This window comes from Podarcis melisellensis, assembly GCF_964234715.1.
Source record: "Podarcis melisellensis genome assembly, chromosome: 8".
Lineage (NCBI taxonomy): Eukaryota > Metazoa > Chordata > Lepidosauria > Squamata > Lacertidae > Podarcis > Podarcis melisellensis.
Window position 1 is genome coordinate 73,337,858 of NC_138540.1, and position 131,337 is coordinate 73,469,194.

At 47.8% G+C, this 131,337-nt stretch overlaps 4 protein-coding genes and 2 long non-coding RNA genes across 15 annotated transcripts; 2 read left to right on the forward strand and 4 right to left on the reverse strand.

Annotated features, from left to right (window-relative positions):
• The first annotated feature begins 1,647 nt into the window (after window positions 1-1,647).
• ETV2 (ETS variant transcription factor 2) lies at window positions 1,648-13,538 on the forward strand. Of its 2 annotated transcripts, none has more exons than XM_081920824.1 (8): window positions 1,648-2,710; window positions 3,522-3,626; window positions 6,755-6,934; window positions 7,930-8,013; window positions 9,305-9,472; window positions 10,659-10,850; window positions 11,814-11,932; window positions 12,857-13,538. In XM_081920824.1, exons 2-8 carry the CDS (start codon window positions 3,551-3,553, stop codon window positions 13,040-13,042), a joined length of 1,005 nt encoding a protein of 334 aa, XP_081776950.1. In that variant the 5' UTR covers window positions 1,648-2,710; window positions 3,522-3,550; the 3' UTR covers window positions 13,043-13,538. The 2 variants fall into 2 exon arrangements, with proteins under 2 accessions (XP_081776950.1, XP_081776951.1); XM_081920825.1 differs by having other exon boundaries at window positions 3,542-3,626.
• A 961-nt stretch (window positions 13,539-14,499) lies between these two features.
• HAUS5 (HAUS augmin like complex subunit 5) lies at window positions 14,500-34,870 on the reverse strand. Its single transcript, XM_081920645.1, has 19 exons — window positions 34,654-34,870; window positions 32,790-32,852; window positions 31,846-31,878; window positions 30,435-30,459; window positions 30,031-30,163; window positions 29,646-29,805; window positions 29,240-29,315; window positions 25,713-25,792; window positions 24,890-24,950; window positions 24,617-24,744; window positions 23,806-23,884; window positions 22,211-22,356; window positions 21,726-21,888; window positions 20,730-20,810; window positions 19,935-20,080; window positions 18,905-19,019; window positions 17,231-17,369; window positions 16,372-16,504; window positions 14,500-14,940 (listed from the first exon to the last, which is right to left on the reverse strand). Exons 1-19 carry the CDS (start codon window positions 34,758-34,760, stop codon window positions 14,790-14,792), a joined length of 2,019 nt encoding a protein of 672 aa, XP_081776771.1. The 5' UTR covers window positions 34,761-34,870; the 3' UTR covers window positions 14,500-14,789.
• A 2,791-nt stretch (window positions 34,871-37,661) lies between these two features.
• Window positions 37,662-38,285, reverse strand: LOC309375403. Its single transcript, XR_014170911.1, has 2 exons — window positions 38,204-38,285; window positions 37,662-38,122 (listed from the first exon to the last, which is right to left on the reverse strand). It is a non-coding gene; the product is annotated as an uncharacterized lncRNA (long non-coding RNA).
• On the forward strand, window positions 38,060-41,391 carry LOC309375355. Its single transcript, XR_014170845.1, has 3 exons — window positions 38,060-38,124; window positions 38,200-40,344; window positions 40,385-41,391. It is a non-coding gene; the product is annotated as an uncharacterized lncRNA (long non-coding RNA).
• On the reverse strand, window positions 41,386-110,784 carry MAG (myelin associated glycoprotein). Of its 9 annotated transcripts, XM_081920639.1 has the most exons (13): window positions 110,535-110,652; window positions 83,917-83,990; window positions 78,253-78,386; window positions 73,079-73,177; window positions 62,952-63,026; window positions 56,484-56,852; window positions 54,239-54,535; window positions 52,709-52,966; window positions 51,940-52,200; window positions 50,719-51,006; window positions 49,541-49,637; window positions 45,885-45,984; window positions 41,386-41,847 (listed from the first exon to the last, which is right to left on the reverse strand). In XM_081920639.1, exons 5-13 carry the CDS (start codon window positions 62,998-63,000, stop codon window positions 41,707-41,709), a joined length of 1,860 nt encoding a protein of 619 aa, XP_081776765.1. In that variant the 5' UTR covers window positions 63,001-63,026; window positions 73,079-73,177; window positions 78,253-78,386; window positions 83,917-83,990; window positions 110,535-110,652; the 3' UTR covers window positions 41,386-41,706. The 9 variants fall into 9 exon arrangements, with proteins under 9 accessions (XP_081776765.1, XP_081776768.1, XP_081776766.1 ...); XM_081920642.1 differs by lacking the exon at window positions 78,253-78,386; XM_081920640.1 differs by lacking the exon at window positions 83,917-83,990 and having other exon boundaries at window positions 110,535-110,638.
• A 10,289-nt stretch (window positions 110,785-121,073) lies between these two features.
• Window positions 121,074-128,250, reverse strand: FAM187B (family with sequence similarity 187 member B). The gene is made up of 2 exons (XM_081921641.1): window positions 127,371-128,250; window positions 121,074-121,492 (listed from the first exon to the last, which is right to left on the reverse strand). The coding sequence occupies exons 1-2, from the start codon at window positions 128,207-128,209 to the stop codon at window positions 121,153-121,155; spliced, it is 1,179 nt and encodes a 392-aa protein (XP_081777767.1). The 5' UTR covers window positions 128,210-128,250; the 3' UTR covers window positions 121,074-121,152.
• Window positions 128,251-131,337: the final 3,087 nt, after the last annotated feature.

A 131,337-nucleotide genomic window follows, 5' to 3' on the forward strand; every position in this document is an offset into this window, starting at 1 on the left:
TTTGAAGTGGGGCAAGGAGCAATGGCAGGGGAAGGGGCCTTCTCCATGACAACGGCACCCCCATGTGGAAAGCTCCCCTCCCCAACTCTGACATCATTTTAGTCCCCAGCACATTTTAAGAACCCAGAGTTGGGCAGTACCATTAGGGGATCAACCCCAAAGTCACAAGCTACTGAGTTCTCCAGAATGCTTCATCAGGCGAGTTGTTACACAAAGCCTCTTGCCCAATGAACGAAGCTTCTGGAGAACTTGAAAGCTCGCCAAGTTTCTGAGACATTTTGGTTCTTGTTGCTGAACTCTGGATTTTGCAAACTCTTATGAACCAATTTCTCCAGCCTCTTAAACACACCCTGCCCCCCGCTCAGATTGTATAGTTCTTTCTGTTTACTTTTACCTGAAGGATCGTCTTGCCACTTATATATTCAATCGATCACTGAGCTCTGAAGGAGAAGGCTTCTGGCAGATTGTCCCTTACTCGGAGGTTCATTCCACACAATGTCAGAATCAGGCCTTTAGTGCTGTGGCACCAGCTCCTTGAATATTAGACAGGTGCCACCTCTGTTATATTTTTTGTCCCCTTCTGAAGAAGACCTTCCTATTCCAACCAGGCTTTTAAGTTGAGAACTTTCCCGGTCTGCATCTTTTATTTCAATTTATTTCAAAAGTATTTTATCACTTGCTCTTTGCTGCTCTGGGCTCCTTTGGCAGAACAGGCAGGATCTAAATTTAACAATAAGTAAATATTTTAAAGGAGAAATAAAAGCAGCACAACAAGGCACATTATTCTATGTACATTGTTAAACGTACACGTACACGTATTCTCTTCTTTGCTTTCCAAATGGTTTTAATATTGTATTTTCATATTGTTGTAACCCCCCTGTGGGATGGGGAGGGAGGCTGTGTGTTTGTATGTGTCCTGAGTGTATGAACATGTCAAAATGTGTGGGGACCCCGGTTAGCCACCCCTACTATAGAGTAAAGCAATCCCAATTCACAAACCAATTTAACACAGTGGCGTAGCGTGGGTTGTCAGCACCCGGGGCAAGGCAAATAATTTGCACCCCCTAACCCGTGGATTTGCGCCCCCTAACCCTAACCCCCAGATGTTGCGCCCGGTGCGGCTGGCCCCCCCTGCACCCCCCACGCTACGCTACTGATTTAACACACCTATTTTCCACCTTAGAAATAAAATGTGTGTGTTTGACTTGGCTCCAGTCTTTTACCCACTTACCTGGGAGCAGATCCCTCTGTCGGATCTGCTTCTGAGCAGACATGCCCAGCCTCACGTTTTGTGTTCCTTTTTGTGAGGCAGGGCAGCACGAGTGATTTTTATCAGCTGCCATGAAAGGAACCATGAAATCATCTTTTCCCCCTTCACTCCACCCCATAGCCTCCTGGGGTCACAAAGATTTTCCATCACGACCAAAGGTCAAGCAATGGCTGCTGATTCCCTTACACTGTCAGGATCAATACAGAGTTGTTAAACTACAGCAATAAACACATTTCACACAGATTGTGAACTCCCCCCAAAAAGAAAAAATAAGATGCTTCTTTGTTGAAATTTCCACTCAGAGCGTGTGTAGATTGCAACATGTGAATTATCATACAGTGGTACCTCAGGTTACATACGCTTCAGGTTACATACGCTTCAGGTTACCGACTCCGCTAACCCAGAAATATTACCTCAGGTTAAGAACTTTGTTTCAGGATGAGAACAGAAATCGTGCTGTGGCGGCGTGGCGGCAGCAGGAGGCCCCATTAGCTAAAGTGGTGCTTCAGGTTAAGAACAGTTTCAGGTTAAGAACAGACCTCCAGAACGAATTAAATACTTAACCAGAGGTACCACTGTATATCTGAGGATTTGCAAAGGCTGTTTTAAACGGCAGCTTTTATGCTCAGGGCCTGCCCTATCGTTGCTATTTCATTGTGCAAACCTAAATGATCAATATGTGATTGAATCTCTCCCTCGAAATAGTGGCACTCTGGAGGTGGTGACCTTAGATGGCCTGGCTAGAGCCTGGGAAAAGTTGTTTCTTAATGGCACAATCCTAGGCGTTCAGGAACAAGTCCTCCTTAGCTTATTTCCAGGTAAATTGGTAGAGGAGCTCAGCCTCATAGTTCTCAGCCCAGGACAGGTCTCAGAGGAAGCTGCGGTGTCTCATTTTGAGATTTATTAGGGCTATTCTACAGCCTGGCAAGGAGATTCTGCTGGCTGCATCGTGGTCCCTAGAGATAAACACACCACTCCTGCTTCCTCTCACGATTCCCCCCTCCCTCCCCCCAGCTCTGAAATCCGACCACCTGGCCTTCTGATCTGGGGCTGCAGAGTCGTGATACGCGGACACAAACACACACACAGTGGCTGTGACGACATAGACGCCTATCTCCCCCTCCCCATAAACTTAGAAAAAAGTCACGAAACCGGCTAAACCAGCCAATGGCTGGGCAGAGGAACTGGAAGGGTAGGGGGATATTAATAGAGAGAGGGAGAAAGGGCAGCAGTAGCAGTCTCTGAATTTCCTGGCCAAGGAAAAGCACCCAGCAGCATTTCCCCCCCAAGGCATGGTGCAGGATCCCACCGCTCAGAGGTCTGTGTAGGTACGCACACCCTCCCTTTGCCAATTTCGTTGTCCAAGGAAAAGAAGAGGAAGAGCCAAGGAAGACGCCACCAGGCAGTACTGGGTCAGCTATCCTAGAACGCAGCAAAGGGGTGAGTAGCCTGCATAGCCCAGTGGCAAAAAGCACATGCTCTATGTGCAGAAGGTCCTGGGTTCGATCCCCAGCATCTCCAGCAAGGGATGGGAAGGTCCTTGGCTGAAACCCTGGAGAGCTGCTGCTGGACCAGGAATCTCTGACCTTCCAGGTGATGCTGGACTCTCACTTGCATTGCCCCTGACTGGCTGTGGATCATGGGAGTTGGAGTCCAGCAGCAACCCTGGAGGATGCTGAGCTAAATGGACCAACAGTCAGACTCAGTACAAGGCAGATTCCGAACTAATGCTGAGGTGATGCCTCTGAGCAGGGAAAGAGAGGCAGCAGCTCAATGCACATTCGTACCACAGGTTTCAGGTTCAATGTAATTGGCATTTGCAGTTAAGAGGGCCTCATGTCTCTGGGAAACCCACTGCTGACCAGATCAGGGAGGGCCACTGCCGCTTAGTGGGCTAAGATGGATCAGTGGTTTGGTTCAGTGTAATACATCTGTCATGCTTTAACCTTAAAGCACGAGGTTCTTAATCTCAGGGTTGTGGGTTCAGTCCCCACATTAGGCAAAAAAGATTCCTACAGAGCAGCAGGTTATACTAGATGACTCTGAAATTCTGTGATTCTGTGACGGTAAGTCCAGATATTCACAAACAAGAAGGAAAGCAAAAATATTACTGCAATCTGATTGCGAGTGTTAGAATATGAACTTTTTTGTTGCTATTGTTGTTTCAACTGTTTATTATTATATCTGCCTTACTTTTGCCTAGTTTTAATACTTATTTCCTTAAGAGAATAAAAAATTCTGCTCAATTCAGATCTAAATCGGTCTAAATAGATTGCAGACATGGATCCTTGGCGCCAATGCTGGATGGAGCCCCCCTTGCAAATGGTCCCGACTGGAGCAGAGGTGGAACAGTTGGGTAAGAGATTCTCCCTTTTATTCCTTCCACACTCAGCCCTTAATCATGTCGGTTGCAGCCCCATACTAACGAGTGTAGGACTTCCTTCTCAGTGCCTGTGTGTAGGATTGTGCTACTGGGTGTTGCTTTATAGTGTTTTATTTTAAAAGAATGGCTCAAATGAATAAATGGACAGCTTTTTCATTTTAGGGATTCCTACAGTTCCCACCCATGGCATGTCAAAGTAAAGGATGAATACCTTATATTGAGTCAGACCACTGGCCTGTTAAATGGTTTATTTAAATATTAAGGTTCATTATTATTTCACAAGATGTGTATCTCTTTAAAGGCCAGAGTAAATATCATTACATAGTTTTACAGCTGTGAAGCAGCAGAGCAGGTACAGTTAAGCTGTGTCAGAAATTGGGTATAGTATATAAAGAGCAGCGTGTACCTCTCTCAGTCCCCTGGTGAATAGGTTGATGGACGGGTCATACCTATAGAGTTAATGTAAGAGGAGTTTTTGTTTTTGTAATTAAAGCCAAGCAAAAGATATTTTTGCGTTTCTTCATTGTTTCCTGAACCAGCACACTTTCTGCAGCACAATTAACCTGCTAAATACGCAACATCTTTCACCTAGATCAGTATTGTCTACACTGACTGGTAGCAGCCCTGCAGGGTTTCAGCCAAGGGACCTTCCCAGCCCAACCTACTAGCCACCTTCTGCATGCAAAGCAGATGCTTTTTTTGCAGAGCTGTTGCCCTTCCCCATGGGCAACCCTTGCTCTTCCAGTTGTTGTCGTACTGCAACTCCCATCATCCCTGACCTTTGGCCATCCTGGCTGGGGCTGATGGGAGTTGGAGTCCAGCAAACAGCTGGGAGGCTGCAGTCTCCCTTCCCCAATGTAAAGTATGCATTGGCTAAAACATATAGAGAGAGCCATTCGCTTTCTATCTTGCATTAATCGAATTCATGATGCTATAGCCTTTTTAAATGTGTTTGTGGGTAGGGGTGGGGCTATTGGTTTGGTTTGTCTTTGTTTTGGGTTTTTATCTTGTGTTTTCATGCTGTGAACCACCCTGAGCTCTGCAAATGAAGTGGCATACAGATAAATAATAATGATGATGATGACGATGACACATTCCGTGTCTCTTCAGCATCACTTAAGAAAATGCTCGAAGTCAACGGCAGTAGCCCTGCAGATTTTTTTAAATGCAAAATTTAATGCCAAACTAACACAAACATATTTTTTAAAAAAAATGTAAGATGCAAAAGTGAAGCAACACTGGCAATCAAGCCATGAATTATCAAAATGGTTGAAACTGAGCATTGAAAGTTACACATAATGCTCCCTAGGGTAGGTATTAGTGGTAGTAGAAGTAATAATAATAATAAATTTATATACCACTTACATGCCATAATGACTTCTGAGCAGTTTTCAAGTGTGTGTGTGTCTTTAGCAGAAGAAGAATGGAACAGGTTCTTTAACATTTTTCCTAGGAAGTTTCAACCTTAAAGAAAATGTCTGCATAACTATGTATCAGTGGCGTCTTATCCCTTATAAATTATAAAGTTAATATAAATGGAGATGTAGAAGAATTTAAGTGGGCATTATTAACATGTACTACTAGACATTCACTGAGATTAAATGTACAGTATTTGGAACACAGTATTGGGCGTCATTCAGGAAATCACAGGGCACAAGGTAACGAGAATCCTAAAACGGTGCTTCTTTGTATAATGCAAATGGAAGCGTTCAGAGGACAAGACGTTAAAGCAGAGCCAGGGATTATTATTATTTTCTGAGGTGGTAGCGAGTAGTTTGAAAGTGGTTTCACTTCCTGTGACAGGGTATACACACTTGTGTACACACATTGTTCCCGTGTGGCTGGGTGATCACTCAGAGCCACTGCATGTGGAGCAAACAGTTGCCAGTTCTAGGCACCAATGCCAGGGGGAAAGCAGGAGGCTTTATCTTAAGAAATTTTCGGGAGAGATGTATAGCTCAGTGATAGATCACATGCTTTGCTTGCAGAAGGTCATGGGTTCAATCCCTGCCACCTGAAGTTCAAAAGGATGAATTCACAAATGATGGGAAGGACTTCTGGCTGAAATCCTAAAGAGCTACTGCCAGTCAGAACAGACAAGCCTAGTATATTGCAGATGATCATGATGATGATAGAATGAATGAATGAATGAATGAATGAATAAATAAATAAGAAAGAATTTATTATTTATACCCTGCCCATCAGACTGAGTTGCTCCAGCAACTCTGGTTGGCTTCCTTTGTCTTTTTGTTGCCTCTCATCATAGAAGCTTGCAAATGATCTGCAAAGCCTGTGTGTTAGGGGTCTTCTTCGGCGATCACTTGTAGCCGAGTAAGATTGTCTTCCATAAACATGGTTTTAACAGTGAGTCCGTAAGTGACTATGGAGGCCAATTCTGGATCCACACATTCTTCCACAGTGGGGACATATGTTTCTGTGCGGGAGTTGATCATGGTGATGGTTTGCCAAGCGTGCCTTCCTCTTAGGGCGTTTCTCCTTTTTGTCCTGAGTTCGAGCATCTTCAAAGCCCATGACCCCTTTGGTAAAGGCTCACAGGCCAGTGTTTCCCAGTTGTCGGTGTTTGTACTACATTTTTTTAGATTTGCCTTGAGTGAGTCTTTGAACCTCTTTTATTGACCACCAGCATTACGCTTTCCATTTTTAAGTTCGGAATAGAGTAGTTGCTTTGGAAGACGATAATCAGGCATCCACACAACATGGCCAGTCCAACGAAGTTGATGTTGAAGAATCATTGCTTTGGCACTGGTGATCTTTGCTTCTTCCAGTATACTGGCTTTAAGGGGTAGCCTTGGGATGAATGTAGACACCATTTCTTTCAAGCCAGCTTTAACTCTTGTACCATTTCATGCAGCCGTATTCAGCCCCGACTGCTGTTTATCCTGCGGCCCTCCAGATGTTTTTGGACTCCAACTCCCATAAGCCCCTTCTGGCACAGCCAATGGCTGAGGAGTGATAGGAATTGTAGGCCAGGAATACCGGGAGGGTCTCAACCTCCTCGTCCTTGCCCTACGAAAGAAAGTGTTTTCAAATGAAAGTCTGATGCCCTTACTTCTTTCTCTTTATTTCTCCCCTGCATCAAGATTTCATGGAAGATTACAAGAAGGTTTTCCAAGAGGAAGACTTCAGCGCTGTAGATTCCTGGTTTTTGCCAGAAAATGAGGCGAATCAGCCGCCGCCAAGTTGGACCGGTGGGAGTTACCTAGCTGAGCTTGAAGGGTTTGAGAAGGAAATGCCGTTCCATCACACGCCGGGCTTGAAAGGTAAATGATATCCCTGGGTGTGATCACTAAAGTATCCCGATCTTTGCATCAGCCACACTGGAAAGGCATGGGAATCTGTGACCTTCCAGATGTTGATGGATCCCAAGGCCTCATCTGCACTATAGATTTAAAGCAGTATCATACCATGTAAACATTTTAAAATATATGTTGGAAGTCGCCTAGAGTGGCTGGGACAACCCAGTCAGGTGGGTGGGGTACAAATATTAATATTAATATTAATATTAATATTAATATTAATAATATGGCATGGCTTCTCCTAAAGAATCCTGGGAACTGTAGTTTGTTACAGAGGCCGAGAGTTCTTAGAAGACCCTCTGTTCCTCTTACAGAGGTACAATTTCCAGAGTGGTTTAACAACCCATCCTTCTTCCTAGAGAACTCTGGAAACTGTAGCTCTTTGAAGGGAATAGGGGTCGCCCGCGGGTGACGCTGTGGGTAAAACCTCAGCGCCTAGGACTTGCCGATCGCATGGTCGGCGGTTTGAATCCCCACGGCGGGGTGCGCTCCCGTCGTTCGGTCCCAGCGCCTGCCAACCTAGCAGTTCGAAAGCACCCCCGTGTGCAAGTAGATAAATAGGGACTGCTTACTAGGGACCGCTTACCAGCGGGAAGGTAGACGGCATTCCGTGTGCTGCGCTGGCTCGCCAGATGCAGCTTGTCATGTTGGCCACGTGACCCGGAAGTGTCTGCGGACAGCACTGGCTCCTGGCCTCTAGAGTGAGATGAGCGCACAACCCTAGAGTCTGTCAAGACTGGCCCGTACGGGCAGGGGTACCTTTACCTTTATTAACAACTCTCAGCATCCAAATGACAATTTCCAGAATTATTGGTCGGAAGCCATGTCTGTTCAGAGTGGTATGATACCGCTGCAAATGTGTATTGCAGATGGGGCCCGCATGTTGTAAGTTGCTTGGAGACCCTTTGGGCAGCAGCAAGCAACTAACAAGTCTAATATTTATCCCATTTCTTTTCTAGGCTTCCCTGAGTACACAAATACGGTAATGGAATTGACACAGGTCTCCTCTACCTGCTTGGATTACAGTGCACTGTATGAAAGAGGTAAGTTATAGGCACTGATGGAGGAAGAGGGGGGCGGGGGAGCACACCGCCCCCAGCAGCGCGATCCCGGTGGGGTGCCATTGTGGTTGCCTCCCCCCTGCGCAGGGCACCACACCCCCGCAGGCTGCATGCCATGCCCCCATGCCCCTGCAGGCGGTGTCCCACCCCCCCGGGATGCGTGCCAGCCATGCCCCTGCCTGCTCTCCCCCCCCCCCCCCGTGCCGGAGCATGAAGCTCCGCAACTGGTTATAGGCAGGAGGAAAGAGATGGCTCTATAGGCAATTTTAGGAAGTTTGGGACACATCAGAGCAGGGAGAGCCAGATGCCCTCCAGATGTTGAACTACAACTCCTATCAGCACCAGCAAACATTGACCAATGGTTAGGGATGATGGGAGTTGGTCCAGGGATATCTGGCAGACCCCACATCAGCTATCTCTGCCTCGAGTCATTTCTGCCTCTGTGGTTCTGGGTTCAGACCAGATGGGCAAATGTTTCATTTCTATACATTACAAAATAATCAAAGCATCTTACTGTAATAAACACACACATACACACAAACAAACAACAAAACAATAAGGGTGCCATAAGAGTCACCCATTGATTACAACAGTGACCAGACGTTTAGGCAACAAGAGGCAAAGGCTTTAAGAGTTCAGCAGATTGTAAGATGGCAATTACTGTTCAAAAGCTGGCTTGAAATTATTTTTAAAAAAGGACATTGGCATCTGCTGGCAGATGGGCAAACAAAGAGGGAACCTGGCAAATTTCCAGAGTCCTGAAATCTTGGTACATACAACAAGGGAGCTTGTTTTATGCTTCCAGGTATGTTGTACCTCAGGTTACAAACTCCCCTAACCTGGAAGTAGTACTTTGGGTTAAGAACTTTACCTCAGGACGAGAACAGAAATCGCGCAGTGGCTGCACGGCGGCAGCAGGAGGCCCCATTAGCTAAAGTGGTACCTCAGGTTAAGAACAGTTTCAGGTTAAGAACGGACCTCCGGAACGAATTAAGTACTTAACCCGAGGTACCACTGTATATGGAGTTAGTTTTTCTTCATGCTATGGGGATGTTTGCTTCACATTGTCCCAGATCCTGGCTGTAGGTGCAAAACAGGAATGGGGATCCTCCAGAGGATATTGGCCTGCAACTCCCATCCACTCTGGCCAGTGGCCAACAGTATTGGGAGGCCACACCTGGAGGGCCAGAGCTCCTTGGTGTGAGGTAAGAAAAGTGGTCAGAAAGTGGTTGCCCCTCCTGTTGATGTTTCTTTCTCCTTCAATCGCCTTCAGATTCTAGGCTTGCCTATCAGGACAGCAGCCCCACGAGTCTGCAAGGCTCCCCGTATGTTAGCCCTGCGCCTCAGGCCTTGTCTTCTCCTCTGTGCCGCTGCTCCCCTGAAGAGCAACGGCCCTCACCTCAGCCTCTACTCGGAGGTCAACTGGAACAGCAAGAGCCAGGTAGGCATACCAGGCTGTTGGCTTCATGCACTGACACTGGACATCTCAGAAACCCATCTGGCTGGCCATTGTGGGATCCTGAACTAGGTGGTTGATCCTGCAAGGCAATTCTAGTCTGTATGTTCTGAAAGAAGCGTGGAAGCAGAGGATTCCAGAGGACGGAAAGCAGAATCTTGCAGGCTCATTAAACAGTTTGCACTGTCTGTGTCAATGTAAGGATGAAAGAAGACCTCCTGGATCCGGCCAGTAGCCCATCCTGTTTTCTCAATGGCCAAGCAGATGCTGATGGGAAGCCGGAAAGCAGGATCTGAGCACAAAGCACTCTCCTCTCTTGATTCCCAGCAACCACTGATATGTAATACAGTGGTACCTTGGGTTACGTACGCTTCAGGTTACAGACTCTGCTAACCCAGAAATAGTGCTTCAGGTTAAGAACTTTGCTTCAGGATGAGAACAGAAATCACACGATGGTGGCGCAGCGGGAGGCCCCATTAGCTAAAGTGGTGCTTCAGGTTAAGAACAGTTTCAAGTTAAGTACGGGCCTCTGGAACGAATTAAGTACTTAACCCAAGGTACCAGTGTATTCTGATAGCGGAAGGAGAACACACGGTAGCTATTGTAGCCAAGACTAGTCCTACTCAGAGGAGAACCCATTGAAATTAATGGATGTGATTTAGTTTCCATTCATTTTGACGTGTCTGCTTTGAATCGAGCTGGATACAAGCACACTGCTTCTCTAGTTCAATGTGGTTCACTTCACCTAGTCCAATATTACTCTGATTTGGAAGTGTTCCCGCAGAATCACAGGTAGATGCCTTCCCTATTACCTGCTACCTGATCAATTTAACTGGAGATGTAAACTTGGGACCTTCTACATGCAAAGCAGATGCTATGGCCCATTCCTAAATCAGAGGAGGACCAAAGGTAGAGTCACAATGACTGTAGCCAGGATTTTTGTTGTGGGGGGGGGGACAGGCTTTTGTTAGGGGTGCAGAACCTCAGATTTGTATTGATTTTTAATGATTTAAGGGGGCAGCTTCCTGCCTGCCTTCTCCCCTTGGCTACACCCATGAGAAACCCTAACCCATGTTGAGCCCTTCACAAACCTCCATGACTTTATCAGGCATCTTCCACATGCTTCCCAGTCTACCCTCACAGTCCTCTTCTTCCACAATTTCCCCTCTAGAACAAGATTTATTGGGGGTTGTGACATCCCATGATTGGAGAAAGACATCTGGCCCAGCTGTCTTCAGCCAACCGATCCCCTTGGAATGTGATTCATGTCGGTGTGGCCCTCCGGTCAGAACCCAGAGGAAAAAGGAGTCGAGGGACTGGGCAGAGGCCAATGTCACCAACTTGTCCCATAGGGAACGGACAGGTAAGAGTCTGGAAAGATTTCTGCCCTTCCCATCAATACTAGAAACCAGAGACAGGGCCTTTTTGGAGGCTGTTCCATAGCTTTCAAACTATTGGAAAAGTCTGTCAAGGTCAGCAAACTTTTTCAGCAGGGGGCCGGTCCACTGTCCCTCAGACCTTGGGGGGGGGGGCTGGACTATATTTTGGGAGGGGAAATGAACGAATTCCTATGCCCCACAAATAACCCAGAGATGCATTTTAAATAAAAGGACACATTCTACTGTACTCATGTAAAAACACACTGATTCCCGGACCGTCCGCGGGCCAGATTTAGAAGGCGATTGGGCCGGATCCGGCCCCTGGGCCTTAGTTTGCCAACCCATGGTCAAGGTCCTCCTCTTTTGGCTTGCAGAGGTCTTCAAAAGGTTGCTGCATTGCTGAAGGCTTTTTTTTGTGCATGACTCTAAAACCTGGGGGGGGGGGGCAGAATCAGCAGATTTAAATCTGCTCCCTTCAATTTATTCAGCTTGATGTGCTGCTACCTGTGTGATTCCAGCAACAGCTTTTAATGGCCGTTTTATTGTTATGCTTGTAATCTTGTAAACTGCTTCAAACGATTCCCAGAAAAACACTGTGTAAATCGGGGTCCGACAATGGGACGCCAGCAGGCACAAGTAGACAGCAACCAGGCCGCTACTGGTTTAAAACAATCAAGCGGTGTAAAAATTTCATTAAATAAATAAATAAATAAATAAGCAAGCAAGCAAGCAAGCAAGCTGCCATGCTGTCCCCTCCCCAACTTCCCTCTCCCTGCTGGGAAGACCTTTCCCCACCAAAATCACCACCACCCAGCCCTGACAGTAATCACAGATTAGGGGGCGCTATACTTGCCTTGCCTCGGGGCACTGGCGACCCACGCTACAGCACTGGCTCCGTTGAAGCCCTTCATACCACCAACAACTCCTTGTTTCTCTTTCCTGGACAGGTTCCGGTCCCATCCAGCTGTGGCGTTTTCTATTGGAACTGCTCCAAGATGGCTCCTGCCAGGCCTTCATCCGTTGGACGGGGAACGACTGGGAGTTCAAACTCTGTGACCCCCACGAGGTGAGGCTCGTATGCGAATGGAAGGAGTGGCACTTAACCCACAAGTGGGAAAGCTCCTCCCATGCCCTTCCCATCAACAGAGGTGTACCAAGGCTCCCTTGAACCCTTGGCAAGGAGAGCATGTGGATGGGCTGGCAGGATCCGAGCCAGAGTGGTGTGATTTTTACACCCCCTTGGTGGGGGCCAACCTCACCAACCCTAACCATCAATACAGGGAACCAGAGGGGCATGGAGAAAAGAACTTTGCGGTGCAAATCGGGGTTTTAGATGTATGCTTAAGAATCAAAATGTGTGAACAGGATCAACATCAGTTTGAAAACCTGTGTATCGTACAGGAATGGGAGATAGGGTTCATAGAAGGGACCCCAAGGCTCATCCAGTCCAACCCCTTGCAATGCAGGAATTTCAGTTAAAGCATTCAGGACAGGTAGCCCCCCAAACTTTGCTTACAAGCCTTCAAGGAAGGAGAGCCCCCCACCTCCCGAGGGAGACCATTCCACAGCTGAACAGCTCTTGCTGTCAGAAAGTTCTTCCTGACGTCTAGTCAAAATCTCCTTTCTTTGGTTCAAGTCCTACCCTCGAGCAGGAGAAAATAGCTATGCCCCCACCTTGCTACACCACAGGGGAGCAATCTGTGGGTCTCCAGCTGTTGTCAGCTGTATGGAAAGTAGATGCCATCATCTCACTAGGTGGCTTTTGCCAACCGGGTGCCTTCCAGCTACTTCAGACTATGTGCTGGTTGGAGAGTTGATGGAATTGTATTCCAAATCAGCTAGAAGGTTCAGGTTGGTCAAGGCTGCTGTAGCACAACACGTTCAGCTGCAAACTCAACATGCAACAGGTCTCTGGCTCTTGTGATCTTTATGCTGACACAGTGCTTGGGGGCTCCCTTCCATCCCATTCTTCTTTCTCAACTATGGGCAGGTGGCGAGGCGCTGGGGCAAGAGGAAGAACAAACCCCGCATGACCTACGAGAAACTCAGCCGTGGCTTGCGCTACTACTATCACAAGAACATCATTCACAAGACCAGCGGACAGCGCTACGTGTACCGTTTTGTCTGCGACATCCAGGGCCCGATGGGTGAACTAGCTGAGAAATTGCACAGCTAGAAAGGCCCAGTATTGTCGTCATCGTCAAGCCCCTGGGCCTGCCCTCTGCCAACATCAGGAAGGAAACAAGGAGCAAGGTGCTAGTGTGGATATCGCCAGCTCCTTTAAGACTTTGCTTAAGAGCTAAGTGGACAGCAAGGCTGGCACAAGGTTGGTGCTTCAGCAAATAGGACATTTTCTGCTGCTGCTGTTTGAAGGCTGGCCAGAGTCTGTTTGCCAAAGGTATGTCCATTGCAGCAGGTTTTGCTATTTGACAAAGTGGTAGTTTACGCTTTTTGCTCCCCACTCATGGAGAAGGGAACAACAAAGCAAAGACGAAGATTCGGTCAGAAGCAGAAAATACCTGGGCATTTAGTTGGAACAAAATAGAGCAGGGTGGGAGGAATATGTAATTCCTTGGTGTCTCTCTCCTCCACTCCTCCGTCATCCCCAAAAAACCATGCACTTCCTCATTTGCTGAATATTTTACCAATTATACATACAGTATTCATAATATGCAGAGGCTAGATTGTAAGCCACTTGGGGCAGAGGAACCGTCATTCCAGAATTTGTAAAGCACCATGTACCGTAGTAGTATGAAAATAAAACAAACGAACAAACCCAAAGCGTAATTTTTAGGTGGGTGAAAATATCTCTCAGCTCTGTTGGTCACAGGGGCCATGGCTGAAAGGAAGCAGCAAAATTTTAGCAGCTTTTCAAAAAACCACGCACCATGAATCTAAGTACGGTTACAGTTCCTCATCGTGTTTGGTCATTTAACATGCACGGGATTACAGTGCAATTGACAAGTCTAATTGGTCAGTTTATATGTCTGGGAAATGGTGAAAATATCCTTTCACCTGCACTGCAATTCAAGGTAGACCCAGAGCCATCTTTGATGATGTAAATTACTTCCTTGCTGTTAATAAAGGAATCAAGAGACTGCTGGTGGGTTAAGCAACACAAACCCTTTTCAGTGCCAAACCATGCTGCCTTTAAAAAGGCAGCCACTTTGCTTTGCAGATGTTCCAATGTGGTTTCCCTTTTTGCTGTGAGATGGTAGAACTTCTGTTTTCTGAATGTCCACCTGGCCTGTGGAGCACCACAAACCTTAGCCTTACTTCAGGTGGGTGGGGTGGGGGTTGACCAGTGGCCCACAAGTTGTTGCTAGACAACAACTCCCACTATCCCTGCCTGGGGCTGATGGGAGTCTGAGTCCCAACATCTGCAAGGCCACAGACCCCCTATCCCCAGCCTTAGATGAAACCCTGCTTTCTTGGGAAGAAGCAACAAACCAATGAAGGATCCTGCCAGGTGTACAAGTAGGAACTGCTGCCAAAATCGCAGGGCAGCAGCACGTATTGCAGAAGTTAGAAATGGCTGAGCCAGGCCACAGAACGATGAGAGCAAGTCCCACCCCGACTGAGATTTCATGGCATTTTGATTCAGTCCAAAGAACTGGAAAATATGAAGGCGCATTTTGATGCAGTAAGATTTATTCCGAAGAATTAGAAAATATGAAGGCACATTCTACTTATCAAATCTTAACTTACAGCACGAAAGGATGCTGGTGTGTGTGTGTGTGTGTGTGTGTGAAAGAGACAGAGACAGACAGACAGACCGCTCTTAGGTTCCTCCCCATAGCAACCTGACCTATGCCAGGCCCCTTCAGTAATGAGTGCAGATAGGCTTAGATACCTATATTCCAGCAAGTGGCATGTGTGTGTGCCATTTTGACATGAATGCCCAGCACTCTCCCACCCTGGTCTCAGACCCAGCTCTGCTGCTGGTGTTGCTGCTGCTGCTGCTGCTTCTGTTGCAGAGCTCTGGCAGCCAGGGTCCAGCGCTCCAGCCACTGCTGCAGGGTGAAGCCAAGGCGGCGCTCGGTGGGGAGTACAAACTGCGCGGGTTGCTCCCACCTGGAAGAGGGAAAACAGAGAGGGTGTTTCAGAGTGGCAGCTGGGCTAGCTTTTTGCTGGACCCCCCACCTCACCCCCCCAAAAAACCCAAGAACCTCAGAGCTGATAGGTCCTGCGCACCAATTTCTTTCTCTTTTTTAAGGGTGAATTATATATATATAATTATATATATAACTTCTGTTTTACAATTTAAGGCACTCATTTTTACATCCCTGAAACATCAATGACTTCCCTTGTCTTTCCATGGTTCATTTTACATATCATAAATCCCTGCACATTTTACAAAAGCTATACTATTCAGTATTCCATTATTACATCCATCAAAACATATATTCAATAAACGTTTTCCAATCTTCTCTAAACATATGTTCTTCTTCTTCTCTTATTCTATATGTTAAGTCTGCAAGCTGCGAATATTCTGTCAACTTGAGTTGCCATTCCTCTTTCGTTGGGGCCTCGCTCGTTTTCCATTTTTGGGCTAATAAAACACGGGCCGCAGTAGTAGCATACATAAATAACTTTTTCTTAATACCTGGGAATTTCAGTCTAAATTATCCCCAACAGAAAGGACTCTGGTTTTGGGGGGGGGAAAGTACTTTTAAACATTTTTTTCAATTAATTATGGATCATTTCCCAATTCTCTCTTACCCTCTTACAAGTCCACCACAGATGAAAGAATGTTCCCTCTATTTGCATCTCCAACACTTGTCTGATTCTGCCTTATACATCTTAGCAAGCCTACTCGGAGTTAAATACCATCTGTAAATCATTGTCAAGTAGGTCTCCTTCAAAGAATAACATGCTGTGAACTTCAAATCACTTTTCCAGAGGTTTTCCCAGAGGTTAAAATCTCTATTGTGTCCTATATCTATTGCCCAGTATCCACACATTATTCCTCACGGTTGATGGGATCCATGTTTGAGTAAGGCTGCCCTAACCCAAAGGTTTAGGGATGCGGGTGGCGCTGTGGGTTAAACCACAGAGCCTCGGACTTGCCAATCAGAAAGTCGGCAGTTCGAATCCCCACGACAGGGTGAGCTCCCATTGCTCGGTCCCAGCTCCTGCCAACCTAGCAGTTCGAAAGCACGTTAAAGTGCAAGTAGATAAATAGGTACCACTCCGGCAGGAAGGTAAACGGCGTTTCCGTGCGCTGCTGTGGTTCGCCAGAAGCAGCTTAGTCATGCTGGCCACATGACCTGGAAGCTCCCTCGGCCAATAAAGCGAGATGAGCACCGCAACCCCAGAGTCGCCCATGACTGGTCAGGGGTCCCTTTACCTTTAACCCAAAGGTAGATTGCCATGTTGAGTCCACCAACTCCCATCAGCCCCAAGCAGCATGGGCAACAGCCAGGGATGATGGGAGTTGTGGTCCCAACTGCATCCGGAAGGGACTAGGCTCAGGACTAGGCTTGCCAACCTCCCTCCACTTACCAGGCGTCCACAACAGCCTGTACCTCCTGCCAACGCTCAATACGACACCGGCACTGATCCGTCATGCGCTGGATCCGGGGCAGCAGCTCACGGACCTGCTCCTCATCGTGGCTCTGCACCTCCCGCACGAGAGCTGGGGACGGGGGGGGGGGGAGGGAGATTTGGGATAACTCGCTGAGTATCAAGCAGCAACTATGTATGGAGGTTTTTTACCTGCCACAACTTGTGGGTGGCCTCGGCTTCAGTCCACATCATCCAGAACAGATGATGAAACGGAAATGAAAAATGCATTTTTGAAATAGTATGGTAGTAGCAACTCCCCACCTGCACCAATGAAGCCTAGCACAGAACAGAAGGAAGTGTATTCATGGAGTTAAGGTATTTTCCAGTGTTCCTGAGAAAGAACATTGATGGGTATTGGTTGAGCCATTGGTGGAGGTCCACAGGTGAGGAAACTAGGCCTATTCTAGTCTTTTGGCTGGGCAGGAACTCTGATTCAAGAACCTCTTGCTTGAATGCAGAATACAGAGGGGGCGAGTGTGTGTGTGTGTGTGTGTGTGTGTGTGTGTAGAAACCAGCCTATTGTACAAGGGATAACATTCACACCTGTTGCTCCACCCACTTGTGCTTCTGGCCCCGCCCACAACTGGCACATGGCCTTCAAAAGCTTGCCTAGAAAGGAATGTGGCCCTCAGGCTGTAGGAAAAAACACCTCCCCCTTTCTTTCAGGAAGTGGATATTCCCAGCCCTAACTGAAGGTGCTGGGGACTGAAGCTGGGACCTTTACACAGGAAGCATATGCTTCACCCACAAGCCACGGCTCCCTTCTCCAAGAGATGCCACGCTAAGGCCAACTCACCCTGCGCATCTGGTTCTGGGGAGTTATCCAGCTGGCGCTGCAGGCTTCCTAGCGCCCTCTGCTTTGAGCCAAGTTGGGCACGCAGGAGCATGAGCATCTTCTTCAGCTCTGTGGTGTGCACGAGCAGCTCCTCCGGGGCCTGGAGACAGAGAGGAATGATGGAGCACAGGGCACAGCAGACATCAATACAAGATGCTGGAGAGCAACACAGGAAGGCCTCCCATTTTAGAAAAAGGGATCTAGGGCGGATTTTAGACCACTGGTAAAGGTTCGGAGTTAAGGGAACAGAGTCATTTTGACAAGCAGCAGCCCTATTTAAAATAAAGCTTCATGTTTAATTTCCAGTGATTTCACCCAAGAAACAGACGTTTTGTTTGATGTGGCAACGAACTGCATTTTGTTCTCTTGATACGGGTGATGGATATGGCTGGGCGATATATTGATATATCGCCCAAAACCAGTTTGAAGTCAAAATCGGTATGATATCAGTTTCACAATTTTTGACCTGGAAATGTATTGCAAACCATGATGCGATTTTTGGATAACGCACACACAATGTGGGGAGAAACTGTGAAGCCAGCCAATGCCTCTACATTATTTCAGACATTGTGACATATCAGTATATCGCAATGTTTAGCAGGTGATCTGTCACGATGTTGAAAACCAGTTATCGCCCAACCCTAGCGATGGACTAATCCAACAAAATTCTGTCCTGTTCTATAAAGTAAAAAGGTAAAGGTAAAGGGACCCCTGACCATTAGGTCCAGTCTTGGCTGACTCTGGGGTTGTGGAGCTCATCTCGCTTTATTGGCTGAGGGAGCCGGCGTACAGCTTCCGGGTCATGTGGCCAGCATGACTAAGCCACTTCTGGCACATGGAAACACCATTTACCTTCCTGCCTGAGTGGTACCTATTTATCTACTTGCACTTTGACGTGCTTTCGAACTGCTAGGTTGGCAGGAGCAGGGACCAAGCAACGTTAGCTCACCCCATCGCGGGGATTCGAACTGCCGACCTTCTGATCAGCAAGTCCTAGGCTCTGTGGTTTAACCCACAGCGCCACCAGCATTCTATAAACTAGGGCATACCTAAAGGTGCATACAGAATACAAATGCACACTTCATGGAACTGGGGTCGCTCAGAGCTCTTTGCTTTCACAGACAGGCCATGGAAATTATGTCGGCTTCTGCATAAAATGTGAAGCCGCTAGAACACATTTTTTCTTGCTAGAAAAGGAGCCTGCAAAAAAGGCTGTGCGGGATCCCAAGAACATGGGGAAGCCACCTTGCACCAGGCCAGGCTATTTGTCCATGAAGTATGACTCCCACCACCTGTTTCCTGGTCCTTTTAACATAGAGACAGCTAACCTGAGGCCCTCCAGAAGCTACTGGACTACAGCTCCCACCATCCCTGACCTCTGGGCCATGGTGGCTGGGGATGATGGGAGTAGCAGTCTAGCAAAAGCTGGAGTGTCACAGGTGAGTGCCTGCTGTCCTGCTATAAACAAAAAGGTGAACTCAGGACTTCCTGCATGGGATCTACCACTGGGCTATTGTGGGGAGGTTAGTGGGGGGGGGGGGGGAGAAAAAGTTATTTCAAGTGATCCAGCCCAGTTAGCTTCCTCCCCCCACCCCACCTAGATATAAACCAAGCCCACAGCAGAGAGGCACTCACCTTGTAGAGAGGGAAGGCAACTCCCTGGCACACATTGAGGAAGGGCTGGTACACGGCTGGCGCTGTTCGGCTCAGGCGGTGGATAGAAAGCTCATGGGTGGGGATTCGCTGGGACCTGAAATATTTTTTGGGGTGTGTGTGTCAGAAAGAAGGGCTCATGATTTCCCCTCCACCCCACACCAATCAAAGATGGAGGATGCATTCTGATCCCAACGCACACACATTTGTGTGCTTGCTTGAGGTATGAACATGGGCCCAGTCCACGCTATACATTTAAAGCAGTATCATACCACTTTGAATCCTTTACGGCTTCCCCCAAAGAATCCTGGGAAATGTAAAGGCCAGCAAGAGTTGTTAGGAGAGCCCTTTGTTCCGCACAGAGTTACGATTCCCAGAGTTCCCCGATTGTTAAACTACTCTGGGAATTGTACCTCTGGCAGGGGAATAAAGGACTCCCAAGAAACTCTTGGCGCCCTTTACATTTCCCAGGATTCTCTGGGGGAAGGCATGGCAATTTAAAGTGGCACGATACTGCTTAAAATGTTTAGTGCAGATGGGGCCATGGGATACACACAGCTCTAAGTGCAGTCAGGCTTAAAATATAAATTAACCACCCTCCAGATTACGCATCAGAGAAGGACAAGACTCGGAACCCATATCAATCTCATTTGAATACAGTTTAACTATTTGTACTTGTTTTGGCCAATATATTCCGGTTTTGATCATCGCAGGAGGAGCCAGGACCAATTAACCATCCGCCTCCAACCAGCAAAAGTCTTTAGCAGCCTTGCCCACCCCGCTGTCTCAACTCTAGCATGGTCCATGGTCAGTTGCAGTTCAACAGCATCTGGGGAGCACCAGAATCAGGGAAGCCTACTCTTACGTGCAGCCAGTTCTCCAGCTTCAACAATTTCGGGAGACATGGCCAAAGAAACTTAGAAGTAGGTATCTTGCTGCCCATTGTAGGGCTCTCCTGTTTCTAGAGCCCACAGCGTTGCTCATCCATGGGGAGGGGAGAAGGAGGACTCACGCAGGGAGATCGCGGCGCAGCAGGCAAGGCAGAGCGATGGTCCCAAACTGTCGAACCTCGCGGTCCACCCTATCCTCCAGTTGCTCAGCTGCTCCCTTCACCAATTGCTCTTGAGGCAGCAGTTTCTTTTCTATGAAGTCTTGGATCTGATGGAGAGACATAAAAGAAAAACCAGCATGGTCACAAAGATGGCACGTAAGCACAGTACCTCTGCTTCCAGGTGCAGAACATGGAATCCCAGGTCTCCTCACTGCACTTTTTGTAATATTTATTTTGAAAGTTTCTAGTCCTCAACGTTGCAGAACCCCACTTGGGTCAGGAACAACTCTAGTGGCAGTATGTCTGGAGGCGGTTGGAGGATGGATGGCGGCTAACGGATTGAGGTTGAATCCTGACAAGACAGAAGTACTGTTTTTGGGGAGACAGGGGAGAGCAGGTGTGGAGGACTCCCTGGTCCTGAATGGGATAACTGTGCTCCTGAAGGACCAGTTGCACAGCCTGGGAGTCATTTTGGACTCACAGCTGTCCATGGAGGCACAGGTCAAATCTGTGTCCAGGGCAGCTGCCTACCAGCTCCATCAGGTAATCAGGCTGAGACTGTCTTGCCAGAGTGGTGCATGCTCTGGTTATCTCCCACTTGGACTACTGCAATGTTTGAGGGTGGGATATAAATAAAAAATTATTATTATTATTATTATTATTATTTCCCGACTTCTAAGCAACAGATTCTGGCACATTGCCACCCCGGGCCATAAATATATCCATGTAGAGGTGAAAGGGAGCCTCAGATCTTGCCTCTGCCTGGTCCTTGCGAAGCTGTGATTTAAGATACGACGTTCCCTTGATGAGCGCCCGGATGTGCTGCTGTTTCTCATTCTGCAGGAAGGAGGCAGAGAAGGGAGATTAAGGTGCTACTTTTCAACAGACTGCACAAGGCACCCCCTTCCCCCAAAGCCTCTCCTAATGGCATAGGCACACACACGGCCACATTCACATCATCCAGTAAAAGCAGTATGGCACCACTTCAGTCACAGCTTCCCCCAAAGCATTCTGGGAGCTGAAGTTTGTTAAGGGGGCTGGGAGTTGTCAGGAGACCCTCGCAGAGCTAAAATTCCCAGAGTGGTTTAACACACCATTCCACTTCACAGGGCACTCTGGAAAGGGAAAGAGGGGGCTTTCAACAACCTCCTCCAATACAGCACCTGCCAGATGTTGCCAGAGGCACCACCAACCAATCAACATGACCTGTGGCCAGGGATGATGGGTATTGTAGTCCATTATATTTAAGCGGAGGGATGAGAGGGCGTAGAGAGAGAAACAAGATTGGCTCTTCCTAACCTAGAAGTTGACATCCTTCTGTATAATCAGCTCTGTTTAGGGAAGCTTTTAATGTTTGATGCATTACTGTATTTTAATATTTTGCTGAAAGCCACCCAGAGTGGCTGGGGTAGCCCAGCCAGATGGGTGGGGGTATAAATAATCAATTATTATTATTCATTCACATCCTGCTTACATGCCAAAATGGCTTCTAAGCAGTATTGTCTCAAGGCTTTTGACCCTACGCCTCAGACTCTCTGGATCTATTGCTGGGATAGCTCAGTTGGTAGAGAATGCCGGCTGTTCATCTCAGGGTCATGGGTTCAAGCCCCACGTTGGGCAAGAGATTCCTGCATGGCGGGGGGTGGGACTAGATGACCCTGGGGGTCCCCTTCCAACTCCACACACCTATGATCCCGAGACCCACACAACTCTTTCCCCCTCGAATATTTATCCTCCCTTCCACCTACTCACCACCAGGTGGCGGAAGTCCAGGATGCTCTGGCGTTTAGCTTGCACAGCCTGCAGTTCCTCGTGCCGGGTCCTCACTGCCTCTTCCAGCTCCCGGCAGCCCTGCAGAAGTCCGTCTCTGTATCCCCTCAACCGCACGGCCCGAAGCTCCAGCTCAAACGCAGCTCTGGGGATGGGAGGCAGCATGAAAAAAAAGGGGGAAGAGAATCCCTGAGACGTGTCTGTTCACACAGTGCACTTATTTTATTTATGGGTGTTTCCCCGTTTGCTTCCACTGCCCTTATTTTTATTCAACACCCCCCAATTGCACCCAAGACTACTACTGACCCCCCCGGGTCGTTCCAGCATACTGCCCCCTTCCCAGGGGCTGGTATCGCCCACTTTGGGAAACACTGGCTTAGAGTTTTGTTTTTAAGTGAGATGCACGGCTCCATTGCTACTCATGGTCTCCCCTGAAGGAGCCGCAACTGCAAGATCCGTCTTCTCACCTGGCCAGGATAGAGCGCTCCGAGTCATCAGACAGCAGGCTATGCATCTCCTGGACGACAGCTTCCAGCCGAGCCAAGAGGCTCCTCTCCTGGGCATTTAAAGGGATCTGCTCCACACAAAGCATCTCGCACTTGCTCCAGCCCTCCTGGAGAGGAATTGAAATTGAAATACTTTATTGTCACATGTACAACTTGTATAGAGTGAGATTACACGAGCACCCCCCACTCAGCTCTCTTAGTCTAAATTCCCCTCATTTACTGACGCACACCCACCAAACCCAAAAGTCAGTTGCCCTGTTGTTATCTTTTCATTCAGCAGCTTAACAGCTCATGGATAGAAGCTGTTCTTTACCCTGTTGGTGCGACTAATCATGCTTCTATATCTTCTGCCCAAGGGCAGGAGATCAAGAAAGTGCTGGCCAGGGTGTGAATCATCCCTGAGGATTTTCCTCACTCCCCTGAGGCAACGTTCTTCCGCTATTTCCTCCAGCGGATTCACGGGACAGCCCATAATATCTTGTGCTGTATTCACCACCCTCTGTAGGCACTTCCTATCAGTTGATGTCAAACCAGGAAGAAGGAAAGCAAAGACTATGAGCTCCGTCTTTTCTTTGGCACCCAACCCCTATGGAAAATGACAGTGCTAACAAAGCTGGGGAAGGTTTGGCTCAGTGGCAGAGCATCTGCTTCGTACACAGGAAGTCACAGGTTCAATCCCTGACATCTCCAGGCAAGGCAGGGAAAAGCCCCTGTCTGGAAGCCTGGAGAGCTGCTGCCGATCGAGTGCAGACAGAACTGAACTCGAGGGACCAAAGGTCTGACTCAGTAGAAGGCAGCTAATAAATAATAATAATAATAATTTATTTATATGCCTCCCACCTACCTGGATTGCCCCAACCACTCTGGGCGGCTTCCAACAAATTAAAACACAGTAAGACATCACACATTAAAAACTGCCCTATACAGGGTTGTCTTTCAGATGTCTTCTTAAAGTCAGAGAGTTGTTTATTTTCTTGACATCTGATGGGAGGGCGTTCCACAGGGTGGGTGCCACTACTGAGAAGGCCCTCTGTCTGGTTCCCTCTAACATCATTTCTCATAGTGAGGGAAGCACCAGAAGGCCCTCGGAGCTAGACCTCAGCGTCCAAGCTGAACAATGTGGGTGGAGACACTCCTTCAGGTATACCGGGCCAAGGCCATTTAGGGCTTTAAAAGTCAGGACCAGCTCTTTGAATAATGCTCAGAAACATAGCTTCCAATGTCCTTATCACCAGATCCGCCTTAAATCCTGCTGCCCAAAATAATTTGGAGAGATCAATTATACACTTCCAAGGAAACAAGTTTTCAGATAACTGGTGTCTTTAGTTAGCTCTCTCAGAATTCACACAAGAGTGAATATGGGCAGCACAAGCACCTTCAAGCAGTGAAAAACTGAATGTATGAACTGGCCGAAGTAAAAGCTGCATTGGAAATGGCACTCATTCAGAAACTCAGACAAGGTAGGTGTTTGACAGCCCTATTCACGAGAGATAAAACAGACCATGTGTGAACCATAGCTATACATTCAGCCACAAGGCAGCGACAAGGGCTGTCACCTGTATGAGGGTCCGGACAGAGGGCAGGTCATTCATTGGCTCCGAGACATCCTCCAGGTGGGCATTATCATAGCGAAACCTGAGCATGGGGCAGAAAGGAGAGAACTGTAGACCCCGAAGTGCCTCATCAGATACCGAGGGGAAGACTGACTTTGAGCGATTGCTGGACATTGTGCGTTTCCCTCCACCCCCACCACTTCCCCTGAGCCTTGATGGGCTTACTGGTGCCAAAGAACAGCGATGCTTCTGTAAAAAATAGCTTGTTCGGGGCCAGCCAGGTTAAGTTGCTCACAGTTCTGCTCCACAGAGAGACATTGCGGGTAATTGAAATGGGGGCCAGTGAAGAACCTCAGACCTTCTCCTCAGTCCATGGCTCCTCTCCCTAGGTCACAACCTTCCCTGGCCGTGGCTCATTATTATTATTATTTAGTAATTAATTAAATTTGCATACTGCCCTATACACCCCAGGTCTCAGGGCAGTTCATGAAATAAACATCACAATATAAAAAAGCAGAAAATACATAATGAAAACAAAAACAAAGACAACCCAATAATCCCACCTTCCACGGCACTGGCTGTCAATCAGTGGCTGTCTGATTAAAGAGGAACATTTTTGCCTGGCACCTAAATGAAGGCACCAGGTGAGCCTCCCTGGGGAGAGCATTCTACCAATAGAGAGCCACTGCAGAAAAGTCCCATTCTCATGCTGCCACCCTCCGGACCTCTCCAGAGGCTGCCCGGGGGTGCTGGGTGGTGTCATTAGCCCAGGAGACCCAACGCCGCCATCCCTCTCCCCCAGGGCAGGACCTACTTGAGGGCTTCCACATCCCTAGGAATGTTGATGCTGGTGGTGAGCTCCTGCAGCTGCTGTGTGTTCTGCAAGGCAAGGTGCTCCAGGGCTGAAAGGATGTGGGCTGGAGGGTGGGAGCCAGCTACTTTCTGTGGGGAGACAGGGAAAGCTAGTGAGGATGACCTCAAAGACAGAGAGAGAGAAAGAAGAGACTGCTCACAGGCAGTCATAGAGCAGGCTGTCCAAGCAAAGCAACAGGCTTCCTCATCGCTGCTCCGCAATGTGTGGTCCTACCTCCACAACGCTCAGCCAGTGCTGGTAGGAAGGGTTCAGTTGCTCCTCATTCATCCCGCTGCTGAGAGACACCAAAGGAAAAAAAGAAAGTGTTAGAAATTCAAGGGCAGGTGCAGGGAACCTGTGGCCCTCCATATGTGGCTGAACTACAACTCCCATCAGCCCCAGCATGCATAATCCAGCAACATCTCCGGAGGGCTGCAGGTTCCCCCAAACCTGCTCAGGGAGGCAGGGAGAAAAGGACAGGTAAGAATGACCAGGATGCTTTTCAAAGGGGAAGGCTACCAAAAGGGAAAGGGCACTCCCAAATGGTTTGAAGACCTAAGGTGTCTGGAAAGGACAAACTATGTGGGTGTAGAATTGGGGAGAGGGTCTTTAGCTGTAAGGGCTTTAGAAAGGGAGCACCATGGCACTGGACCAAGACGGGGAGCCAGTGCAGGAATTTCGTGGGGGGAGTAGAATTATGAACTGCTTTCCTTCTAGAAGATCCCAAGTTCAGCCCATCACAACTCATAGAATCATACGAGATAGTGGTAACCTGGCAGAAGCAGGCAAAGTCCCACTAAAGCAAACCCCCCATCTAAAAAATTGGAGGATTAGCACTGCAGCAGAGACCTCAGAGTCCCAGTTCGGTTAGCCAGCACTATGTTGGGCCGTCCAAAGAGACTGTGGCTCATTTTCTAGATACCCAATGTGAAATCCGGAAGCTGGGCACTCGTGGAGCAAGGGAGAGGTCTACAATGCAAGGCGAATGGGAGGAAAGTATACAAAACATGGGTGAAATGTAAGGGAAGTGGAAAACGGGTGGAAGATAGGCTCTTACGGAAAATGCCCTGATACGCTGTGCTCAAAGAGGGTCTTCAGGAAGTGGAAGCGCAGCTGGCAGGCCTCCTGGACATCTCGCTGGAGAGAAACAAGGGACAGACCTCAGCTAAGGTTTCTCCCCCCAAATACACCTACCTCCAGCCTGTTAAAAAATGCAGTTAACAGGTTAATTCTCCATGAGTCAGCAGAAACTATGGCTCATTTGCCACAATGCACTGGCAGGCTAACTCTGTTATCTGTGCTATGGGGCAGATTTGAGAGAAACTTTGCATATAAAAACTCAGGTTACAGCATGCTGTGTGTGTTGTTGTGGTGGTAAGGGATTGCAGGCCTTGTTGAAGGTTATATGATGAAACTGTGGATTTGAGTGAATATTTTTTGAAGAGATCATCTGAGGAAGAAGTTGGAAAATCGGCAGACTTCAGAGAACTCATTAAGTTGAAGGACACTGCAAGCAACTGAACCAAGGACTTGGCTGTGGACATTAACGCAAGCATGGACTTTGAAGCAACAAGTATGTGAAGTGCATGTTGGTGTTGGCCTAGTAAAATGACAACTCTGCTAAGTACCTGTTTTCTGCGGTGAGCTTAACCGCTTGACTGAGCTTTCACAGTGCATACACCCAAAACAGCCCTCCAAATCTACTGAATTACGTGCCCCGAAAGCTGTGTCTGGTCTCATACTGCAGAACCTTGGCATGTGCTAGAACTCGTGCAAAAACACTACAGCCAATGCTAGAATGTTGGAAGATTCAGGACAGAAATAACATCTTCACACATAGTTAAACTATGGAACTCATTCCCACAAGATGCACTGAGGGCCTCCAACTCGTGTGGCTTTAACAGAGAATTAGACAAATTCCTGGAGAAGGAAAACACTGGCTCCAAACCCTGATGGCTACTTTCACTGTCAGAAGCAACATGTTTCTGAATACAAGATGCTGGAAACCACAGGAGGGAAGAGCGCTGTTGGGTTCAGGTCCTGTTTGCAAGCTTCCCATAGGCATCCGGTTGGCCGCTGTGAGAACAGGATGACTTTGGAGGCAGTCACTGCCTCTCAGCCTAGCCTACCTCGCAGGGTCATTGTGGGAATTACAGGGGTGCCTCGCAAGACGAAATTAATTCGTTCCGCAAGTCTCTTCGTCTTGCGAGTTTTTCGTCTTGCGATGCACGGTTTTCAATAGGAATGCATTGAAAATCAATTAATGCGTTCCTATGGAAACCGCCTTCCCCCGACCTCTTCTGGCGGGCGGCATTTTAAAATCGCCCGGGACAGCGGAGGACTTCTCCGCTGTCCGGGGCGATTTAAAAGCCCCTGGGAAGGCAGGCAGGGGGGACAAAGACTTTTGCCCCCCCGCCTGCCTTCAGAAAAGGTCCAGGACAGGCGCGGACCTCTCCGCAAACAGCGGGAGCGCTCCTTGCGGAGAGTTGCAAGCGCGCCCAGGCTTTCCCGCCCCGCCGCCGGGCTTCGGGACCAAAGCCGGGCGGCGGGGGGAGGCTTTCTCGTCCCGCCGCCCGGCATCGGGACGATGCCCCGAAGCCGGGCGGCGGGGGGAGGCTTTCCCGCCCCGCCGCCCGGCTTCGGGACATGGTTCCGATGCCAGGCGGCGGGGGGAGGCTTTCTTGCCCCGCCGCCCGGCATCGGGACGATGCCCCGAAGCCGGGCGGCGGGGGGAGGCGTTCCTGCCCCGCCGCCCGGCATCGGGACGATGCCCCAAAGCCGGGCGGCGGGGGGAGGCTTTCCCGCCCCGAAGCCGGGCGGCGGGGGGAGGCTTTCTCGCCCCGCCCAGCATCGGGACGATGCCCCGAAGCCGGGCGGCGGGGGGAGGCTTTCCCGCCCCGAAGCCGGGCGGCGGGGGGAGGCTTTCTCGCCCCGCCCAGCATCGGGACGATGCCCCGAAGCCGGGCGGCGGGGGGAGGCGTTCCTGCCCCGCCGCCCGGCATCGGGACGATGCCCCGAAGCCGGGCGGCGGGGGGAGGCTTTCTCGCCCCGCCGCCCAGCATCGGGACGATGCCCCGAAGCCGGGCGGCGGGGGGAGGCGTTCCTGCCCCGCCGCCCGGCATCGGGACGATGCCCCGAAGCTGGGCGGCGGGGGGAGGCTTTCCCGCCCCGCCGCCCGGCATCGGGACATGGTTCCGATGCCAGGCGGCGGGGGGAGGCTTTCCCGCCCCGCCGCCCGGCTTCGGGACATGGTTCCGATGCCAGGCGGCGGGGGGAGGCTTTCTCGCCCCGCCGCCCGGCATCGGGACGATGCCCCGAAGCCGGGCGGCGGGGGGAGGCGTTCCCGCCCCGCCGCCCGGCATCGGGACATGGTTCCGATGCCGGGCGGCGGGGGGAGGCTTTCTCGCCCCGCCGCCCGGCATCGGGACGATGCCCCGAAGCCGGGCGGCGGGGGGAGGCGTTCCTGCCCCGCCGCCCGGCATCGGGACAATGCCCCGAAGCTGGGCGGCGGGGGGAGGCTTTCCCACCCCGCCGCCCGGCATCGGGACGATGCCCCGAAGCCGGGCGGCGGGGGGAGGCGTTCCTGCCCCGCCGCCCGGCATCGGGACGATGCCCCGAAGCCGGGCGGCGGGGGGAGGCGTTCCTGCCCCGCCGCCCGGCATCGGGACGATGCCCCGATGCCGGGCGGCGGGGGGAGGCTTCAAAAGCCGTCCAGGGGCTTTTAAATCGCCCCGGACAGTCCCGGGGCGATTTAAAAGCCCCCGGTTAGGCAGGCAGGGGGGGCAAAGACTTTTGCCCTGGACCTCTTCCGAAGGCGGGCGGGGGGCAAAAGTCTTTGCTCCCCCCCTGCCTGCCTTTCCGGGAGAGCGGAAAAGGCAGCGCTGCCTTCCCGCTCTCCCGGAAAGGCAGGCAGGGGGGAGCAAAGACTTTTGCCCCCCGCCCGCCTTCGGAAGAGGTCCAGGGCAAAAGTCTTTGCCCCCCCTGCCTGCCTTCAAAAGCCGTCCGGGATAGCGGGAAGCGCTTCCCTGCTATCCCGGACCGCTTTTAAAATGCTGGCGGTGGGGAGCAAAGCCTTTCGCCCCCGTCGGCCTTCCTGGACCTCTTCTGAAGTCCGGAGGGGGGAAAAAGGCTTTGCTCCCCACCGCCAGCATTTAAAAAAAGGTCCCCGAGATTTCCCTATGGGCTTTCGTCTTGCGATGCAAGCCCATAGGGAAAATCGTCTAGCGAAGCGTCGCAAAACCCGAAAAACCCCTTCGTCTTGCGGGTTTTTTGTCTTGCGAGGCATTCGTCTTGCGGGGCACCACTGTAAATGAGGGAGAGAATGCCGCCTTGAGCTCCTTGGAGAGGGGAAAAAGTTGGGATATAAGCACCAGAAATTAAAAGATTATGATTTCAGAATCAAGGTTTCGGCCAATAAGTAACCAGACATTGGTACGTACACTTTGACCAGAAAGAGCTGTCCTTAAGCCAGTACTGCAAAGTAAATAAGTACTTGGAAATCCCGATTTCCCTGATCTCAAGTAAATATACCTTTGCAAGAAGCTACTCTGCCCTCTTCCCCGCAAGCAAGCCACCAGTCCTCACCAAAACCTCCGGCTCCATGCTGGGGAATCCAGGCTCCGGGGCTTTCTTGCTGAACACCACCGCTGCCCTGGCCTTCCTACAGAGAACAAATTAGAATGGAGAGAACCCCTTCCAGCAGCTGGGCAGACCTCTCAAACATTCCTGCATGAGCATCGTGGGCAAAGCAACTAATGCACATACAAAGTGACTGTTCATCCGCCACCCGGAACTCATTAGAGTTCCATCCAGGCAAAAGCAATCAAGGAGGGGGCAAAGCCGGGGCCAGTGAGGGGTGTGGCCTGGAGAGGGGGCGTGGCCTCACAAGAGTTCCAAGGGCCAGGCAGGGAGGGCCACATTCGGCTCTTGGTTCCCTACTCTGGACGAATGTGTCCTGCTTTTCCAAGAGACTGGAAATGGGGGACTGTACCTCTCCATCTCTTGCAGCTGCTCCAGGCGGCCTCCGACTTTTGCCGCTCTCGCTTGCAGTTGCTGACGCTCTGCTGCGACCCGGGCAGAGTACGCCTTGAGCAGCAAGCTGCGGCGCTTGGCATCCCGGATCTCCTCCTGCGCCATCTCCAGGGCGACCTCTGAGACCAGATGAGAGCAAGGGTGCATCACAAATTGGGCCGTATGGGCACTCCTACGCAACTTTGGGATCTCTGCACAAGTGCTAGAATAACAACCAAGATCCCCTGTGTTGGATTGTCACAAGTGCTAGAATAGGCATTAGTTTTGGCCTCTTTTTTATTTTTTTAAACAACAACTCAAGGTTCTAGTCCTTATGACTGTTGAGCCAACGTCTTCCCACTCACCATCCGCCACGAGCTCATGCTGTGCTGATTCAATCTGCAAGTCCAGCTGCTGCAGCTCCCCCCGCAGGCGGGAGATGTCTTGGACCAGCTGCTTACGGCGTTCCTTCTCTGATTCTGAACTGCTGGGCTTACCCTGGGGAGAAAAACACCAGCCCTGCCAGGGTGGAACTCTGCCGAAGCACATTAAAGCTCACTCACACCTCATTTGCCCACAATACTCATAGACATAAGGCAATCCTCCTCCCTCCCCACTATCCCACAAACGTAGGGTGTGAATGTGGCCTCTATCTCCAAGTTTTCCCCCTCCACGTCCTAAAGGCAGCCCCCTCCCCACAGATTACAAAGCCCAAGCCACAGGGAGTAGCAGCAACACCCAAATCCCTGCCGGTATATTGATCTCTCACCTCAGTCTCCTCCATCTGCCGATACCTACATGAAAGTTTCAGGTTAAGAAAACCAACAGTTTCCCATTTTTCTTTAGTCGCTACAACAACTACGTCCAGAAGTCATAAGAAGCCAACAAGCACAGAACCCAGTTTTCTCTGCTGCAGGTGTGCTCCCACTTCCATCCCTTGAGGTAAATAGCCATTTAAAAAAAAAGTCTGGAAGCTTCTGATTCTGATGAATAATCACAATTCAGTGCTTACTTCCACACCCTAAGCTGTGGTTGATCTTAACAATGGTGTGTTGAAAATGCCAGCTTTGTAAACCATGGTTTGATGTCTTTCAAACAAATTGTATGTTAAGATCAACCATAGTTTGCTGGGTCTGGATGAGATGCCAAGCTGCGATTCTTGAAACACCAAAGCCCTTTTCATGGATGTGGCAAGGGAGCAAAAGGGGAGAGTGTGAGAGCTCAGCAAGGGGCTAGGCTTGCTTATAACACAGTAAACCGTGGTGAAGATGTAAGCAATGTGTTTAAAGAGAAGTCAGAAAACAGGAACAAGTTCATCATTTGGAGTAATACTGATGAAGAAGGCAGTGGCACTAAGGTTGTTCTACAGAAAGGTTGTTCTACAGCCCTCTAGAGCAGGGCTGCCTCTTTTTGGGGGGTGGAGGAAGAGTGCCTCTGCTGCTGTTCTTTTAACCACAGCCAGGCATACAAATTAAGCAGGTAATACATCCCTGGCATGAAATAAATAGTGGGCAAAGCTTCACCTGCTGAATTTTTGGATGTCAGGCTACTGAAGGCAAAAAAGCCCCAACACTTAAAAATGCAAAGGTTTGGGAAAGTATAAAAGTCCTATCCTGGTGCCAAAATGACAACAAACACAGGCAGAAGTCAGCCTAGTCTCCCTCGTAGGATTGTTGTGGTGGGATAAGAAGGGAGTGGTGGAAAGCATCTACTTGGAGGAATGGCAGATTATAAAAAGGAAATACACTACAGAAATCCAACCGGTGCTGCTTCCTCCTTCATGGAGAAGCAGACAAAGGGGAGGAACACAGAAAGTTGCCTTATACCAAATCAGCCCACAGGGCTATCTGGCTCAGAACTGTCTACTCTGACTGGCAGCAGTTCTCCAGGGTTTCTGGCAGGGTCCTCTCCCAGCCCGACCTGGAGATGCCACAAATTGAACCTGGGACTTTCTGCATGCAAAGCAGATGCTCTACCAGTGAGCTACAGCACAACGGCAAAGGAACTTGCCCATTGCTGAACTTCGCTTGCCACACCATTGTTGCAAAGGGTGAAAAAAAGAGGAGGGATAACTCTTAGCAGAAGGAGGTGTGGAACGCTGGAGACCCTAGTAACAAGGAAGTAACTCCTGTTTAGGTCAGCGGAAATTACTTCTGACACAATGCCCACCAAAAGGATACCATAGCAAGTTGCCCCGGATCTTCTTTACGGTCCTATAGTATCAACAAAGAGAAAAATGAAGTCAATGAAGTGCATTGTATCCCCCACTACTTGATCTCTGTGCCAAAAAATACTGTCACCCCAATTTCAAAGTGGAACATGTGCAGAGGAAGGTGACCAAGGGTCTGGAAACCAAACCTTATTAGGAATGATTGAAGGAATTGAGTATGTTTAGCATGTAAAGAGGAGACTGAGAGGAGATACAATAACCATCTTCAAATATCTTAAGGGCTGTCACGTGGAAGATGGAGCAAGCTTGCTTTCTCCTGTTCTGGAGGGTAGGACTTGAGCCACTGGCTTCAGGTTACAAGAAGGGAGATTCTGACTAAACATCAGGAATAATTTTCTGACAGTAAGAGCTGTTTGACAGTGGAACAGACTCCACTGATTGGGAGCCGCCCAGAGTGGCTGGGGAAACTCAGCCAGATGGGCGGGGTATAAATAATAAATTATTATTATTATTATTATTATTGTGGACTCTCCTTCCTTGGAGGTTTCTAAGCAGAGGCTGGATGCCCATATGTCATGGGTACTTTAGCTGAGATTCCTGCATTGCAGGGGGTTGGAATAGATGACTCTCGGTGTCCCTTCCAACTCTGTAATTCTCAGCCTAGCGTTAAAGGCACGAGAACAGAGCCAATAATAAAAGATGGCTGTTTCAGCCCATCTGCTTCCCAAGACGTCCCATGAACACAAACAGGATCCCAGGAGTAGCAAAATTCCTCATGTCAAAGAATTGCTGAATGTGGGTAGCTAGCTTCACCCGAGACGGGGAGCCTGTGGCCCTCGAAGTTGTGTGCTGGACTCCAATTCCAACCGGCCGAAGCCAGCATGAAGTCCAGCCAACATCTACCAGCTCCTCACTGTGACAAAAACAAAAAGCCAAATCCATTTAGCTTCTTACCTTTGGTGGCGAACATGCTGGATGACGAATTTCCAGATCTCAGCACACTGACCTGAGCACATCCTGGAGAGTAGGGGAAAAGACAGAAAGCATTTATATTCCACTCATAAGCCATAAAGGCTTCCAGAGCAGTCGCATACAGCCCGTTACATGCAACCAGCATGCAACTCCACGGTTGCCCATATGCTTCTGGGCAAAGTTCTAGGCTCTTGGATTAATTGACAAAGCCTTTAATAACTTGGGACCAGAATCCCTTAAGGTCTACTCGATTCATTATATCGCTGCCTGGCCGAGGAGGTCTTTGTGGGAAACGCTGTTAGCAACCCCCCATGGCTCAGACCCACCTGCACATTCAGAATTGTGGGCCTATTTCAGTAGGCCTCTCTCCCCTCCCTGAACGTCCAGTGCTTGGCGAGGACAATTTTTGTTTGAGCAGGCATTTTATGTAAGGTTTCAGATTCTGATGGACAATTTTTATCTCTGCTGTACACAACTGGGTTAAACAGGGGGAAATGTGGAATTAATCTGCTTAGAAGAGACTGGAATTCTAAGACAGACATTGTTGGAAGAAAACGTTACAGGTGCAGCCTTCTAACACCCATCAGGCCCAAGCATTGCAGCCAGAGCCCCATTAGGATGGGTTGAATGGAAAATAGGGAGGCAGGCAGGCAGAAGCAGAGTCAATGATAGGTGAACTCAGCCAATTCTAGTTACAGGTAGGTCTACCATAGTCGAAACAAAATAATAATAAAAAAATCCTTCCAGTAGCACCTTACAGACCAACTAAGTTAGTTATTGACATGAAAGCTCATACCAATAACTAACTTAGTTGGTCTCTAAGGTGCGCTGTGGGTTAAACCACAGAGCCTAGGGCTTGCCGATCAGAAGGTCGGCGGTTCGAATCCCTGCGACGGGGTGAGCTCCTGTTGCTCGGTCCCTGCTCCTGCCAACCTAGCAGTTTGAAAGCATGTCAAAGTGCAAGTAGATAAATAGGTACCACTCCGGCGGGAAGGTAAACGGCGTTTCCATGCGCTGCTCTGGTTCGCCAGAAGCAGCTTAGTCATGCTGGCCACATGACCTGGAAGCTGTACACCGGCTCCCTTGGCCAATAAAGCGAGATGAGCGCCGCAACCCTAGAGTCGGTCACGACTGAACCTAATGGTCAGGGGTCCCTTTATCTTTAAGGTGCTACTGGAAGGATTTATTTATTTATTTATTTTGTTTCAGCCTATTCTAGTTTTCTCCCCATCCTCCTCCCTGCTGGTTGAGGGCAGACTTAAGCCAACAAAGGTCCTGTAAATCTAAGAGGAGAGCCCTGGTGGATCAGTCCAATGGCCCACCTAGCATAACATCCTGTTCTCACAGTGGCCGACCAGATGCTTGTGGGAAACCAGAGAGCCAGCATGGTGTAGTGGTTAGAGTACTGGACTAAGACCTTTGAGGCCTGGGTTCAAATCCCCACCGAATCTGGCTTCGGGCCAGACACTGCCTCTCAGCCTAACCTACCTCACAGGGTCCTTGTGGAGATTAAATGAGGCGGGGTGGGGGGAGAACTGCGTATGCCACCTTGAGCTTGAGGTGGGATAGCTCAGCCGGTGGAGCGTAAGACTCAGGCTTGTGGGTTCATGCAAAAGAAAAGGATCCTTTCAAATGCTACATGCAATAAAATAAACCTGCAAGCAAGACCTAGGCGCAACAGTACCCTGCCCCGCTAGATTCCCAGCAACTGGGTCACCAGAGGCGTAAGGCCCTGAACTCTGCACATGCTCAGAGGCACTCGCTTTGATTGAGTTTTTGAAATACACTCCAGGAAGCCGCCTGGCGGGCGCGGGTCTGAGTCAGGAGAGGGCCGAATGTCACCCACCGGCGGGCTGCACTCTCGGAGGGGACTCTGTCCGGCGGGAGCTGCATCTCCTCGGCCGCCCAGCGCCGGAGCTCCTGCGCCAGCGACGCCCCGCTGCCCCACTCCATCCCGACCACAGCAGCGGCTCGACGGAACTTCTCCCGCAGATGCTGCTGCTGCTGCTTCTTTTTTCCCGCTGCCTGCGCGGAACTTCAACTCCAGCGCCTTCCCTCCCGGGCTCCACCCACCCTCGCGTGGCACGCCGGGAGATGTAGTCCCGTGTCGCAAGAACTGCTGGGACGTGTCCCGGAGAGGGAGGGGGAGAGCGCGAAAAAGAGAGACTCCGCTTTCGCACAGGCTGCTGGGATTTGTAGTTTCGGGTTGGCTGTGAGAGGGCTGAGCGTCTGCCCGAAAGGCCGTGTCTGATTGTCTTGCTATTCCTATTAGTACAGTACATTTTTTTGCTTCTTTGTTCTTAACCCGCTTTATGACTTATGCGTGCGTTTCGAAATGTGTGTGTGTGTGTGTATATATACACTGTTTTACAATTTAGAATACTCATTTAAACATCCTTAAAATATAAATTCATTCCCTTCTTCTCTTTCCATGGCTCATTTTGCATATCATAAATTTCTGCATATTTTACATAAATTAAACCATTCAGTATTCCATTATTACATCCATCAAAACTTGCTTACATTGTTGAATTTATCTTAATGCTGCCAGCGCTTTCAAGTGTACACGATTTCCCCTTATATATTCAATAAACATTTTCCGATCTACTTTAAACGTATGTTCTTCTTGTTCTCTTATTCTATATGTTAGGTCCGCAAGCTGCTCATATTCGGTCAGTTTATGTATATGTAATATAAACCCACAACGCACTTCCCTTAAGAAGCAGGTACGAATCTCCGGGGCACTCCTTGACCTGATGGTTATCTCTGGAGGCTCAGGTAGCCTTGGTGGTCAGGAGTGCCAGTTTCCAGATATGGTTAGTTCAGCAGCTGTGGCTGTTTGTGGTCCAATATAGTGTGGATTTTGTCACCCATAAAATTATATATGGATTATTGCAATGTGTATTGCATGGGGCTGCTTAGATGGAGGAAAGACAGGTGTGGAGAAAAACCATCCTGTACAAATTTATAATATATACCTCTTGCCTCTGGCCCTGCCTATCAATGGCATGCGGCCCCTGGAAGGTCATTTAGATGGAAATGCAGTCCTCGGGCTGAAAAGGCTTCCTCATCTTTCTTCTTCTCCCATCCCAACCTAACTTTTCCCCATAAGTTAAAATCCAGACAAAACTGTTGAGTTTTTTTTTTGGGGGGGGGGAATCTCTGTCTCTGCCCGCTGCTCCAATAAAAATGCTACTTTTCGCCAATTCAGCAAAAATCCACCCAGACACCATTTTCAAGCCATACGTTTGGCAGCCCTAATTAATAACCAAATTGAATTGCACTTCAGAAGATATATAGTATCATAGAATTGTAGTTTGGGACAGAGATCCCCAAGGATCTCTTAGAATTCCTGATCTATGATTGCGGTCATAGGACTGTTGTCTTTCACATGACTGTATATGTTTTTACTCCACCGAGTGGGAAGTGACGGAGACAGGATGTTTGTGTTACTGTGAGACTATTGTCCCTTTTCTTTTTTGCTTTGCTGTCTGATGCTAGAGAAAGAGGGAGCCATGTTGTAGTGCTCCGTGTGTGTTTATATATAAATAAAGTAGATTAGCCAAAATGCTGAGTTGCTGAGGTCTGTCATGCACATGCTGCACAAACTCTACGGATCCCTAAGGGTGCCGGTGTCGGTTGGCATTGGTCGCTATCATGTTGGGGCTGAAGAAAGCTTATGAAGCTCCCAAACGATCAACCAAGAGGGAGAAAATATGACAGTCAGGCAAGTGTCTCTGCCTGGGGCCTACTCGAGTGTAGGTTGAACTCCTGACAGGGCCATCTTGTCCAATCCCCTGCAAACACAAGTATCACAGCTGAAGAATCCCTGACAGGTGGCCATCCAACCTCTTGCTTAACAACCTCCCAGGATTTTGTTATCTCTGTCTGCAGAAGATTCCCTTCATCTGGTTTACCTGGAAGTGGCCAGGATTGAACCTGGGAGTTTCTACAGGGGAAGAAGCATGTGCTCTGTCAACGAGCTGTGGTGGGTCTCGCTTCAGGTTGACCTGCATCAAACCAGTGTGGGTGGCAGTTCAAAGCTGCATTCATTATCCTGAGGCTAGAATTAGTGTTAACCTAACATGGGTGATGCTGTGGGTTCAACCACAGAGCCTAGGACTTGCCGATCAGAAGGTCGGCGGTTCGAATCCCCGCAACGGGGTGAGCTCCCGTTACTCGGTCCCTGCTCCTGCCAACCTAGCAGTTCGAAAGCACAAAGTGCAAGTAGATAAATAGGTAGCACTCTGATGGGAAGGTAAACGGTGTTTCTGTGAGCTGCTCTGGTTCACCAGAAGTGGCTTAGTCATGCTGGCCACATGACCTGGAAGCTGTACGCCAGCTCCCTCGGCCAGTAAAGCGAGATGAGCGCCACAACCCCAGAGTCGGTCACGACTGGACCTAATGGTCAGGGGTCCCTTTACCTTTAACTGTGCAAAGGCAAAGTGTACATTCGTTGCCCTGCTTTTGCCTCTAGCTCTGGCCACCACTTGCATGTGACTCCCAAGGGTTTGACCCAGAGAGAATATGGGGGGAAAGGTTCCCTAACACATCACTGCGTTGTCATTTTTGGCAGAAACATACTGCGCTGTGTGTCTTTGCCATAAATATGGCAGCTCTGACTTTAATTTCAGTGATCAGCAGAGGAAACTTCTGCCATAGTGGTGTTTCTTTTCTTTTTCTTTTTTCCAAAAAACCCCAAGATCTTGTGCTGAGGAAGAAGGCAGTGCCTCTTTCAAATGGACACCGGGACTCTGTGCCATGTTTCACCTGATTTCACTCCTAATGCCCCCTTGCTGCTGAGAAACGATTTTGATTTCCGCAGATGCCACTTAAAGGAGCCAAGACACAAGATGGCTTTGTAAAATACTGTTTTATTTCTTTCAGGGTACAAAGTCAGATGGGTTAAAAGTCATTAAACACTTGCTGTATTGTGGGACCAAAGTTGTACAAAAGCCCAGCATTTTTTTCTTAAGATTAATATTGCCAACCTGATAGGTGGGGTTGACCTTTCCTCGTTTGCTTGGCTGGACCGCTCATAGAGATCGTGATAGAGATTTACATCTGCCCAACACTCATTCGAAACACAAGAGTACTTCTCACTCAGTCTCACATGCACACACACACACAAAAACACACACATATGGAGGAATGTACTTAATGAAGTTAGAGAGCAAACAGTGGCCTTTAAAATTAAACCTAACTATCTAAACCCTATTTACAACCAAGCTAAAATTGCTCATATGGGAAACTGACAAAGTTGACTGGTATATAACTAAAGGGTGACTTGAAATTAGCATATATATATATATATACTGTATATATATATATACTGTGTATATATATATATATATATATATATATATATATATATATTTGCTTTCGTATATAGGAACCATATATATATATGGTTGGTTCCTCAGCAAAGCGACACACACACATACACCCTGTTCCCCTCAAAGTGTGCCTGCTGCTTATGATCACATAAGGGCATGCTTCGCAAGCAGAAGGTTCCAGGTTCAAATCCTGGCATCTTGAGGCAAGGCTCAGAATATCCCTCATTTGAAATCCTGGACAGCTTTGTTAGGGGGCCACATGGTCACTGTGTCACTCAGTATAAGGAATATTTTCATATTGTAGGCTGCAGTCCTACAAACAGACTTACTAGACCCTAGTAACAAGGGAGTAACTCCTGTTTAGGCCAGCGGAAATTACTTCTGACAAAATGTGTATATGCTCATCTTTAGAACATGTTATTAAATTCCAGTTTCATATCCTCCCCACCCTCCCCTTCCTAATAAAAAGTACCCCCCCCCAAAAAAAGCATCTTTGCAATAAATAGAACATACCATAATCGTTCCTGGAAGGTTAGAGATTAATGCTGTTAAGGGGAGTGGGAAGTGGTAGGAAGTATTAGCTGGGTTACAAAGCTAGGAGGAAAACAAGCTTCTTTCATCCGAGTGTATCTCTGGTTTACACCGACTTTGCTTTAAATACCATCACTAATAAACAACCTGTATCGGATGGTGCTTATTATACCAGAAATCAGGGACCACAGCTTTCCCCCACACACAAACACACTAATTTGCCTGTGGTGGAAAGTCATTTCATTGGAACAGGCGGTGAGGGAGTCCACCTTAGCTGTGTTTCATGAATTCCCAGCTTTTTTGTGATTTGATAGTAATCTGATCAGCAAAATACAATACGTTTTTGTACAGTACAAACATGCTGGAAAGAGGAGACTGGGGGCAGAGCCTTGATCTTAAAGCTAAACATTTCTGCGTAGGATGGGACCTGGAGCGATAAGAGGTGCAGCGGAATCTTTTATTGGAATACGGGAGATGGAAATCACTTGAAAAACTTCAGGAGCGGGGCCACTGAAGAGCGTGGCGGCCCTACTTGCTGTAGCTGCTGTATGCGCAAGAAGAGCCCCCCATTCATAGAGCTACAGATATGCATGTGATGTTAGCAACTGGTTATCTATCGGACAATTCAAAACCAAGGCCCTTGGTTCTTGACAACACTTAGGGTTCAGGTTAGGCCATTCGTCAAGGTAGCAGGTTCAGTGGAAACGACGATTTCAGGTGATTTCAATGGGTTAAGACAGGGTGTGGAAGCTGCCTCTCCTCTCCAGATGTTGGCAGGCCCCAGCTCCCATCAGCCACAGCAAACGTGGCCAAGGGTAAGGGATAATGGGTTCTGTAGTTTGGAAATTTCCCCTGGGCCACATATGCCCCATCCCTGGGCTAAGACATGCCTAACTCTGCAAGGGATATGGGCTGCAGAAGCAGATTTGGCCCAGTTGCTAAACCCAAGCCTTCAAAAATAACTTATCAGCACCTCACCTATTACAGAACTAGCTCACAAATCGTGAGTTGCATTTTAAAAAGAAATAATATTTGCTGAATTATTTTTATTCATCTTCTGGCTTATGAGAGGCTCTATTTCTCCCAAAGCCGCATACGAGAAACAGTTTCATTAGGATAAACCAAAATATTACAAACTTATGAGCAAGCTTTCAAGGCCTCCCAAATTCTTCATAATCTGATGAAGAGCTCTGAACAACTCTAAAGCTTGTTCATGTTGAACCTGCAGCATTTTGGTTATTCTCAATAACTGTATTATTACCATACTGGGGTTTTTTGGGGGAGAGTGGGTTCTTTCTTTTAACTGACTAACACAGCTAACTACAATGTCTGCTTCTCCTGTTAACCAAAATAAAATTTGCTAAATAACAGGGTTTTCAACATGAAGTCATATAAACATCAGGAGGTCGCGATATACAGCTAGCATTGTTGATTGGGTTGAAGAGTCCAAGATGCTTCTCTCATGTCTTCCAATGCAATCAAAGGCAGCAGGCTTGTTGTTGGTGCTAACATGCTCAAGATCGGGACACCATTTTATAGAGAGAAGAGTTTTTGCCCAGTACATCCGCCTTCTGAACAGGCTGCAGTTCAGAGACTGAGCTTCAGTGCCACAAAGACAAATGGCAGCAGAACTGGGCAGATGTTGTTGCACTGTATTCAGCCATACATACGTATCAGTGAAATGTAATGTGTTTTCACAAGAGACGCTAGCGTTGCTTGGAATGCACCTTAGTACAGCACAGAAAAGCAGAACTGACATTCTCGTCAATTGACCTTCTGCTTTACAGATGAGAGATATGCGAAAAGGACATTAAGCATCACTGGAGAAAACACTTTGCACGTGCATTAGCCAAGTATGTAAATGGTAGTTGCACACCCCCCCCGCCTCTCTTTCTGATCCTGGATTTTAAAAACCAAGGCTGCAAGGGTGGGAAGGAACTGCTGACCAGCACATGTTTACATAAGGACCCCTCCATAAGTCATTTTGGTTGTGTACTCATGAGGATTTGTGCTCAGGATGGCACACACAACCTTGCTTTCAATGCTGTTTGCACCTGCAAAAGTTTGGGGGCAGACACACACTGCTATGTTTCCAAGCTTCCAGTGGAAATGCTGCAACTTTTTATACGGCAACCGTCCTGAGCTTTGTTCATGACGTCGTTCTGCTTTTGTTGGGCTGTAGAGCAAGGGTGTCCTGCTCCAGGTGTCAATAACGCGGTGGAATTTGGGAAACATCTCAGAACAATAAAGCGGAATGGCATGTGGACGGCCACTAATGCACTATTATTGCATCAAGGATATGTTGCAGAATCACACCCACAAAAAAACAAACAAAAAAACCCAAGGGAAAACATCAGTCAGGAGGGGTCCTAAGTGAGACGCAGCCTCTAAGCACTTCCGTTTTCTTTTAACTAAGAGCTCAGTGCTTTCTAAAAGCGGGATCTGGAATGTGAAATGGACATTTTGAAGCTATGGGTCAGACCCACAGCAGGTGTTCATCAGCACTGGTTGTGCCAGACCAAGACCCAAGTGCTCCCCTGGAGGGGATCTGGTCCACTTGCTGTGGATACAGAAAGGTGACCCCCTCCCCTATTCTTGGATCTGTGCATATATAAGATCGCTCAGCTATTTCAGATTTGTTAATCTCAGAAGTAACCCAGAATTGTTTCCCAGTTCTGGATTAGAACCACCAGCCCGCCGCAAACCATCCGTGCACCCCACAATTTCGTAACCACCCTGATTGGGTGGCAAAAAAAGAAGAAAGAATTAAAAACAAACAAACTAGTGGACAGACTAATCTGCATTAGATTGATCTTCAGTATGCAATCTGGAGAGGGGAAGGAAAGGGGCCCAGGGAGATACAGATGAGCGTTTAAAGGGCGAGCATCAAGACATCAAAACCAATTGGTAGGGTCTTCTCAGGACTAGGAAGCCAAAGCCGAGAGGCGTGGCCAGGCGTTTCATTAGACTAGAATAGTTCCAATGGGTGGCGGTGCATGGGAGCTGCCTGCCGCGGTGGCTGGGGAAAGGGCTCACTTGACTCGGATCTCGGCGTACTCAGCCAGCTCCTCCGTCAGGGTGTAGCTGTCCTTCGTGGATAGTTTGGTGAAGTCTATGTTGGCGTAGTCAATGCCCAGGTCCTTGTTCAAGAGCCGTTTGTCGCAGCGCCCATACTGCAGGAGCGGGAGAGAGAAGACCAGGTTGAAGGCTCCCCCCAGATCACACCTCGGATTTGCGGAACTCACTGCTGCGGGGGCTTAAATCCTGAAGACTCGCTATTTGGAAGACAACACAAACACATTCGTTCTCTTACGGCAAGGATGGGGAAACCTGTGGCCATGGGTAGGCAAACTAAGTCCTGGGAATCAGCGTGTTTTTGCATGAGTAGAATGTGTGCTCTTATTTAAAATGCACCTCTGGGTTATTTGTGGGGCATATTTTTTTAAAATATATATATAGTCCGGCCCCCCACAAGGTCTGAGGGACAGTGGACCGGCCCCCTACTGAATGAGTTTGCTGACCCCTGCCTGTGGCTCTCCAGATATTGCTGGACTCTGATTCCCATAATCCCCAGGCAGTGTAGCCCAATGGTCAGGAGATGATGCGAGGTGTAATGCAGCAACATCCCGAGGGTCCACTGGTCCCCCAGGTAAACAGACCAATGGCTTGGTTCAGTATATGTTGTTGGTTTCAACCAACCCATTTACCCAAGCAGTATTTTAAGCTACAAGGGTCGACGGACGTGCTGCAGATCAAGCCTATCTGGAACCCCTACCCTGTGACGTGGAAACCAAAGCATTGCAGTTACTCGGTGGTGCCCAAATGCACTCTGCACCTGTTCAGAGGCACTTTGTTCCTGTTTCTTATGAACATCTTATGTTTCAGGATCGGGCCCTTCCGTTGAAAACAGATAACCCATATTGTCTTCACCACAAGTTTACATGTCACAGAAGCAAGCAAGGGCAGGGAAAGGCCTAACAGCGCCTGGGAAGGACAGACACACAGACCCTGGGGGAAGCCATTGCAGAGGCACACTCAAGGAAACACACAGCTTTGACATAAACGATCCGGTGCGTTTCCACAAGCAACATTAAAAGCGGCTCGAGGACTTCCCATGATGCATGCACACACATGGAAGCTGTTCGCACAGTGCAGGCCAAGGCAGAGGGCCGTTTTCATATCAGAAAGACACTTTTTGAGCGAAACGAGACATGGAATCACTGACTTTTTTAAAGAGGCAGGCATGGGACGCGCCAATCCAGATCAGGACTGCAACAGGGCCAAGGGTTAAAGTCTCAGTTTGCATTTCTTAGTACAGAAAGTATTGATCTGATGTGTAGATATCTTTCCTATTCTAATTAATTCAAGAGGGTTCTGGAAGCTTCTCTGTAGTAAAGAAACAATCAGAAGGTTCATGATACAGTCATACCTCATGTTATGTCCGCTTCAGGTTGCGTGTTTTTGTCTTGCGCCCTGCGGCAACCCAGAAGTACCGGAATGGGTCACTTCCGGGTTTCACTGCTCATGCATGTGCAGAAGCACTAAATCACGGTTTGCGCATGTGCAGAAGCGCCAAACTGCGCCGCGCCTGCACAGACACAGCACTTCAAGTTGCAGGCTTTTCACATTACGGATGGGCCTCCAGAACGGATCAAGTCCATAACACGAGGTACCACTGTATTTGGGTTTTTCCTTCAGAAACGCTGAGTACAGCTGGCTTAAACTGGTTCTGTTACCTCTTTCTGTCAAGGTCATGCTGAGTATAAAATAAAGGTCAGAGGGAGCCTGGGTTTCACTTTCTCTTTCTATCTCTTTTCCTTCCAGTGTGGTGTTCTGTACATAGTATGCTTAGTATTAAGGTAGATTTATTATAAGTTATTGTAGGTTTAAGTTAAGTCTGCTGCAACTGGATTTCTTATGGACTGTGCCAATCTTGAATGTATTGGATTTGTGACCATTATGCTCATTTGCCTTCAGCAGCAGTAAAGCTCTGCTGGATGAAATACAGTAGCCTCTGGTCTATTTTTGGGGAATCCTGCAACGTGTTTAAGTTTTACTCTGCTAACTATACGTTGGAGTAATGCTCTGGATCAATACTGAGTAGAATTTCAATGACATAAAGACCCCCTTCCAGCAAAGATCTGACCTAGATTAAGCCACAACATGCACATATCCTCCCACATTTCTCTGATGAAAATAGGGATGTCCTATTCAAGCATCATCATCATCATCATCATCATCATCATCTGGGTTGCCCCAGCCACTCTTGGCAGCTTCCATCATATATAAAAACATAATAAAACATTAAACATTAAAAAACCTTCCCTATTTAGGGCTGCCTTCAAATGTCTTCTAAAGGTTGTATAGTTACTTATCTCCTTGGCTCAGAGGTCACATGACTCCATACCCCCCAACATTTCTCCAATGAAAATAGGGACCTCGTAAGGAAAAGCGGGATATTCCAGGATCAATCAGAAACCGAGATGGCTTCTGCAAATCCAGGATTGTCCCTGGAAAATAGGGACACTTGGAGGGTCTGTGTTTCCTTTTTAAAAGCCATCTACACAAATTGGCCTTCCCCTTAGTCAATGGAGGTATATTAGGAGGCTGGTTCAATTGGGCAAATAGGGGCACTGCCTCACCAACCTCACCCTGCCTTCAGGCAGCCCTCTCTGGTGCCACCTACGGTTGGCCTCCCTGCCTCCTACCACAAGGCACCAGTCACTAGCGGTAGATACTGACGCCATATGATGCACATAGGAAATGCAAGACATAAAAGCGATGTAAGCGTCATGCACCTGAAAGCACCCTCTGTTAGAACAGACACCAGAATTGACTGACATCAACCCTGCCTTGTCTGATCTGATCAGAAACTGCAGCTGCCTGGGGGCGGCAGAATTGACCAGAACCACTTCCATCCCCCCATCCCCCCGTTCAGTCCAAACCAGGAGAATTCTGTTTTCCAAGGCCCGGATGCCATATACACAAAAAGGACGGTGTTATGCACATGGATGGAGAGGTCCATACTTACCTGCCCAGGTCAGTGGCTCTCCAGGGAGCAGATCTCCTTATTAGAAAAGGAACAGCAGTCACTAGTGACCTGACTGAGAAAGGCTAACCCTAGAATCAGCCCTGCCATGAGGCAAAGTGAGATAGCTGGGTTTGGGGCCCCATCTTGGGAGACAGGCAGATCTGAGCCGTGGGGCACAGTTTGGGGACGTTCACACCCTTCATTTGAAGCGCTGTGATACCACCTTAAACATCCATGGCTTCCCCCTCCCAAAGGATTCTGGGAGCTGTAGTTTGTTAAGGGGGCTGAGAGTCATCAGGAGACGCTCTATTCCCCCTCCTAGAACTACAGCTCCCAGAGCGGCCTAACAAGCAATATTTCTTCCCAGGGATAGTCAGTAGAGCATGAGGTTCAAAATCTTGGGGTCACACTGGATGGACTGGATGACCCTTGTGGTCCCTTCCAACCCTACAATTCTCTGTCTGGCCAGGCTCCCTCCTGTCTGCTTTGATTTAAAATTGATTGCCTCCATTTTTACAAGCTGAGTTGCTTCGTGTTGACTCCCAGTCCCTCCCCAGATTCCTCCTTCCCCCATTTTATTGAAAAATGGCAAGATTCTGCTGTAGGAAATAACCTGCACTCGCTCTCACATGAACAACTCAAAACGTGTTACAAGTTAAAAAGAGGATGTTTGCTCATTTTTGCTTCTGCATGCAGCTTTGGTTCCCCACCGCCAATCTTTTCTGGCAATCCGAACGAGGCTCTTTCCTAAACTATTCTTTTTCTCTCTCTCCTCCAAATACCCATTGCCAGATCACAAGGGAGGGAGAAAGAAACATTCACATTTTGCTTCCTTCGCTTAATGGTTCTCTGTGTGGTTGGTTCTCGCAGTGGCTAACCAGATGTTCAAGGGATGGTGTCTCATTGACTGAAGGGATGGCTCAGTCAGTAGAGCACAGGGCTCTTAATTTCAGGGTCGTGGGCTTGAGCCCTGCTTTGGGCAAAATATTCCTGCATTGCAGGGGGTTGGTCTAGATGACCCTCGTGGTCCCTTCCAGCTCTACAATTCTATGAAAAAGGGAAGCCCACAAGCCGGGCGAGATCACAGCAGCACTTTCCCCACCTGAGATGCCCAGCAGAGGCATACTGCTTCCAAAAGGGGACATGGGACACCCCCATCGCCCTCCCTCTTATCAGTACCTCTGATTTCTCCAGATGGCCAGGAGTCCTGTAGTCTCCGCTGTAGGCAACAGGAGGGTTTTCTGTTTGCATGAAACTCGAACTTTCGTTCATGCTTTTCCTGGGAATAAGAATAAAATAAGGAAGGGACAAAGACTTATAATGTCAAACTCTGTCCATGTTTCCAACCAACACCTCCATTTTGGGGCAACTCAGTCAGATGGGCAGCATATAAATAATAAATTGTTATTATTATTATTATTTTGGCACCAGGCTATATAATGTAAATCAGTCAGAATCCCAAGTTGCTTCTTTCATTAGCATGATGAGTTTCAGATTTGCAATCACAGCTGATGAGTGATTAGTAAACAATTCATTAATTAACCAATGGATTATCTGACAGCTTTGATAAGTGCACTTCCATATTCAAGGCCTGATAGCTATTTTGGCAATCATCTCCAGCCAGGATAAACGATCCAATCTTTCTACTATTTGCAAATCCTCAATTATCTTCTGTTTCTTTAATAATCTTGTCCTCAGTGGGTGATGGGCAGGAAATTCAAGTTTTGGGTTTTGATTTGTTTTCAAAATTGTATTATTCGCTGATTGCAGTGGGACTGAAATAATTTTGAATCCAATTACTTGCATTTAATTGGATTGTGGACTGGGTTCTAAAATTCCACTAAGAGTATAATAAGAGTGCTAATTTGTTTCTTAGATTATATTGTTTGTTAGGAAGCCACAGAGACTCTCAGTATCTTCTTGGCTGCACTGCAAATGAAACTGGGGACATCCTGTTTAGGAACACAGGAAGCTCCCATATACTGATTCAGACCATTGGCTTATCTAGCCCAGAATCAGTTGTCTCAACTGAGAGCAGATTTCCAGAGTTTCAGAGTCTGGAGTCTCTCCCAGTCCTAGTTGGTGATGAAGGGATATGGGTGGCACTATGGTCTAAACCACAGAGCCTCTTGGGCTTGCCGATTGGAAGGTCAATCCCCGTGATGGGGTGAGCTCCCACTGCTCTGTCCCAGCTCCTGACAACCTAGCAGTTCAAAAGCACGCCAACACAAGTAGATAAATAGGTACCACTGTGGCAAGAAGGTAAACAGCATTTCCATGCACTCTGGTTTCCGTCACAGAAACCGTGCGCTCTGATTTTCTGTTGCGTCAGAAGTGGTTTAGTCATGCTGGCCACATGACCTGGAAAGCTGTCTGCAGACAATCACCAGCTCCCTCGGCCTGAAAGCGAGATGAGCGCCGCAACCCCATAGATGGCTTTGACTGGACTTAACATTGACCTTTACCTTTTACCTGCAGGGAGTAGAACATGAGCCTTTCTGCATGCAAAGGATGTGCTCTATCACTGAGTCATGGTTTAGGGAAAGTTTATATAGGTATATCCCTCACTTTGGGGCTCAGTTCAGATAACACACCAGGCTATGGTTAAGGAAGCTTGATGATGGTTTAGCATGATGTCTGACTTGGCAAGCCCTAGTTGTGTTAGCATACCGGAGTTTGCACGCAACAGCAGACGTTAATGAAATGACCTAGTATACCATAAGGAAGTTTATTTTTTATTAAGGAAAGTATATATTTGATAGGTAAGAGTTCTCTAGTCCTAGATAACTGTTAAGTTGTGGATGAACATATCAGACGACACAGCCATTCTTCAAACAGCTCTTGTTTATTCACAGGCCAGGACAGAACTGAACTGAAGGGTTCAGTCAGCCTGCTTATATAGAGCTCCAGTACAATGTAACTGTAACAATTTTCTAAAACTATCCTATCACTGATCGTCACTTTCGATCCCTTATTTGCATAACTATCTACAGTATCCCCCTGCTGGCCCAGGGTGAGAACTTCAGTACATAACAATAACTAACTAGGTGGAGAAACAGAGAAATCATTCTTGCCACCTTATTCCCGGAAGATACATCCAAGGGGACCTTGACCAATGAAGGTCCAGAGAAAAATTGTGAGAGAATTGGAAAGAGGGAGTGCTTGTTAGGCCACTCTGAACTGCAGTTCTAGGAGGTGATGAGAGGGTCTCCTGACAACTCTCAGAACCCTGAGAGGACGCAATTTAACACACATCCCTTTGACTTCGTGGGCAGGTAGCAGAGAGATCAAAGAGACGGAGACAGTTTAGGAACCTGGAAGTTTCACACTCTATCTGCCTTTACCCCAGGCAGACCCTTCTGAGCAGGCTGAGTTGCACCTCAACTTCCAACAGGCATGGGGGTGGCCTCTGCAAGAACAGGGTGCTGGACTAGCTGGGCCATTGGCCTGATCCAGCAGGGCTGTGCTTACGTCCTTATGTGTTTTAATGGAAGTTGAGTGGCAAACATTGCCCCTCGCCCCACTCTCCAGAGGTGAATGTGTGAAACAGTGACCTGCCGCTCAATACACAAACTTCCTTCAGTGGACAGTCTTGCAGGAGCAAATCACAAGTCATGCGAAACCTCTGCCTGCAGTGTTTGAGATGTGACAGCAGTTTCACACATCCCAGGACATCTGTAGAGACTGTAGTAGTGGGCTTAGAGATCATGCAAAGCCACTGTTTGCACAAACCATGAATAGAGAGAACCTGCCCTGTCTCGTCAGAGCTGAAGGCTCAGCGGAAGCTGCCTGCAGCAGCGAAACTTACTGATTCACAGCAGGCTGGGCCAGGCCTGTCAGCACCCTGGATATAGTCAGACTATCCTCCACCAGGGCCAGGGCCTTTTCAGTGATGGCTGCGACCTGGTGGAATGCTCTGTCCCATGAGACTAGGGCCCTTCAGGATTTAACCTCCTTCCGCTGGGCCTGTAAGAGAGCTATTCCGCCTGGCCTTTCATTTGAATTCAGCCTGATCTTTTATTTCCCTTCTCTTCCCTCCCCCTCCCCTTTTATGACGATCACCTGCTCTGAGACCCCACAGCTAATTCTCCCCTGGCCTCCTTACTGGACCAAGTAGGACCAATTCAGCCAGCTAGCCCTGGGGATTATCTAATGCTTATTTCCCCTAAATTGATTTTTGAATTTTATTGTTATTCATGTTTTTATACTGTATTTTATGCTGCTTTTATAATTAATTGTTTTAAATTTGTTGTTAGCCGCCCTGAGCCCGGTTTTTGAACCGGGAAGGGCAGGGTATAAATAAAAAATTATTATTATTATTATTATTATTATTATTATTATTATTATTATTATATAGCTCTGTAGCCAATGCTGGCTGGAGCATTCTCACTCGTGCAAGAGGAGACGCAGCCTCTGTGGGATGCAGTTGCCTTTGGAGGCCTTACAGAAGGGCCATCGCTCAGTGGTGGAACATTTAGAAGGTCCCACAGCATCTCCCAGGACAGTGGAGAAGGCTCCCTGTCTGAAAGCCTAGAGAGTCCCTGCCAGTCAGAGTAGACAATACTAAGCTAGATGGACACAATATAAAGCAAGTTTCTAGGTTCCTATGGTCAAATGGTCATTGGTTGATTGTGCAGCCACTGGCTCCAGGAGCATGGCTGCAGTGAGGCAGGGAGGGAGTGTGTTTTCTGTGTTTGGTGCAAAACCGGGGAAAGAAGGCCCTGGTTCTGGTGATGTTTTCCCAGATTTGAATTTGAGTCTGAATTTCTTACAGGAAGAAAACGAGGCAATATGAAGGAGGGAGGGCTTGAGAACCCCCACCACAAAAAACTTACTTTTTCCTGGTCTGGCTGACATAACACACGACCGCTATGAGGATGGCAAAGGCTACCACCGCTCCAACAGGCCCCACTTTTGCCCACATCAGACTATCTGGAAAATTAAAAAGAGAGAGAGAAATGCACAGGATTGGCAAGGTAGTCCCTGGTCTCAGCAGAGCATGGGCAAATGCAGCCCTCTAGGCCTCTCTAGATGGTCCTTAGGACTAACACCCCACCGCCACCACCGGCTATACCTCTTCTGTAGTCGTCACCTGCCTCCCAAGGCTATGCCCCTTCCTGGCCCTACTTTGCCCCCTTCTGCTTGGCTGAAATGTGCGGCACCAGTGGGACATTACTGCTGACAAGCCAACAATTCATGTTTTGCCAGATAGACGCATGGAGGGGCTGAATCTCACAGAGCTACTTGTAAAATTGGCTAGAGAACTCTGTGAGGTCACTTCCTTTGTCTGCCTTGGCAGGAATCTGAAACGCTACATACATACATCCTTCCTGCCTGGGTGCATCTCTCTTCTTTTACCATGCCTCCAAGCTGACCACACGTGCGTACCTGAGCTCTGCAGCTCAGGCACCATTTTTGAACTTACATTTTGTACTTTTGTAACTTAGATACTAGTTATAAACCTGCCTTCGTTTTGCTACTGCAACTGCTGCTTCAAGACCTAGATTATGTAAGTAAATTCTACTTTTACTTCTTCACAAAAGCTATGTGGAATCATAGAACTGTAGTGTTGCAAGGGACCACCAGGCTCATCCAGCCCAGCCCCCGGCAATGCAGGAATCTTTTGCCCAACATTGGGCTTGAACCCACAACCATGAGATGAAGAGTCTCATGCTCTACCGGCTGAGTCATCCAGCAGCTAGAAGTGTGTGATGGTTGTTTTTAATTGGGTGAAAAGGGGTAATATGAGGGAAAATCCAGTCTGCCTTAAAGCATCCTGGATTATTGTTTCTAGAAGGTTAAATCAACCTTGTCTTTGCTTCCAAGTTTAAGCTGCAAAGGATGTTATTCTGCTGATCTCAATCACGTGAGCAAGGAAGGACAATAACTAAACAATAGGTCCCCTCCTGGTGTCTAAATCCATTCCCACAGCGCCACCCCTGGACAAGACTGGTATGAGCCTCGTGAGAACTGCAGGGACCAAGGTGGGGCAGTTGCCTGGAAGGGCCCTCACTGGAGTGGTGGAACTGCAGCTGCTGGTTCCTGGTGCCGTAGAAGTTCCTGGCTGAGCAGACGATGTAAAGCTGGGAGTCCACCTCCCTCTGCAAGGTCAGGATGCTGGTGACAATGTAGCCGGTCTTCTGCGAGTACACAAACTCCCGGTCGGTCTCGTTCACCGTCACGTTGCGCGTGGGGAGCTCAAAGGTGATCACAGCCTCCGGGTTGGATTTGGCCGCACAGATGCACTTCACGGTGTCACGGGCGGCTGTGCACTTGGAGTCCGAAAGGATAAGGGGAGCAACTGCAGAGAGAGAGAGAGAGAGAGAGAGAGAGAGAGAGAGAGAGAGAATGCTTCTTCACACAGTGCATTGTTAATCTACGGAACCTACTCCCACAGGAGACAGCAATTGCCACCTAGTTGGATGGCTTTAAAAGAGGACTGGAAGAGACAGCTATCAATGGCTACTAATTATGATGGCTAAGCTCTGCCTTCACTGTTGAAGGCAGCCTTGCCTCTGAATACTAGTTGCTGGAAACTGCAAGAGGGAGGAGTGCTCTTGTGCCGGAGTCCTGCTTGCAGACTTCCTACTGGAATCTGCTTGGCCACTGTGAGAACAGGACGCTGGACTAGATGGGCCACTGGTCTGGCCCAGCAGGCACTTCTTACGTTCTTGTGAAAGAGGTGGAGGAGCAACAGCAGATTAGTCCAGTTGTTTTGCTGGACTGCACGTGCTCCTTTGGGTGGCTGGGTGGGCCCACAAGCAAAAGCCTGTGTCAGGACACCAGGAGCTGTCCTATGGTGGCACAGGCATGCCACCATAGGTAATGGGCCAGCTGTAATGACCACCTGCAGTCAAGACTCAGGAGTCAAGAGACTGCAGAGTCTCCAGCAAAGGCATCAGACAGGGAACCAGACCAGCATCAAGGCTCTGAAGCTGCTACTAGAGACTGAGAGACCTCCGAGCCAGAGGCTGACAGATGTGAGCCCCTAGAAGAACTCGGTCAGAGCTGCTGACATCAGTCCAGAATATGGTGGTGGCCCTACAGCTAGGCAGAATGAGGCAGCTGAGGCTTGGGGGCTAATATGGGTGGGTAGGGTGGGTGGGAGAGTGGAATGAATAATCCTGCTTGCATGAGCAGAAGTCCACTGAAAATGAGGCGCCACAGTTGGATACCACCCAAAACATATTTATGTCCCACAAGAGTTTCTGGGGGCCCCAGGCGTAGTGCTCACATTCAACGGTGAGGTTGAAGGCAGTGCTGCGCTGGCCAAACTGGTTCTCTGCCGTGCACCAGTATTCCCCGTCGTCCTCGTGCGTCACAGACTCAAACTCCAGAGCCACTTGGTTCTGGTAGACGCCCATGGCCATGGGCTTCTTGTCCTTGAAGATGGTGATCATGGGCTCAGGGTTGCTCTGTGAGCTGCACAGGATGGTGACCGGCTCTCCCTCGACGGCCACCACAGAGGCGTTCACCACAGGCTTCCAAGGGGCATCTGGGAGGGGGAAACAACCAAAAGCCGTCTTTTCCACCAAAGGAACACATAGTAAAAATATTAAGTGCCGTATTTTCCTGTGTATAATACTAGGTTTCCCCTCCCTAAAAAATAATGTCAGAAATTAGGGGGCGTCTTATACTCTCCCCCCCATTTTCCTAAACCTGAGTCCCCCAAAATAGGGGGTGTCTTATACATGGGGGCATCTTATAGACAGAAAAACACAGTATATTATAACTATAATGTATTTATCATATGTATTTTGCTATTTTATAAAATTATTATATATGGCAGTTAATGAAGTTTGGTGTCGATGTGTTCTGAAAACCCCCAATAAACTGCTTTTTTTTCATTGTGGAGAAGTGGTATAGAAGCATTCAGAATAAATAAAAGACTTGAGGTCCAGATGCCTGAAAGCGAGTATCTCAATTCCTGCTGCAAAGTTTGCACTGCAGGCTTCTCCTCCCGCCCCTGAATTGGCTTCAGGGCTTTAGGACTGGCTACTTACACAGCACACCCAAGGCCAGGGAATGGTTGTCCTTGCCATAAATGTTCTCAGCCGCGCAAGTATAGATGCCGTCCTGCAGGTGGGTGATGTTGTCCAGATGGAGCGTGAGGCTTCCCGCCATGTCCTCGTGCAGAATTTCGTCTTCTCGGAGCCACGAGATCAAGGCCATGGGGCTGCTGTCCACAGAGCACACCAGCACCACTTGCGAGCCCTGAATGACCTCCACGGAAGAGTTCGCCTGCAGAATGCGGGGCGGGTCTGTGGAAGCAAGCCAAAAGAGATCAGCCTCAGGGAGGTGCTCTGGTTTCTCCATGCAGTAACCAGGGCTATCTGCATCATGCATTTAAAGCAAACGACTTCCCCCAAAGATTCATGGAATGGTAGTTTCCCCATCCCTGAATGGCAATTCCCAGCACCCTGAGCGAACTACAGTTCCCAGGAATATCTGGGGAAAGTCACATGCATTGGATGTGCTTTCAATCTACAGTGTGGGTCTACCAAGGTTTGTTTATGGGCTTCAAAAGACATTAAAGACTCCCAGTGTAGAAGCAACCCAATAGGCCCTTCCTCATTGCAGAACATGGGGACTTGATGTTCATTGAGCAAACATCCCTGGTTCCAGAGAAGAAGAAGAAGAAGAAGAGTTTGGATTTGATATCCCGCCTTTCACTCCCCTTCAGGAGTCTCAAAGCGGCTAACAATCTCCTTTCCCTTCCTCCCCCACAACAAACACTCTGTGAGGTGAGTGGGGCTGAGAGACTTCAAAGAAGTGTGACTGGCCCGAGGTCACCCAGCAGCTGCATGTGGAGGAGCGGAGACGTGAACCCAGTTCCCCAGATTATGAGACTACCGTTCTTAACCACTACACCACACTAGCTCTCTCAGGGGTCCTCCAGCACCAAAATGTGGTGAGAGCCCATGTGTTGTAGTGGTTATAGTGCCGACTGGGGCCTAGGAGACCTGGGTTCAAACCCCACCACCACCTCCCCAAAGCCCACTGGGTGGCCTTGGGCCAGCTAGTATCTCACAGGGCCATTGTTAGGGCCAGCCAAAACTTTTTTGCGCCTGAAGCAAAGCACAAAATGGTGTCCCCGCCCCCAGGCTAGGGAAGAACGGGTGAGTGAAGATCTACATCAGGAACAAAAGCGGAATGAAGATCTACATTGGAAACAAGGGTGGAGGGAGACCACCATCACCTCCTTTTCGCCAAGAAGCCGTTGCGGAGGCGTCGTTGTGGGAAGCTGCCAAGATGGCAGCAGATCCAGCCTCCAAGGAGTGCAACAAAAGAGACCACTGTTTAACACAGCAGTGGTAGCAACAGCGGGCAACACGTTCCTCGAAGGCCGGATCTGCTGTCCCCGTGGATGCTGCCACCTGAGGCAGTCGTTTCCCCTTGCCTCATGGGTGGGCCGGCCCTGGTTGCTGTGAGGATAAAAAGAAGAGGTGGCAAGGCCTGTTCTCCACCTTGAGACCTAGGGAGACGAACGTATCGAGTCACGAAGCAGCAGCCACTTAGGAACCCCGACTCACATTTGACATCTAAGGTAGTAAACCCATCAAACTCAAAAGTGGTGTTGGAGTAGGTGACTTTGCAGCCCAGCTCGTGCCCATGGTTCTCGCGCGACGGCATGAATTTGAGCAGGGAGACGAGGGACCAGGTGCCGCCTTCCTCTTCCACTTGCGCGTAGACTGAGTGCTCGGCCAGGTTCTCGTGGTTCATCCACGTGATGATGGGCTTCATGTCAGGGCAGTTATCTGGCACCACACAGCGCAGTTCCACCTCGGTCCCTTCCACCACTTCTGGGGGGCTCACAATGGTGGGTTTGTCTGTGGGCGGTTGAAAAGAGACACCAATGGGAAATGATATACAGTGAAGTGAAAAGGATGTTTAAAAGAACATTTGTAAAAAAACGAAACAGAAGCCTTTCTCTTGGGAATTATAGTGATAGGTAAAGGTAAACGTACCCGTGACCATTAGGTCTAGTCGTGGCCGACTCTGGGGTTGCGGCGCTCATCTTGCTTTATTGGCCGAGGGAGCCAGTGTACAGCTTCCGGGTCATGTGGCCAGCATGACTAAGTCGCTTCTGGCAAACCAGAGCAGCGCACGGAAACGCCGTTTACCTTCCTGCCGGAGTGGTACCTATTTATCTACTTGCACTTCGATGTGCTTTCGAACTGCTAGGTTGGCAGAAGCAGGGACTGAGCAGCGGGCGCTCACCCTATTGTGGGGATTCGAACCGCCGACCTTCTGATCAGCAAGTTCTAGGCTCTGTGATAGAACTACCTAAATTGCATAGAAATTTATTTATGTATGTGACTACAGCGGCAAGAGTGTTACTTGCCCAAAAATTGGAAGAAGAAAAAGAAGTAGTAGTCCCAGAAAAGGAAGAATGGATACAAAAACTTATGGCATATGCAGAAATGGCGAAACTTACTGGAAGAGTAAAATCAAGATAACAAACTTTTTATAAAAGAATGGAAATGGTTTATTGAATATTTACAGATAAATTGTAAACAGATAAAAACACTGGCAGGATTATTGTTATAACCTGCAGCTATATAAGAGTATATATTTAAAGAAGATAAATAAATAAGTCAGTTAAGTTCATATGGATATGCGGAAGATATTAAAAATAAATCTAAGGAACCACAGAAAGAGGGGGAAGGAAGTTAAGTTTAAAATGTCAAAATGATTGTAAAATCAGTGAAATGTATATATCTGAAAAGTATAAATAAAATTTTAAAAAAGGAAAGAGACACCAACAGTGGAGGCTGGTCTGCAGGAGGGAATGGGGCGCTGCCCCACCAGCCTCAGCCTTGCTTCCTCTGAGCCTTCCTGCTTACAACCAGACAGGCTCCTCCTCCCGCATCTCAGTGCTCCCCTTGAAGAACTCAGGGGGGGGGTGCCCAATGCCAGGGACTGGGCAGAGGAGGAGGTGGAGACCGCCTCCCCACCCTGACCCTTCCAGGGAGGAGGAAGAGGAAGACAGTCTAGATTGACAACAGGGGTTTGAGAGAGGTAGCAGCTCAGAGGCAGATGATGGGTAAAGCTCGAAAATCATGAGATAGCCGGGACAACACTCGGCTGACAGGTTGCCATTGGAAAGCGCCCCAGACCTTCCATCTCACGGAACCTGGCGAGCCTTGAAAGTAGGAGAGCAAAGAGACAGAGGGCAGGTAGCAGCCCCCATAGAAGTGACGAATGAGGAAGTGGGAGGGACGGAGGGGGTGGAGATTCACTTGGGACAATGCCATTATCCAAGAGGCTGGGTTCTATAGCCTCTCTCTGTAAAGACTGAAATGAAAAAGGACAGTAAGAAACTTTTCCTTGTCTTTATATTTTCCTGGGCAACCAGCTGGGGGCTGGTGACAACATCCTGACACACACCAATCTAGTGTCTAGGCAGATATTTTCAGGTCTGTGCTATGGAGCAATTGCAGCTACAAGGGACAGCACCTCCTCCACCGGATTATGTACCTTCCCCTGATGGGCTGTATGCATGCAGCCGGAGACTATGCCTGCATGACAACTTCCCCTGCTCCTCCCATTTCACTCCCCTCCTGGTTCTGGGAGACAGTGGTGTAGGAGAGGAGAGGGAAGCACCTGGCCCTTCACTTGCCTGACTTGCCTCTCTCTGGGCTGGTTCAGATGCAAGTCAGCACAGACAAGAAGCACAGTCTGGCAGAGATGTAAAGTCTTTGTTCAATAAAACAGCGCACAAAGGCCCCCTCCCCCAGGAAAAGGGAATTAGAGCAGGCCTGGCTTGGTACTCACTGATGATCTCCAGATTGCAGTGCTCAGGGTACGTGTACTGATTGTATCCTCCCAAGTCCCCACGGAAGTAGTATTTGCCAGTGAGCTCGGGGCTGAGGCGGGAGATTTGCAGCGTGCAGTTGCGGAAGTTCAGCTCTCCCAGCAGGCGGGTGCGCCCCAAGTAGCTCTCGTGGACAATGTTGGTGCGGGATTTGTAGACCACAGGTGGGTAGTTCTTGGGGTAAGGGCTGTTGAAGTACCAGATGCCGTGCACGGCCGACGGGCGCAGCTCGTCGGGGTAGCTGAAGCGGCAAGGGATGACGACGCAGGTGCCCTCAAAGGCGGACATGTGCTCAGGCATCCAGGCACTCCATGGACCAGCCAGGACCCCTGTGTGAGAGAGAAACACAGAGGAAGCCATGAAGAGAAGGCCATCTCTCTCCTCCTCTGTTTTGTACGTCTTTCGGGCATGCTCCCCTGCGCATCCTGCTTTCAAGGCTAAACCGCTGCTGCAGCACCGTAAGGCTCTATTCCTACCTATAGCAGCCTTGTTTCCACTTGCTTATACTGTATATACATACATAGCATTTAGGAAGCTTCTCTAGACCAAGGCCACATTCACACCATACATTTAAAGCAGTGCCATATCACTCTGAACAGTTGCAGCTTCCCTCAAAGGATTCTGGGAGCTGTAGTTTGTTAAAGGTGCTGAGCGTTGTTGGGAGTCTCCTGTTCCCATCGCAGAGCGACAAGTTTCCAGAGTTTCTTTGAAGAGGGATTGACAGCTTTTGGTGGGTCCCTTAAAAACTCTCAGCAACCATAACAAACTGCAGCTCCCAGAATTCTTTGGGGGAAGCCATGCATGTTTAAAGTGGTAGCATAACGCTTTAAATATATGGTGTGAACGTGGCCTAAATCGAGCTACTGGCCTATCTCAGGGATGGGGAAGTTGTGGCCCAGAAGGCTACAAATCCCATTCGTCCGGATCACTGGCCATCGTGGCTGGGAAGGATGGGAGTCAGAGTCCAGCAACTACTGGAAAGCTGCAGGTTCCCCATCCTTGGTCTGTCTAGCTTCGGACTGTCTACCCCAGCGTCTCCCAACCTGGCACCCTCCTGGTGTTTGGGACAACAGCTCCCATAATCTCCGATGGTTGGCAGTGATGGCTGGGCTTGATAAGAGTCCAAAACACCTGGAAGGTGGCAGGTTGGGAAAGTCTGGTGTATATGAATGGGCAGAGGCTCTCCAGGGTTTTGGAGAAGAGCCTTCTCCAGCCCTATCCACAGATGATGGGAATTGAACGTGCATGCAAATCATATCCCCTACTGGGCCCAAAAAGGCTTCCTTTGATTTTTATGTGCCTTGAAGAGAAATTTCTCTGTTTGGAAGCAGAATCTACAAGTAAAGGAAGGCAATTTTCTATCACCTGAAGAGGAGCTTTACTTTTTGAGGTAAATGCTCAATCACTTCAGCTGATTCTCTCTCTTCTTTTAACTATAACACCACCTAAAATTAATCTCCATCTTTGCTCAAATAAAGATTGCTCTCTCTCTCTCTCTCTCTCTCTCTCTCTCTCTCTCTCTCTCTGCCTACCATGTTTTGCTTAATGCTGGAGACAGGTCTAGATAATGGGGGTTCAGGTATTGCTTCCTTGTCCCAGAATTATAGGCAAAACCTACAATTTGTAGCAGCACCTAAGGAAGACTAAGGGCACCTCCAGACTGTGGCTATTTTGTAGGCGGGATTCAGTTGCATACCGGCAAAGTTAGGCTGCGCAACGGAAGTGGATTTGGCACTCCTGCGCAACAAATCCGCTTCTGTAAAAAAAATCGAGCTTTTTGCGGTAAGGAAAGTGCCAGGGAAATGCACTGGAAAGTGTGGGAAAGCAATCGCTTGACACGACGTCTTATAACCTGCCCACAAACAAAACGAATGCTCAAATAAGCAAGCCAACATCGCATTACCTCCCCACAAACTTTGTGCAAAGAAATGCACAGGATGAATAAACAAATTGCAGTGGCAGCTGGTGGCGTGCGGTGACACTGCTCACTTAACCTCCTGACAACTGAGTCTCTGTACTTATCGACAGGGAGAGGGGAGAGGCAGTGGGGAGATCAGCATGATGCAAACATTCTGGTAGGAGTTCTGCATTGGCTCCATGTGCACTGCACTGACTTCCCCGCCGCCTCTCTCTCCAAGTAAACAGCAGTGACTGGGTTGCTGGGAGGTCAGGTAAGCACCAGCAGCCCAATACACCGTCCACTACTGACAGATTGCTTGGAAGCAACCGTATCCAAACAAGCTGGCTACCTTCATTTTGAGACTGATGTAGTAGATACAGACCTTATGGTACATCTGGAATTTCCCAGACATAGCCAGGATTCGGCCATCAGAAACAGTGTCCGGGTGGAAATTGCTAAAAATGTCCATGAAAATCCAGATGTATGGCAGCCCATGTCGGAAATGTAGACTTTGGTGAATTTCCTTAAAAATAGCTCAAGAACTTTGGCCAAAACTGGAAAAAGCCCAATGACTTTGCAAAAAAAAAAAACACCTCAAAAACTTTTGTGTCCGGATTTTCACTTTTTGAAATATGACAACCCTACAATGTCTAGGCTATTTGGGGGAAAATCTTTTTTAATTCCCTCCCTCTTCTCTCCTGCTGTATATAACATCCAGCCCAGTGAAGAGTTTTGGAGAACTTGAAAGCCTGTGCTTGTTACTGTGTGATGTTTTGACTGGTCCTATAGAGGCATTCAAGGTCCAACTGTGGGAATTTTGATTTCCCTCCTCCCCTTTTCCTGGATCAACACAGCTTCCTTTGCTTTTCATAGCAAACGAGGCTATGGGTAATGGCCAAAAGAACAAAAAAAAAGGTGAAAATTAATTCCATCACTCGGCAGAGATCTGTCTGGATCTACCTACACAATGTTGGAGTGAGGGGGAGAAAAGGAAAGGGCCCATAAGGAAACCAACAAGCTCCCCGCTGGCTTTCTTCCAACTTAGTCAAATAACGCAGTCGCTCCTTAGTAGACTTCTAAACAGGGTAGCTGAGGGGGCTGTCACACAAGCTAGGTGAGCCAGAACCTTCAATCGCTGTACACAATCTGGAGTAGGCATGTACTGCTATGATCCAGTCTCTGTTATGATCTATGGGTTGAATAAGGGCAGGGATTCAGAGAGAGAGACAAGAAGCTGCCCTCTGAGCAAACCCTGGATGCTCATACTAACTCAGTAGCATGGGCACTTGAGGAGCTCATAATATGAGCACCTATTCAGCCCAAGGAGATTGTGTTGCCCCACCTCTGACCTCCACTCAGAAGCCCTAGTGGAACCACAGTATCCTCCTGCTTCATCAGAGCCAATGCCTGTTAAAGCAGGCTGGGGATTTTTTAACTGAGGCAGCTCCTCTGGCTGAAGGCAGATGTAGCTACTTAGGACACTGACGTCCACCTCCAAGGGCCTTCTGGCAGTTCCCTCACTGCGAGAAGTGAGGTTACAGGGAACCAGGCAGAGGGCCTTCTCAGTAGTGGCGCCTGCCTTGCAGAACACCCTCCCATCAGATGTCAAGGAAATAAACTACCGTCTCACTTTTAGAAGACATCTGAAGGCAGCCCTGTTTAGGGAAGTCTTTAATGTTTGATGTTTTATTGTGTTTTTAATATTCTGTTGGGAGCTGCCTTGAGTGGCTGGGGAAAGCCAGCCAGATAGGTGGGGTATAAATAATAATAAATTATAATCATCTTCCTCCTCCTCCTCATTTAAGGCTCAGTCTGAGGTTGGCTGGTGCTGAAACAACATTTGAGCTGGGCTCTTCTGTTTGAGCCTTGCATGGAGCTGTCCAAGGTACCAAAGAATCTTGGCACTTGCCTCGTCTCACTAGGACCTTCCCCAGGTTGGTACCTTCCAAATGCGTTGGACCACAGCACCACCCATCATCCCTGATCACGACTGATGGGAACTGTAGCTGAAAAGATCTGGAAGGCACCAGGTTGGAAAAGGATGAACTAAACTTTGCTCTGCTTTGCCTCGCCTTGCTCTGGCTGCCTGAATCTGGACTTTTGCTTTGGGTCAGATCCCCTGTGCTGCTGAAGCCATTGCTTGCAACAGGAGAGTGCATCAGCCAAACGAGTGCATCAGCTGTGTACAATGCAATGATGGAGCAACAAAACACAGAAGGTTTAGCACAGGAGGGGGGAATATTTTTCAGTCCTGGAGCCACGTTCCATATGCCAGCATTAGGAGGCCAAAAAATGGGCAGAGCAATAGATGTGATACAGTAGGCTGCATACAAGCCATGTGCCTTGCAAAATCCATACCTCTCTGTCTAGGCAAGAAAGAGGCAATATCACAGTTCCAGGACACATTAAGAATATCTGCCTGTATGTACCGTATGTATATATGTGTGTGTGTAAGGCTATTATCATGCAGCCTGCAATGGAGGATTTGCAGTGCCACATCACAATCCTGGGTTTAAACAAGGTTTGAGTAAAGTGAGAAAGGAAAGTCTCTGATGTGTTAGCTTTTATGTGTTAGCTTTTTCTGTGTTAGCCTCTCTGTTCCACCCATCTCTGCTGTTTTATCGTTAATCTCGTTGTCCCCGAGAGGGGGCAATGACAATAAAGATATTATTATTATTATTATTATCCTTGTTAAAACTGGTTTCTTCCTTTCTTTGTTTAAGAAAACAACTCTCCTGTGTCTCGCCATCCCTGCTTTACTCAAACCTCTTCTGTTGTTTAAGTACAGTGAGAAGGAAGGGACGCTAAAAGGAAGGGAAAACATAGGTTGTTTCAAGCTTCTCTCTCTTCCATTCCTCAACTGTCTGATGTCAGAGAAATAAAGGATGTGGGGCCCTCAAATACTCCATAGTACCTTCACACAATGTATTTCACTCCTGGTACCATGTGTTGTCTTCAACATGAAGTTCCAGATTCAACGTAGCAATTTAGAAGAAATGTTTTATTAGCAAGCAAACACCCATACATGCACATAAAGCATCCATCAACTGAACTCAACCTTCTCCAACTGAAGAAACTAACCGGCAGGCTACAGTTACAGTAACATATATTAGAATGGGTTGTGTGTGCACAGAGGCGGCTGCAGAATAGATGAGAGCAGGCATGAGCCCAGGGGTGATCTGTGTGCAAAGGAGAGTTGAGAAATGTAAGGAGAAGGAGGAGGAAAACAGGGAATGGAAGTGAAAATGAGGAGTGCAAAAGGGGATGACGAAAGGCTGGGAGTAGGAGGTGTGGGAACGGGATTGAAGATGAAAGCAGGGGTGTGAAATGGTAGCTTCATAACTGGGCAGAAGGTCTAAAGCAGGAGTCAGCAAACTTTCTGCAGGGGGCCGGTCCACTGTCCCTCAGACCTTGTGGGGGGCCAGACTATATTTTTTGGGGGGAAATAAACAAATTCCTATGCCCCACAAATAACCCAGAGGTGCATTTTAAATAAAATGACACATTCTACTCATGTAAAAATAAGCTGATTCCCGGACCGTCTGCGGGCCAGATTGAGAAGGCGATTGGGTCAGATCCGGCCCCCAGGCCTTAGTTTGCCAGCCATGGTCTAAAGCAGCGATTCTCTACCTGTGGGTCCCCCGATGTTGTTGGGCTACAACTCCCATCATCCCTGAGCTCTGGCCTTGCTAGCTAGGGATGATGGGAGTTGTAGTTCAACAACATCTGGGGACCCACAATTTGAGAAAGGCTGGTCTAAAGGAAGCTTGGTAGTTGCAATTCATGGGGGGGGGGGGAACGAGCATGCAGGATGTTACCAGGGGTGTGGTTTCTGTGCAGGGGGGTGTTCCACAAAAAGAGCAGGTGAAGGCATGGACACAGGGATGAACGGGTGCAAAATGGAGCTGCAGAACAGAAGAAGGTGAAAAGCAAGCTTGGTGGCTGCATCTGCTGGGAAGAGGAATGGGGCTTTGTAAGCCGAGCAGGCAAGGGTGCAGCCCCTAGGAAGAACACAAGTACTGGATCAGATCAATGGCCAATCTAGTCCAGCATCCTGTTCCCACAGTGGCTGCTCAGATGCAGGATCCGAGCACAAGAGTGCTCTCCCCACTTGTGATTCCCAGCAACTGGTGTTGAGGGTGTTACTGCCTCCAACAGTGATGGCAGAACATAGCCATTAGGGCCACAATGGCTAGTCTTATCCTCCATGAATTTGCCTAATCCAAGCTGATGGCCATCACTGCCTCAAAGGGTGGCTTGTGGGGCTTGGGGTGAGAAGGGCCAATGAGGGGGGTGTGTCACGGGCACTGGTGTGGCCTAGGGAGAGTCTTGAGGACCAGATGGAAAGACCTGGAAGCTTTATTTGGCCCTTGGACCCTTGGTTCCTCACCCTTTGTTTAGCATGCCTCTGGAGGGTCTCCATACATCCTTACACTTCTGGTGGGTCTGCATTTGGGATTGGTGGGTCACAGCTTTGCAGGCTGTGAGAACATCAGAGGCGAGATTGCTCCCTGCCTCCGAGACATACCTTCAAACAGGACCCAGGAGACGAGGAGAGCTTTGTAGAAGCACTTCATGCTGTTATTACTTTGCAATGGTTGGTCTAAGGAAGAGAAGAAGAAGAAGCAGGTTTAAATCAACAGCATAACAACAACTGCTTGGGCTTCCTGTAATATTTATCTATTCGGCCCTTTTACATACAGTAAGGCAAAGAGACCCCTGACCATTAGGTCCAGTCGTGGCCGACTCTGGGGTTGCGGCGCTCATCTCGCTTTACTGGCCGAGGGAGCCGGCGTACAGCCTCCGGGTCATGTGGCCAGCATGACTAAGCCGCTTCTGGCGAACCACAGCAGCGCACGGAAACGCTGTTAACCTTCCTGCCGGAGCGGTACCTAATTATCTACTTGCACTTTGACGTGCTTTTGAAGTGCTAGGTTGGCAGAAGAAGGGACCGAGCAACGGGAGCTCACCCCGTTGTGGGGATTCGAACCGCCGACCTTCTGATCGGCAAGCCCTAGGCTCTGTGGTTTAACCCACAGTGCCACGGCCGGCTGCAAAAGTGGGCTTCTGCACCTTTAATAGTAGCGCAGCTTGAATGGCAAGTTGTTAAAGGTGTAGTAGCCCCATCTGTACCAGCATCTATGGCCATCCCCTCTGTTCCCTGGGTGGTGTACAAGATAAAACCCAATTCGACATCACTATTTCAGTAAAACAGGAAAGCACTCCAGCAACAAACGAAAATCAATCTGCCACCACAAAGCAAAGCATAACATTCCAAAGCAGAGATCAGGAAATGAACAACAACAACAACAACAAAGAAATCACAGCAATAATCAATAATACAATCAAAGAAAGGAAAAGAATACACAGCTAAAATGGCAACAGGAAACCTGCAGCAGCAACCAGCAGAGGTTAACACCATCATCACCATCGTTGTGAAGTTGCCATTCACCATAAGATTCCAGGTCACAACAATGTCAATCAAAACAATTACAAATAGGTTTTTTTTAAAAAATGTATTTTTATTAAAGATTTTCTTGATTTACAAAGGTATGTGCGATGTCTCTCTTGTATTTTTTTCTTTCATGCATCTTTTTTTTAAAAAACAAATCGGTTTCATTTGTTGAGACATTAGGAAGAATAGAGGGAAAGCAGCCAGAAACATCATAACCAGACACTGGAGAGACCTGTCAGGAATAAGCATAGACTAATGGTACCAAATAGTATGGGAAACAGCCTTACTAGAAAAATTAACCAATAAACTGAAACTGACACGGGGACAAATAGAAGAAGACGCCTTCACCCTGGTATGGCTCCCCTTTATCACATACACAGCCCAACAAGACAATGACAAATATCCACCAACAGCATACAAATCAAAATGGCTAACCTGATCCTAAACACCCACCCACCCCACTCACACACGAAAACAATTACAAATAGTTTTTGGAGATAGAGTTATGGAGTTATAGAGTTATGGTGTATACAGCTTTCAAGCCTAATTTGCACAGGAAACCTGGCAGAGAGGTTACACAAATGAAAAACCCGCAAAAAGTCAGGCAGATTTTCTGCAACTTGGTTCAGTTTTAATTCATATGAGCTAAAAAAAGGAACACAGATAGAGACCACCTGCTTCTCACCGGGATTTATGCAACGATATTTTTATTTAACAGGGGGAATGGTTTGCATCTTAAAAACAATTTGTTTGGCAAGACGTAGTACTCTTGTGGAGAAGCGTATTCGTTGTTTGTTCACTCTGAAAATAATAAAATCAATTTTTAAAAACAGTTTAAAACCAATTGTGATGAGTTAGAGAGCCAGTGGGATATAGCACTGGACTACTGAGACCTGGGAGAGAAGGGTTCAAATGCCCACTTGACTGTGAAGCATGCTGGGTGACCTTGGGCCAGTCATGCTCTCTCAGCCTAATCCCCGTTACAGGGTTGCTGTGAGGGGGAAATTGAGATGGTCTTTCAGATATGCCCCCTTGATCTCCTTGGGGAAAAGATGGGATGGAAATTTAATAATCAATTATAAATTAAAACAATTCACCTCCAAGAAATAGGACTTGAAGCCATGGCTTCAGGTTACAAGAAAGGAAGTTCTGACTCAACATCAGGAAGAGCTTTCTGACAGTAAGAGGCAGTGTGGTGTAGTGGTAAAGAGCAGTGGACTTGTAATCTGGTGATCTGGGTTCGATTCCCCTCTCCTCCACATGCAGCTGCTGGGTGACCTTGGGCCAGTCACTCTTCTCTGAAGTCTCTCAGCCTCACTCACCTCACAGAGTGTTTGTTGTGGGGGAGGAAGGGAAAGGAGATTGTTAGCCGCTTTGAGACTCCTTAGGGTAGTGATAAAGCGGGATATCAAATCCAAACTCTTCTTCTACACTACTTCTGTTTGACAGTGGAATGGACTTCCTTGGGAGGTTGCCGACTCTCCTTCCTTGGAGATTTCTAAGTGGAGGTTGGATGGCCAATCTGCCACGGATGATTCTGTTGCAATTCCTGCATTGCAGGGGGTTGGACTAGATAACCCCTGGGGTCCCTTCTAAGTCTACAATTCTATGATTCTATGGCAGGTGGCACTGTGGTCTAAACCACAGAGCCTAGGGCTTGCTGATCAGAAGGTCAGCAGTTTGAATCCCTGTGATGGGGCGAGCTCCCGTTGCTCAGTCCCAGCTCCTGACAACCTAGCAGTTCAGAAGCACCTCAAAGTGCAAGTAGATAAATAGGTACCACTCCGGCGGGAAGGTAAACAGCGTTTCCGTGCGCTGCTCTGGTTCGCCAGAAGTGGCTTAGTCATGCTGGCCACATGACCCGGAAGCGGTACGCCGGATCCCTCAGCCAGTAAAGCAAGATGAACGCCGCAACCCCAGAGGCGGTCACGACTGGACCTAATAGTCAGGGGTCCCTTTACCTTTGTGGTTCTAGGGTGAACACACATGCAACCAGAGACACATCTGTCCGGGGTTAAAGGCCAGGGCTTTTAGCATTTGACAGAAGCCATGCAGTGAAGGTGCCAGGCACATCTCTGTGGGTAGGGAATCCCACTGCTCAGGGGTTGCTGAGAGAATCCCCTCTCCCAGGCCACCACTTCTAAGGGTGGTGGAACAACCAAGACGGCTCCCCTCTGTCAATCTTAATACCTGAGGGGGGTGTATGGAAGGAGATGGTCTTTCAGATATTTGGGGGTTTACGTTGCTTGAAGAATTTAACATGTCACGTGTGACGCACTTTGGACCGTTCAGGATGGCCTTCCACTAATGTGTAGGCCATGGGTAAGGAACCCACGACTCTCCAGATATAGTTGGACTGCAAGTCCCATCACCCTTGACCAGAACTGGGCTTGCAGTCAGGCTGCTACCTGGTCTCAAATGACAGTGGTGACTGTGGACACTGAGCATGCACGCACGCAAATATCTTTTTTTTTAAAGTTCTTCCAGGCATTTTAATTGTGACTTTTTATCTCGAGCTTCTATGCTATTCTGCCATCTGCTGTTTTGGACTGCAACAAATGGGACCTGTAGCAAAAATGTTGGAGTGTGGAGTGTTCCTTCTTATGGTTTATCTATTTTTATCTTTTAAAAAATGTACAATCTGCCTAATTTTTCTCAGAAGAAACCGAAGGCAGCCAACAATTTAAAGCCACAACAAGACTCCACCCCCAGTTTTCCTTATTGCACGGGCACTGAACAGATACAAGTCTTATTAGGCTGCGTTGGATCCTATTTTGTCCTTCTGCAAACCTCAAGGTTCCCCAAGCCCTGCTGATGCTTCCTTCTTGCACACGGATGGGTGCTGCTTTGGTTACCAAAGGGAACTGCATGCAATCATAACAGGAGGAACAATTGCTGTTTTATTGCACATACCTGGGAGTGCTTTTTGTTTTATTATTCTTCTATTTATTGTAAAGCCCCAACACCACATAACGGTTGGGTGCAAACACTTGAAGTATAATGGCTAAATAAAAGTCACCCTGAGACCATTTTTTTGGCTGAAGAATTGGATTAAAAATGCTTTCGAAGATGAGTAAATAAATAAATCAGTCCCCCTGCTTGCTTTGCTCTGACGTTCCAGCAGAGGGCAGAGACACTTTATATGTTTTGCTCCTGCACGCTTCTGTGGTGTCTAAACAGATGCATCAAATGTATTTTGGTTATAGCAGGCCTGTATTGAACATACCAACTTTGGGCTTCTAGCCTCGCCAACTTTCTTCCCCTCCTGCTTTGGAAGGCTCCTGGGTGACAGGCAGAAATCCAGCAGTGAAGCTTTTCTCAGCATGCAGCTGGTGAAATGGAATCAATAGAAACTTACGAGTTGGAAGGGACCCAAGGGTCATCTAGTCCAACCCCCTGCAATGCAGGAATCTCAGCTAAAGCATCCACCGTGACAGATGGCCATCCAACCTCTGTTACAAACCTCCAAGGAAGGAGAGTCTACTACCTCTCATGGGAGTCTATTCCACTGAAATGGTAGGGAGAAAGCTTTACCAGTTGAATTTCTGCATGTAGCTATTCAAACAATGGTCAGTGGCAACTACAGTGAAGCACCACTTTACCTAATGGGGCCTCCTGCTGCTGCCGTGCCGCCGGAGCACGATTTCTGTTCTCAACCTGAAGCAAAGTTCTTAACTTGAAGCACTATTTCTGGGTTAGCGGAGTCTGTAACCTGAAGCGTATGTAACCTGAAGCGTATGTAACCTGAGGTACCACTGTACTGGGTTGCCCAAGCCAAGCCCTGCTAGCTTTTTTGGGTTTGCACGCTCTCGGGGCTATGATTGCAGTCTACATTTCCAGAGAGCGGACAGGGTCGTTGACCCAGAGGTAGCTGGGAAATATTCCCATAGAATTAGTTGAATTTTATTATTTCGGTCACAGACCAGTTCCAGCCCACATACAATATCAAGGAAGTCATAAAACACGATAGGGGTACATTTGAATTTGCAATTAGGTATAAGAGGGACAATACAGATATAGCAACAGTTAAAAATATATAAATTAAAATTTAGTCACTAACATAAAGCCTAAAATTATCATTTAAAACCTTAATCATTATGATAGCACAGCTTGTTCCCTAAGTTTTATGGCAATCGCACAGAATTTGACTACCCTTAACGTGATCTCAGGAACCTTGTCCTCTACCAGGGATTTTAGACATTGAAGTTTGGATTCATTTGGAGATTATTCATTTCATTAATAATTTTTTATTAACCGACCAATCACATCGAATCAAACCAAATTACATAAATTCCAAATTACACAGCCGAATTTTAATTTTTTGTTGGGGGTACCCATATTTCAAGTTCCGAAGGGATCCAATCAACTTCTTGCTTCTTAAAAAAGGTAAAGGTAAAGGTACCCCTGCCCGTACGGGCCAGTCTTGACAGACTCTGGGGTTGTGCGCCCATCTCACTTAAGAGGCCAGGGGCCAGCGCTGTCCGGAGACACTTCCGGGTCACATGGCCAGTGTGACATCGCTGCTCTGGCGAGCCAGAGCTGCACACGGAAACGCCGTTTACCTTCCCGCTGGTAAGCGGTCCCTATTTATCTACTTGCACCCGGAGGTGCTTTTGAACTGCTAGGTTGGCAGGCGCTGGGACCGAGCAGCGGGAGCGCACCCCGCAGCAGGGATTCGAACCGCCGACCTTTCGATCGGCAAGTCCTAGGTGCTGAGGCTTTAACCCACAGCGCCACCTGTGTCCCCTCTTGCTTCTTACTGCTGTTTTAATGTCCACAAATCTAACCTTATGATGTTCACAGTACTATCCAGTCCTTTCTTATTATTTTTCCACATCTCTTGTTGTTATTTTCATATATTTTTCCTTTCTCTTTGTGACCTCTGATAGTCTCCGCAAGCTGGTTAGAACAGTTTGTAATCCTGCGTGGATTTTTTTATATATATATACAGTAGCCATATCCAGACGTTTTCCATATAACATCACTTCCATACATCAAAACAGTCTTAGCATCATTAATCTTCACCAATCTGCCTCCTTTCTCAAAACCTCTGAGGAGATTCACTAGGAATGCAGTCTGAAACCAAGTCCGTTCTTCCTCCCGGCTATAAATCCTTTGGCAAGATGGCGACTCCGAATTAATTGCTGTGCCATTCCCAAAAGCTCTTATTACTTCTCGGTCTTCATAAAGCATACTTTTGGTTAAAGTTTATCTCCACACAGACCTTAATCATCCTGCTTGGGTCAGTTCAACCGACGGTTCTAATGAGGAGGGGTTCTTGTAAATCACATAGAAGGAAAGTAAAAAAGGTCCCCCCCCATTCAGCCCCGTTATCAACATACCCCGCCTTTGGTGTATCTTCATCGTAAAATATTCCTGTTTCTCCAGCCCGTCCGTCTTCTTTCGCAGAGGTCACTTAAATTAGCAGACTTCACTCCCCTTCTTCACATGAAATATGTGCATTTGCTTCTTTTGTAATTAATTATTCCAAATTGCTGCAACTAGTGCGCGATCAGAGACAGCGTCCAGGAGAGCCGAGGTCCACACGGGGGCATTCTGCCTAGGGCCCTCACCCCCTTCTTTCAAATTAGGGGGTGATTTATGGGCACAGCAGGCAAGGGCAATGTTCCCCATTCCCTTGGGGCAACAAGGGAGGCTGCCTACTCCCATAACAGCCTCTTAATTACCCCGTGTGGGTCGGAGAGATGGTATTGTCGGCCATCTTCCAATGCGCTCCCTAGTGGCCCCTCATTTGGAGATTATTCCCATAGAATTGGAAGGGACCCTGAGGGTCATCTAGTCCAACCCCCTGCAATGCAGGAATATGCAGCTGTCCCTTACGGGGATTGAACCTGCAACCTCGGCAATGTCAGCACCATGCCCTAACCAACTGAGCTATCCACCTGGCCATTGATTGATTGATTAACACCACACCTTTCCTTCAAGGAGCTCAAGGTGGCATGCATGATGGTTCTCCTGCTCCCCATCTCATCCTCACAACAACCCTGTGAGGAAGGTGAGGAAGAAAGACAGGGACTGGCTCAAGGTCACCCAGTGAGCTTCATGGCAGAGTGGGGACGAGAACCCTGGTCTCCTAGGTCGTAGTCCAACCCTCTAACCACTATACCACACCGGTTATTATTTATAGGCAACTCTGCCTGTCACTTCTTCCCTCAAACGGCCAGTGAGCCAATCAGAAACTGAAGCACGACAGGAGCAGCTTTAATTAGCCCATCCACTGAACAGTCTTTGTTTTTGTCACACAGCCTACCAGAACTGAAATTCTTGCAAGAAAAAGAGAGAGAAAGCAGATCTCAATTCATTCTGCATTTTGACATTGCTCTGGGTAAGGAACTGCAGACCAGCCTGAATTCCATGCAGGTTACTCCCAAACACATGGGGTTAGGACTGCAGCCTAAACTGTTGAGTTTTCTGTTAAAATCCATGGGACTAACTGGTCTCATTGGTTTCAATGAGAACTCAAGTTCAACTCGTTTGGATCCACAGTTATTTTCCACATGCTGGTAAGCACGATCCACTTCTCTGAGCAGCGAGATGTTCCAGAGACACAGGTTTGATTACCCAGGTTTGATTTCCTTCGGAAGGAGGTCACTGGACGTTCACCGGCATTTTGTAACATTTGCATTGATTTACGTATCGTGCAGCAAAGGTGAAAGGTGTCATCGAAACAGTCCAGCAGAGAGGCAAAGAGTTTCTATCCAAATGCGATTTTGGTTTTAAATGAAGTGTAAGGAATCTCTATGGGAGTATACTGTATTTAAAAACGGGGTATCAGAGTTTTTAGGGGGCTAACCAGGTTGGGATAGCTGGGATAACAGGCTTGTTGGTTTCTGAATGTCTTATGTAGATTTTTTTCAATTTCGTTGTTCTGTATGGGACAATGACAATAAAGATTATCATATAGTATTGTATTGTAAAGTCAACTAAGCAGCAGATCTCAAGGGAGACAGCCATCACCCTAAGAGGCTTAGAGAGCTCAAACTCATCTCCTAGGTCTGCCTCAGGGATGGGAAAGCCTTTTCACTCTGAAGTGGGGTGGCTGCATTCCCTCATAGGCCACATTCATTACACATTTTAAATGCTGTGATAGCACATGACATGGCCATGGCTTCCCCCAGAGAATGCCAGGAGCTGTAGTTGGTTAAGGGTGCCAAGAGCTGTTAGGAGGCCCCTCTATTCCCCTCCCAGAGCTACAATTCCCAGAACGGTTTCTAACCATCGATTCCTCCTCACAGGGAACGTTGCCTGCATTTGCTCCCTTCCTCTCCTGTTTCCCTGTGCCTGTTCTAGATTGTAAGGTGTCTGTGTACAAAGGTAAGAAGCACATCCCAGAAGCTCCACCCACTTCTGCCTCTGGCCCCACCCACCAGGGTAAAATGGCCCCTGGGATGTTCGCCACGAGGGAAGACGGCCCTTTGTTTCCCCACCCCTGATGTATATAGGTGGCAGCATAAATGAATGAATGAATGCATGTCTTGACTTCCTTCCAGAGGGCCTTCTCGGTAGTGGTGCCCACCCTGTGGAATGCCCTCCCATCAGATGTCAAGGAAATGAACAACTATCTGACTTTTAGAAGACACCTGGAAGCAGCCCTGTTTAGGGAAGTTTTTGATGTTTGATCGTGTTTTTAATACAGTGGTGTTGTTGTTGTTTAGTCGTTTAGTCATGTCCAACTCTTCATGACCCCATGGACCAGAGAACGCCAGGCACCTCTGTCCTCCACTGCCTCCCGCAGTTTGGTCAAATTAATACAGTGGTACCTCGGGTTAAGTACTTAATTCGTTCCGCAGGTCCGTTCTTAACCTGAAACTGTTCTTAACCTGAAGCACCACTTAACCTGTAGCTAATGGGGCCTCCAGCTGCTGCTGCCGCCGCCGCGCAATTTCTGTTCTCATCCTGAAGCAAAGTTCTTAATCTGAGGTACTATTTCTGGTTAGTGGAGTCTGTAACCTGAAGCGTCTGCAACCTGAAGCGTATGTAACCCGAGGTACCACTGTATTCTGTTGGGAGCCGCCCAAAGTCGCTGGGGAAACACAGCCAGATGGGTGGGGTATGTATAAATAAATAAATAATGTTATTTTATTATTATCAGCATCAGCATCATTGCTGGCTAACTAGGGTTTTCCAAAATAGCCACCCGCCTTCCAGGTGAGTCTCCAACCAATTCCTGGTCATTGTCGGATATTTTAGATCCCATGGAAACACATCCTTGGGCATGGGTGGGTGGGGGAGTTAATAACACTCTTTCGTCACATCCAGGTATTGCCTCTGCATATTTCCACATGGGTAGCCCTGCTCACAGAAATCTAATTGCTCAGGGAACGCATAACAATACAGAGAGTTATGGCATAAAATCTCAGGAATTCTGTTGGTAGGATATGGGTTCTCCTTGGTGCACAATCTAACGACTTTTGATTTACATTCAGTCTTTATTACTGCTACAAGGGTCCTCTGTATTTCCAGGCAGACTCAGCAAGAATATCATATGCATAATCCGCCCCTCCGCCCCCACTTGTGAGTCGTCTCAGGAAATGTTGCCAGTCGTCCCAGGAAATAATAAAATAAGTGAAATGTTATGCCTGGAACAACTGATTACTAATCCTCAACGTGCCAAAAAGCACCTGCATTTAATAGATTCTTGGGAAATTAACTTATAAACCCAACTGTTGCCAGGAACATAGGCAGCATGGTTGTTATTGAAAAGTACGATTTTATTTTCTACCCGGATCAGCCAGTAAGTTGCTCCATAACAGGCACATTCAAGTTCCATGCAGAAAGCAATTGCATTTTTCAAGTTTAGAAAGTGTTAAGTTTCTAGTCCTTATTGTTCCAGGAGGAGCAAAGGCCTGTTTATGTTTTAAAATTAAGATGTCTGTTAATCTTAGAAGACAAAGGAGCTGCTGCCGTGTGGCTTCTAGCTCTCTGGCCAGACCAGCAGCTACAGCAGAGAGATGAATTTTGTAGATGTTGCTGGTGAAGCACCCCCACACTCCTCACTTATGAGAAAGGAAAAGCAAATGAATTTGCAAGCATAGCAGCATGGTGTGGAAAGATAAAATGTCAACCAGTAACACATGCAAGAGAAGAACACTCACAAAGGGATCATAGCTGAAATTGTTTTCATCCCACCCTCCTTGTACTGACGGAAAATCTTAAGCCTGTGAGAAAATATGACTCACTCAAGGGAGTTCAGATGTTCTGCAGTGGAGCTGAGGACCTAAGCAGAAGACCTTCAGAGCTACAGTTCTTCGCTTCCAACAAGTTTCAGGTTGTCCACACTGAATAGAGAAACATTGCCATGTGAGTAGGGCTTTTGACATTTCCGTCAAACTATTCCCCCCCCCCCCTAAATTAATTGAAGGGATTTTGAGACCCCTATTCCTAATACCTATGTAAATGTTCCATCCTAGCAAGATGGAAAAGACTCTCTCAATGTAGAGTTAAGGGCCCTTCTGTGACATCACTAGCCAGCAGACCAATCAGCTTGTTTCCCCAGTTGCACAGGTAGGCTGTTGCTGTGACACCAGCAGCCAGTAGACCAATCCGCTTCTTCTCTCCTGTAACAAATGCGTTTTTGCCCACTGGACCATCCAACCCAACATTGCTTACACTGACTGGCAGCAAGAGCTGTCCAGGGTTCCAGGCAGGGGTCTTTCCCATCACTTCCTGGGATCTGAGGATTGAACCCAGGAGCTTCTTCATGCAAAACAGAGGTGAAATCCTAGCATTGCTATATGCAAGGCAGATTTAACTTCCACAAAAGCCCAGGTGGAGTCTAAACATTCACAGTATGGAGGGCGAGGAGAGAGAAACCCACACTCAGCTGCAACATTCATGGGTTGACCTTGATTCAAACTGCCTAGTTAACCCACCTCACAGGGATGTTGTGTGAGGATAAAAGTGGGAGCAACCAGGGGAGGGGGTGGGGGAGAGAAACAGAAGATCTAGGCATGCTACACTGTGCTTCTTGGAGATAAAAATGAAATACACTTGCAAGTCAGGCCTACTTGCTCCCATTCAGAGTTCCAGCCGCTTGATTCTTCTGCAATCATTGCGTCTCCAACAATAATTCAGCATTCTGTACCCACTGAGCATGCTCAGTCAACATTTGACTCTCTTTTTTCTGGTTATGCAAACATCGGGGTTTCCCTGAGTCTGCTGACATCTCCTTCTTCTGAGGGTGTCTCTTCAGATGGTGCTGTTTTGGCTTCATAAGGAACAGGACTTGGAGAAGGGAACCGGCTCTTTAGCATATCTGATTGCAAGAGGATGATTGCAAAAAAGGCAGGACTCCCTTCTCCTCCTAGGCACAAAACCCTTTGAGCGGCTTTGAGTACAGTCGTGATCTGAATATACTTAAAAAAAGAAAGCTGAAGGAATCTGATCACAGCCGCTGTGATCAAGAAAAGGGCAATTCTTGCAATTTTAAATCCCTGCTAGCTCTAACGTGCCCAGACACCAGATACTATGATAACTAATAGACACAAAATACTGCAGTAGCTTGCTGGGCTTCTCAACATCTCCAGTTCAATGATTCATCAGCAAGGCATTCTGGGCTGAGCCAGCAGGCATTGCCAAAGTGAGGATGACTCCTCACACCGATGCCCAGATTGGGGAGTGGGGAGAAAAGGCCAAAGGAAGGCTTGCAAAATAAACAGGTTCACCACCTTGTACGGCTCTCATCCCTAAGGCTCGTCAGGACTGCTGTTCAGGTGGCAGGCATACCCAGAGCCAACCGCACGTTCAGGCTCCTAATTGGGCCAACCCTGTGGCAGCCAAGGCAGTGGAGAGATGCTCCTTTGCTGCCTCCAGAGCATAGCTGTCAACCATCCCAGTCCCTTATCCCAGCGCCGTGTCCCGCTGCTGTCCCTTATTGATGATGTCCCTTAAATTTTCCGGGTTTCAAAGGAAGCAGCTCCTCTCCCTCCCTCCTGCAGGCTCCAACTGTGTTGCTTGGCTGCATTGCTCACCCAATAAGGAGTCTAAGAATGACGGGGGAGGGGTGGAGCTTGCATGCCTTGTGCCAATCAAATCGGCCGCGTTGCCTGGGGACTCGCCTTTGCTCAGCGCTTCCCAGCGGAGAGGTGACAGTGGTTTTCCTTGCTGCATCCCCTTTGCCAGGTTGCTGCGCTGTGGGAACCACCGCTTGAGGCCTCATTTGGCTGCTGGCTGGGCTTTCTGCCTTTGGCTTGGAGGGGCTCAGAAGTTGAACATACCTGTGCTTGGAAAATCCCTTATTTTGGCTGCTGGTCCCCTATTTTCAAATCTGTAAGTTGACAGCTATGCTCCCGAGCATCCTCAAATAACCTTCCGGTGGCATTGCTGCACGTGATCCAGAGGTTGGCTACTCCTGACCAGAGGAATGGAAGCCTTCTAACTGAACGGCTGAACGATTGGAGGATAAAGTCGCTCGGCTGAGGTCTCCAACGCCGTGTTGGGGGAACTAGTTCCAATTCATGTGGCCTGAGGACGTGGGCAGGATTCTTGCAGTGCTGAGCCAGACCACCTGCTCATTGGATACTTGCCCATCCTGGTTTATTAAAGCTAGCTGGAGTGGGTTGACTGAATGGGTCATGGGTGTGGCGAATGCATGGATTGAGTGGTTGCCCACTGCTTTTAAAGAGGCTACTACTTAAAGAAAGTAGTAACTATAGACTGGTTGCCAATACCTCTTTGTTGGCAATGGCGGCGGAGAGGGTGGTTGTGGCAGTGGCGTAGCGTGGGTTGTCAGCACCCGGGGCAAGGCAAGTAATTTGCGCCCCCTAACCCGTGGATTTGCGCCCCCTAACCCTAACCCACAGATGTTGCGCCCGGTGCGGCCGGGCCCCCCTGCACCCCCCACACTACGCCACTGGGTTGTGGAACAACTTCTGATATACCTGGATGAGACCGATTACCTAGATCTGATACGATCTGGGTTCAGGCGCGGTTTTGGAGCCGAATCAGCCTTTGTTACCCGAATGGATTACTTTTGTCATGAGAGGGAGCATGAGATCACCGTATCTCATATACAGTGGAACCTTGGGTTACAGACACCTTGGGTTACAAACACTTCGGGTTACAGACTCCGCTAACCTGGAAGTAGTACCTCAGGTTAGGAACTTTACCTCAGGATGAGACTAGAAATTGCACACCAGCGGCACAGTGGCAGTGGGATGCCCCATTAGCTAAAGTGGTACCTCAGGTTAAGAACAGTTTCAGGTTAAGAACAGACCTCCAGAACAAATTAAGTTCTTAACCAGAGGTACCACTGTATGTCCACTTAACTGCTTTAATATGTGGAACGGGTGCTGTTACAGGTAATAAGAATAATTCCGCATTTGTAAGAAATCAAACTTTTGGAACTCCCTGCCTACTGACATCAGGCAGCCATTTTCCCTTTACTCTTTTTGGGCACCTGCTAAAAACATTTTTATTCATACAAGCCTATCCAGACATGTCTAATGTCTAAACCACTCTGATACTTTTCGTTATATAGCTACGTTTTACAAATAATAAATGAAAACAATGAATAATCTTAGGAGAAAGGAACAGGAGGCATTGTCTTTCTTACTTCAGCCTTTGTACATAGCAGGGAGACATTCATCCAAACGTACAGAGGAAAACTCCCTCAGAACTACACAACCAGTCAGAGAATGTGCTGCCTCAGTGAAGATCATGCCACTCTGCCCAGTTGCTAAGCAACATCTCCACCTGCCATCCTCTTGTCTAGTTGACTAACATTAACCCTTACATTACAAACTAAATGATCCCTGTTTTTGCACTTCCAACAAGTCCAGCAACATCTGGAGATTGAAGAAGGCCGGAGAACGCTGTAACTACCGCCAGGTCCTCAGAACACCCCAAACCAAGATGGCTGCCGGATGGAGGCCCCAATATGATCATCCTGGTGGCACAGTGGGAGGTGCAGGCCCTTTTCACCCATTTCCCCCTCCCCACCAGAACCCGCACAATGTCAGCCTGTGGCACCGGCCTCGGGCGAAGATCTGCTGGGAAGCAGCAGGGAGCAGAAAACAAAAGCAGCAGTAGAAGAAAACACACAGGCTCCTATTGTTGCTTGGCTGACGGTGACACCCACTTGCCTGCCTCTGTCGCAAATGGAGGCATAAGAGCGGGCTTGATCCTGGCTGGGTGCGGCCTGCGTCAAACACACAACAAAAGCCACCTGTGCAGTTATCAATACACCTCTTGTTTCTCCGACACCCCCCTCCGGCAACCGTCCCTTGCCATCTCTCCTTTGCGCCTTTCCTTCCTACCCCCACAGAAACGTCCAGGCCATACAGCAAAACCTTCTCCCTGCACACAGCTCACCTATCTTTGTGAGTGAGGTGGTCTCATATCTTTGTGAGTGAGGTGGCCTTTCTTGTGTCCAAATACCACCGATTCAGAGCGGTCCACCGCAGAGCAGCAGGCCCATCTCCTTCCTCTGGCCATTCCTTAGGGCTGATTTGTTTATGCCGGACTTTCCTCTCTGCACCCCATCCACACACATACCCTCTCCACCTCCCATCCCCGGCAGCTCAGATGAAGCTGATACTTAATCAGAGACACCGACACTGGTCTGTAACACTTAATCCTCAAATAGTTAAGGGCAAATGAGCAGGCAAGGTAGGGGGAGGATGGGGTTCTAGAATGCAATGGGATGCGAGAACGCAGAGGAGCGCCTCTGAGGGCGTGCAGAGGGCCATCCTCTTGCCAGCGCAGCACAAAGCACTCCACCAGTCTGAGATTAAGTGGAGGAGTATTGGTAGTCGGTAGCAAAGTTTCGGGTAATATGGCTTAGTGGTAGAGCATCTGCTTTGCTTGCAAAAGGGCTCAGCATCTCCAGGTAGGGTTGGCAGCATGAAACTTTGGATTGCTGCTGCCAGTCAGTGCAGACAGTACTGGGTTAAAGGGACAAGTGGGTCTGACTGTGCTCCTAAGGTCTGAGCCCTGCCCCCAGATTCTTTCTTCTTTCTTTCTTTCTTTCTTTCTTTCTTTCTTTCTTTCTTTCTTTTTTAAGCAAACGACTAACGTGGGATAGCTCCGTTGGTAGACTATTAATTTCAAGGTTGTGGGTTCGATTCCTGTGTTGGGTGGAATATTCCTGCATTTCAGGACACTCACGGTCCCTTCCAACTCTATGAACTTCTTTCTTTCTTTCTTTCTTTCTTTCTTTCTTTCTTTCTTTCTTTCTTTCTTAAGCAAACGACTAACGTGGGATAGCTCCGTTGGTAGACTATTAATTTCAGGGTTGTGGGTTTGAGCCCTGTGTTGGGTGGAATATTCCTGCATTTCAGGACCCTCACGGTCCCTTCCATGATCTTCTGTGATTAACCCTTCTCTGAAAGTGCAAAATAAAAGTCTGTGGTACCTTTAATAGTGGTGTTGAAGAGGGGCTGTCAATCTTGCATGGCACTCTGCGGCTGGTAAGCCCTCTCTCTCCTGGTCTTCTCTATCCAACGTGAAGTTAAAAGAGGATGGCCGTTCTTTTTTACATCTGCCCACCTTAGAAATGAAGCAGAGCAAGGGCCCATCAGGACAGGGAAGAGAGAGGATAATCCAAACACGACAGAATGATACGTGTGGATCTATGTGCGCACACGCATCAGGGCTGTGGAACCTGTCACTCTGCAGAGGTATAGTGCCCAGATCAAGGGAAGTAATAGTGCCACTCTATTCTGCCTTAGTCAGACCATGCTTGGAATACTGTGTCCAGTTCTGGGCGCCATAATTTAAGAAGGATGTTGACAAGCTGGAACGTGTGCAGAGGAGGGCAACCAAGATGACCAGGGGTCTGGAAAGCAAGCCTTAGGAGGAACGGTTGAAGGAGCTGGACATGTTTAGCCTGGAAAAGAGGAGACTGAGAGGAGATCATGGAAACATAGGATCGTAGCGTTGGAAGAGACCTAAGGGTCATCTAGTCCAACTCCCTGCAATGCAGGAATTTCAACTAAAGCATCCCTGAGATATGATAGCCACCTTCAAATATCTTAAGGGCTGTCACATGGAAGATGGCACGAGCTTGTTTTCCACTGCTCTGGAGGGCAAGACTCGATCCAATGGCTCCAAGTTGCAAGAAAGGAGATTCCGACTCAAAATCAGGAAGAAATTTCAGCAAGAGCTGTTCAAGAGTGGAATGGACTGCCTTTGGAAGTTATGGACTCTCCTTCCTTGGACGTTTTTGAACAAAGTTCTATCTATCTGCTTTAGCTGAGAATCCTGCATTGCAGGGACTAGATGATCCTTGGGATCCCTTCAACTCTACGATTCTATGTTGCTGGACTCCAGTCAGCATGGCCAATGCTCAGAGATGGTAGAAGCTGTAGCCCAGAAACAACTTCTGTGTCACACCTTCCTTACTCTGAGTATACCCCCTGTGCCTGCTTGCGGTGTGCTTCCTTAGCAGTAGCTGCAAATCCCACCCTCTGGCAGGGCCATGGTTCACTCCTGCCTTGCATCTCCCTTTAATACAGCACCTGGGAGCTTCCATTTTTATTTCCCACAATGCCTCTGGTATTACATCATTCCTGGGCACTGTGGGAAATCAAAATGGCTGCTCTCGGCTGCACAATGTTTTCATTAAGAAAGCTGTTGCAACTCTGGAGGGAATGAGCTTTACATATAAGGCTCCAGTCCTAAGCACACTTGTTTGGGAGTAAGCCCCATGGAACACAGTGGGATCTTTGTCTAAGAACATGCCCAGGATCGGGGATGCAGAAATGCAAGGCTTGCGGCTGGCTACAGAGTAATGCACGCCTGCCTGTTGGGCTTGAAAGTCTGTACAGCTAAGCTTCGGGTGGGCTTAGCGTATTGACATATCAGCCTCGAAAAATAGGACGCTGATTTGCATGTGCTGATTTATATGCACAAATGCAAATTTGGAAAATTATTACTGGCCTGTCATTTAAATTGGATTATGCTGCTTCTCACCATAGTGGGAAAGGTTGTTGGTACCTCCAGACTATTTTGGGGGAGGGAATCAGACGCATAGCAGACATTTAAATGTGTGCAATTGAGGCAGATAAAAACATTGTGTTGCCCTCATACCCTTCTTAGGGTTCTTCTTCATTTTGAAAGAAGCCCTTCAAACAGAGAACACAAAGAAAGGACCGTACCCTGCAATGCAGGACACAGGGCCACCCTAGTACAGCTCCCAGCAAAAGTAACAAAGGTAGCCTGTTTTCATCTCTCCCCGTGCCTGCCTGCAAATCTGGCAAAATACTTGGCTTGTGGCAGCTGAGCCATCAGCTGGTTGCTGCCAGGGCGGCTGCAGAAGGCCGAGGCAGGGCTGCCCTGGTGGTTTCAGCTCCTGCCTGCTCCAAGCGCTTGCTCAGGTTACAAACACAGGGAGATCTTATCGCAAGGGCACCCGCAGGATGCAAAGGAGCTGAGAGAGCAGGGTGGGCGGGTGGCACAGGCATGGAAACGACAGAAATTGTGCATGTGTTTCTTGAGGTTTGAGAAAGAGGCTGCTTAAGAAGGAGGGATTAGCTGGGAAAGGCGATTAAAAAGATGGAGAGTTTGGCTGCCTTTCTCTCTCGGAGAGGAGGAGAAAGGGTCTGGCTGGTTCACAGAGAAGCTGGAGGAAAGGGGCTGTCATCCTGACGTCCTGTTGCAGAAATTATCTGTAAATCTATAGCCACACTGGTTGTTTGGTTTTGGTTTGCTGGAGAGATGGAATGGCCAGCAGAGCCTGGATCTATTTAGAATTCCTCGCCTGCGTTCCTTTTGGCTGTCATACATTCTCAGCCAAATTTGTGGTGCTGCAGATAGGTTAGAACACATGACGTTTCACCCAACCTTCTGCCACCACCCTCCTCAACTCCCTGCCACAAGGTTTGGGGTGCTTTTTAGGGAGGGTTGGCAGGACTTCCCCGTGCCCCGCCATCCTCGTGTTTCAGAACATATGCAATTGCTCCTCAAGAGCGCCTGTTATTTCTGCTCTGCACGCCATTGCAAGCTGGAAGCGAGCCCTAAGTCAGAGGTGACTGACCTGTGGTCCTACAGATGCTGTTGGACTCCCAACTCCCATCAGCCCCAGCGGCATGGCCAATGGCCAATGGCAAGGGGTGATGGGAGTTGTAGTTCAGCGACATCGAGAGGGCCCCAAGCTCCCCAGCTCTGCCCTGAGTGAACTCTGTAGGACTTGCTTCCAAGCAGATAGGCACAAGATTGCAAAATTATTTATTCAATTTTGGGCACTGTCAACCAAGTCCGCTCACCGGTGATCCTGTGATGTGTTACAACATAATTTAAAGCAAAAATTGAAACAACAATCCAGGCAAAATAAGAGTGAGTCACAATATATATTAAATATACAGAAATCAATGGACATGGATAATTTAGGGCCCTTTTTCTAAATGCAAGCAAAACTCAAATACAACCCAGAATAAAAATCCCAGCACATCCATGTGTAGCAGTGGACTAACTTCCCATAAATGCCTGGACAGATATTGGCGCAAATTATACTTCCAAGAGGAGGGCACTCCATATTGAGGGTGCAACCACCGAAAAGGCCCTGTTCTGATGAACGCCCCCTGGTGGTGGAACTGTGACATTGGCAATGGTGGTTACAGGTGTGGCTTGCCCAGTGAGGTGCAGCTGCAAGGATAACCTTCTGGCAGGTGTGCCAGGTAGGCTCCACCAATGCCTCTGACCTTGCTGCCACCTTGGACCTCCCTGCTCTTGGTAAGCGGCAGGGATGGTGACCCTGGGAGGTCACTCCTGTGGCTCTGCCCCACCAGGAAAGCTGCTGCCTTGTGTTGCTATAATCTAGCGATGGAGAACGAGTGACCCATCAGATGCTGCTGGACTCAGGGTCCCAACAGCCCCAGCCAGCATAGGAGACGTGCATGGACGATGGGAGCTGGAGTCCAGCAACATGTGGAGAGTTACAAACAAGGAAAGAGGCCTGCGTTCCACATCTGCAGGTCAAAAGCACACCTCTTTTTCCTATTCTGTTTTAATAAAATTGCTTTATTAAAATCTGTTTAAAGAAAATTGCTGAAGTTGTTGGGAGATTTAATAACAGCCACCATTTATGCTTTTGTGGCAGGGGAGGGGGAGGGGAGGTGTATTCTGCTTTCTAGCAACTGAAGCTGCAATCCCTAATTGAGCAGGGAAGCGAGGACCTCTAGAAGTTGCTGGCTTACAGCCTCCATCACCCCTGACCACCGGCCACGCTGGCTGGGGCTCCTTGGAGGTTTTTAAGCAGAGGTTGGATGGCCATTTGTCACGTGTGATCTGGCTGAGGTTCCTGCATTGCAGAGAGTTGGACTAGATGACTCTCAGGGTCCCTTTCCAGCTCTTAACTCTGTGAAGCCGCAGCTGTCCGATCCCTACATGACTGAGAGCAAGTACTATAAAACCCAGTGGGCTTTCCTTCTGAGTGGGCATAAAGAGGGTTGCTTTTATATGCATTTCAAGAACAGACCACGGAATCCTGCTGAAATCTGCTCCCCCCACGAAATTGCCACCCCTATCTCTACGGACATCTGAAATGACACAGGCGAAGACAGGCACCCAACAGACAGACAGGCATGCTGTGTCCCCTTAGGGACTCCATTTTGAACACCTCCACCCTCTCATCATTGTCCTCTGCCTTCGATGTCAGAGTCTGTCCACCCAGCCTTTGAACAGTGCTCCTGCCCAATGCCATCAAGATAACTGTCAGCAGACGCTCAGTTTCTTCCTCAAGGAAGGGTCCATCTCACCCCCAGAGGCAAGGGAAACAAACCCCCTTAGCGATGATCAGGGTGGATGTCTGTTCAGACCCATCAATCCAGGGGATCAGGCCCCTTTCGTTTCCCAGGGGCTGGCATCACCCTACCTCTTCCCAGACAGGCTTCGCGTGGATAAACAAGCTGTTTGTCCCCGTTTGCAGAGCAAACAAAACAAAGCACATTTGTGTCTCCTTCCAGAACGGAGAACAGTCGCAGGAGGCAGGCGCGATTTATAGACAGGCTTCTTTAGCGCCAGCACAGCTCCTGCCCTGACCTCTGTGGCCCGAAAGCACCGGGAGCTACACCAAAGCCAGACTGCTCACGTTCATCTCCAGATCAGTTTTGCCTCTTCTGTCTGGCTAGTGGGTCTGCACGGTTTCAGGCAGAGAGAGGGCTTTTAAAAAAGCAGGCGATGCCAGGAATCGAACGGGAGACTTTCTACCTGCAGAGCTCGCATTGTAACACCGTGCCAGGGTCTCTCTTCCTCCAAAGGACAGAGAGACACGCAAGGACCCAGCCCAGGGCCGAATATCAAGCTATTTCACTGCTTTAGATGAAGATCAATCCTTACCCCAGATTTTCCCCCTTCCCAGTTACGACGTCTTTCCCCTGATCTGGCCAAGTCAACAGGCATATTCGTTCCAACCAGTTTGTATGCAGCAAGGGAGTTGCAATCAGTAAAAAAAGCATGATGGATGGAGCCAATTGGCCCCAAACCTCCGGCTCTGCTGTCCCAAGGGCCAGAGGAGAACTTGAGACTTCTAGACAACTCCCTGTAGTGGTGATCAGGTTGGGCAGGACGTAAAGGGGTGTCAGCAAATATATTGCCCATGGTTCTGCTAATGTGACGTAAGAAGGGGCAGAGGTTCTTAGTGGGCTCATGTATAGCCCGCCTTTCTTCCAAAGAGCTCAAGGTGGCATGCATGGTTTACCCCCACCCTGTTTTTATTATCCCAACAACGACCTTGCGATGTAGTTTAGGCTGAGAGACAGGGACAAGCCAGAGGTTACCCAATGGGCTTCGCAACAGGGTAGGGATTCGAACCCAGTTCTCCCAGACCTTAGTCCAACAACACCCAAACCCCCACACCACACTGGCTGTTTGCATGTGGGGCAGAGCCTAAAGCAGGGTTTGTGACAATGCTTCTACCAGGACTGCTGGGTCTGGAAACCCAGCTTCCAAACAAGCATCCTTCTGGTTTTTATATTCAGGCTGGGCTTAATCTTAGGAAAACAACTCTGCAAGAACCCCTGAAGGGGTCCTGCCCAAACTCTACAGAGACAGAAACTCCCGCTGCTCCGATGAAACTTACCTTTTAGCAGCGTCGACAGGCGTTCTCTCCTGTTGATGCTTCCAGCATCGAGTTTGGACGAACTGGGTGGGGATCTGGAAGGAAAAGAGCAAGCTGAACCGGAGCCCGGGTTGTCTTGGGAAGCAGAAAGGCAAAAAAGATTTCCACCTTGGAGTCAGCAGATGGAAGCGGAGCCTCTGGTTCTGATGCTGCCGGCTACTAACAGAGACAGGACACTTGGGCCTGATGGACAGCAGCAAAGAGGGACGATGGAGTCCTAGCCGGGGTTGAAGTGATGCTGCAGACCCTTCTGTCCCAGGACAATTGCCACCCTGCCTGTGGGCTTCTAGGAGATCTCAAGGGTGGCTCAGCATCCGTAGGTGGAATCTGGGCAGAGCAGGCAGCTTCCTGGGCACGCGAGTGTCAGTGGGTGCCCGACTATGTCAGCTCTGCATTTCTGCAAGCGGAGCCCACACACAAATTCCACCGGCTATGTGTGCGTGTTGGGGGGGGGGGGGAGAGTGAAAAGACAGGCTGCTGCAAGTGGGGGGGGGAATGCTTGGCTTAGTACATTGGCTGCTTCTCTCGCAGCACATCTTCCTTCCTCTCTTGTGGGTGGATGTGATTTGGGCTGGGCCTTGGGACTCCCCTAAAAGGAGCCGGTTTTTAATTCTCATCTGCCTGCTCTCCTGCTTCTTGCGTTGTGCCATTATCTAGCAATCAGCTAAATACCTGTTATCCTGAGCAGCTTGCCTGCCTGAGAGCAGCATGAGATCCTAGCTGGCTGAATTGCACTGAATTCTGGGAGAGGGGCCGAGGTCTGCATGAGCGACCAGACACATAGGAAGCTGTTTTTCCTTCCGGACCCCTGAATTGGTTTACGATTGACTCTCCAGGGTCTCATGAAGGAGAGGGCCTCCCCCATCTCCGGACTGCTGCCTTTTAACTAGACTTGCCAGGGATTGAAGCTTTAGCATGGAAAATGTGTGCCCAACCGCTGAAAGTGCCTGCGGGCCATCAATATTTTGCGGGTGGGATTAAAGTGCAAACCGGAATGTTAGGGGCCCCACCGGACTGGTGGATTTTTTAAATGTTGGGTACATTCTACATATGGTTACCAGAATTTTTTCCAATGAATCCAGGGAATTTTTTTATTATTATTTTTTTGAAGCTGAGTAGCAACAGGGAGTCAGTAGTGGAGATGGTGAGGCGAAAGACCCTGGGCCCAAGCACACATGCATATTGTATAAAGGTGCAAAACTCTGTGAAACATAAATGTGCAGCGTTTTTGAAAAACTGGACTGCCTGCGACTCCTGAGCCTCCCCCGATCTGTCAAAACAAGGGGAAGGGGAGAGGAGATTGAGGAAGGCTTGGGAGTCATGGGCGGGTGGTGCACCATTGCCCAGGAGGGGCGCAAGGTGCGTGGTTTCTCTTCCGGGCAAGGTGCAAAGCCCTTCTTTCGCACCCTGTGAAACATAAATGCGCAGAGTTTTTAAAAAACTGGGCAACTGCATGCCGCCTGCCCGTGACTCCCAAGCCTCCTCCCAGTCTCCTGCCCGCTTCCCCCTTTGTTTTGACTGAAGGGCTATGCACCTTGCCTGACAGAGAAACTGCTCACCTTGCGCCCCTCCTGGGCAGCGGCTGCCCACTTGCAACTCCTGAGCCTCCCCCGATCTGTCAAAACATAGGGGGAAGGGGGCAGGAGATCTGTACCGCCGGACGTCCCCGGTTCCCCTTCGGCAGTGGCGGTGGCAGTGAGCAATGAGCAGCTCCTGAATCCAACCAGAGCCAACTGCGCTACCAGGCTGGCTCCGGGCTGCTGAGGCTGCCGCTGCCACGTTTCCTGGGGACAGATTTGCAAATCTGGGGACATTCCGGGGACGGAATTCGTCCGGGGAAAGATTTGCAAATCTGGGGACTGTTCCCGGGAACCGGAGACGTCTGGTAACCCTATTCTACAGCATGTTCTTAACACAATAAGGCCCCCTCTGAACTATACATTTTAAACAGCACCATACCACTTTAAACAGTCATGGCTTCCCCGAAAGAATACTGGGAACTGTAGTTTGTTCAGGGTAGTTAGAGTTGTTAGGAGATCTGTATTTTTCTTCCAGAGCTGCAATTCCCAGAGTTCCCTAGTAAGAGTGACTAGATTTTTAAACCGCTGTGGAAGCTGTAAATCTATGAAGGGAACTGGGGTCTCCTAACAACTCCCAACACCCTTAGCAAACTACAGTTCCCAAGATTCTTTGCAGGAAGCCATGGCTGTTCACACTGATACAATATTGCATTAAATGTATAGTGCAGAAGGAGACTACAGTGGTACCTCGGGTTAAGTACTTAATTTGTCCCAGAGGTCTGTTCTTAACCTGAAACTGTTCTTAACCTGAAGCAACACTTTAGCTAATGGGGCCTCCTGCTGCCGGCACGCTGCTGGAGCACGAATTCTGTTCTCATCCTGAAGCAAAGTTCTTAACCTGAAGCACTATTTCTGGGTTAGCGGAGTCTGTAACCTGAAGCATATGTAACCTGAAGCGTATGTAACCCGAGGTACCACTGTATTATTGCAATAGCAGTGGATTTATTCTGCTTCACTTTGTTCTAGGGTGCTTCCCCAATGCTACCACTTTACTTCCTGTCTGGAAGGGCTATAGTGTAACTAAAGCAGGACAAAAATAAGTAAACCGGAACATTTTGGGTATAAAACGCTACAGGATTTCAGAGGGAGGTTACGGGATGTGCACTGCTTGGAAATGAAGCAGGATGTCCACTCTGAAACTTTTGCAGGGTCAAACAGCATTGAAAGCGGGAACATGTGCAGCCACCATAATAGCATCATGAATATGCAATCCAAAAGGATGTCTGGAGGGGCTGTTGGTTTGTGCATTTAAAGTGGATTACAACAAATCTCCACTAAAAATGAATCAGACTGTTTGCTGTTAGGAAAGTGGAGGGGAAATGCGTCGGATGAAGCTGCAATTAATGGGAAAACATGTAAACACCCCACCAGCAAATCAAGATGAGTGCAGGATGAATGCTCATTGTCATATAAACAAAACAAAAAACACACAAAAACGACTAGTCTAACCCCCACATAAGATTTGTGCAAACAAATTAGAGTCTGTGATCAATAAATAGGTTGCCTGAAGGAGCCCTGAGCTACGATCCCTCACCCAAAAGAGAGGACCGTGGTGCTACTGATGCCCTAATTGCCCTATTTTGTTGTCCCTATATTTGCTTTTGTGTGGATAGAGATTGAGTTCTCCAGGCATCAGGCTCCTTTCCAGGGACTGCAAAAGTTAAATATCTGAGCGGATCTCTTGATTGTAGGGTGTGCCCACTCAAATGCATGTGCATGGGTGCAAAGAATCAGAATGCCGTTTCCCTCACAGCCCCCCTAAAACCGCCCCTCTGGATACTATATACGTCACCAAATCTGGTTGCTGTAGCTCATCCAAGGTAAGAGCAGTCAGATCCAATGACGAACCTTCTCTTAAGCGTTCTCGGGAAAGGCTGCTTTGAAAGCCAGTGCAGGATAAGTTCTCTTCGAGCAAATTAATGCAACATTTGGAAGGCAGGGAAGCTATGCATCACTGTGTGTGCGCACATGTACCATACACTCAGTAATGCTTAGGCTGTGAAAGTATCACCTGCATACACATACACAAGTTTCCCTATTTTTGTCTGCAAGATGCTGGAGGTGAGAACGCTCTATTTTCAGAAGTGGAACCGTCTATTTTCTATTTCCAGGTGTGGAATCAATGGCCATTGGCTATTAGTCAGGAGAAGAGGGAGCTTCAACCAAATGTTGCAGTGTGGAATGCTCCCTGATCAGAATCCCAGCCACCCCATCCTATTTCTCTGCCCCATCCTCCTTTTCCATTCTTTCCTCTCCCAGCAGATGATCGGCACCCTAAACTGGCTGTATTTTGCTGTATTGGGGCAGGCGGGGGGGAAGTGGTTTATATATGACAGTGATATATGTTGTGCGGGATGTGATCCATGAGAGGCAGTCAAGTACAACATTCCTTGAAATGCTAGAGAAGACATGTGAGGGAATCTTTGGTCCAGCCATTCGAAACTTCCTGTTCCTCCTGGCTGGAGCATCCTTCCTTTTGCATGTGATAGAAGGTTGGCGTGACCTAACCTGTCCAGGTAACAAAAGGACAAGTCATGCAGCAACCTTTCCCCTTTTTGACTTCTGCTCTCAGCTAGCATAAGCACTGGGATTACTTTCCCATATGGGGTAGATCCACATGTACATATTTGTAACTAAATCTGCCTTCAGAGATCCAACTGTGAACTGACGTACGTAAACTTCTTTTATTGAAATATATATACAGTGGTACCTTGGGTTGCAGATGCTTCAGGTTACAGACGCTTCAGGTTACAGACTCCACTAACCCAGAAATAGTACCTCAGGTTAAGAACTTTGCTTCAGGATGAGAACAGAAATCGCACGGCGGCAGCAGCAGAAGGCCCCATTAGCTAAAGTGGTACCTCAGGTTAAGAACAGTTTAAGGTTAAGAACGGACCTCTAGAACGAATTAAGTTCTTAAGCCGAGGTACCATTGTATATATAAAAAATTGTCCAGTAGCACCTTAGAGACCAACTAAGTTTGTTCTTGGTATGAGCTTTTGTGTGCATACACACTTCTTCATGCTATCAAATGCCAACAATGCCCTTCACAAAAGCTCATACCAAGAACAAACTTAGTTGGTCTCTAAGGTGCTACTGGACAATTTATTTATTTATTTTTAATATATTTCTACTGCGTCAGACCAACACGGCTACCTACCTGATTCTTTTATTGACTTTGAATAAGACTGTGGCGTCTTTATTCTTTTAAGAGGGATTCAAGGGAACTTACCAGGAACATACAATTCCATCTGAAGACAAACTGAATTGTAGAATAGGGAGAGGCTCACATGAGCTTGCAAGCAGCTATCTGCTGTGCATGTAAAAAGGGGAATGTAACTCTGCTAAGTAAAGGAACTTCACTTTGTTAGGAAGGATCTAAATAAACAATATTTCCTCTCCTGCCACCCTGAATATTTCCACATGTTGGCTATGGAGAGCTGGGTCGCAGCGTAGAGTTTAAAACTATGGAACTTGCTCTTGCAGGAGACAATGATGGTCACTAACTTGGAAGGCTATAAAAGAGGACTGGATAAATTCACGGAGGATAACGCTGTCGACGGCTACTAGCCCAGCTGGAGGCAGCCATGCTTCTGAATACCAGTTGCTGGAAACGGTAGAAGGGGAGAGGGCTCTTGTGCTCAGATCCTGCTTGTATATTTTCCACAGGTGTCTGTTTCGCCGCTGTGAGAACAGGATGCTAGACTAGACAAGCCACTGTCCTGGAGATACCGGGGATTGAACCTGGGACCTTGGGCAGATGCTCTAACGCTGCGCCACAGCTCTTCCTTCTCTGGACAAGAGGAGATGGGGGCCTAATGGGTAAGATGCTCCGGAGTCAGGATTCCTGCGTTTTCCAGTTTGGCTGGGGGGCGGGGATAGTTTTTGTGCTGATCTGACGCACAGTGAATCCATTTCTCCGGCTGTGTTCACCAGAGCACAATCTCCTCCAATTGAGCCTTTCTACTGGGAGGCATTCCTGACACGCCCAAAAACGCATTCTTCACGTTTCCCCCTCCTTACTGTGGGCAGGCACACCTCCCCAGACCCAGGAAAACACAGTTAAGTCACAAAAGATCCCTGTTTAATGGTCCCCCGTGTTTCCAAGCCACCAACATATCCATTGCCGGGGAATCTACAACATCCTATCCTCTCTCTGTGTGTGTCTGCCTCCACAGAATTCCACCCTCCCCTTCCTCTGCTGGATCATTTTGCAAATTGCACCATGAGTGTCCTTCACTCGGTGACAGTTAGGGACTGTGATATATTATTCACAAGGCGGGAGCAAAACAGCCTGGAGCTGCTGTATAGTTGCTCCAGAACGGATAATGGTCTCCTCCTCCCCGTCCAACAATTGCTCATGAAATGCAGCCACCTCTGGGGTGGCTCTCATTTTTCCACTGCTACATTCTACATTTCCATGAAATTTGCGTGCAATTTCCCCCCCTAATGTGCTCAGGAAAACTAACCAGCCTTTTAGTGCAAATTTATCCAAATGTACACAGACCTGTATACAATTTCACCTAACATATGCAAACTTGCAAAGCAGTTTCCCCTGATATAATGCATTTTTGAATGTTGATTTTCCTCATAAATGCATTTTTAGACACGCTTCACAGCAGGACTCATATGTTTTTGCACATATCCCTGGTTGGAGGACGAAGTAATGCAAAATTCACAGACGCCCGATGTTATGTATTCAGTGGTCTGTGTTTGCCTGAGCTTGAGTCTGGACTCAGGAATCTGAGCTCCTGTGTTCTGATTCAAGACCTGACGTCCAATCACAGAACATTTCAGGATTTGGGCCTCTGCCACTGGCCCTTGACCTCTGAGTCGTGATTTGCAGCTTGGAAGTTTAGACAGCCAATCACGTTGGGAGTGGGAGTGGCCCAGGCTTTCAGAGATATATATATAAGCAGTTGCTTTGCCCCTGTTTCCCAGTTATGTAGTTCAATAAAGGTTCTTGCTGTTATCACGGTGTCTTGCCTCGTGGGAACCCACCTACACTTCACGTGACTCTCGAAGGATGGCTCTGTTTCGGTTCGTGTACTGCTTTGGAAAGTGTGGATTTGGAAACGTAAGAACAGCCCAGTAAGATCAGGCCCATTTGCTACAGCATCCTCTTTTCACAGTGGTCCATGGGAAAACCCTCAAGTAGGAGAGATGAGCACAACCTCTCCTCACCTGCGGCTTCCAGCAAACCGATATTCAGAGAAGCATTTCCGCTTCTGGCAGAGGAGGCAGAGCATTGCCATTGTGCTAAGAAGCCACTGGTACTCTCCACGAATTTGTCTCACCCTCTTCTAAGGGCAAACTCAAGCAAATTTCTCTTCCTTCCCACAGAGGTAGCTGCATCTTAGCTTAACAAGCCAAGCAATCCTTGCAGAGAGAGACCTCCTGTGCAGCTGTGACCCAGCTAACTCGCCCTGTGCCAGCTCCTCAAACATAGAGGCATTAGGCAAAAGGGTGTGTTTTAATCGCTCGGGCTTTTGTACTGAACTCTGAGTCACTGGCACGGAGCCCACCTCCCTACCCTTGCCTTTCCAGCTCTTGCACCCTCCTCGAGCTCTGCCGGCGTAAAGCAAGCAGGGATAGGGCCCTAATTATTAGTGTGAATCTGCATCAATCGGCAGAGCATATGGGGGAACGAGCTCCGACTTCCTGTGAGCAGCAGCTCCCCGTCTGCCTGGGCCCGTGCGCCGTGTGCACATTGCCATGGTGAACTCAATTGTGTTGCTTTCGCAGCCGAGTAAACAGGCAGGCCTTCGTGGGGATGCCCCCTCGAGCTCGCAAAGGAGCAGAGTGAGATGGTCCGGAGGTGGGTGGGGTGGGGTGATAAAAGGTAACGTTCCAGAACGGCCTTCCCCAACTGGGTGCCCGCCAGGTTTTGTTTTGCTTTGGGACGACAGCCCCCACCAGAGCATGGTTACTCTGTGGAACTCACCGCTGCAGGAGGCAAAGACAGCCACCAAACAAGATGGCACACCAAATGCAAACAAACCATGAAAAAGACTCTATGAATTGAAAGTGGAGACACCACAGTTTATGTATCTTTCCTTGCTTGTTTTTTGTATCACAAAAAAACCTTCTATAAAAACTAGATTTTTTAACAACAACGAAAAAGGATTAGACCAATTTGTGAAGGAGAGGCCTACCCATGGCTACTAGCAATGCATGATGGCTAGGCTTTGCCGCAACAGCTGGAGGAATGAATGCTTCTGAATATTACTTGCTGGAAACCACAGGAGGGGAAAGTGTTCTTGTGCCTGAATCCTGCTTGCTGGTTTCCCGCAGGCATCTGATTGGCCACTGTGAGAACAGGATGCTGGACTAGGTGGACCATTGGCCTGATCCTGCAACTTCTTCTTTCGTTCTTGCGTCCATGATTTAGCCCTGCCCTATAGGACTAGACATTTGCATGTCGTGGGTTTCAACGCAATCGCTTGCCTGCAGATCACTCAAATGGGCACACGAATGTCATACATTGCTCCACAAACTGAAAGCAAAAATGAACGTTAATGGAACGTTGGCCATGCAGGTCGCAGAATCATGCACCTATAGGGCGCCTAGAGGTCCTCTAGCCCAGCGTTTCCCAACCTTTGGTCTCTAGCTGTTTTTGGACTACACTTCCCATCATCCCTAACCACTGGTCTTGCTCGCTAAGTATGATGGGAGTTGTAGTCCAAAAACAGCTGGAGACCCAAGGTTGGGAAACACTGCTCTAGCCAACCCCTCACTCAGTCCTACACCTACAAGGTTCAGTGCTGCCAACTTCAAGTGGGCAGATGAATGGTTTGGGCTGCTTGTTTTAGCTGTTGGGTGGGCAGTAGTTGTGCAGGCAGCCCAGGCAGCCCCTCCACAAATCTGGCACCCCCGACTGCTGAAATAATAAACTCTAGCTGGACAGATAGACAGCTCCTGATGCTTGATGCCCTATAAGAGGGGTCAGCAACCTTTTTCAGCTGTGGGTCGGTCCACCGTCCCTCAGACCATGTGGTGACTTGGACTATATTGGGGGGGGGGGATGAACGAATTCCTATGCCCCACAAATAACCCGGAGATGCATTTTAAATAAAAACACACATTCTACTCATGTAAAAACACGTTGATTCCCGGACTGCCCATGGGCCAGATTGAGAAGGAGATTGGGCTGCATCCTGCCCCTGGGGACTTAGGTTGCCTACCCCTGCTCTATAGTGAATAAGCTCAGAAATCTGGTTTGTTTGTTTTTTTGTAGCAGGGCTGAAAAGAGACTCAGCTGGTGGCTGCTGTCCAGCCAGGAGGAGTCAGCCAAAGGGTAGAAAGGCACCCATCTCCTGAAAATCAGGATGGGTGAGGGGGAAAGTAGTAGGAAGGCAGACTATAATTGCTCTGGGATAATTACAGTATGTAGATGGAGAAGAACAGAAATTAGCATGGAGTGCATCGAAGGAGGAATATCAGAGGCAATTACTCTGTGGGAGAAGGATGAGGAAACAAGCTGAAACTCAGCAGCTGAAACTTCCCCTTATCGTTTTCCCTCCCTGCTGAGAAACAGTTTGGCTGCCAAATTTTCTTCACTTGCCAAGTAGCCGTTCAGGGCACAGGAACACCACCAAAGGGGGTGAAAAAAGGAGTGTTGGCAACAGCGGCACCTAGATGGAGCCATTGATGGAGATAATCCTTTCCACCAGCTCTGAGGTTTCGAAGGAGAAGACACATAGATTAGGCCACCTGCTTTGCATACAAAGGTGGCCGGTTCAAGCCCAGGGATTTTCACGCAGGGCTGGGACAGATTCCCTGCCTGAAATGCTGGAGACTCAACTCTGTATAATACTGATTCAGCATAAGATAGCTTCCTATGGAAAAGGACAGCAGCTCAACCGTATAGCACATTTGGAATTCTCGGGAACACTCGTGGGAACCACAAAAGACCCATTTCACAGACGGAAAAACGGCGAGGCTCAGGACCTCACTGCAACACACGAAACGCCCACACAAAGCAGCCTACTGCGAGAAAAACCACTCAACACCCCCATCAAACAACCAAAAAGCAAGCAAACAGCCCTCCAGATCTTAGAAGAAAGCTCTCTCTCCTTAATTTTCCTTCTCTGGGCTGAACTAAATTCAGCTCTTTCAACCATTTGTCATAACACTCAAGTTGTGTACACACCATATGTTTAAAGCACATTCTCTCCCCCCTCCACTTAAAGAATATTGGGAATTGGAGTTTGTTAAGGGTGCTGGGTATTATAGCTCATGGGGGTAAACTACAGTTCCCGGGATTCTTTGGTGAAAGATATGCGCTTTAAGTGTGCATATTAAATGTGTTTTGTGTAAGCAGTGTTGTGGTTTCCAGGCCACCAGGCCAACCCTCTGGAATTATTATAATTATAATTATTATTAATATTAATGAATTGCATTCTAACATGTTTGTCAAGGCAATTTACAAACATAATAAGAACAGCTCTGGCAGAGCCTATCATTGAGGTAGAACAAGTTGTTGAAAGAAAAATGTCTTCATACCCTCCAATATTTTTCAGATGAAAATAGGGATGTCCTATTCCATAATAACAATAACAATTTTATTATTTATACCCTGCCTGACTGGGTTGCCCCAGGCACTCTGGGCAGCTTCCAACACATAATCAAATAATAAATAAAGTAAACGTTTTTTAAAAACTTCCCTATACAGGGCTGCCTTCAGATGTCTTCTACAGGTTGTCTAGTTACTTATCTCCTTGGCTCGGGGGCTGCATAACTTGGGGTCCACATGTGGCCCTCCAGGCCTCTCTGTGTGGCCCCTGGGGCTCTCCCTAGGCCACCCCCCCTTCCTGGTCCTGCTTCTCATCATGTTTGGCTGTTTGGGATGTATACAGTGGTGCCTTGGTCCTTGCACGGCTTAGTTGTAGAAGAAATCGACTCTTGAACGCTGCAAACTTGGAAGCAAATGTTCTGGTTTGTGAATGTTTTTTGGAAGCCGAATGTCCGACGCAGCTTCCGCTTGAGTGAAGGAAGCTCCTGCAGCCAATCAGGAGCTGCGCCTTGGTTTTCGAACAGTTATGGGAGTTGAACGGACTCCCGGAATGGACGAAGTCCGAGAACCAAGGTACTACTGTACTCAGAGATAAAGAAGGGGGTTGAGGCTGGGCGTGTGTAGAAACCAGCCTCCTGCACCAAGCTAAATTTTACATCCATGTTCTGACCCCCTGCTGCCCAGCACTAGCCTGCCCCACTCTCCCACTCCTGGAAGGCTGGCCAGAAGGCAAGGTGAACATGGCCCCACAGATCTCGAGGGCCACCGCTCGAGACAGCTTCTGAAGCGAGATGGAGGCTGCTCCTCTCGTCGGAAGACTTGGCAGGATACCGAGCGGTAAATACACCCACCAGGAAGGATCACGGTGCCAGATCATTAATCACGCAGGATCTGCAAAGGTTGGCTCAGCTGCCTAGTCAGCTGCTGCCAGTGTCCCATCTACCTCCTGCAGGGAGAGCGCTAGGCAGGGAGCTGGATTCGAATGAGCAAAACATTGAGGCAGGGAAGAGTGTGAGGGGGCATTCAGCCTAGGACCATCAGAAGCTGCCTTCCAGATATTTACCATTCAACACACACAATTTCCCCTTCCCTAATAATCCTGGGAAATGAACCCCCCGCCGAGTGACCATTCCCAGCACCCTTATGAAAGCTACAGTGCCCAGAATTCCTTGGGGAAAGTCATATGCTTTAAAAATGCATTGTTGTTGTTGTTTAGTCGATTAGTCGTGTCCAACTCTTCATGACACCATGGACCAGAGCACGCCAGGCACTCCTGTCTTCCATTGCCTCCCGCAGTTTGGTCAAATTCATGTTGGTCGCTTCTATAACACTGTCCAAAAGTGTTATGTACTGAGTTGTATAGGATCCAAAAAGCAGCAGTCTGATTGGTCCTAGAACAATAGGATTCAGAATGCAGCAGTCTGATTGGTCCTAGAACAATAGGGTCCAGAATGCAGCAGTCTGATTGGTCCTAGAACAATGCAGCAGTATGATTGGTCCGCAGGAGCCACCCAATCCAGCTCCAGGTGGAAGTGAATCTGCAACCTGATTGGCCTACAGGAGAATCCCAGAATTAGCCTATCATGTGCGACCCACTGTGTAAATAATGTATATAAAGCAGATATTTTGGGGGAACTTTCATTCCCCACTACTACGAGCTGAATAAAGAGCATGAAATCCACACTCGACTCTGAGTATATTTCAACCCATCTTGCCCTCTGTTCCCTTCTCCTTGTGCCCTCAATCTTTTCCAACATCAGGGTCTCTTCCAGGGAGTCTTCTCTTCTCATGAGGTGGCCAAAGTATTGCAGCCTCAGCTTCAGAATCTGTCCTTCCAGTGAGCACTCAGGGCTGATTTCCTTCAGAATGGATAGGTTTGATCTTCTTGCAGTCCATGGGACTCTCAAGAGTCTCCTCCAGCACCACAATTCAAAAGGATCACCGCCTTGTCATGGCGAAGGGGCTTGAATAACTCAGAGAAGCTATGAGCTATGCCGTGCAGGACCACCCAGGACGGACAGGTCATAGCTGAGAGTTTAGAATAAATGTGGTCTACCTGGAGAAGGGACCAGCTATCCACTCCAGTATCCCAAGAAAACTCCATGGACAATAACAACAGACATATAAAACATGCATTAGGTGTGCTTTAAATGTATGGTCTGCGTCAGACCCGCGGTCCATCTAGATCAGTACTGTCTGCACTGATGGGCAACGGCTCTCCAAAGTTTCAGGAAGGGGACATTTCCATTCTTACCAGAAGTTGCTGGGGACTGAACCTGAGTTTGAGGCAGCTTCCAATGTTCCTACCACATTCTGAAGCAAAACTCATTATTACCCTCTAAAGAAGGGGTCCCAACGGCAGACCGCTGAAGTCTGGAATCCAGAATTACCTAACTGTACCACAGATGGTGTCATCCAATAATGGCAAAATTCATAACAATCCTGTTGGGCTGTGACAATAGCTAGGTTTTAATTTTTAGTGTGTTTTTGTCTCTTTGTTTAGAATTCTGTATGGAAATCTGTATCTGTATCCAAGGGAACCAACCTTGTGATTTAGTTGAACAAAAAGCAGACACAAGACCGATGAATCTTATCTGCTCTAGCCTGCATTTCCTCTCTCTTCGTACCTCGGCAAAGTTACCAACCATAGGTATACTTCAGAGATGACCTGGCTCCTGTGTTCCACTGTAGTCACCAAGACCTCTATTTGTAATTTTCTACGGGAGCCGTTCTCAGAATGTCAGAACCGCCGTGTGAATTGCCCTTCAAGAGACCACCCACAGCCACGAAAGGAACAGTGACATTCTCTTGTCAAGTCGTGTAGGCCACAGATAGCTAGCCTGTGGCCTTCCAGATGTTGTGGGACTACAACTCCCATGATCCCCAACCACTGGCCTTGCTGGGGCCAGAATATTCAACATGGTGTCCTCTTAGATACTGATGGACTATTAGTTGCTACCATTCCTGTAACTGAATCATAGAACTGTAGAGTTGAAAGAGACACTAAGGGGGGAAATTGTGTACACTTGAAAACGTTGGCAGCATTAAGATAAATTCAAGAGTGTAAATAAGTTTTATTCTGAATGGTTTAGTTTCTGTAAAATATGCAGGGATTTATGATATGCAAAATGAACCAAGGAAAGGCAAGAAGGGAAGTCATTGATATTTTAAGGATGTTTAAATGAGTATTCTAAATTGTAAAACACACACACACACACCAACCGCTTGCAGTGCAGGAATATACAGCTTTCCCATACAGGGATCGAATCTGCAAACCTTGGCATTGTCAGCGCCACACTCTTAACGAACAGAGCTATCCAGGTAATATGATAATATAAAGAGCCAGGTTAGAGTGATGGACTAGGACCTGGGAGACTAGAGTTCAAATCCCTGCTCAGCCATGGAACTCACTGGGTGATCTTGGGCCAGTCAGCCTAGCCAACCTCACAAGGTTGTTGGGATGATGCACTGGAGAGGAAGAAAACCATGTATGCCACCCTGAGCTCCTTGGAGGAAAAGTGGGGTATAAATGTGATAAACAGACAATCCCTGCCCATTGGCCATGCCAGCTGAGATTGATAGGAGTTGTAGCCCAACATCCGAAAGGCACTCTATTGGCTATCCCTGCTCTAAGCAAGAGTACTCACAGAATGCCATCTTCCAGAATGCCATCTTCCAGGTACAACATGTTTTTCAGGGCAGCTGATGAGTATGCAAATCCACTTTTCAGCACCTTACTAATTACTAAGGACTTTCATTGTGTTCTTGTAAGAAGAGCTTCTTGGATCAGGCCAAAGGCCCATCTAGTCTAGCGTTCTTTTCTCACAGTGACCAACCAGATGCCTATGGAGACCCACATGCAGAATCTAAGTGCCACAGCGTTTGTGAGTCTCTGATAGCCAACACTGAGCTCTCCAGCTGCTTTGGACTGATTTATTTTATAAAAATTATATCCCGTTTGATTGCACAAACCAAAACCTCAAAGTGGTTTACAAAAAGAACAAACTGGTTAAAAACAATTATTCAAAACATTTGAAGAAATATTTGACATTAGTAATATGCTAAAAACCAGTCTGAAACACATGTCAACATTCGACACCACTGATAGGTTTGCCCAAAGAGAAAAGGTTTTATCAGACTACACAGAATACTGTGACGTCAACAGAAGATCAATTTCTTACAAATGTGGAATGAGTACTATGCGGAACAGCGCCAGCTCTGCAATTGAGTGGACTTTTAAGGGGTAAGGCAATCTCACAGGTAAACGGATCCCACGTTGTTAAGGGCTTTATATACAAATAGTAATACCTTGAACTTGGCCCAGGAGCAAATTGGCAACCGGTGCAGTTCTCTGGCCAAAAGGTGTTATATTCTGACAGGTTCTCACTCCTGTCAGCAATTGTGCTGCAGCATCCTGCGCCAATTGCAGCTTTCGGACCAAGCACGAGGGAAGCCCCCTCCCCAAATTCCCATCATCCTTGACCCATGGATGAAATCAGACCCTCCGAGTGTCCTGGTTTTCCAAAGACAATCCCTGACTTGCAGAAGCCATCCCGGTTTCTGATTTGATCCTGGACTGCCCTGCTTTCCCTTTGGTTGTCTCTATTTCTCCAGAAGCGCTGGAGGGGATGAGGCGTCACTATCTTGGCGACACACACTGGCGAAATGGAGGGGCTGGATTAGGACATCCCATTTTCATAAGATAAAAGCTAGAGGGGTGGAACAGGACATCTCTGTTTCACCACAGAAATGTTGGAGGGGATGTGAAATACTGGCTGGGCTGATGGGATCTGAAGTCCTGATTTGATATCCCTGTCTTACGTTCTAGTCTGCCATCGACCGCAAATGACTCCGATGGGCAGGCTGGCTACAGAGCGCAGGCGAAACTGACATGCTCTGTCGGCCCAAGAAGCAGTCCTAAAGCTCAGGCTCCAAACTGGATGCACACAGAAGCTTCTGTACAAGCAAGAAAGAGTGCCTCGGCGAGGTGTGGGTGTCCGCGACTGTGTGTTTGTGTGCGAAGAGCGCTCACACACGTAGGTCTCGGTTGTAGCTGATTCTCCCTTTCCTGCCTCCGCTGTTGGTGTTAACTTCCCTCCTACGGGCACCAGCTGTGCCCGCCTACCCCTGGCAAGAGGCCCAGGCCTGCTAGCTCTCTGGAGGCGCATGTCCCAGACTGACTCCTTCGGAGGGGGAAAGCTGGAGCAGCTCTCAAGAGGCACTGAACAAGACGGGAAAGGATGTCGACGCCTGCAGTTGCAGTAGAGGAATGGAAACAGGTTGTCGGTTTCTCTCAAAGCCCAATTCAAGGTGCCCACGTTAGTGTTTGAAGCCCCAAATGGCTTGGGCCCCAAATACAGTGGTAATAATAATAATAATAATAATAATAATAATAATAATAATAATAAATTTTATTTATATCCCACCCTCCCCAGCCGAAGCTGGTACCTCGGGTTAAGAACTTAATTTGTTCCAGAGGTCCATTCTTAACCTGAAACTGTTCTTAACCTGAGGTACCACTTTAGCTAATGGGGCCTCCCACTGCCACCACGCAATTCCTGTTCTCATCCTGAAGTAAAGTTCTTAATCTGAGGTACTATTTCTGGGTTAGCAGAGTCTGTAACTTGAAGCGTCTGTAACCCGAGGTACTACTGTACCCACAAAACCTTCCCTACAGACCCTTTCAGGTGTGGATATCGGCAGAGGGGACCCTCTTGGTAGTTCCACTTCCCTCAGAAGCTGAGGCGGTGGCAGCTGGGAAGAGGGTATTCTCTGTGGCAGCCCCTAAACTGTGGCATTCCCTTCCCAAAGTGGTCTGTCTGGCTTCTTCACTAGACAGCTTTCGGCAAATGCTGAAGACACTGTACTTTTGACCACTTAGAGGTTTGTTTTGAGAGTGCACCCAATTCATGCCAGTGCAGCGCTCACTGTTTGCAATTCTGAAAGTTCGATTTCTACAACCTGCCCTGGGAAACAACAACAACATCCCTTTCCAGCCTTTCTCAATCTGTGGGTCCCCAGATGTTGTTGAACTACAACTCCCATCACTCCTACCTAGCAAGGCCAGAGCTCAGGGATGATGGGAGTTGTAGTCCAACAACATCTGGGGACCCACAGGTTGAGAACCGCTGCAAGCCGTCATAGTCCCCCCCCCCAATCCTGGGAACTGTAGTTTGTTAAGAGTGCTAAGACCCTTATGCCCCTCACTGAACTACAATTCCCAGAGTTCCCTGTAAAGAGGGGTTGATTGTTAAACCACTGAGAATTGTAGTTGAGGGAGGGGAAGAGGGGTCTCTTAACAACTCTCACCACCCTCAAAAAACCACAGTTCCCAGGGCAAAGCCATTAGTGTTTACCGTGGAATGATACTGCTTTAAGTGTATGATGCAGATGGGGCCTCAGTCTAGGGCTACTCCTCTCTCCTGTGTGGCTGTGGTTTGAAACAGGCCAGGCAGACTGATCTAACATGTAGGTCACTGGAGTAATGGTCTGTGCAGTCAAGGACTTTCTAGGTGCTCATTCCCTTAGTTTCACAAAGGTTTCTTTCCCGCTCGCAGAGCGGCGCCCTTCCCTGCTCTGCCTTCTTTCCTCTTGACAATGGCTTGTGTTAAAAGCAGATCGTGCTCAACGCAGCGGCGCGAAGCAGCCGCTCTGGAATGGCACAGCCTGGCAGCGCCACTCAAGGAAAGGTCACAGAACAAAGCTGTTTGTCCAAGCTAGGCTCAGCCTGTCCCTTGCAGAGCCCAGACTCTGTTCGCTTACATCACATTGTGCAGCCGTGCTGCGGATCAGATGTGAGGGGCTTCTGGGGTCGCTGCACCCTTTTGCAATCTGATTTATTATTATTATTATTATGTCACATGAATCTCTCAGCCTGGCAAAATCTTGATGGCTGAAACTCCACGCTTAGCATTTCTAACCTGTTGCCCGGTTAAAGAAATCTTAGTCAGTGAATGACATTCGTTTTAATAAATTAGTGAATTGATTCAGCTGGCATGTGCCAGCATTTGATGAAAACAAGTCATTTTGGAATAAAAATGCCTCCCCCACCCCACCCCGGAACACAGGATATGCCAGAAATTGAACCAGGGTCCTTCTGCATGCAAACAGATCCATTGAGCTACCACCCTTCCTCAAAGAAGGACCTATGAAATAGTGGTCTGGGGCAGGGGTTGATGACTTCTAAGATGGTGGTTACCACCTGCAAACTGCAGTTTTTATGTCTGTATATTAAAACTCTTAACGTCTTATTTTTTAAATTCTTGCCTCATAAATCAGAGAATTCTTTTAAGGTGATTATAAAAAATAAAATAACTGCTTATGGTCCTAGGCCTAATCTTGTCAGGCTTTGCTTTCCAAACGGCAAATTGATATTTGAAGAAATTTAGATACTCGCTAGGTTGGAAACTGATGTAATGTCAAAAGAAGAGGAAAACGCATCACTGAAATCCAGCTTGAAGTTACATAAGGGTCTGGTCCTTCTTTGCATCTGGTCACCATAGGAATTAAGTGGAGTGAGGGGAATCAAGACCACGAAGGGGGGAGGGTCATCTAAACAGGGCAAAATGATATGTGTTTGTGTGTAAATCGTGATTGGACAACCTGTAGCCCTCCCGATATTGGTGCCGTCTGACTCCCATCAGGATGTTGCTCAGAGATTATGGGAGTTTTAATTCAGCCACTTGGACCATAAAGAGGGCTGATTGCCGAAGAATTGATGCTTTTGAATTATGGTGCTGGAGGAGACTCTTGAGAGTCCCATGGACTGCAAGAAGATCAAAACTATCCATTCTGAAGGAAATCAGCCCTGAGTGCTCACTGGAAGGACAGATCCTGAAGCTGAGGCTCCAATACTTTGGCCACCTCATGAGAAGAGAAGACTCCCTGGAAAAGACCCTGATGCTGGGAAAGATTGAGGGCACAAGAAGAAGGGGACGACAGAGGACGAGATGGTTGGACAGTGTTCTCGAAGCTACCAACATGAGTCTGACCAAACTGTGGGGGCAGTGGAAGACAGGAGTGCCTGGCGTGCTCTGGTCCATGGGGTCACGAAGAGTCGGACATGACTAAACGACTAAACAACAACAACAATCCAGCCACTTTTGCTGGTCCACACCTTCCCCATCTAGACCAGGCGTAGGCAAACATGGCCCTCCAAATGTTTTTGGGACTACAACTCCCATCATCCCTGACCACTGGTCCTGTTAGTTAGGGATGATGGGAGTTGTAGTCGCAAAACATCTGGAGGGCCAAGTTTGCCTATGCCTGGTATAGACCCCGTGCTGCTCATGGTATGCATCCTTGGGCAGCCACAGAACCCTTTAGGAGCCTGGCAGCACCCATGCTTCCTTCCTGCCTCGGGCCTCACTTTAATAAAGTGTTTGGGCGCTGCCATTTTTATTTCCCACAATGCCACCAATGTTGCGTCACTCCGGGGCATTGTGGGAAATTTAAACAGCCCTTCCCAGCTGCACGGCGTTAAATGAGAGCTGATGCAACCTGCTTGCCACTGCCACCACTGAGCAAGCCTGTGGGAGGCCATCCATTTGAAGCACCGTGATACCACTTTGAACAGCCACAAAGAATTATGGGAGCTGTAGTTTGTTAAAGAGTGCTGAGCAATGAACATGGATTCTATGCGCCTTGACTATGGCTAAAAGATTGGCATCGATGAACTGGGAAAATAAAGATAAGATCCCCTTTAACCAATGGATCGACAACATGACAACATTCACAACATATGAATGGGCTGCCTATTGACGTAGGTTTTGTTTGGATAAATATACTGATGTTTGGAACGAGTTTATATAAAGCATAGTGGGTTATTAATAATCATATTAGGACAATATTAGGACAATAATAATCATATTAGGACAATAACATTACATATACAGTGGTACCTCGGTTTAAGAACAGTCCGGTTTAAGAACAGTCCGGTTTAAGAACAGTCCGGTTTAAGAACAATTCGGTTTACAAACGCCGCAAAACCGGAAGTAGTGTCCCGGTTTGAGAACTTTACCTTGGTCTAAGAACGGAATCCGACCAGTGGAAGGACACTGGCAGCAGAAGGCCTCATTTGGGAAAGTGTGCCTCGTTTTAAGAACAGTTTTGGTTTAAGAACGGACTTCTGGAACGTTTTAAGTTCATAAACCGAGGTACCACTGTATATCTATATAACAATGTATGGAAGTGTAACTGATTATAGTTAGTGTATTACATTATATCCCTTTTTCTTATTGTATTTTTAGTTCTCATTTGCATTTTTCCTCCTTTTTTTCTTTACTTTCTTCACTTTATCTTGTATAACTGAAATTCTCTTAAAATAACAACAACATAAACAACAACAGCAATAGTGCTGAGAGTTGTTAGGACAGCTCCTTTAATGGTCCTTCTACTCTCCCTTCTGTCGATTCTTTTTTGTTAAACCAGACTTGAACCAACTAGTCCTTCAAACAGAGAGCTGTCCTCTGTAAAAAAAGGGCACATGGCCACCCTAATCTTGGAAGCCTTTCAGTTGCTGCCAAAATAATGGGCCACTAGATCTTGGCAGAGAAAAATCTGTCAGTAGGGCTTCTCTCTACCAAAGGTTAGAAAACGGCACAAATGTTAAAGATTATTGCAATATCTTACAGATGCATTCCTGTAAACAGAAAGTGGATGTGCTTGTATCGAAATGGCTCTCAGCTTTGCTAAGTCTTGAAGAATCAGCATATGGCGACGAGGCTCATCGTGTTTTCATATTGTTACAGCTCAGCATTTCGGGAGAATTCAAAAGAACATTTTGAAGTTCTTAAATAATTTTGAAAGCCTCCGAATGCTCGATGTTTCCAGGCAACGTAACTAATGATGAAAGATTGGCTGTCAGAATTGCCACTTGGGATACATATTAGTAATGAAATTCAAGGGTAGTTTTTGGAACCTAGTTTTCTGCAGGCCAGTATTGGTTAACGTGGCGGGGGCAGGGCGAGCAAATCTCATGCTTTTAACAAGGCATGTAGGTCTAGTGATCAAATACCACATTTTTTCAGAGTTTCCAAACTCACAGTGGCGTGACCTAGCAGCAAAACAAAGAGAGGCAGTGCGGTATAGCCATCGCAGTCTAGGACTATGACTGAGGAGATTTGGGTTCAAATCCCTATTCAGCCAGGGGCCAACTTTGGGACAATTACTCTTTGTCAGTCTAACCTACCTCATAGTGTTGTTCTGAAGCTAAAAGGGTGTGGTGAGTGAGCCACATTCAGTGATACCTTGGGTTAAGAACTTAATTCGTTCCAGAGGTCTGTTCTTAACCTGCAACTGTTCTTAACCTGAGGTACCACTTTAGCTATTGGGGCCTCCTGCCAGTGGCGTAGCGTGGGTTGTCAGCAAGGCAAATAATTTGCGCCCCCTAACCCGTGGATTTGCACCCCCTAACCCTAACCCCCAGAGGTTGCGCCCGGTGCGCCCGGTCCTCCCTGCACCCCCCACGCTACGCCACTGCCTCCTGCTGCCACTGCGCCGCCGCCACACGGTTTCTATTCTCATCCTGAAGTAAAGTTCTTAAACCAAGGTACTATTTCTGGGTTAGCAGAGTCTGTAACCTGAAGCATCTGTAACTTGATGTACCACTGTATACTACCAGGCCAGGTTCAAAGTCCTTGCAAGACCCTTAACAACTTGGGTCCAGGATACCACAGGGACCACCTGATCCCTTATATCCCTGCCCGATCCCTGACTTTTGGGGAGTCACTGTTGGTGGTCCCCCATGGCTCAGATCCACTGCATCTAATGGGATGCACTCTTGGGGTCTATTTCAACTCAATGGTTCTATGATTCTATGCTCATATTCATCAGGAGCTATACATTGAATATCGGGGGCACGAATTTATGGAAGCCTCTTCCATCTTATGTGAGAAAGAATCCCCACTTTCCCTGTTGAACTTCCAGCACCTGAATCCTTAAAAAAAAATCCCAGAAAGCATTTAAACCAAATTTTGACTTCGTAATTTTTAATTTTCATTGGATTGCATTCCTTGTACACTGCTTAGAGACAAGCGCCAATAAGCGGCGTATAATTTCCCTGAATGAAATAAATAAGAAATACTTCCTAGAGCTCCTTGGAGGAAGGGCGAGATAAAAATATAATAAACGAGGAAAACGAAAGCTGTTGTTTAGGTTTGTTTTCTGCAAATTTAGAACAGGCCAGCAAGGAGGCAGCATAAATGAACTCACGCTGCCTCCTCATCGTTGAGAATGATACCCTCTCTTAGGAACCTTTCAAAGCTCAAGACTGGGGGCTTTGTATTATTATGATGCCTTTGTATTGCACTTTCAAGTGTTGCAAGCGAGAACAGTTTAAACACAAAGCGCAGCCAATGTGAGAGAACATAAAAATACATCTTGCCAGGGTGCTGACAAGGGGTTGGGAGAGCTATAGCTGCGGAAGAGCAATCCCGCACTTTGTCTGCTATTAAAAGCTCTCCTCTTCACGCTCGGATCTGAACACCATGTAGGAGCTGCAGCTTGTTCAAAGCTCCCTTTGTTGAGCCGGCCTTTGTGTTTGTTCACGGGTCCCTGCTGCCCTCGGGTGGATAAAATCAAACGTGCACCATGCCAAAAGAAAAAAAAAAGCTTGTTCAGTTTGGGACTCGTTATATAAATTCCCTCCATTCCAGTGTGAAGCATGAAGGGTTGATAACTCCACACACACTCTCTGCCCCTCCTGAGGTGGGTCTTGAGCTGCAACTCATAGAATCATAGATTTGTAGATTTGGAAAGAACCCCAAAGGTCATCTATAAGCCCCTGCAACATAAGAATCAGAGCTAAAGAATTTTGATACGATACGATAACCTTTATTGTCATTGTCCCATACAGAACAAAGAAATTGAAAAATCTACATGAGACATTCAAAACCCAACAAGCCTGCTATCCCAGCTGTCCCAATCTGGTTAGCCCCTAAAAACTCTGATACCCCATTTTTAAATGCAATATACTCCCATACAGACTCCTTACAATGCGTTTTAAAACCACAATCGCATTTGGGTAGAATTCCTGACAGATGGCTGTCCAACCTCTGTTTAAAAACCTCCAATGAAGGAGAATCTACTACCTTCTGAGGTAGGTCTGTTCCATCGCTGAACAGCTCTTACAGTCAGAAAGTGCTTTGTAATGTTTAGCCGGGGTCTCATTTCTTAGCATTTGAATCCATTGATTCGAGTCCTACCCTCTGGAGCAGAAAGCAACTTCCCTTATCCCTGGCCCACTGGCTAAGCGGGCTGGAGTTGGCGGAACTTGAAGGGAGTCCCAACTGGAGAGCCAACAGGGCAGTCACAGTTGTTTTAGCAGCAACAGTAATCCGGCAGGTAATGTTTTTCCTGTCACGGGGGTGCTGTGACAAGAAAGAAGCCACATGCTGAATTATCTACTCACTTCAGGCAACGGCTGAAAACAACACAACGTGGCAAAAAGTTCTGTCCTTAGGCTGCAGTGCTGGAGCAAAACACTCCACCAAACTCAACCCAACAAATCTTCAGAAGGCAGCAGCATCTTTTCCAAGGCTGCCCAGCAGCAACCAGTGTGTCTTTTTTGTCAGCCATCCAGCTGTGTATGTACCTTGCTGAACAGCATTGGCTGCACGTCCAGAGGAAATGCAAGATAATTGTGATAGGGCAACCTGCAGCTAACATCCAGTATAAACATATGAAATAGCTGCCTTGTACTCAGAGCATTAGTCCATCTACTCACTGTGTCCCCCTGACGCAGCCTGAGATCCTCTGCTCTTGGAAATGCGAGAGATTCAACCTAGGGCATTTTAAACATACGTTGCAAAATGTATGGTGCACATGAAACGCTTAGAATCCAGTAGAAGAGGCTGCTGAACCAATTCCTTTCTGGAAGATTAGTGCTGTGATGCCCTCCATACTATGCTCAGGTTGTATATATGGGTAAATATAACCTAAAGATGCCAGAGTCTGCATTCACCTTCATTCCAGACCTCAGAAAAGTGCTTGAAACCACCACTGACGTGTCTCGCTACTCAGAGACCTGGTTTGTGCAGAACAATATGTGTTTTTGAATAGGCTAAAGGTTTTATGATTAGCCACCGCACCAACCCAGAGAATTTCAAAATTTGATGAAGGCTTTGAACATTCAGATGCACACACACACCCCTTGCCCATCCGCTCTGCAATTTGCAAAACAATTTGCCAAGAGTGCTCCCTTCAGAGACAAGATTCTGGCTCTGGCATCCTGGCTTTCCTGGTTATTGCTGAAATGAATTGGGAGGGTGGGGTGGAATTCTCATGCAAATTGTGGCTTATCAAATTTACTTGCAACGGAAACCGCAATCTTGAAATGTTTATTCCATTTTTCTCCATGCCACATTCCTGGCAATGGGCACTATTCGATTTAAGAGTTTTGGGAACACCAGCTGAAAAAGTGTCAAACCCGACCACTGAACACTGCAAACGATTGCCTCTCAGCACCATGTTTTAAAACATTTCCAAATGTATTGTTCATATACCAATTTCAAATGGCTGACCTACTTTCAGAATTCAGTTTCAGTTCTGCTGAATTAACCCTTTTGGATCCGAAGAAGACCTGTTCCTTTGCACCATTCCTGGCCACTTGCTCTAAGCTAAATATTCTCAAATTCTGCACTCTGAAGGGCTACTAAATGTACAAAAGGAAAAAGAAGCTCACCATTAAATTTACACACGACCTCCCCTGATTAGTAATGGGTGACAATGTCCATTTCGGTTTCTAATCTTTCCAATGTTAAGTTCAGTTCTCAACATTTTCAGTTTCACATTTTTTTAAATATAGTTCTCATGAAAATTCATCAACATCTTAGAAAGCGTGTCTCCTAATATGCCCAAGGCTGTATGCGATATTACCTGAGATACACATTTTAGAGCAATTTCCCCTAAACTCATGCATCTTTGCCTGTTTTTTCCATGAATATACACCCAAGTACTGTATATGCATTTTTTGGGTGCATTACTTAACTGGAGAATTGTATCACAAAATTTGGATAAGTATGAATTCAGAAGGTTGCCTGTGTTTTGGTTCACATATTGTTTCAGAGAGTGTGAAGTAGATAAGCTTGCCTTTAAATGTGGACTGAACCAAATCCCTACTCATGATGCAGACATGCAGCAGGATGGTGCAAAGTTGACTTTAACATGGAGTGGAAGGGAGGAATGCCATTTTTAAAAGACTCTTATAGGACTCACAAGCCATTGACTCAGCATTCATCCTGATCCACATGCAAAGTGGATACACGTCTTCCCATCAGTGCCAGCCCAAGATATTTTGGCACTTCAGGTGGACACACACACACCAAATGGCACCTCCCTTCTTGCTCTGACATCGGGATCTGCCGCACCAATGAATCCTGTTACCTGAGGCAGTCTCCTCACCTTGCCTCATGGGTGGGCTGAACCTGCTTCCCATCAATTGTTCATTCATCCCACCCTTTTCAATGCATTTCCCCATTACTTTTCTATCAGCAAAAGGGCATTTTAAATTTAAAAATGACATGGGTGAGAAGGCACTTTCATAATGCAAACATAAACTTCTTAAATCCCTCCTGCATGACAGTGACCTCCTGGAGGGGGCACCCTCATAGGAATATTTTCTGAAAATAATAAATATATAAATAACCCTAGCGCTAGGGCTCAATTTCAACCATTTCTGCAGAGCGCAATTTGTCTAGTTGCAAGAACATTGCCCCCACCCCCGCCAGAAAGGAACTGTCAAAACTGTGATTCTCAGCATGCGATCTTGAATGAACCTGTCCCTTTTTCTATCACTTCAGGACCAAGGAGCTGTAGCTCCTTGGTGGAGCATCTGCCTTGCAAGCAGAAGGTCACAGGTTCAATCCCCGACATCTCCAGGTAGGGCTGGGATAGAATCTTGTCTGAAACCCTGAGAGCTGCTATCAGTCAGTGTAGACAAAGTTGAGCTAGATGGACCAGTGGTCTGACTCAGTCTAAGGCAGATTCCTATGTTCCTATGTCTCCACATTCTCCTGCATGTAGATCACTGGAACATACAAACCTGACTTACACTAAGTTAGACTACTGGTCCATCTGACTCAGTATTACATACCCTCCAGCATTTCTAAAATTAATTAATTTATTATTATTATTATTATTATTATTATTATTATTATTATTATTATTATTACAATAACAGTGCCCCACCCATCTGACTGGGTTGCCCCAGCCACTCTGGGAGGCTTCCAACATAAATAAAAACATAATAAAATATTAAACATTAAAAAAACTTCCCTATACAAGGCTGACTTCAGATATCTTCTAAAGGTTGTATAGTTATTTATCTCCCTGGCTTGGGGGTCACATAACTCCAGTGCTTTTTTCTAGGGGTACGCATACCCCTAAATATTTTGTGCATCTAAGTTTGGCCTCATTGAGGGGCAGTATTTCAGTATGAGTAGGAAAATGAGAGTACCCCTAAACATTTTTAATAGAAAAGAAGCACTGCATAACTCCATACCCTCCAACATTTCTCCAAAGAAAATCAGGACATCCTATGCTCGTTGACACTGGTTCTGCTTCTTATTAATTTTTTATTAAATTTATATACCACCCTTCCTCTGACGAACACAGGGATGTTGAATGTTTGACTAGGACCTGGGAGGCCAGGGTTCAAATTCCCACCTGGCCATGAAGCTCGCAGGCTGACCTGGGGCCAGTCGCTGTCATTCTGCCTAACCGACTTCACAGGGTTGCTGCGAGCATAAAACAGAGCAGGGAGAACCATGTACAGTGGTACCTCGGGTTAAGAACTTAATTCATTCTGGAGGTCCGTTCTTAACCTGAAACTGTTCTTAACCTGAGGTACAACTTTAGCTAATGGGGCCTCCCACTGCCACCGTGCAATTTCTGTTCTCATCCTGAAGCAAAGTTATTAACCTGAGGTATCATTTCTGGGTTAGCGGAGTCTGTAACCTGAAGCGTCTGTAACCCGAGGTACCACTGTACGGGGTCTTGAGTTCCTTGGCATATTGTAAATAAATCAGTTCTAACAGGGGTCTTTCCCAGCCGTACCTGGACCTGCTGGTGATTGAAGTTGCATCTTTTTGCGGGTGATGCAGGTATTCTGCCACTGAGCTAAGATCTTGCGAACACATACCACAAAAATGTCTCCCCCTGACTCTTCCCCTTGATAGTGAAGCAGTAGGCAGGCTTTATCCCACATATTGACTGAGTTAAGGTGGGGTTCCACCAAGGGACAGATGCCACAGTTGTGGCTCATAAGCTAGAAGTTGGCTACCGCTGCTCCGAACCGCAATCTCCTTTCCCCCCCAAAGCTATAAAAATACCTTAGCAGCTGTCTTTTGATTCGAAACTGCTCTCTGACTCTGCTTGGAGATCAATCCATGCTCTGACAATACACAAAAAAGAACCAGGTCCTTTGCCCTCATCGGTGAGCCTTCCCACAGAAGCCCCTCACAAAAGTAAAATAAAACGGCACTCACCCAGAATCTGAGGATGGGCTTCTCGTGAAATCGCTGCTGTCCTTCCTCCAGCAAATACGTCCCGGGAAACCAGACAAGTCCTCAGACCCAGCCAAGGGTACCAGGTTATGCCAGCCTCAGTGGCCAGCCAAAGCCAAGGCAGATCAGCCCACAAGGGGAAGCTGAGCATCCAGAACAATGAGCCCCTGTGTACACTTTGGGCGTAGAGGGAGCAGCAGTGGCGAGATGTCAGGATGAAGTGATGCACACAGATGTGCCAGACGTGGAGATCGGGCTTAAGTATTGAGGGAGATGGGGGCAGGGAGGACCGGAGGGTGGGGTGCAAAACACCCAGGAAAGGAATGACTTGCGGAAGTAAACAGAAGTCTAGGATTGGGTTGCTTTGTTAAGCAGAAGAAGAAGAAGAGTTTGGATTTGATATCCCGCTTTATCACTACCCTAAGGAGTCTCAAAGTGGCTAACAATCTCCTTTCCCTTCCTCCCCCACAACAAACACTCTGTGAGGTGAGTGAGGCTGAGAGACTTCAGAGAAGTGTGACTGGCCCAAGGTCACCCAGCAGCTGCATGTGGAGGAGCGGGGAATCGAACCCGGTTCACCAGATTACGAGTCCACTGCTCTTAACCACTACACCACACAGGGGTCCTGTAACTGAGCTGGGGGTGTTCTCAGCGGGTGGCCCAGGGGCCTGAGCCCCAGGTCTTTTGCATCAGGTCCCTGATCTCCTGCCCCCTCCTTTCCCAAGGGGCACACCTCGGTGGCAGAGCAACTGTCTTGAATGGAGAAGTTCCAGTGTTCAATCCCCAGCAACTCCAGCTAGGGCTGGGAATATCTCCTGCCTGGAGCACTAGAGAGTCGCTGCCAGTTAGTGTAGGTAGCACCGAATGGATGGAGCAATGTGCAAGGCATCTTCCCATTTTGCCTTTTAAATTTTTTTTAAAAAGAAATATTCTTTTGCTTACTGGGTATACTGTGGAGCACAGGGATGGTAAGATCCAAGGTCTTGGACACCTTAATTCTCCCAGAGGCATCCAAGCATGTAAACAGGCACATGCTCATTTGCATCCTGAGCCTGTGCCTAGCTATGCTCCTGATACCATGGATAAAAATCAAAATATAGCAGCCAACATGGAGTGATGGACAGCAGAGCTCTGGCTTGAATGTGGGAAATCTGGACTCAGATATCCATTTGGGGTCTGTTTTAGAAGACATGTCTCCATGTTAAATCCATGCGGGGGTCTGGATAACATAGATGCTTGTGTGGGGGCCAGTCATACAGGCTGAACTGACAAAAGCAGCACTATTTTCCTGGCAGGGTTTCGGTTCTGCAGATCCAGCTCAAGGTTTCGATCCTCCTGTCCCATTTGGGGTGTCATTTAGCTGCATATGGAGGCATTTCCACAGGACACTTTCTATGGTGGAGATGCAGGACCTGCTGCCCTCCAGATATTTTTGGACATCCCAACTCTCATCAGCTCCAGGTAGCATGGTCCAAGCGGTAGATTAGTGGTAGAGCATCTGCTTTGATTGCTTGATTATATTTCTATGTTGCTTTTCATGCACATGCATTGCAAAGCGGCTTATGAACAGTAAACAACAACAGCATAATAGAACTTCATATATACAACATAAATTGTAACAATTCCTCAGTAAAACAATTATACAGTAAATCATCAGTAAAACAATTGCTGTCTATAAAGCACTATTAACAAAATGACGGAGGGAAATAAGCTAAACAGCACCATTACGACAAAAGTCATATACTGTACAGCATTCAAAACGTACTACAGCATCATGATCCATAAAACAATATTAACAACATTAACAGAATAGCAGCCAAAAAAATAAACTAAGCACAATGGAATTCGTGCACACACTCTCCCAATGCACGCAGAAGGGTCTCAGGTCCTGGGCTGGCAACCCCTGCCAGAAACCTTTGAAAGCTGCTGCCCTGACAAAATTGCAGCTCCCTGTGAAGAGGGTTTGGTTGTTAAACCAATCCCTCCTCACGAGGAACTCTGAGAATGTAGCCCTGTCACGGCTGCAGAGGAAAACAGAGCTGCGTAAAAATTGTATGCCCCTAATTTATTTATGCATATGTAAATTTGGAAAGGATTTCTGCAATTCACATAGAAAGACTTCTCACCATAGTGGGGGAAGGGGGCCTACTGTGCTGTGTCTGGGCAGCTTCAAGGCTTTCAGGGAAGTTTTTATAGTATGGTGTTTTACAGTCATACCTCGGGTTACAGCCGCTTCAGATTGCGTTTTTTCAGGTTACGCACCTGCCGAAACCCTGAAGTACCGGAACGGGTTGGTTTCGGCGGTCGTGCGTGCGCAGAAGTGCTAAATTGCGCTTTACACATGTGCAGAAGTGCCGAATCGGTTGTGTGATAGGAATTTTATAGTCTTAGATATATGGCAACGTTCATAACCACACGTACATAGATCAGCACAGGAAAGCCAACCTGGAACCATTTTGATTCCTAAACTGAGCAAATGTTTCTCTGCATGGTCAAAATGGAAAAGCTTCCCCATTGTCTCTTCCTTCACAAATCCTGTCTTAATCTGTGTTTGAATAAGGGTGTGAGCCTTATCATTACAAGACTGCCCAGGCTCCCCAAGAAATCCAATCAAGTAACCTGCCAGACAGGAAATAAACAAAGCGACAGGAGATAAACTGTGACAAGAGAAAAACAACATTTAAATTTCTGTGATGTAGGTGGGATGTATCTGAGGGGTGGTCTTAGGTTACACCCCTTCTGTGATGTATGCATAATGTTTCTGGGGGTGGTCTTGATCTACAGAATGGGAATTTCAAAAGTCTTTATAAACCCTTGCACAGCATTGTTCTGGGTCCTCTTCCTCTCCTGCGTGTGAGGGGAGCACCCTGTTGCAACAGATCAATAAAGATCAAGCTTACTAGCTGCTTTGCTTCTCAATATTCTCTGGTTGGCCTCTGTTATTTTCTCCTACCAATAGGGAACCTATGTAAGGACTCTATATGGGCTCTTGGATACCCCATAAGGGAAAAGGGCATATTTTTATTTACAACAGTTGTGAATGTGCATCCCGCATGGATCACGTTTGCAACCCGAGCGTCCACTGTATTATGTTTTTAATATTCTGTTCGAAGCCGCCTAGAGTGGCTGGGGAGGCCCAGCCAAATGGGTGGGGTATTAATAATAATAATAATAATAATAATAATAATAATAATAATAATAATGTTTTTGGTCATTAAGGCACACTTGGACTAGACAGAGGACTGTCCTCTTATAAACTAGGGCACACCTGGCCATTGCTACTGAACGGGATGGGGAGTAGAATAGTCCTGAACAGGACCCCAAACTATATTAGGGAAAGGGAAGATTCCTGCATTGCAAGGGGTTGGGCTAGAAGGCGCTCGGGTTCCCTTCCAACTCTGCAATTCTACGATTCCACCCAGCGCATTCTTTGACCCGAGATTTTTCTAATCTTCTTTCACTCCCTTTTCATAAGGCTGAACTCAGCTGCCGAACAGGCACTTGGGAACTGTAGTCCGCTCGATCCACAGTCTGCCTGACGAGCAAATGAGAGGGAGAGAGAACTTCGACTCCCGTCAGGCAATTCCCCATGACCATCCACCCCTTGGCCATTCTGATTGGAGAAAAAATGTGAAGAAACCCCGCCTTTCGCCTTGTCAGTCTTTGGCTCCCGCTCATTGGACGAGAGGCTTCTATGTGGAGAATGTATAGCAAATCGCGTGCCTTACCGTGTCTTAATGGGCGGGACCCAGTGGGAGAAAGGGAGGTGGGAGGGGAGTTGCCCAGGTTGCTGCTTAGTAATGTTTTCCCCCTAGAATCTTAGAATTGTAGAGGAGGAAGGGGACCTTAGGGTCATCTAGTCCAACCCCCTGCAATGCAGGAATCTCAACTAGATTATGCGTGACAGATTGCCCTCCAACCTCTGTATCCCCCGGGAGGGCATTATTCATTTATTCCATTTATATGCCTCCTTTTTCTTCCAAGGAGCTCCAGGAGGCGTGCATGGTTCCCTTTCTCCCCATTTCATCCTCACAGCAACCCTGTGAGGTAGGCTTGGGCTAAGAGATTATGACTGGTCCAAGTTCACTCAGTCAGCTACATGGCGAGGTGAGGATTCAAACCCTGGTCTCCCAGGTCCTAGTCTGGCACTCTAACCATTAACAGCACTTAACCGGCATTACTTGAGTTGGTTTCAAACGACCAATACAATGTACTTGGCCTATCTAAAAAGTAATATGGAAACAAGCAAGTTCAGCATCATAACTCACTTCAGTAAGAATATAATGGAAGAAAAAAGGGGAGGGGGACTACAAGTGGTCTTGGACAGAGTGGAAAAAAATATGTGGCCTACCAGGTGTTACTGAACTATGAAACAGAAGCTAATTTGAGGGATAGTGCCTCAAACAGCATTATGCCTCAAGAAACTCCAGGATCGGTAGCAAACGTGTGTGCAGCTTCGGAAACTAGCAATGGAAGCAATAAAAAATCCCCCCCCCCCGCCGCTCTTTTGTGTCCGGATTTCCACTTTTTGAAATATGGCAACCCTAGAATAATAGGAATTCTCAGTACCACTAGAAGAAAGTCCTCTGCCAGGGAACACAGAGGTCAGGCAGGAACACAACAAATGCCCCATGGTGCCTGTCCAGTCAACTTGCCCCTCCTTTATTTTTATTAATGTTGCAAGTTGTTTGGGTGTGAGGGTTGGTGGGCTTTTTGGTTGGGTGATCTGCATTTTTTTGTCTGTGTTGTTTTTTTATGTGTGTGTAGATGTTCTGCCTTGAATGTTTTTTGGGGAGCCTTCTAAGCATTGCCAGTTTTTCTTCTGCAAAATGGTTATTCTGTGGTGCGCCAAACACAACTCCTTAGATTTCTAGATGTGTCCCCAGGCTCAGAAATGTTGGGGACACCTTGGTTGGACTCAGTTCTGGACTACAAGGACTGGGGAGGCCTGGGTTCAAATCCCCAAATTGCCACCAAGCTCACTGGGTGACCTCAGACCAGTCACTCCCTCTCTCTGTGCCTAACCTTCTTCACAGGGTTGTGGCGGGGATAACATGGGGGAGATCAAAGTATGCTGCCTCAAGGTCCTTGGAGGAAAGGTGGCGTTAAAACATATATAATAATAAATACACATACTAGTTAAGCTGTGTGCACACCATACAATTAAACACTTTTAAAGCACGTCTTCCCCCCAAAGAAACCTGGGAACTGAAGCCCTTTGAGGGGATAAACTACAGTTCCCAGGATTCTTTGGGGGCAAGGCATGTGCTTTAAATGTACTGTATGGTGCGAACACCACCTAAGTCTGGATGTAGTCATCCGCCCCAGAGACAATTCCATAGGATTGTATCGAACTAAGTTCTACTCAAATGTAGACCCATTGGAACTGATGGACATAAGCTACTCATGTGCATTAAGCCCAATGGGCCTGCCGTGAGCAGCATTGGATACCACCCAGAGATGGAAAGAAGATAAAGTCCCGACCAGAGAAGAATGGCAGATCAAGTTGATGGATTATGCCAAAATGGCTCAAATGACTGGAAGAATCAGAAATCAGGAAGACCACATTTTTAATAAGGAGTAGGGAAAATTTATAACTTATCTTAAACACCATTATAAACAGTTAAAACCATTACAGTGGTACCTCGGGTTACATACGCTTCAGGTTACATACGCTTCAGGTTAAAAAGGTAAAGGTAAAGGTACCCCTGCCCGTAGGGGCCAGTCTTGACAGACTCTGGGGTTGTGCGCCCATCTCACTTAAGAGGCCAGGGGCCAGCGCTGTCCGGAGACATTTCCGGGTCACATGGCCAGTGTGACATTGCTGCTCTGGCGAGCCAGAGCTGCACACGGAAACGCCGTTTACCTTCCCGCTGGTAAGCGGTCCCTATTTATCTACTTGCACCCGGAGGTGCTTTCGAACTGCTAGGTTGGCAGGCGCTGGGACCGAGCAGCAGGAGCGCACCCCGCAGCAGGGATTCGAACCGCCAACCTTTCGATCAGCAAGTCCTAGGCGCTGAGGCTTTAACCCACAGCGCCACCTGTGTCCCATACGCTTCAGGTTACAGACTCCATTAACCCAGAAATATTACCTCGGGTTAAGAACTTTGCTTCAGGATGAGAACAGAAATTGCGCAGCAGCAGCACGGCAGCAGCAGGAGGCCCCATTAACTAAAGCGGTGCTTCAGATTAAGAACAGTTTCAGGTTAAGAACGGACCTCCAGAATGAATTAAGTACTTAACCCGAGGTACCACTGTAGTGGGTTTGGAGTATCATTTGTAGTTTAATGGCAAATTTTGGATACAATGGAGAGATAAAATATATGGATTGTTGTAAAAGATGCAGAGAAAATGATTAACAATAGGACCCACAAAGGAGAGGAGGGAAGTCCAAGAGATTAATTGGAATCTTGTTTTTATGTTGTATGTTGAATATGTGACTGTCAATTTTAATCTGAAAAGCCAAATAAATAATTTTTTAAAAATAATAAAATTGGATACCACCATAGCAAATATATATATTTCAAGGCCTCGTGCCGGATCTCTCAACTCACCCGCTGCCTGTTAGCAAAGAGAAATATTAAAAATGAAACAGACACCTGAGGGATGTGCCTGGTTTCTCTCCCAGGAGCCAAAGGCTAGGAGTTCTGTGCCCTGGGCAGTGGGAAGATGGAAGTGCCCTTTGCTGTCCCTGGCACAGGGCGAGAGAGGGCTGTGTCAGTCACCCACTGTGCCATCCCGAGAGCTGGAGACAAAGGCCGCGGTTGTGAGCAGGCATGAGTCAAGCAACGGCTACCGTGCGCACCAGGGTGATTCATTGCGAAGACAAAGGCTGCAGGGACTGTTTGCCCTGGCTACTAAGTCATAGCAGTTGGCAGCAGAGAATTGACCTATTGTCTCCGAGAGAAGAGTGTGGATGTTTTCTGCGCACTGGAGGGGCCTGATAGTTTAATTGACCCCAAAGGCATTCTGGTTTGAACCAGCTGCCTGGATCGCCCCTGCGTCCACCCCCTGCCACATTATTTGTAAATAAGCAGACATATAGCGGGGAGCTGGGGAACCTGTGGCTCCCCAGGTGTTGTTGGACTACAACTCCCATCACCCTTGGCCATGATGGCTGGGCATAATGGGAATCTTGAGTCTACAGCTCCCAAGATGTGTTGGGGGCAGCCGTGTGCTTTCAATGTATGGTACGGATCTGACCTAGTTCTTCTTGTCTATGGATCTCCATTCACCTTGTCTTGTCAGCTGCTTGGAAACATGTTAGTTTTCCTGATAGCTAGTTAATTCTGTGTTTCCCGTGTGGTGTAGTGGTTAAGAACAGTGGACTTGTAATCTGGTGAACTAGGTTCGATTCCCTGCTCCTCCACATGCAGCTGCTGGGTGACCTTGGGCTAGTCACACTTCTTTGAAGTATCTCAGCCCCACTCACCTCACAGAGTGTTTGTTGTGGGGGAGGAAGGGAAAGGAGATTGTGAGCCGCTTTGAGACTCCCTAGGGTAGTGATAAAGTGGGATATCAAATCCAGACTCTTCTTCTTCTTTCCGTTTTCTTTTGAAATGCAGTCTCCCATTTTTTTTTATCTCTCTCTGCTTCCTTCTTAAATTGATGTGCTTAACTGGAACTCTGGAGGTGAAAAATGCCACCCCACAGACTGCGTTGGGCACACATTGGTTGCTGCCAGTCAGAGTAAATGGTAAAAGGCTGTAAATGGTACCAGGCTAGATGGACAAACGTGATATAAGGCAGTTTCCAATGAACTGAATCTGGTCACCCTAGTTCTGCCCCTTAACCTGAAAGCAGGGATGGAAGGAGCTATCAGTTTCAGTTCTCTCTTTCCCCCCATCTTGAGTTAAAATTCTCCACATTTCTGCAGCAATTTTTTTTAAAAAACCCTCTTGAAAATTCTTTAGCATTTTTAATTTTTTTGGCAAATTTCTCCTAACAAAGCACATTTTGTATGCAGTTTTGACTGGTGTGCACTTTTTTTGCAAGCAATTTCCCTAACATGCCTTTTAAAATACTATTTTCACTAAAATGTTTGTTGTTCTGTACACATCTTATGTAATTCACTTAATATGTGCATTTTTTTGTAAACATCGTTTGGTTGGGAGAACCGCATTGCACGATTTGGGTCAGTGCAGATTTCAAAGGATGGCTGTGACTCATTGTTTTGCAACGTGTGGATTTTATAGATCTGCCCTGAAACGGGAACTGAATTAAATTCGTTCTCTCTTTCCCCCGCCCCTCAATTTCTACCTGGAAGTGCGACCAGTTAAAAAGCAGATAGGAAAGCCTGTCACGCTTGTGGAAGACCTGGTTCAGGGTTCAGCCAGTGCAGCTGATTAGCTGGATCTATTGTCATCACTAGTCCCTTGGAGATGTCAGACAGAATGGGAGGAGCTTGGGGAGCTGATGCCTGACCACCCTGGGGAGGGTCCTAGCGGGTTGCTTGGAGAGGGAGTGTTGGTTGCCACTGAACTCACTGGGTGATTGTACCTGCACCTGCAAGCCAATCAAAATCAGTGGATGAGTGCCTTATACCACAGTGCCCTCTTGTGTTGTGTTGGTGTGCTAACATGAACATGAAGCTCCTCATCACAGCCTCCATTGTGAACCAAACTACTTATTCCATCAGTGAGGGGACCTGTGGCTCTCCACATCTTGTGGGACTCCAACTCCCCTCAGTTCCAGCCAACAGGGACAATGAGAGCTGAGGTCCAACATCATCTTGAAGGCCACAGATTCCCACGTTAATCACACTGCTATGAAACATGCTTAAAATCTCCTATTTTGAAAGGAAAGCAGCCTGATCCTGATTCTGCTGGAATCTGCCCTGAGGCTATTTGCCCTTAAATATCATTATAAGCGACGGGACGGGGTGGCAGTGTGAGTTAAACGACAGAGCCTAGGACTTACTGATCAGAAGGTCGGTGGTTCGAATCCCCGCGACGGGGTGAGCTCCCGTTGCTCGGTCCCTGCTCCTGCCAACCTAGCAGTTTAAAAGCACGTCAAAGTGCACGTAGATAAATAGGTACCGCTCTGGTGGGAAGGTAAACGGCGTTTCCGTGCGCTGCTCAGGTTCGCCAGAAGCGGCTTAGTCATGCTGGCCACATGACCCAGAAGCTGTACGCCGGCTCCCTCGGCCAATAAAGTGAGATGAGCGCCGCAACCCCAGAGTCGGTCACGACTGGACCTAATGGTCAGGGGTCCCTTTACCTTATCATTATAAGCGGTAAATAGCATCTTTGGGGAATAGTAACAGTGGGTAAGCAGGAAAGTGATGCAGGGCCTTGATCTGGAACGTGAATCCTGTGCGGTTTCTTTTCTTTCAAAATTGGCAGTGTTAAGCGCACCTTTTTAAAAAAGGTGATTAATGCAATGTGTAGTTTGGCTTACTTACTTGATACAGCACAGCTACTCCTGGTACCAGAGGAGTAGCTGTCCTTGGTCATGGGTGGTCAAGGACCTGTTACTATTTCTGCAGCAGGGCCCCTGCCTCCAGCATCCCAGACCAGACATAGGCAAACTTGGCCCTCCAGATGTTTTGGGACTACAGTTCCCATCATCCCTGACCACTGGTCCTGCTAGCTAGGGATGATGGGAGTTGTAGTCCCGAAACATCTAGAGGGCCGAGCTTGCCTATGCCTGTCCTAGACCTTCCCAATCAACATGACAAGGGAACCCTTGGGCAACTTAGAGAACACTTCTGGCCCTCTGCTCTGATTGGAGACAATCAGTGTGAAAGGACATGAGTCAGCCGCTGAAGACTGGCTCCTAGGGTCACTCAGGAGAAGGTGCACAGGAAGAACATGGAAAAGGAGTTCTGTATGCTCCAAAGCTAAGCATTTAGGGACACTGAAAACGCAAGGTGCTTCAAAAGAAGGATGTGCAAGTTCTGTTACGTGCAGTGGAAAACACAGCTCCGAAACACGATACTGGAGCTTTCCAAACCATTTGCCCATGTATGTGCACAGAAAATAGCTGATTGCTGAAAGACAACACATGGAGATCTGCATAGATTGTTGCAATGCATCCCTATAATTATTTTTATTTCATAATCTTAAGAAGGCTGTATAATCTTAGAAGAGGTGTGTGGCTGTGAGGGGGCATGGCTGTGAACAGCTGAATTTCCCACTGCATTACTGCCTGTTACTGTCCCAGCTCCTGCCAACCTAACAGTTTGAAAGCAAGCCAGTGGAAGTAGATAAATAGGTACCGCTGCGACAGGAAGGTAAACAACCTTTCCATGTGCTCTGGTTTCCATCACAGTGTTCTGTTACACCAGAAGCGGTTTAGTCATGCTGGCTACATGACCCAGAAAGCTGTCTTTTGACAAACACTGGCTCCCTCGACCTGAAAGCGAGATGAGCGCCACAACCCCAAAGTCGCCTTTGACTGGACTTAACCATCCAGCGGTCCTTTACCTTTTTACTGTACAGCATCACTCCAACCAACACAGATTTCTAGCCCTCCCCTCCCTACGCACAGCTCCAGGGCCCAAGACTGACTCCGAAGGCATTGCTAGTCAATATTTTTTATTAGTCAGCAATCCATGCCCTGCTTTTCTGGGATGTCTAAGTGGTTGTCTGCATCCCAGTTAGACCATGGTGGTTCCGGGTTTCCTCCGGCAGGAATGGATGATGCTGAGGAACATCAGGAAAACAAGGAACATGGAGAGCCCAACAATCAGCGCCTCGATGATGGAGTAGGTGTGGCCGTGCTCCCCAGAGACTGGCACGACTCCGGAAGAGGCGACAATGAACTTGCCCACCAGGTGCCCGTTGACGTAACACTGGTAATAAGCCCCATGAGACTCATTCTGGAAGGAGAGACGCAGGATCCCGCCGCCGGTGGCCTTGTCCAGGCTCTGGGAGCTATTCTTCTGGAGAAGTTCAAGGCGGGTCAGCATGGTGGGGCCCGCTTGCCAGTACACAGGACTGAAGAAAAGGGGGGGGGGAGAAATTGGGTTGACATTGGATGGGAGGGTGCAGGCAGGCGGCCTCTCCCAACATTTTGCAGACAGAAATGCAGGCTGTTACTGTCCAGTTAGCACCCTAGCCAATTAACTACAGGTGCCTGAGGTGATTAATTCATTGCCTTAGTCAAGGATGCTTTTTTTTAAAAAAAGTAGGCTGTATTGAACTAAATTACAGCTCTCATTCATGATATACAGTGGTACCTCAGGTCACAGATGCTTCAGGTTACAGATGCTTCAGGTTACAGACTCCGCTAACCCAGAAATAGTACCTCGGGTTAAGAACTTTGCTTCAGGATGAGAACAGAAATTGCGTGGTGGCAGTGGGAGGCCCCATTAGCTAAAGTGGCACCTCAGGTTAAGAACAGTTTCAGGTTAAGAACGGACCTCCAGAACAAATTAAGTTCTTAACCCAAGGTACCACTGTAAAGCACCCTTCTAACACTTTAACAGTCATGGGAAGAAAGGATCCTGGGAACTATAGTTTGCTAAGGGTGCTGGGCATTTATGAGAGGGAATTTCCTAACAACGTTCAACAGCTTTAACAAACTACTGTTCCCAGAATTCTTCCCAGAGGGAAGTCACGGCCTTTAAAGTGGTAAAAGAGTGCTTTTAAATGAATTGGTGAACCTCCTTTAGTCATCTCCTTTATTTTCAGTGGGTCTACCCTGAGTAGGACCAACATTAAATACAATCCAGTAATTCCAAGCATAACTTTGTTTCTGACAGGGATAGAGCAACTTCACACACCCCCAACACAACATGGCCCCAAACTGGGAAACCCTATTCGAGGTCTGCCCTCCCGTGTGAGATCGTAAACCTGGAAAAAGTACTTTGGGCGGCAAAGTACACAAAAGCACATGTTCTGGGGCACCATGCGAAATCACAGACCCCAAAAAATGCTTGGGGGGGGCAAGGTCTTGGCCCGAAATCGCACGAGAGCGATTCTGATTTGCCCAACATGGCCATCATACACTTGCAGGAAAAAACAAGTATCTGAAGAAGTGTGTATACACACGAAAGCTCATACCTAGAAAGCTTATACTTAGTTGGTCTTTAAGGTGCTACTGGAATTATTAAATTTTAATTTTTTTGAAAGATTCTTTTAAAGACTGTCTTAAGACAAAAAGACTTGATTCTCTTAAGGGAGTTCTTTTTGGATCATATATATAATATCTTTCATCTTGTTATTTGTTATGACTACAACAGACCAACACGGCTACCTACCTGAATCAGGAAAAAACAAGGTGTTTGGTTTTTCCAGGGCAGTTGATCCTTTGGCCTTCCAGATTTTGTGGCTTATAATTGCCTGCCCCCAGGCTCGCTAGGGTTGATGGGACCTGGAGTCCCCAGCTCTACCTTACAGATAATATTAAGAAAAACCACGCAGACTATATTCTACCCAAATGCTCAGCAAGAATCGAGACAGCTGCTGCCTCCCAAGTTTCTGGTCTTGTGCAAAGGCACAGGAATGATTGGCAGACAAAGGTAGCAGCAACATTTTGGGCAGCTGCAAATATAACGTCTTAAATGCGTTCCAAGTGCATCATACAAATGTGACCCTAGATGGCGATGGTGGGCTAATGGCAAATTCAATATGTATTTTAACACTTCTTTTTATAAAAAGCATTTTCACAGCGTTTTTTAATACGTGTCTAGATTCAGCCCTTGTTTCATTGTCTTGCTTTGCATTGGCTGACAGGTCTACTTACTTATAATTATTACAAATGTCTATACCGCCTATCATAAAGAATGCCAAAGCGGTATGCAGCATAATATCACAAAATGCCATAACATGCAAATCAGAATAAGTTAATTCAGATTATCTATACAGTAGTTATGTGGTTGGGCTGCATTTCAGGGAATGCCTGAATAAACAAAAGAAGAATTTAAGCAAGTGCTGAAAACCTTGTACTTTTGACACATGACCTTTTGTTCTAGAAGCCATGGAAGCTTGCTAAATTGTCCACATGCTATCTAAATAAACTGCATTTTTATTTTTTGCCCCTGAAAAGCACTTCTTGAGAAACTGGTTTCATGCATCAAATAGACACTCGTTGCAAATTCTGCATTGCCCCAGTGTGTGTCTGTTTGAAAACAGGTAAAAACAAATGTGCTTGTGTGTGTATCCATCGCACCTGTCCAATAACACTGTGGGTGGATACATATGCAAAGACTGCAACCACCACTTCCTTCTTTCTTCACCTGGGAGAACGTGCAGGTAGGAAAAGGTGTGGATTACCTCATCAAGGAGAGCCCATCACGTAATCACATTCCCTATTGCATACAACAGGAGCTAAAATCTATCTAGATCAAAAGCATCATCTTCTTGAGGATGAGCACAGACAATTTCAGGTTGAGAAAAGACATTGCTGTGCTACAAATGTCCTACACAAGAATGGTAGGGCAGAACCGGCTTTTTTTCAAATATTCGTCAGGATGCAATATAAACAGCATTCAGATCGTTATCAGGGCCAGATCCAGAGATCATTGGATTCTCATCCTGCCAAACTTAGCAGACTGATGTTAAACTTTCGCTTTAGCCTCTTCTCAAATGTCTTTATTCCTACATAACTTCTTGCTTTTCCTGTGAACTGCTTCCTGCTTCACTAAAGAGTAGGATTCAGTTTGCTGCTACTGATACTTTTCTAGTCCCCTCCCACCCCCCAGCTATTAATCGGCATTTTGGCCTGGCATCCGGAGATGAAAGTCGAGTCACCTGTCAATCATTAACTGGCTTTTTTCTTTTATTTGAGAGAGAACATAGACAGGCGAAACTTAAGTGCTATGAGAACACTTATATGGGACAGCATCTCCCCTTCATTCACACAGACGTTTCCTCGTGCTGAAGATTATGGTGGGTGAGCAGCTAATGGCTGGGATGGTGAAAGAATTGGAACAAACCATTTATGGCTGCATACAAACCATGCATAGCTTCTTCCAAAGAATCCTGGGAACGGTAGTTTGTTATGGAAGCTGGGAATTGTAGCTGTGTCAAGCATAAACTACAGTTCCCAGGATTCTTTGGGCAGAAACAACGTGCTTTAAATGTACAACGTGTATGCAGCCGACTTTAATTCTATGCAGACTTACCGTATTTTTCGCCCTATAGGACGCACTTTTTCCCCTCCAAAAATGAAGGGGAAATGTGTGTGCATCCTATGGGGTGAATGCAGGCTTTTGCTGAAGGGTTGTGCAGAGCTGCCTGCATTCCGAAGAGCTGGTGCGCCCTATGGGCTGGTGCGCCCTATGGGGCGAAAAATATGGTACTTGGGGCGGAAAGCTGTGTACACACTCACAGCTGAGTCGGTAGAGCATGAGACCCCTAATCTCAGGGTTGTGGGTTTGAGCCCCACATTGGGCGAAAGATTCCTGCATTGCAGGGGGCTGGGCAAGATGATCCTCATGGCCCCTTCCAACTCTATGATTCTATGATTTACTCAGCACCCAGGGTGCTCCCACAATCCTGGCCACAATCCATATTTCCTCTGTAGTTTCTTATGAAAGGCTGCATTTTGATGTGTCCTCCACCCCTCAAACCAGTTTTGATCTGGATTGGGAAACATGGACTTAGCTGCGTAATGTTTACACAGCCTACATGGGATCGAATTCAGAGGAACTTACTTCTGAGTAAACACATGTGGGCTTGTGCTACGAGACCCGGTGTACATTTGACTATTTTATTGGGGTGAAAAGGGGGCAGATTAGAAGAGCAAAGGTTCCTCTGTGCCCTCCTGGCTAGCGTGTGGGTTGGGTTGCTGGAAAAAGTGGCTAGCGAAGCCTTGCATAGATGGCGTCTTAGGTTCATGGCATGGACAAGAAAGAGGTCAGGTGGAATGCTAAAATAGTCTGACAAATCAAATCTTTCAGTCGGGAAAAAGGAGGGTGGATTTCCCCTTTCCCATCTAAGGAAGGTGCAATCTGTGTGTGTGTGTATAAGTGAGAGAGAGGTTACAGATAGGTAGCCGTGTTGGTCTGCCATAGTCAAAACAAAAAAAATTCCTTCCAGTAGCACCTTAAAGACCAACTAAGTTAGTTCTTGGTATGAGCTTTCATGTGCATGCACACTTCTTCAGATACACACACACACACAGAGAGAGAGAGAGAGAGAGAGAGAGAGAGAGAGAGAGAGACGGATAGGGAGAGGGGGAGGGGGAGAGAGATCGGCTGTAAGGTCTGGAGACATCTTGGGATGTGTCATGTACTGAGTTGAACAGGATCCAAAATGCAGCAGCCTGATTGGTCCGAAGGAGCCACTCAATCCAGCTCCAGATGGAAGTGAATCCACAACCTGATTGGCTTATAGGAGAATCCCGGAATTAGCCAATCACGTACAGCCCATTGTGTAAATAATGTATATAAAGCAGATACTTTGGGGGAACATTCATTCCTCCTCACCACTATGAGCTGAATAAAGAGCATGAAATCCACGTTCGACTCCGAGTATATTTCGACTCCGAGTATATTTCAGGATGCTGGCTGCTTTTCTAGAGATCTGGCATGGGGCACATTACCTGCATTGCTGGAGGAGGAATGCTTCTGAATAGCCTTTGATGGCAACAATACCAAGGCAACAATAAGATGCTTTCGGTTCCTTGCAGTTAGCAGCCACCCGCCCGTGTGACAAACTGAAATCACCACATCAGGCGGTGGAATCCAAGGAGCAGGGGTGCTCCCATTGATGCCCTTCCCCAACAGAGAAGTGAGAAGCTGCTGCGGCTTCTGGCGAGCTCTCTCAGGGCTTTCACTGGGTCTAGCCAAAAGCCACTTCTGCTTCTCCTCGCTTCTCCACAGCCAACATGGGAACTCCACCCACTGTCACACGAGAAGTGGTTTCAGTGGCAGCTTCTGGGGTTCCAGCCGCCGGCGAGATCTTCCTGTTTTGCCTCAGGTGGCCAAATGGGATGTGCTGCGCCAGAAAGCAGTTGTTCCGTGGAGCACTGAGCTCCACCTATTCACTACACTTCCATCCCACCCACCCTTTGAAGAGCTCGTGGTGGGATGCCAACGGCTTCCCCCAATTTTATCGTCACAAAAACCCTACAAAGCAAGTGTGGGGCTAGAGACACAACGTCTCAAGGAGACACTGCTTATTGAGCTGCCTTACAGACCATCGGTCCATTTGCATTTGATATAGCATTTGGTGCAGGGGTCAGCAAACTTCTTCAGGAGGGGTCCGGTCCACTGTCCCTCAGACTTTGTGGGGGGCCGGACCCACCCTCTCCTGAAAGCACCCCCCAAAGGATCCCCCTCCTGAAAAGACCCCCCCACCGCTGCCACTCATGCCGCAGCCACCGCCTCATCTTCAACCGCATCGTTGTTGTCCTCTGCCTCGGCCAGGGATCTGTGGGGCACAGAGCCCATGCTGATGGCCTGGGTGGCAGAGACAGCCTCCCCACCACCGCTGCTTCCTCCCGCTTGGCTCTTGGCCATACGTGGCCACCTCAGCGGGAAGGAAGGGGCTTTGCCCAGAGGCGTCCATGGCTACGGGTTGGCTGCAGGAGCTTCTGGCAGCCAATCCAAAGCCGTGCCAGCATCGTGGAAGTCAGACCCCGTGTGGCGCAGTCTCCACGCCAGACTGGTTTAGCGTGGGGACTGACCAAGTGGGCGGCAGGGTCCGCAAGGTGGCAGGCCAGATTAATGAGCCTGGTGGGCCGCATCCAGCCCCCGGGCCTTAGTTTGCTGACCCCTGTCTTAGTGTCTGACTGGCAGTGGCTCTCTCTCCAAGGTCTTAGAGAGAGAAAGATGCTGCTGCCTTCTACCTGCTCCTTTTAACTAGGGTTGGCAGGGATTGAGCCAGGGCCCGTAGCTCTACCACGGAGCGAGCTTGAGGTCCATACCTATAGATGGAAGAGGTTGGGCAGCGCAGGTGGGCGACGGTCTTGAGCTGGGGGTGGTAGGTGGTGAAGACGAGGAGCGGAACGGCGCTGGCCTGATCCTGGGACAGCAGGTAAGACGCATCGCAGGGCACCTGGCAGCTTTCCACTCGCAGCTCCGGGCCCCTTCGCGGCAACGCCGGGTGCTTCCTCCTGACCATCCCACAGGGCAGCGGGTCTTCTTCATGCTGGTCCTCCCGGGTCACCTGGGCATAACAGAAACCCACTCGCTTCCTTTCTCCGGGGTTGCCGCAGCGGTCGCAAGACTGCCAAGGGCTCCAGGAGGTGAACAGCTTGGCCTGCGCTCCGTCTTCTAGCTCGGCGGTGGAATTGCCCAGGGCTGTCTCCCCAAGGCCTGCGTGCGAGACGTGGATGCTCCCGGCATCCTGGAAATCCACGTCGTAGTAGGCGATCGTGGCATCACCTGCCCGGCAGGTGTACAAGCCGGAGTCCTCCACGCTGGGGTTTGGAATATACAGGTTGCCAGCAACTAGCTGGGATTTGAAGCGCAACCTCCTCAACTTGGCATGGCTGAGCAAGGGCCAGATGGGGCCCCCTGAGCGCAGGAAGGTGACGGGCTGCTCCTTCGCCCAGGCTGGGTCCAGGTATTGCCAACTGACGAAAATCTTGAAGTAGACATGGGGGCAGCGTAGGATCACTGGGTTGTCAGAGATGAAGGCTACTGTGCAAGGCTGGCCTGGGACACATGGCGGCCCCAGGGAGTGGCCCTCGTACAGGCTACCATCAGTGAAGGCCAAGGCCAAACCCAGGAGCAGAGCCACAGTAGATGCCCAAGAGGACATGACCAGCTGGGCACTGTCGCACTAAGGGCAACTGGAAAGGAAGGTTCTAGCTGACCTCACTGTGACATCGTAACTGAGATGGGCAAGAGGATGATGATGTCATAATGGAGTGTGGGGCTTAGCCAGAGTAATTCTAACTGCTGATGTTCAGCATGACTTTGGTTGTCTGGAGACCCAGCCTTGCCTCTCTCCACAACTGCTGCCAGGGGGTGGCGAGTCATTACTCATTCTTATTTTTGTTTTATTCCTGATCTGATCTGGGAGGCTTTATCAGCTGAAAAGCTGGACAATTTTATTTTTTACACGAATAAAATGATTAGATGTTTCTTTCTCCAAGGAGTTTAGTGTAACACACATGGTTCATCCCTTCCCACGGCCCGTTTTATTTATTGTTATAGATAATAAACACTCTTAACAGCAACCTACTAAAAGGGGGGAAAGATGCAGCCATTGCCTTTATAAATGTATGTAACAACAGAAAATGGTAAAGAGGGCAGTACAGATAAGTGCAGAATTATGGTTTATGAAGGTGCTAAGAGTTCTTTCCCTCACTGTATCTATTTTTTTTAATTTTAATTTTCTTATTTTACAAATATTTTAACAAAAAGACAAAATATTTACATAATCTTTCCTGTACTGTAAATGCACTGGTTAGACGTAAAATAAAAATAGAAACAAAAGGGGGGGGGGAGAACATTAGAAAAGAGACAATATTGTTATGCACCCCCTCAGTCTTCGAATGCTGAGAGATTCTGGGAGTTCCCATGCTTACTAGGTTTGGTTTCCTTGGAATGAAGGTCAGAGGAGACTGTAGAGTCTGGGATATATTTACACTTACCTACACATATGATCAGGGGACGCAGGTGGCGCTGTGGGTTAAAGCCTCAGCGCCTAGGGCTTGCCGATCGAAAGGTCGGCGGTTCGAATCCCCGCGGCGGGGTGCGCTCCCGCTGCTCGGTCCCAGCGCCTGCCAACCTAGCAGTTCGAAAGCACCCTCGGGTGCAAGTAGATAAATAGGGACCGCTTTCTAGCGGGAAGGTAAATGGCGTTTCCGTGTGCAGCTCTGGCTCGCCAGAGCAGCGATGTCACGCTGGCCACGTGACCCGGAAGTGTCTTCGGACAGCGCTGGCCCCTGGCCTCTTGAGTGAGATGGGCGCACAACCCCAGAGTCTGGCAAGACTGGCCCGTACGGGCAGGGGTACCTTTACCTTTACCTTTTACACATATGATCATAGGACGGAGGGGCTCACAGCATTAACACCCCGACATGTCTTGCTTCCCTTTTAAGTTTTGAGGGGAGCCGCCAAGTTCAGCTCAGAGCAACACAGAGAGCAAGCAATGTCTCTCTGTCTCTAGCTTCCAGCTCCTTCACAATCCAACTGCTGCTATTGCTCTCCTACATACCGGTCAGGTGAAGGGGGTGGGGGGGGGGAAGGCCCACCCTGGTGTTCTTAGATGCAGAGCGACCTCTTTGGATATGCTAAATTGTGGTACTTAACTAGCCATGCAAACAAAGGAACTGGTTTGGCAAGCTTCCTTTTATACATTCTGCTCTCAGAGACAGAGGATCAAAAGTTTGGAAAGGTTTTCATCCAAACTGACCCCCCCAACTCATAACAATATAAAGGGATAGAATACAGAAGTGGGAGAAGCAAGAAGGGACATGGAAGCAAAGGATGCTGTTTTAATCCTGTACTCACATTACCAACAATCTGCTATGAGATTTTGATTCCATTTAAGGGAGTTGGGTCTTAGTGGAGGGGCCAATGTGTTTGCCACTTAAATTGGGGAAATGTCAAGGGGAAAGAGAGGCTGCAGCCAAAGTCAGGAAAAAAGTGGGGCTTAAAACTGCGGGATCCACATGCACACCATAAAATATTGGAGAACTTCCTTATAACAGGCTGTTGTATTTGTTTACACTAGCCTCCACCAACATGGTGCTCTCTCACTCGCATTGTTCAGGACTACAACTCCCATCAGCTGGCTGTGGCTGATGGGAGTTGTAGTTCAAAGCATGAGGGTCATGCACTTTTGTAGTTCAAAACATGAGGGTCATGCACTCTGACTGGCAGCAGCTCTCAGGGGCTCTACGTACCCTGATCCTCCTATGAACGGCCTCATGTTTCTATTCACCAGTATTTTTTAAACACACACACAAAATACCGGTTGACACGAAGGATCTCTCTAACCATAAAAGGTCTCTCTTGTGAACAGAAAACACACCGCTCATTCAGCAAACAGTGATGAAAAAGAAAATAAATGACTAATTCTTCTTTTTACTAAAGGAAACAAAGAGTGTTTTAAACAAAGTATGATGTGGTACAGCAGGAATGCAACTGTAAGTTCAAAGTCTTTTTTTTAAAAAAGCTCTTATTAATCTTCTGGAATAATAATCAAATCTCAATTTGGGTTTCCGACCCAGGGATGGGCTGCCTGTGTTGGGGTTGGCTCATCTGCGATGCTGGGAGCTGGAGCTCAACAACAGGTTCCTCATTCTGGCTATGTATATTTACTCAGATATACAGTGGTACCTTGGGTTAAGTACTTATTCGTTCCGGAAGTCTGTTATTAACCTGAAACTGTTCTTAACCTGAAGTACCACTTTAGCTAATGGGGCCTCCTGCTGCCGCTGTGCTGCCGGAGCACGATTTCTGTTCTCATCCTGAAGCAAAGTTCTTAACCTGAAGCACTATTTCTGGGTTAGTGGAGTCTGTAACCTGAAGTATATGTAACCTGAAGCATATGTAACCCGAGGTACCACTGTAAGTAGCACTGAATTCAGTGGGCTTTGCACCCAGAGTTCCCTGTGAAGAGGGACTGATGGTTAAACCACTCTGCTTATAGCAGTTTCCCAAACTGCAGATCAGTGCCAACATGAAACTCTGCAATCACAAGATTGTAGGAATGACCCCTGTGCCGTTTGCTATATGTATGGGAAAACATCTGCCTCTGACTTTTATCTTTCGGCTTATGTTTTCCTTCCCTTTCCTTTCTCCTTTTATCCCGAGTGGCAGAATTTTAAAACAACAAGAACAGAAGTTATTTCTGGCAAGTAGCAAGCAAAGCCTTTCTTCTTCTTCTTCTTCTTCTTCTTCTTCTTCTTCTTCTTCTTCTTCTTCTTCTTCTTC

Excerpts from the sequence above, each read along its gene's own strand:
- ETV2 (XM_081920824.1), top strand. The coding sequence starts at position 3,551 with ATGGATCCTTGGCGCCAATGCTGGATGGAGCCCCCCTTGCAAATGGTC. Across the intron at positions 3,627-6,754 it reads AGCAGAGGTGGAACAGTTGG|ATTTCATGGAAGATTACAAG; the intron begins GTAAGAGATTCT and ends CCCTGCATCAAG. Across the intron at positions 10,851-11,813 it reads GTCCCATAGGGAACGGACAG|GTTCCGGTCCCATCCAGCTG; the intron begins GTAAGAGTCTGG and ends TTTCCTGGACAG.
- HAUS5 (XM_081920645.1), bottom strand. The coding sequence starts at position 34,760 with ATGGAGTGGGGCAGCGGGGCGTCGCTGGCGCAGGAGCTCCGGCGCTGG. Across the intron at positions 24,951-25,712 it reads AGCGTATCAGGGCATTTTCC|CAGCGGGATGAATGAGGAGC; the intron begins GTAAGAGCCTAT and ends GGTGTCTCTCAG. Across the intron at positions 23,885-24,616 it reads AGGGATGTGGAAGCCCTCAA|GTTTCGCTATGATAATGCCC; the intron begins GTAGGTCCTGCC and ends CCCCATGCTCAG.
- MAG (XM_081920636.1), bottom strand. The coding sequence starts at position 110,703 with ATGCTCAGCTTCCCCTTGTGGGCTGATCTGCCTTGGCTTTGGCTGGCC. Across the intron at positions 63,027-110,534 it reads AGCCCATCCTCAGATTCTGG|ACCAACCATTGCAAAGTAAT; the intron begins GTGAGTGCCGTT and ends TCTCTTCCTTAG. Across the intron at positions 49,638-50,718 it reads GCTGCAGTTCCACCACTCCA|ATAGTCTGATGTGGGCAAAA; the intron begins GTGAGGGCCCTT and ends TTAATTTTCCAG.
- FAM187B (XM_081921641.1), bottom strand. The coding sequence starts at position 128,209 with ATGTCCTCTTGGGCATCTACTGTGGCTCTGCTCCTGGGTTTGGCCTTG. Across the intron at positions 121,493-127,370 it reads CCAACCTCTTCCATCTATAG|TCCTGTGTACTGGCAAGCGG; the intron begins GTATGGACCTCA and ends CCTTTTCTTCAG.